This window comes from Leptosomus discolor, chromosome 14, assembly GCF_034619465.1.
Source record: "Leptosomus discolor isolate bLepDis1 chromosome 14, bLepDis1.hap2, whole genome shotgun sequence".
Classification (NCBI taxonomy): domain Eukaryota; kingdom Metazoa; phylum Chordata; class Aves; order Leptosomiformes; family Leptosomidae; genus Leptosomus; species Leptosomus discolor.
The window spans coordinates 15,207,475-15,346,294 of NC_141404.1; the positions used below are offsets into that span (position 1 = coordinate 15,207,475).

The 138,820-nt window shown below is 50.3% G+C and overlaps 7 protein-coding genes across 13 annotated transcripts; 6 read left to right on the forward strand and 1 right to left on the reverse strand.

The window, feature by feature from the left end:
- Positions 1-2,806: 2,806 nt before the first annotated feature.
- On the forward strand, positions 2,807-19,644 carry MPG (N-methylpurine DNA glycosylase). 2 transcript variants are annotated; one of them, XM_086473016.1, is made up of 5 exons: positions 2,807-2,850; positions 5,518-5,625; positions 9,003-9,228; positions 12,685-12,889; positions 19,133-19,644. In XM_086473016.1, exons 3-5 carry the CDS (start codon positions 9,007-9,009, stop codon positions 19,591-19,593), a joined length of 888 nt encoding a protein of 295 aa, XP_086329142.1. In that variant the 5' UTR covers positions 2,807-2,850; positions 5,518-5,625; positions 9,003-9,006; the 3' UTR covers positions 19,594-19,644. The 2 variants fall into 2 exon arrangements, with proteins under 2 accessions (XP_086329142.1, XP_086329143.1); XM_086473017.1 differs by lacking the exon at positions 5,518-5,625.
- Positions 19,645-21,462: 1,818 nt separating this feature from the next.
- Positions 21,463-70,743, reverse strand: NPRL3 (NPR3 like, GATOR1 complex subunit). 4 transcript variants are annotated; one of them, XM_086473033.1, is made up of 14 exons: positions 70,613-70,743; positions 69,130-69,199; positions 64,731-64,769; positions 60,959-61,088; positions 57,556-57,630; positions 54,539-54,692; positions 53,634-53,715; positions 41,428-41,565; positions 40,525-40,681; positions 38,565-38,671; positions 37,178-37,307; positions 28,804-28,993; positions 27,449-27,641; positions 21,463-22,254 (listed from the first exon to the last, which is right to left on the reverse strand). In XM_086473033.1, exons 1-14 carry the CDS (start codon positions 70,728-70,730, stop codon positions 22,089-22,091), a joined length of 1,749 nt encoding a protein of 582 aa, XP_086329159.1. In that variant the 5' UTR covers positions 70,731-70,743; the 3' UTR covers positions 21,463-22,088. The 4 variants fall into 4 exon arrangements, with proteins under 4 accessions (XP_086329159.1, XP_086329162.1, XP_086329160.1 ...); XM_086473036.1 differs by having other exon boundaries at positions 70,695-70,703; XM_086473034.1 differs by lacking the exon at positions 64,731-64,769.
- A 5,191-nt stretch (positions 70,744-75,934) lies between these two features.
- On the forward strand, positions 75,935-77,989 carry LOC104343574 (hemoglobin subunit pi). Its single transcript, XM_009947498.2, has 3 exons — positions 75,935-76,029; positions 77,075-77,279; positions 77,861-77,989. Exons 1-3 carry the CDS (start codon positions 75,935-75,937, stop codon positions 77,987-77,989), a joined length of 429 nt encoding a protein of 142 aa, XP_009945800.1.
- Positions 77,990-80,399: 2,410 nt separating this feature from the next.
- Positions 80,400-81,120, forward strand: LOC104343573 (hemoglobin subunit alpha-2). Its single transcript, XM_009947497.2, has 3 exons — positions 80,400-80,517; positions 80,637-80,841; positions 80,945-81,120. Exons 1-3 carry the CDS (start codon positions 80,435-80,437, stop codon positions 81,071-81,073), a joined length of 417 nt encoding a protein of 138 aa, XP_009945799.1. The 5' UTR covers positions 80,400-80,434; the 3' UTR covers positions 81,074-81,120.
- Positions 81,121-83,639: 2,519 nt separating this feature from the next.
- Positions 83,640-84,428, forward strand: LOC104343611 (hemoglobin subunit alpha-A). Its single transcript, XM_009947547.2, has 3 exons — positions 83,640-83,767; positions 83,894-84,098; positions 84,202-84,428. The coding sequence occupies exons 1-3, from the start codon at positions 83,673-83,675 to the stop codon at positions 84,328-84,330; spliced, it is 429 nt and encodes a 142-aa protein (XP_009945849.2). The 5' UTR covers positions 83,640-83,672; the 3' UTR covers positions 84,331-84,428.
- Positions 84,429-93,498: 9,070 nt separating this feature from the next.
- On the forward strand, positions 93,499-110,567 carry PGAP6 (post-GPI attachment to proteins 6). Of its 3 annotated transcripts, none has more exons than XM_086473322.1 (13): positions 93,499-93,589; positions 97,658-97,835; positions 99,443-99,650; positions 99,737-99,870; positions 100,508-100,773; positions 102,011-102,339; positions 103,067-103,160; positions 103,728-103,851; positions 104,545-104,681; positions 106,784-106,962; positions 107,459-107,605; positions 107,994-108,110; positions 108,604-109,045. In XM_086473322.1, exons 1-13 carry the CDS (start codon positions 93,499-93,501, stop codon positions 108,898-108,900), a joined length of 2,301 nt encoding a protein of 766 aa, XP_086329448.1. In that variant the 3' UTR covers positions 108,901-109,045. The 3 variants fall into 3 exon arrangements, with proteins under 3 accessions (XP_086329448.1, XP_086329449.1, XP_086329450.1); XM_086473323.1 differs by lacking the exon at positions 93,499-93,589 and having other exon boundaries at positions 97,781-97,835; positions 108,604-108,874; positions 109,006-110,567; XM_086473324.1 differs by lacking the exons at positions 93,499-93,589; positions 107,994-108,110 and having other exon boundaries at positions 97,781-97,835; positions 108,604-108,874; positions 109,006-110,567.
- Positions 110,568-111,129: 562 nt separating this feature from the next.
- Positions 111,130-114,917, forward strand: MRPL28 (mitochondrial ribosomal protein L28). Its single transcript, XM_086473325.1, has 5 exons — positions 111,130-111,417; positions 111,547-111,699; positions 112,662-112,796; positions 113,473-113,559; positions 114,500-114,917. Exons 1-5 carry the CDS (start codon positions 111,130-111,132, stop codon positions 114,575-114,577), a joined length of 741 nt encoding a protein of 246 aa, XP_086329451.1. The 3' UTR covers positions 114,578-114,917.
- Positions 114,918-138,820: the final 23,903 nt, after the last annotated feature.

A 138,820-nucleotide genomic window follows, 5' to 3' on the forward strand; every position in this document is an offset into this window, starting at 1 on the left:
TCTCCGGTCCAGAGCTGAGGCTCCCAGGAGGTCTGTTAATTTACCGTGTTTTCCCATCACATACAGTGCACTCACTAGTATTCTTTGCACCCTGAGTGCAAAGCGGGTGGAATAGTACCCACCACGGATGTCGCCAAATTTAGAATAAAACATACACATCTGCTTACATAACGAGTTGAATGGGCTTGGTTCACAGAACTAGACATTTGATCTGTGGCTCAGCTTGGGTGTGGGAGATACCAAAGCAGCTATGAACACCTCTCCCTTCCAGTAGCTGGCTAGTTCTGGTACTAATTTGAGGGTTGTGCGTACCTCGAACAGACGCTGATTGGAAGTAACTCTGAATAAGACACACTGGCAGTTGAGGATAAGTAGGAATCAGCAGCCAAGACTGGATGTCAGGAGAGGCCAGGAATGGATGTCATAAAACCCTGTGCTATTTGGAGAGTTTTCATCCATGGGAATTCTTCAATAGCTGGCTCATGAAATGCTGCAGCAGTCTTGCAAATGTTGGCAAGAGTAGTGTGGCCATGGGAAGTGGCCAAATGGTGGGGAACTCCATGTCTCTGTCTAACTGGACTGAGGAGGCTTTCAGCGGATACCGCTGAAGCTTGATTCGGTATCCTACACAGAGAAATCTTGAAAATCTGTCCCTTCTGCTTTGTTCTGCTTCTATGCTGATCTGCTGTCCTCACTGTAAAAGTCAGCAGCCTGCATATCCTGGAAGCTGTAGGGAACCACTCTGCAAACACAGTGTTTGCTCCAAGAAAAGCCCAACACACTGTATGCCTTCATTGTGCCACAGACCCCAGGGTCTCCAAAAGCCAGATTTTCTAACCACAGATTCCAAGTAATTTCTTTCACTCCCCAAAAAAAAAAAAAAAAAAAAAAAAAAAGGAAAATAAAAAATTTACCCAGCAGGGAGGGAAACTTTAATCTTCCCAAACAGCTCAGCTTTTACAGGAGGCTATTTTAGGTGTTGATTCTGTAACAGTGAAGGTATTGGACAAATGAAGAACACGGCATATGCTGTAGCTTAGAGTGATTCGCATTCCTCAGGTGCTAAAAGCTTTAAATACTTCCTTTGGGCATGAAATAGATCTGCTGTCAAAGAAGCCAGCATTCCTGACAGTGCCTGTCCCACAGACTCCCACAGGAGAAAGTCTGCAGAGCTGAACTAGTCTGACCCCAGGAAATCCTTCCCACAACTCTCATTCTTCCTTAGTTTCTCCTTTAGTTTTCAGAATTTGCTGAAAGACCAGTTTGATGTTTGGTTATCTTCCTTTTCATGCACTTTCTTGGTCTTCCTTTCTTATATTAATACCACATTAAAGCTGGGATGTGAACCATGCAAGTCAGGAAGTCCAAGATGCTCTTTTGGAGACACTTATGCAGTCAACACTGTTAATGATTTTCAAAACCTTCTCTCGTTGTCTTTGCTAATAACACAAGTGGCTGATTTCAGAGAGGAGCTAAACGCAGTTATGCAGCCAGCAGGTAATATTTCTCCAGGGAATCCTAACTCTTGTGAGCTTATCTTTGTCCATTTTAACTAAAAAATCATACAGAGATCTCCAATTAATGTATCAATAACTTTGAGATGTATCCATGTTTCCTTCCCTTTCTTTTTTATACCACTACAGTAGCAGTGCTGTCATGCTTTACAATGAATTGAGGGCTTTTCAGTGCATTCTTGGTGTTGCTTTAGGTTCTAAAGTAGATTAGCTATTTCTTCATAGTCAAAAAGAATTAACATTGTTTAACAGACTTTGAATTTGATCCATTCATCGTTGGTTTGGGGATTTTCTTTACATCTTATTAATCAGGAAGAGTAAAATTTGGAAATTCTGGGTTCAATTCAGGGTTTACAGGAATGTCAAAGCTTTTTATGCGGCTTACTCACATTTGAGCTCATCACTGGACTGTTGGTCCGTATTTCTATCTCCATAAGAACACCCTTAGCCACTCGTACACCTGGCTGCACCTCCAAAGCTGTTGATGTCTCCTAAAATTTTAGTCAGCAAAGTAATTTATCCTTCTTCCTTGTAAGTTCAGGAATGGGGTAGACATTAAGTGCTCATTCTCTGCATTGCTGGCTCCTAGCTGGTGCTGTCCCGGCTAGTGCTAGCCTGGAATCAGTACTTCATTATACAAATGGGAATAAATCCATTTTGATGCATCAGACTTTCCCTCATAGCCTCCATGCAAACACTTGTTTATGAATCAACGGCCCTAATTGCATGTCTCCAGAAAGTTGTGAGGAAAAACATATTTTGACCCCGTTTTGACCATCTGCACCATCTGGTTAAAAGCTGAAGCAAAGAAATTTTTCTACAGGCCATATACTTGTTACTCAGGGAACTGAGGGAATAATTAACGCAGCTCTCTATAAAGTCAGCTTGTGACCATTCGTATTCATCGGAACGTATATTCACCCCTTTATTTTCCTGAGTATTATTAACATGAAACAGCAGGGAGTGTGAGAGTGGATGCTGAAAACCAGGGAGAGTTCAAAGACGGCCTACAGAGGATCTGTGGTCCAGAAAACAGGAGCTACGATGAGAGATCAAGGGAGCTCAGGGAAAAGGCTGTAAACCACTTTGATTGCAGACCATCGCCATCTACAGAGTGAGCTGTCAGGTGAAAGAGCGATCTTCAGCCCTAACAGCCGCAGCGCAGCCCCGCCGCCGCTTCTCAGGCCTCAGGCCCGCCTCCCCTCCCGCCGCGCCGGGCACGCCCCACACGACAGCTCCCGGCTTCCGCCGGGGCCTCCGGGCAGGGCCTGGGCCCGCGCCCCCCCGCGGCGGTTGCAGGCCGAGGCGGGAAAGCGGCACGGGGAGGCCCCGGCAGGTGCGTGTGCGGCGGCGCCGGGGCGGGCCGGGCTGCCTTGGGGCGGGCGCTGGGTCCGGCCCGGCATGGGCGGGAAATGGGATCTCCGTGGCTTGGGAGCGGCGGGCTCCGAGGCCTGGGCCCGGCGGCGGCCCCGGCACCGCCCGCCGCGCACGACAAGGCCGGCCGGGCCCGGGCCCGGGCCCGGCCGGCCTTGTCGTGCGCGGCGGGCGGTGCCGGGGCCGCCCCTTTTTCCCGCTGTACCCCAGGCCCGGCGCTGCTGCTCTGAGGCCAGACTCCCTTTAAAAACACGAGCGTGCTAGTGACTGTAATGTGTGAAAATGGTGCCCTTGTAGGCTCAGCTTAGTGCCACGTTAACCCGGTTTTACATAGAAAGAAGTTACACACGCTTCCAGCGTATCTACTAGGAAAAGCTGTGAGAGGGTCTTGCATTGTCTTCGTGGCTGTCAGTGCCGTGTTAACAGGCCTGCGTAGGGAAATGACCCGTTCTAACACTAGAAAACCTATTTTATATACGTTGTGAGGCAAAGGTACTGCAAAGACTGCGCAGTGAGCACTAAGGAACGGGTAACACCCCCCTTTTCTGAATACAGTTCAGGTAGGGGGAAAGAGGCGTGTGATCAGCTGGTTAAATAAGGTGTACAAATGCATTTTGAATAAGGTGGCACTGTGATTTCCTAGCTGTCATGTCACTTTTGTTCTGCAGAGGCATTTTGGTACCTAATTAAGTAAACGGACTATGAAATTGGTAATATATGCTGTGGAGATTTGGGGAGAAGAGTGTTTTCACAGTTAAGTGCTTAGAGAGCAGCTGCTGTACAGATGTGTCACAGAAGTGGTATGGTTTGGACCCTATAAGAAGGAAAAATACCCAATCTACAGAAATGTGCTGCAAACCTGTCGGGAAAAAACTGAGGCCTTTCTAAATAAGATTGCCGTGTTAGAAACAAGGCTACAGTGGCATGACAGGAGCAGCTTTGCGCTTTACTGGTTCAAATCTGTGTCTGACTCATATTTTCACAGCCTCTGCAGCCAGCAGTGGTTTGCTGGTTTCCTGGAAGCATCTTTTTATAGAAGAGACTTTTGCTTTTGTTTCTCTGTTATATCATCAGAAGCATTTTGTCTCACTTGCCATTGTCACATACAGCATATTATCCAAAGCTGTGAGGGAAATTGTCCTCTCTCCTTAGATGCTTCTTTGTTTACATAGGGCCCGAAGGCTTTGTTGTAGTGTTTTGAGAACGTCCACCACTTTCATGGTGGACATGACATCAGCTATTTATCTTCACCTGTGTTTACACTCATATCTGCAGACCATCATCTGTTAGGGCTTTGATCCAGTGTTCTGTTTTCTTGCTATAACTGTTTAACAGTGTCTAGTAATGCAATGCAAAGTACACACAAGTGGTTTCTCTGTAACAAGGATACACTGTACAGATTAATCCTGAATCTCTGAATGTAGGACAGGCCTTTCCTCTACTTGAAAGGGACCTTCTCCCTAAGGAGAGGCTCATAGCACGTGCATTGAATCAGTCCCAATTTAATGGCCGTGAGCAGCACCTTAGCTGTTGCTGAGCCTGCCTCATGACTGCTGTTAGAAAGTGTGGCTGTGATTCTCTCCACATGGTTTTGTGGAGCACTCAGGTTCTTTGTGCAGAGCATGAATACTAAGGCCTCTCTTTGAGTAGCTTGGCCTGAAATAATGAAATGGCCTTTCTCCCTCTTTAAGTCAAAGACTCCTCATAGGACTTTGCATGGTCCTCCTTTGTAAAACTGGGTGTGCAGCAATTTCTTTCTCTGAGCCTGAACCTAGGGCTGCCTTCTCAGGAGGAGGTGTGAGAACCCCTTCCATGCTCATGCAGGGAGTGACTCCCAGATCCTTCTGTAGGTAAATCCTTGTGTCTTTGCTGTTTATGTTTTTCTTCCTAGTCTTTAAGTTACTGGTCCTTCAGCAGGAACTCTTAAGTGGAACTCTCCGTGTGCATATTGTTCAGGTGTTTGAGCATTTGAGTCCTGAGTTTTCCTTTTTGTCAGTGCATTAACGAAGGCTTTGGTGAAACATCTTTGGTCATTGCGTCAAACTGCCATGCCAAAACAAAATTATTTCTTATGCAATATTAAGATTTGGGGAAGGAATGTGTTTCCTGAGGTCAGTTTATAATATGGGTACCTAAGACTTAGGTGTAACTAGTTGTGTATCCCCTTACATAGCTCTTCCAAATGTTCTCACTGCTGTCATATAGGTGGAAAAGAACAAGACTTACAGCTCTTGGATGATTGGCCCAACATACCGAGCATACATTCGCTACAAATAATGTAGATATAAAGAAAAAACCTGAACTGCAGGCAATTTTGAATCCGTATGTCTGTTTCCTGACCAGTGTTTGTGGCCTCTCTAAATGCTGCCTTGGTTAACTCAAATCTCGGGAGGCTGAACTAGCTAACACCCATTGTTAGTATTCTGTTTAACTTGTTTGCTTTCCTTCAGTATGCAAGTTTGGCACTCAGATAAAAAATAGCAGCTAGAACGTTGTGGGGGGCAGAACAAAACTAAACGGGTTTAAGAGCATCAAGCAAAACAGAGCATAATTTTGCTGTGAAGGCTTCTTGGGTTTTTCATGGCTTCTCATCACTGTCCCTCATTTTGGTCCTCCTTGTTCTTTACAGAAGGATGTGTAAGTCTCATTCCAAAAAGCTCAAGATGTCCAGTAGGCAGTAGGAGCAAGGAGTGGGATTACAGGGACGTCTTGCAGGAAATGACACCCCAGCACTCAGGTGAATAAAACCATTCATTTTGCCATACTTCCGAGGTGTTAGTAGGAGTGCATGTAGTGTCAAAGTCTGTCTGTGGAGAGATTGACTTTATAGTTATAGTAACTAGCTCCTGCCTGCACTCTTCTTTCAAGAAGGTTTTTTTTGCCTGTTTCTCACATCGTTGCCCAGGAAGCTATACATTATTAACTTACTTCTGGTTGCTAACAAGTTAGACTACGTAGGAAAGGTGGATGGAAATCCTTCTCGCTGAGAACTCATTGAAAGGTCTGGCTTAAAATGGCGTGTCTGTGTAAGGGGTTATGGAACAAATAGACAACAGGCGGGAACAAGCTGCCAAACCAGCTGAAGCCCCCAGGGATAGTGCTGCTGACGATGGTCTCAGCAGCAAATGTGTCGCTACGTCTTAAAGAGGGTTCTGGGGAAATCTGTGGACTGCAGACCTGGAAGTTTGACCACTACCAACTGAATTAGTAGAAAGTACATCAAAGTAGAATTACTGGACACCTGCATAAATATTATCTAGCAGGGAAGAGCTAATGTGGCTTTTGTAATGGAAAGTCAAGCCTTGAAAAAAAATGTTGGAATTCTCTGAAGGCCTAAATAAGCATGTTGAGAGGTCTGGCTTACAGTCTATACTTAGATTTTAGGAAGCTTTTAAACAGAAGCCCTCATCTGAGCAGCCCTTGACATAATAAGGGAGTTCCCTGTCATAAATAAACAGTTGGTGCAAAGATAAGGAAGAGGATGTGAGTAAATGGGCAGCCTTCATGGCGGCTGGAGGTCACCACTGGCCTGCTGCAGGGATGTTTTGTAAATGACCTGGAAAAACAATGTTTCCAGCTGGCTTTACATTATTTGAGGTGATAAGAGGGCTGAGGGTGATGAATTGCAAATGTGAACTGATGGGTGGGGAGCAGCCCTAATTTCACACATGAAATGAGTGAGTTTTTGGAGCCGTAGTAACTGTCTTCTACGCTGTGCTTTTTTACGGGCAAGAAGGGATTGGTATATACAAGTACCATCCTTTACAGGAAGTGTAGATAGGCTTTGAGGCATAGAGTTTTGTGTTTCATATCTTAGTATGAACCAGCAGGGAGACAAAGAGTAGACTGGGGGGTTTTTTGGGTTTCTGAAATGGTATTGCGGTACCCTCATTCTGTGTTTCTGCTTTTAAAGCAATCGAATTTCTGTGTGTGACCCGTTTCTCATGACTATAAGGCAGTTTCCTGCTGCTGTTTCTACTGAGAGTTGAAGATGCTGCGATCTGTCTAGGATCAGCCCACATACATGAGAGCACTCGCAGCTTTTAAGAGTTACTTAATTGGAAATGCAATAGGTGCCAGGCAACTGGGATCCTGTGTCTGATGTCACATTCCATAAGAGCACAAATTACCGAATGAGTTAATGCTCCTCTCAAATTGGCCATGTTTTCAGCATGTCTTTATGTGTGGCTGATGAACTGGAAGTTCCAGTTAATACTGTCAGAGAAGTCTGGAGGTACTGTCTTCAGTGGGAAGCATTCCCTTTTCTGGGTCTTTCAGAGGGCCGGTCTGATGCTGGGAAGCGTTCCTCCCCCATCCCTTCCTTCCTGCAACCCTTTTTCCTATTCACAGCCTTTCTCCTAGGCAGGACTCTCATTTGTGAAGGCCACCAGCCAATTTTGTCTGAGGCAGGCTGCTGGTTTCTGACAACGTTTTTAAGAATTCCCACTGGGTGAAAGCCCTGCTCCAGCGCAGCATACCTGGTGTGGAGCTGGTCGTTCTATGGCAAGTCTCTGACATCACTGAATTGTTGCAATAAAGAATTAGATGTTTAGAAAAAAAAAAAAAAGTAAAAACAGCCCGCCTCTCTGCCCGTCGTGCCAATGTGATTTTTTAAATTATTTTTTTTTACTGCCTATTTTTATATGTTTGTGTTTGGATTCTTCTGAAGTGAAATGTGACGCTGTTAGGGAATTGGCACTGGTGATCCAGAGTGTAGCAATGCTGAATTTGGTTGTGGTGTAGTTCAAGGAAACTATTGCTGGTAGATCTTTCTTTGTGAGAAACATCAGAGCAAGGGAAAGATCGGTTTTGATGGTGAAAGTTTTTGTAGTCGTTTTCAAAAGCTGATGATCTGGTGAAAAATGAGTGGCAACAGCTTCTTAACGAGGTATATACTTCCCTGGTAGGTTCAGCTTTATATAGCATTCCTTCTCCATTTCTAATTATGTATGATGTTGAACCTTTGCTTTTTTCCCTTATATCTACATGTGGTTGAATTTTGGAACTGATGAGCCATCTTCTGAAATCTGGTGTCTTTGCGTTCTCTCGTAAGAGTCCTTTTTTTGAGGCTGACACTTTCCAAATTTAGTGTCAGTGGGGGAATTTTAAAAGTTTGGTTTCTGCTTTTTGTGTGTTCAGTATAGGAAAAGTGCATTCCCCCCTGTTTTCATAGCTTTTTGTATAAAAAAGGCTAAAGAGCATCTCTATCAATGCCCCAGCTGGGAGCTGGTTTTGCTAGACCAATAGAAAACTGCAAATTGTTCTTGAGTTTGAGCTAATGCACTGTTGGTATCATCATCTCCATCTCCAAAAATCTCTTAGCCTATTTTGGAGTGCTTTATATAGTGAATAAGTTTGCTCCAGTTTGACAGGTATAAGGACTGTGTCACAGAAAAAGAAACATTGACTTTTTGAAGCTCACACAGTAAATTGGTGGCAAACCTGGAAGAACAATTGCAGGTTACATAGTTGCCTCAAATACGTACTGCTGACTGTAACAGGCTGCTCTTCATTCTTCTGGTAGGTTGAATTTAAAGCTCCTTTTGTGGAGGTTCTAACACAAACATTTCTACAGCGTGATAAGCATCTCCCAGCTCAAATGTTCTGTGTCCTGGGGAGTTTTAGATTTGGTTATGTTCTTATTTAAAATGATTGATACATGACTTCTGTGGATATTCTGAGTCAGCACAAGTTTTGAGGTGGTTGCTTCCTATTTTTTTCTGTCTAACTGGTTACATTAGTTCTAGGTAAAAACTAGTATAGTGCTGGTTCATCTTTGTTTTCAGTTTCTGGATTTCCTAACCTAACAGGTAGCAAACTTACTTTTACTGCTGAGTGGAGCAGAGTTGGGCTTTTATCTGCAGTCCTTAAAAGATGAATACTCAAACTGCAGTTTTCTGTTTGCTTTCAGTATAGAGCCCAGTATTTGCCTAGTCTGATGTATACATAGCTAAATCTGCCACCTGCCTCTGTAGTTGGCCTAGGTTAACCTATTAGTTACAGCTTTCAGATTCATTGTTGTGGAGAGATGTGTAAAAAATAATGGTTTGTGGAAATGAGCTACTTTAAAATAAGCTTTATATATTCCTAATCATGTTTGTATCAATTTTCTAGAACTATGCCAAGAAAAAGAAAGCTGTTGGCTCAATTAAGTGCTCTTCAAAGCAACTCCAGCTTCCCTCCATTTGATGCCTTGGAGAACCTGAACACTACGCCTGATGGGGATTCTTCTCCAAAAAGCAGCAAATATTTTGCGATAGAGAAAAAAAATTCTTCCCGGCTAGAAGCAGATTTTTTCAACCAGCCCTGTATTAGTCTGGCCAAGTCCTTTCTGGGACAGGTAAGACGTGAACACTGAGATTGCTGCACTGTGCAGCGTGTGCTAGCTAACAACTTGGGGTAAAAGCATGAAATTGGTTTTTTGCCATTTGATTCCAGGCTTTGCTATTTTAGGAATATAGCTCTCATTCCTTCTCTTGTTAAGTGTAGTGGAATTTAAAGACTGGTAGCCAAATCTATTTTGGATGAAGTCAGAGGAGTAATTTCTCAGGTTTAATTTACTGTCATATTTCAGAATTAGCTTTCTGTGGAAAAGAAAGCTTTTTTTTTCTGGTTTACTGAAATGTACTTTGGTGTTTGTGGATTGAAGGTTGTTTCAGGCTCATCATTTTCCTTTCAGGTGTCCCTTTATTGGTTTTTGGCTCTTGCTCAGCCCAGTGGAAAGTAATGCTCTGCAGACAGCAACATCTCCTTCTCTGCCTCCATTTCACTACCTGGTGATGCTCATAGCGTGGCAGGCCCTTGGCCTTTCTTGACCAGTATCCACCGCCACAGTGTACTCGAGTATTTCATTCTTACCTCCAAGTTCAGCGGACTGCTTGGTACTTTCTTTTAGGCTGCCCTGTGTGTTTAGAAAGTTGTATCTCATACTACCTGCTGTTATGTTGCTGTTCCGAATAACTCGACACTGCCAGTGCACACGGTGAGCTCTCTAGTGATCCCTTTCTGAGGTTATTAGCACAAATATGCAAGGCAGCACAGGCCCTAGTGTGGAGATGTTTAGCACTCCACAGTCCCACAGTTAAACTCTCTTTGCTCTGAAAACTGCTGTTCCTAACTTTTGTTTCTGAGTTTTCAAGCCACTACTTGTTCATGAAAGGACCTTTTCCCTTATCCCGCTGCAGAAACTTTGAGGAATCTTTGTACCTTTTTGAAAGCCTTTGGAAATCAGAGTGGGGGAGATTAAACGTGTCTCTTCTGCTTAGAAAGTCCTCCAGAAAACTCTCCTGCTGTCTCCATGGGAGGGAGTTCCTCCAGTGTTTTCCCTATAAAAAGTTCCAGCCTGGGACCTCCTAAATGCAATTGCAAAATGTGTTTTTAGTTTCACTGCTGCGGTCTTATCTTCTATGAGTCTTTTTTATACCTTCATTGTCTGTATTGTCCATAGGGTGAACAGGCTCTCTGGGTTCTCATTGGTTTAGATAACTTTAGGAATTTGTTCCACAAACTGTTGGTTTTGGCCTGTCTTGCTGTGTCTAGCTTTTTTTTTTATTATTTTCTAAGGATATTGTCTTGCTTGTAATTGACGCCTTTGCTCTGCTTTTTACCTCTGCTGGCGTTTTTTTTGTCTGTCTTAACCTTTGTCTGATACGTCATGAGTCTTTGCTATCTTTATAGACATCCTGCTAGAGGTTTGCCTTTCCAGCTTTAACCTTTGGCTGCCTCTTTTAAGTTCTTCCTAACAAGCTTCCTCACTTGATGTAGCTTCCCCTTTTTGCTGGTAAGCAGAACTCTGATAGATTATTTTTGGACCTTAATGCTTGTGGAAGGACACTGAACTTTATACTTCATGGTCATCACACGAAGTTGTTTTTCAGGGAGAAGGCTTTGAAAGAGACTTTGCATTTTGCTCTGGATCAGTTTGAGAGTTTAGTCTTTCCTTGTGAGATCCCTGATTCCTCGCTCTGCAAAGCATTTGATAGTGTCTAAAAAAAGCACAGCCTGTGTCCTGTCTTGCTGTGATATTTACTTGTTCTCCATGAGGATACCTGAAGTCTCCCAGTATCGATGCATTTTTTTTGTTCCTAGTGACTCTGACATCGACATGCATTCGGTTACCCCGGGCAGATGATGTTTTAGTCCTAATGCTATATTTTTCCTATTTGGCCTAGAATTACAAGCGAGGCAATTTCTATCTCAATTTTAGGTTAGTTTTTTTTTTTAAGTATAACCACCAGTCTTCCGTGATCCAGTCTATTCTCTCATTTTCTTAGAATTATAACTACGGTAATTTAGGGTTTCATTCATTATCTTCATTCCACCAAATTTTGGAAGTGCCTTGTATATCAATTTCGCTTACCTTAAACGTGGTACTCGAGTTCATGGAAACAAAAAAATACCCCAAAACAGACACGCAATAAATGGCCTCTCAAGATGAACTGTTGTAACACCAAGGCATATTGTCAATGAGAAATGAAAACCTCTATGAAATAGTTCACTGTGGGGTATTGTGAGGGATCATGGGTTTTGAACGGTTTTTACTGTGAATATTTGGTGTGTCTGAAGAGTCAGGGAAAGGCTTGCATGCTTTTAAAATCCTAGCCTAGCCATTGCATTTCATCACATTGAAAGAGAAATGTGGCCGCACGGGTGTGCTTTTGGGGTGTTTGTAGGCAGTTGCTAAACACCAGTGCTTTTCTGAAGCCACTGCATTTTTCATAAAAATAATAAAACTGATTGTTTTCAACAAATTGAGAAGTGCTGTCGGGAAACCATGTTATACTGGAGTTGCAGCAGTTGAAACTGGCTTCTGGAGCATCCGTGCTGGATCAGGTCAATAACTGCATTAGCAATCCAGAACTAACATCTGTTAGAAATTAAGCTTTGTTTCTTGAAGGTCATTTTTGAACTGCTGGTTTTCAAATATGGAAGCACTGAATATAGTGTAATTAAACTGAGAGCTGTTGCCTAAATGAGACTATACTGCAGTATTTCTTAAAAACACATTAAGGAAGATAAGAAGTTTATAAATCGGGTGAAATCACAAAAAACTTTGTAGGAAGTTTAGTGATTGATTTATTTTTAAAGAGAATCTTTTCACTGTTATGTTTTTTCCCCCCTGCATCTGCTTTGTTTTATTTAAGGAGGCACCAGCAGCAAGGAACACACTGTAATAACAAAGATCTGTTGTTGTCTGCCTGAAGCCAGTTCCCAGCTCTCCTGCGCTGCCCTCCCTGTGGTACAGAAAATACAGAAATAGCATTGATACTCCCTCTGGTCGTGACTACCTCTATGGTTAGGGACTAGGGCTTGTTTGAAACGTCTCTATGGAGAGAGACTGTCTAATCATAGTAGTTACTTAATTGTGCCACTGTCATATGTCTTCTGATCTAAAGGATATACTTCCCTGATGCTTCAAGGTTGATATCTGTGGTGCATTTTTTTGCCTTAAACCTGGTGGATTGGGGTGGAGAATACAGAAAATAACCACAAAGCAGCTCACTGGGCTTTATTGTATACAGGAGCATAAATGGGTTCTTTATGATACTGCCACGACTAGATACTCCAGGCATTTTGTGGGGCTAATGACAGGGAGGAACTTCTTGTACTGGGCTGTGGCCTGGACAGTAGAAGCTGAAAAAGTTCACGTTAGCTTACAGACGGGCCTGCCAGATGGAGAAGAGAGTATGTAGCACCATCAGGTCCTTTTTCCTGACTTCTTTGTTTCCACAGCTCTTGCGCTCTGGTTATTTTGTACAGAGGGTTGCTAACTGATGCACTCTGACCTCTCTTTCAGATTTTGGTTCGCAAACTTCCTGATGGCAGAGAACTCTGGGGGAGGATTGTTGAAACAGAAGCTTATCTGGGTGGGGAAGATGAAGCTTCCCACTCGAAAGGTGGGAAGCAAACTCAACGAAACGCGGCAATGTTCATGAAACCAGGAACTCTGTACGTGTATCAGATCTACGGGATTTATTTCTGCGTGAATGTTTCCAGCCAAGGTAAGCTGAGGTTGAAAGAGATTCAATGCCTACAGCGTAGGGCTGGTATTTCAAGCAGCGCTTGCCATGTTGCAGTCACCAGTGAGCTCCCTCTGGGCTGTGAAGTCAGTGACTTGCTGTCATAATCTTTTCTTGGGACCTGGGTTTTGCTGCTTTGAGCCGTACGTAACTGTGGCCAGGCAGCGGTTAACTTGCAACATTACCAGCAGGGCCCATCTCCAGCTGCACCGTGACCAGCCCGGTGGGGTTTTGGTCCCAGCTATGAGCGGGGTGAGCTGTTCAGGCACACAAATAAAGACTGAGGACCGGAGGAGAGTCTGGATGGGATGGAGCTTTTGGTTTAGATGACCCAGGCTGCTGCCTTGTTCATGTGGTTATGTGAATTTGCAGTCTCATGACAGCCTAAATCTTGATGTCTGTTGTCATGACAAGAAACTCTTCTGTCTCCTGCCTTTATCTTCAGAAGCTGTAAATGTTGGGGAAAACAAAAAGGCTTGAGATGTCCTAAGCTTAAGCAAGGAGTCAATGTAGGAGCATTTTAGTTGCTTTGCTGTATCTGAAAACAAAAAAACCCCCACCCAAATCAAAATACCCAGACTGTTACAGAATCTTCAGTCTTTTATTATGCTCAAGATAATATAATCAACCCCTAATCGAATTATTCTGGAATTTATGGAGACTCTCCTTCCACAGCTCCTCTTAACATGCAAGTGTTACTTCTAAAACTCGGGGGTTTTTCTCTCCTGTAAGAATGACAGCCTTACAATAACGCCGTTGGTTAGTTAGACATCTCGAAATGGCAGCGGGTATTTCTTAGATAAATACTCATTTTGTTAAAAAAAAACCCCTCAAAACTAATTTCTTTTTCACTATTTCAAAGATAGAGCTTAAAACCCCCACTGCTTGTATATTCCTAAGTGGGAAGCAAATGTTGTAACAGTGACCATTAATCCTCAGGTTTTGGCCTTGGGACAGGAGCCAAGCAGAAAACCAGCGCCAGGTTATACTGTGGAGGAAGAGCCTGTCTTTCTAAATGGGGGTCTGGCGTCTGGTGGATGAGCACATGTGAATTTCATTACGTTGCCTCTGCCAAATCTGTTCAGATAATGAAAGCAGAATGGCTCCTTACTCAGGATGGGATTCTTAGTGTATTCCTATATTAGGAATAATAGTTGTTATTTTAAAAAAAGGTGCTTAGCCTTCAAATTCTAAAAAGATTTCTTTGAAATTTATACTTTGGGAAATTTTCCCTTATATACCTGTGTTTCATAGCAAATCAAAGAGCGCTCTGTTGTGATTATTTTAGTTGGATTTTTTGTTACAAATTCATTCTCCATCAGCACGTCGTACACACAGCTCTGCCGACACCAAGCACAGCTGTCACTGCCAGCTTCGGCAGGAGTGCGCTGAAGAAAACAGCACGACTGTGTATCACAGAGGCATCTACATATGTAGGATTTACTCCTTCGCTATATCTGCCCCTGTGCAGATGTGTTGAAAGAAAGAATCTGGGGAGGAATCGTACCTGAGGTGCTTTTCTCAACATAGATGGAGAAGGAGTCTGTCCTGTCATTTAGTCTGAGGGAAGGATTGAGGAAGACCTCCTTTGTGGTTGCACTTACGCACCTGGGTAGAAGGCAAAAAGCATTTCGTTCTCTGGATATGGGACAGATCTTGGAAACCTTGTTTAGAATCTGGCCGTGGCCGTGCAGAAAACACAAGGAAACACTGGCAAAAAAAAATGTCTGTTGTGGCATAGCTTGATCCTCCTTAGTAGTGCAGACCACGCTCTGCTTGTTGATGGACTTCTGATGTAACAGGTTTCATCATCTTTGTGCAGGGAATTTGATGCAAAATATCTAAGGTACTTCAGGGTCTCCCTGGGAATGCTGGAAAAACCTGAGTGACTGACGAGGAGACTAGAAAAGGAACGTGAATGTACTATTTCTGGAGGTGTCGCTTGGAAAGACTGAACACAAATTACTGAGAGAACACTAAATGCTTTTCCTCTTCAAGGGGCACATCTCCAGTGCATCAAAATACTCATGCAATTATACACTTGTTTTTAACAAAGCATTTATTTCTGGAGACTCTTGGAACAAGCACATAGATTTAACTGAGGTCTAGTTTGGTTTTAGTGGTGGTTTATCAGGTGGTTAGGTGGTTTATTAAAGTTAGCACAAACTAATAATCACGGACAAATTCTTAGCTGGCTTAGATTAAACTAACTCAGTTTTGTATTGTCTACAAGGCAAGTCCTTGTGCTGCTTAAATTACGGGATCCTTGTAGGAAGGAGGCAAGCGCTTCAGAGAACCAGTATATCCTCTCAAGTACTGGCAGTGACCGCTGTCCTGCTGCTTCTCAGACTGTTGAACTGAGTGACTGGGGAGCTGATTTGGAGCCGCAGCCTAATGAAGGCAGCCGTCCTTCCGCTGGAGAGAGATCAGAGTGCCGCCCTGTCCCGGCGCGGGCTGTGCCTTCCTCCTTGGCACAGACCTGCACAGGGCTGGCCCAGACACACACTGTTGGGACCAGGCGAGCAGTGTGAATTGGACTGTTGCAGCAGACTTTGTTTTAAAAAGGAGTTTAACACTGACCTGAATCATGCTGGGGCCTTCTGGGCCCTTACTCGGCTCAGGATCTGAGGCCCATATGAGATGTGCAAAGCTTTATACACTGCTCGTGCTTGCTCCCCTCTGCTTGGCTTGTCAAGAACCAGGGCATTTGGCTCATGAGACTGGCTCTTTAGAGATCTCTTGTTTTGAGACGTAACCTCGTAGCATCATCTGTTTTGACACCAGGTGGAATAAACCTTCTCCTGTGTTGTCTGTATTTGGCCTACACTAGGCTTCAGGCTCCACGATATCCCTTGGGGATAGGAGACGGTGTGTCACCAGCAGAGCTGTGCTGGCAGAGGAGCAGCTACAAAAGCATAGACTTCACCTTGAGAGCCACCACCACTGCAGTGTCCTCAGCAGTATGTCCCCAGCCTGATGCTGCCACCAGACTTCAGAAGCACTTCAGCTGTAGCATGTTTTGCCACTTTGCTGGGGCAAGAACTTGTGGCTGTGAGTGTGTTGAGTTCGCTCAACTGTGTCTTTGTGTTCGTAAAGCCGTACCAAGTCAAAGGGTGGGCTCAAATATTTTTTGTCACTGAGGAAGGGGAGACCTTTGTGCACGTCGCTGAGATAAAGCTGCATCGTGTGGGAATTTACTGTGAGAGGTCTTCCCATCGCTGCGTCAAATACTGCTGCTGCCTGGAGTTGTGGCGGGCATCACTACCTTGTGTTTTTTGGAGAAGTCATAGATGATAGAGGAAGAAGAGTTTATAGAAAAAATATAACCAATGTTTTTCAGTGTGCATGAATCCTACAGTATATGCTAGGCAGCACAGTGATTGTAGTGCAAAGAGCTTTCCCCAGGGTGAAGAGGGACGTTGGGCTTCCCTCACTTCAGGAAGAGGGTAAATGCCAGTGAAGCTTTACTTTGACTTTGCTATGATTTGGTTCTCTGGAATTTGCCAGGGTGTGCGTTTTGCGGCCAGATCTGAAAGAATAGCTTATAAAATCAAGATCCCAGTGATGCTTCACTGAGGCCCAGGGTCACACTGCATGGACTTCCCCCTAACTTTCGGATCCTAGACGAGGACTTTGAAGGAAGTGTTTCAGGAGCAGTGAGCCAGATGGGTGGAGAGAGAAAACTTTCTTCTCTCCAGTGGCCAAGAGCTATTTCCAAGAATGGGAGCTGGAGCTGTTCCAGGGAAGGAGCAGCAAGCTGCGCAGTGGGGGTGTGGGGCTTCCCTATCGTTTTATGATTTCTAGCTGCTCAGGGAGAGAACTGGCCTCTGTGGTGTTGTGAGATTCCAGCTTTAGCCCTGAATGCTACGCCTGATACGGCATGGGAGGTGGGTATTCGGCATCTCTGGACTGGCACTGCTGCTGCTGGCCTGCCAGGGCTGGATGTCGGGCAGATGCTGAAGCCAGATAATCCCTGAGAGCGAACTGCTGCAGGCTGCAGAGAGGGAGGCAGGCAGGCTGAAGCGCTCTGGCAGACAGGGGTTGAGTCAGAAGGATTCAGCTACTCTTTGGGAGTTAAAATAAAACTTCCAATGTGCAAGTATGCCCAGGAGGACCCAAACATCAGCCCAGGGGTGTGGGGACAGCTGGGGGCAGAGAAGGCAGTAGCTCGTCATGGCATCCCTGCACTCTTATCCTGCCTGCTGCCTCTGCCTCTCCCCAAAGCTCCTGTGGTGTTGCTCTCGCATTCAGGGGCCGCTGGCTTCGAGCAGAGTGTGCTGTCTGTGTTGCACACGCATAGAAAGAGTGTGAAAACTTTCTGGTGGACATGCAGAAAGAGCACCCAGAGACAGAAGTGCCAGGTACCCCCTGCCACGTCTTTGGGAGCGCCTGCAGTTTCTCTGGGTGCTTGCCGCTCTTCACACGAACTCGCAAGGACTCCGTTCAGTTCAAGCATAACCACAGTTTCCACTTGCATTCGTGATGGATGCAAGCAAGCCGTGGAATCAGCGGTCACTCAGAGTCCCACAGTTGTTCCTGGCAAGCGAGGCAGCATCCCAATGCAAGGGATGTTTCTTTGTGCACGGATAAAAAGCAGAATTAGGACATGGAGCATGTTCTTAAAAATCTAAAGTGACCTTTGAGCTCTAAATCGCTGTGGTACAGAGAAGCAGCTTTTGGCTGCCAGATTAGCATCAATCCCCATCCTTAGCAAGGGAGTGCCTGGGAGCAGATTGCTGACAGCTGTTGGAAATAAGCCTGTTGACCTCACCGGGCTGTACCGAGGGCAGCGGGGGCTCTGAGCAGGTTGGGGGCAAGAGGCACACCTCGCAAAACCAGCTATCAGGTCCTCGGTTGATAGGCTCAGCTGGGAGCCCAGAAGGGTAATTTAGTGTGGGATTTGTACAGAATATGAGAGGGTTTCTATTTTTGGAAATCGCAGGTCCTTGGGGATCTGTCAGTGCCTACAAAAGATGCCTTTGCCAGGCGTGAGCACAGCTCCAGATGTTTGGGGCGGGAGAGGGAGAGGGGATTCTTGTGGAGCGGCATCACGGAGCGCACAGATGCTGGCGGGGAGGAATGCTGTGGGCGGCCCCAGCACAAGGGGTGCTGTGTGGGGCAGCACACAGACGGCTTTACCAGGCTCTCTCCTCGCCCACTCAAGGTCATGAGAAGACCTTCCTTGCTGTCCAGTGGAGCATACCAAGGAAGCGTTTATGTCCCACTTAGGCCAGAGATCCTTGTCACAGGGGAATGTCTGTGCTCAGAGCTGCATCTTTGCTTCACTGCCACCAAAATCATGGAGGGCAGCTGGTTACAACAGCTGGGGGGGCTGGAGTTTCCTAAGGCTCCTGCCAGGGCGGCAAATTTGAAGAGAATCTGTCAGGTTTTTTCACTTCTTATCATAGACAGGTCTTCTCTGCTGAAGTGATGCTTCCAGGGCCATGAATGCCACAGCCAGAGACTGCAGCCCTGTCCTGCCCTGGGTCCCCATCCTGCAAGAGCTCCCCTGGCTCAGGGGTTCCGATCGCTCTCTGTTGTAGGCATGGTCATCCCACCCACTGTTACACCTCCAGCTGGGGGTTTGAACTGGTAACACCTGCAGCTGGGGCTCCAGCAGCAGCAGCAGCAGCAGCAGCAGCAGCACAGACAGGGGCTGCTCCCAGTGCCTGCAGCTCATTCCCAGGTTTTTCTCTGTCCAGCCTCACTCTGCAAGCTGCCGCTTTCCGCTGGCAGCATCCCGACTCATTCCTCCTCTCCTTTGTTAGCTGGAGTTCTTGTAATCAGAGTTTATTATAAATCCGCTGGGTTTGGGAGCAGCTTTGAATAGCTGTGCCAAAATTAAACCATATGTGTATTTATTCCTGAACGTGGTGCTGACATAAGAAAAACCTCTTGCCCTCTGGCAAGCCTTGGAGCAGCAGCTAGACTTAGTAACATCAAGAAGTGGGGTTGGGGAAGGGCAAGTCGGCACTGATGGATAAGGGACACAGAGCTATGGGACGCTCGGAAGAGGGAAGGGAGGGCACTGACCACGGGTTGGTGGCTGGCTCCAGAGGCGGAGCGGCCGGAGAGGAGGACAGACCCTGTGGCTGGGTGCTACAGGCAATTCCCTGCTCCACCAGGTGAAGCTGAGCCAGAGGCCCGGAGCTGAGGTGGGGCTGCAAACTGAGACATTCTTGACAAAACACCCCTGTACTAACACGCGGTTCTCCCTCTGCCCAGGGGAAGGGGCCGCAGTATTGCTTCGCTCTCTGGAACCTCTTCAGGGTTTGGATGCAATGCGGGAGCTGCGCAGCACTGCAAGGAAAGGACCCACAAAGCTGCTGAAGGACTGGCAGCTGTGCAACGGGCCCTCCAAGCTCTGCCAAGCGTTGGGGATCGATAAAGCTTTTGACCAAAAGGACCTGACTCAAGACGCAGCCATCTGGATGGTACCTGGGCATGACCCACCGGGGGAGCGGGACGTGGTAGTCACAACAAGGATTGGTATCGGCAACAGGGGAGAGTGGGCACAGAAACCCCTCAGGTTTTATTTACGAGGAAACAAATTTGTGAGTGTTGTAGACAAGAAAACAGAGAGAGAGATGGCAGCGATGGAACACTTGCCTTGCAAGTGTGCCACCAACCAGGGCTTGAGCTGTGCTGTGCATGATAGCCTCAAGCTACGTCAGGGCAGCAGCTAGGGCAGCGGCAGCGCTTTGGAGGTTTTTAACAATAAATGTACTTTATCACCATGAATGGGGCAAGGTGGAATTTTATTTGTGGGGCAGAGTGGCATGGATCTCCCAGCCAGAACTGAGGCTGGGTTTGGCCGCTGAAGGCCACTTTCTCCCTTGCCGATGGATCCAGGCTCAAGGTCCCAGCTCTGACCTGCTGTGCTGCTCCCATCACCCCTGGCCCCCAGTAGAGGCCATCACTGAGGTTCCTGTGGGGGAATAGTCGAAAGACTGGGAGGCAGCAGGGCTGACTGACAGGATGGGAGCTGGGAGAAAAGGAGGTGAAGGAAGATCTTGCTGTAGTCTACAACTGCCTAGTGGGAGGGCGTAGAGAAGAGAGAGCCAGGCTTTTGTCAGGCAGATGAGAAGCAATGGGCACAAGCCAGAAAACAGGAAATTCTCATTAGCTGTATGGAAAAAATTTTCACTGTGAGGGTGGTCAAAAACACTGGAACAGGGGCCCCGAGAAGCTGTGGGACATTTGAACCTCCACTGGACAAGCTCCTGCATGCCCTGATCTAACACGTTCTCTCTGAGCAGAGGTTTGGATAAAAGACCTCCAGAGATCCCTTCCAACCTGTACCATAACATCCAGCTTAGAGAACAAGAATGTGTTTTTGTTTGTTTTCCCACCTCCTTTTGAAATCAGTTCAAAATTTACCAGTGTGCGACCCCCAACAGAGAGAAAGCACCAATGCTGAGATTTCTGCGATGCTGCAGCCTGCCATGAGGTACAAGGAGGGAAAAAAAAACCTCTAGGCTTTAGGGCAGAACCTGCAGGACTGCAGCCAGGGACAGGGACGCATACCCCCACCCCACCCTCCCCTTAGGATTCACATGCAAGAAATAAGCTCAAGTTTTTCAAAACCCTTGTCCCTACCACGTGAAAAAAATCTTCTTTGGCCCCTTCTGAACAGCCCTTGTTAGGCTGAGCTCAGTCACTTGCCTTGAGATGCAGTTGGGGGCTGGTTGGGACTGGGGGCCTACAGCAATGTTGATCTGATTTTTGGGTCGGATATTGCTTTTGCTCTTCTGTACTGTCCCTGCTTGTAGCTGCAGGGCAGGATGCGCTGAAGGGACTGTGAGTAAGGAGCTGTCAGGGGGTGGCTGTTGTGCTGTGGACACCGGGCTCCCCCGGCGTGACTGTGCGGTGCTGGTGGTAGAGAAGTTACATACAGCTCACGGTTTCACCCAGTTTGTGTGGGCAAGTGAAGCTGCTCTGTGCGAGCCCCCAGCTCTGGGAAAAACTCCAGCTTGTGTGTGTGGTGTAAGGGAAGGTGTTAAGGAGGAGCCTGACAGTCTTAAAACACCACCCACCCCTGGAAGCTGCCACCATGCCCCTCCCCTTCCCAGGGTACACAGCACAGAGCAGGGGTGAGCTGGCCTAAGCTCCTGCTGTCCCCAGAAACAGGGCTGTCACCTCTTGTTCTAGCCCTGGCAGAGCTGGAGGAGCAGTCCTGCCTGAGCCAGAGCAGGAAACACAGCTGTCTTGGTTTTCGGCTGGACAGTTTTAACCCAGGCCAGGTTCCCCGGCTGGTTCCCTGCAGCCACAGCCATGCTTGCAGGGAGAAGAAGGGAGGAACAAAACAAGGCCCAGGGGACAAGGCTGAGTGCCCTCAGATCCAGCCTCTGGCTGTGCAGAGCTGCTCTGTCCCTACACTTGCAGCTTGGCCAGCTAATTGGTCCTGCTCAACAACCAAGCTCCCCACCCCCCAGTCAAAAACTGGAAACCCTGAAAACCCACAAACACAGAGGGTGCCTGGTGACAGCCGTGCTCAAAGAGACGCTCAGTAATGAGAGGGGGGAGAGGAAACAAGCTGTAACACAGCGAGCGAGTCATTTGTGAAACTGTTTACTTGTGATACTTTGCCTTTCAACCTCTGTCCTCGCTGCTGCCAGATAACAGTGCTCAAACAGAATTCCTCGGTGCCCAGGGACAGTTCCCTAAAGGCCAGGCCAGCTCCACTCTGCCCTTGAGCAGAGGCCATGTGTGCTCTGCCAGGGCACCAGGCTACTCAACAACCGTGCTCGGGGCTGCACGACCCAGCAGGCACGTTGCTGGAGAGCAGAGAAAGCACTTCTGATGCACCAGCGTCCCCCCAAAGGTGAAGCACTGTCAGGAACGCCGCAGTGGAAGTCATCTTGGCCCGCTCTCCCGCGCCCTGGGGAGGGGGCAGCGTCAGGGCAGGGCTGTGAAGCGGCAGCTCCCGTGCTGCGACGGCAGCACGGCAGGAACGCAGGCTGAGCAAGCGCGTGCTGTCCCGCAGCAGGCCCCAGCGCCCGCGCCCTGACCGGCCTCAGCTGGCACCCAGGGAGCAGAAGGGAAATCGAGGCGCAGAGGGGGAGAACCTGCTCCGTGTCACATGGCAAGAAGGAACTGAAGTCACCCCCTTTAGTTTTTAGGCCTCTTTTAGACGATCCCTATGGAGAGGGTAGCAGGTTCCCTTCCTTTGCCAGTAGAGTCACTTTAAGAGAGACTGAAAAACTGAAATCACGGGGTCCTCGTGGCTGGTCACCACCAGCACGCTGCGGAATTTGTCAAACAGCATCAGCAGCTGGGAGCGACGCATGTTCTCGTTGTACATGATCTCCTCCAAATGGTGTCGACCTCGGAAATAGTGCAGCAGCCTGCAGGGAAGAAGAGCAAGGGAGGCACGTGGGCCAAAAGCAAGTGCATGGAGCTAGAACTGATACTGCCACCCTCAAGGGACACATATCAGAAGGCGTTTGGGTTGTGTCCCTCATTTACATAGGAGGTGAACTGAATTCAATCGGTTCTTACCTTCGGCATGCCTAGCATAGAAGTCCCCCGGAAAAACAGGGGACTCCCCGGCTTCAGGGCTTTGCAAAGGTCCTCCTTGAATCAAAAGTTTTCCTCACCTGAGGCGTTTCCTGAGATATTGTCAATTTTCAACGTAGTTTTAACTCCAGAAAGTGAGGAACCACAAGTGCCAACAAGCCTCGAGAAGTCAGGACGTGGCAGATTTACTTCTGCGCTCTCTTAGCTGGGTCTGCAATGCCCTTGGTCACAGCTCTGCAGCAGGGGCCTGGGTACCTACACTTGCTTTTAGAATCTAGAGCGTGTTTCCCAAAGGGGCCTGGTAACTACAGGTCATGCACTTGAGGTTTGGTCAGCTTGGGTTAGGTGGAGCAATCACAATAGGGAGATGAAAATTGTCATGACAGGAACCATGGAGAAGCTCTGGGAGTTACAGAGCCCCCAAAGAGCCTCAAAATCCTGAAGCCTAAGGTCAAACCACACTGGCTTCTTAAATTCCCAGTTCTCTTTAAACAGAGACAGCACAGATAGATACCCCTTTGCTGGCCACTTCCCACTACAGGCATCAGATAACCTCGGCCCTGTGCAGCCATAGCAGGGTCTGAGACAAACCGCTGCAGCCTCTTCCCTGCAGCCAGTCCCCGACGGCTGAGGAGCAGCTCCCCAGGACCCGTCGGGGCTGTAACGCCAAGCCAGGCCTCCAGGCAAAGCTCGAGTTGGCCGCTCAGCCTCGTCCTTGTCCTAACACCCTCCCAGATGTCGGAGCCAGGCTGCACGTGTCACTCCAGTACTCCTACCCATCAGGGCCTGAACCCATACGCCAGCATCACTTCCCCAGCTACAGCCAGACGTGCAGCTGCAGGTGTCGTGCCCTGCGCTCTGCTCTGCGTGTCGGCAGCTCTTCTGCTCGAACTTCCCCGCCCGCCTGTGGTTTAGGAGGATGTTGTCCTGCTGCTTCATGCCAAGGGACGGTGACGAGCGGCGATGACAAGAGCTATTTTCCAGTTTGTTCACTCAGGAACAGCCCTCGGAAGGGCCCAAATACCCCTCTGAGCATTCCCACCTACTTGCACGTGACAGCAGGACGGGGCCGCTCATGCTTTCCCTGGAGGGCCTGGCTGCCTCCTGCTGCTCAGGCTTGGCACTCAGTCACCCGTCACCCTTCATGAGTGACTAGAGAGGAGTCACTGTGCAACGAGTCTCCATCACACCCTCCCTCTATGCTGCACGGAGTAGGTGTCACCTCTAGTCCACTGCCATTCGTGTTTCTCTGCTCCCCAATGTGCTGTGTCCCTCCTCTCGCCCCCCCTGTGTTCCCCAAAGAGCAGTACGTAAGCTCAGAGCCAGGAACCTCACTGCCCCATCCCTGCAGGCAGCCTGGGGCTGTGCAGCCCCCAGCACTCTGCAAACCCCTTTCTGCTTTGATGTTCACCTGCCAGCTCTCAGGCGGGCACTATGGTGCCGAATTGCGACACCCCTGTACCTGCAGTCCAAGCAAACAGCAGCCGGACAAGCCCCAGTCATATTTACCTTTCCACTATCTGGGCTGTGCACTTGCCGTTTGCACTCTCTCCCCCAGGGTATTTCAATCGGGCTAACTGGCTTCCTCCCGTGGGCTGGCAACCAGGGTGCGCTGAGAAGCGGCCATTAGCAGGGACAGCGTCGGTTTGTGTGTGTGTGTCAAAACCAGGCTGTTCCCTGGTATTAACAGACATTTTTGTGTATTGTATCTTATAACTTGTATCACTGTTCAAAAAGCAAGTTTGGAAAAGATTTTAGAAGCTATGTATCCCCTCCCTTTTACAAAGCTGCTCCCTGCGACTGCCCATGCTCTCCTCCTGGCAGAGCTGTCTTCTGTGCAAATGATTACGACCTGGCTTTCAACAGCAACACGGACTAAGCAGGAGTTTTCCAATAAATAAATCCATCCTATATTCAAAAAGAATCTGGTTTGTAACCAGTCAAGATGAAATACTTTCCACTCCCATAAAAGCTAGAGAGGATATTAAAGGATATCACAAAAATGCCGGCTGGAAGACACCTCCGAAGTCTAGTCCAGCATCCTGCTCCAGCAGGACTATTGCCAATGCTATAGTCTTTTCTAGCCAAGCTCTGAACCCTCCAAGGATGGAGACACTCCCCCGCCCCCCCCCCCCAGGCCTGGGTAATCCATACTGGGCTGCACCACCCTCCCAGGGAAGAAGTTTTCCCAAAAGTCCCAACTAGAATCTACCAAGCTGTAACTTGGGGCTCGCAGCTCCAGTGACAACGGGCACTGCTTCCGCCTTTTTGGGCAATGAACATTTACGGGACCCAAAGAGGACGTATGATGGCACTTCTTGGGGCAGCAGCACTGCACTTGAGTCCCTCTGAAGCTGCACTGGTATGTCTCTTGACATGTGCACTTCCAGATCTGGGTGCAGTGATGGAAGGTTATTGCTTTCCATTGCTCATCACTGTTCTCACCTCTTCAGGTTATAAGAGCTGCCCCTCTAACAGCAGTGCAGTGTTCTTAAACACTAAAAAAAAATAATAAATTATCATCTCAGACTAGTCATTCAAATAAAATGAGCTTATTTCTGGCCAAGGAGATATCCCTTCCACCAGCACTGCTTCAAAATGGAGAAGTGTCCACAGCTTAGTGCCACCAACGAGCATTCCTCAGGGGAGTAAAGGATCTCCATCTCCCAATCTAAGAGCGAGGAAAAAAAAATCCTGAAAGTGACTCCACACCCATGGTTTAGGAGAGAAGCCATGACTGAAGCCTCAAACTGTCTTTAAAAGCACTTCTTAAATGTGGGGTGAGGAACGCTTTGTGTACATTACTGAAGATCTAGCTCAACAAGAACCTGTCTCCTCCTTAAGTTTACTTCTGGAAGCACACACCAACCCTCCTCCAGCAGCACCTAAGGAAAGAACTTGGATCTCAACTCCCGCTCAACGTTATGAGGGTTAATGCAGCCAGAGCTGGAGCCAAGCTTCAGTATTCCTTATTTCCCCTTAAGGTTTCTGTCTTGCAAACACCGGCTGTGCATAGCCATGGACAGGCACGAGCTCCTTCTGCCATCTGTTTAATGACTAACAGGCCTGCAGAGGCACAGACACAAGAAAATGTATCGGGCTGAACTTTATGGCGCTGCTGAAAACAGCCCATCCCTTTGGGTGCGCACCCAAGCGCACTTGGAAGGGCAGGCGCAGCGTGGCTGGGGCAGTAGCTGTGCATTTATAGCGGGAGTTCGCTCTGGGAGGCAGCTCTTTGCCAGAGTGCAGCCCCCGTCAGGCTCCTCAGAATGGAGCAAGAGGAAGAGCTGGGGCAGTATCTGCGTCAGGGCAACGAGGGAGATCAGCTCATGCCCTGCGGCGCCTTCTCCACTATCGGTTACGCTTTCGTTAAGAGCAGCAGGTTTACCCAGACTCTCATCTCTGATGGTTCACGGCACAAAAAGAGAGGAAAATACACCCACAACCTCCAAGTGACAGCGCCTCAAAGCCACCGGTAACCAAGAGCGTCTTGCATGAACATTTCTATTTGCACACTCCAGCATCCTGCCCAGAGGACCCAATTGCTTATCGTTATCTTCTCTCTTCCTCACCACTGACCGACAAGTAAGCCATGCAGTTGTCAGCTCCGTCGTTAATGGAATGGAAATTCAGCCTTAGCAAAGCCATCCCGGGGATCTGCAAGAGAACCCGGTGCACAAGCAAACTGCAAAGCAAAGGCCGTTCAGACAGCCGCCTGGTGACAACGGCTGATTTTATGAAGAAATCAATTTTGCATCTACAATTCCAAAGCTTTCAAATGGCTGCTTTACCCAGGTGAGGGAAGCGATAAGGCAGCAATCATGAAATCCTTTCCTCTCCCCAGGATAACCGAGAACCTGCATGCCACTGAATTGGTCCAAAGCGTCCCCCACAAATTGTGTCTTAAGATACCACCAATTGTGATTTTGGGTTTACTTCCCTTTCTCACTGGTTTTGTAACGACTTGCCTCATAATGAGGAAAAAACATTTCAAAGCTCTCAAATGGCCAAAGCGTGACCTCTCAATCAGAGAATATCCTCTGAGCAGTCTACAGAAGATGGAGAAGGAGACAAGTAATTCAGAGAGCAGGAACCACCCACAAGCTTGGGAGCACAGCATAGCTGCAAACTTTGCTGCAGACAAGAAAAGCATTTTCTTGCTGTTGCAATTTCTCTAGGCTGCTCAACTACATCCATCCTAGGGTGAGCACCAGGTTTTCAGGGGATTACCAAGTGAATCTGGGAAGCACAGGAAAAGCTGCAGTACTTGCCTCAGGGGGTTTTCTGCCCCACAAGTATGAAACCCAGGGAAAGCTGCATTCCAGGGATGCCACTGTGTTTTGAAATGCTTAGGAAGAAAGAGTATTTCCCCCCCCACCTTCTTCCCAGATGGCTGGTTAGGATGTCATTCTGCTGCTTACCACGTGCAGAACCACATCTTGCGTATTTTTGTTGTGTTGAAATCTGTAACAACCAAACTGCTACTCACCACACATCCTAATGCCTTTAGCCTAACCAACGTAACGAGCAGCTCAGCTCTGCAAAACAGGCTTTGAAACGTTTGTAGGCTGGACTGTAAAAGTATTCAGCTGGCTTTGTGTCTGATGCTCCTTGTCTCCTGTTTGCATAGAGTTTACAAACCTTAAAGTAAAGGATAGCTGGCTTGGAAATACCAATGGACACAAAATGACAGCATCAGCGTGACTGGTCTTCGCTTTGCATGCTTAGAAGGTTTTTTTAGGCCATGCAGTTTCAGGTCGACCGTGTGTGGACACGGTGCAGTCCCTGATGCTCCTTCACACACCCAGCACTCTTCATCCACAAGTGTCCTTGTGACATATGTATTACCTTTTGTCAAAAACTGATGGGCACAGATGAAATGGGTGTAAGGGGAACATACCCCAAAGAATTTAACCTCCAAACTCCCAAGCTAATGGGATTTGCTCAGAGTCCACGCCACTCACTGAATAAAACAGCAAGAGTAAGAAAACAAGATTACATTCTGCACTCCTCATGTCCTACCTTGCAAACATCCGAAGATCTTCTGGATTTTGGGCAGCAGGGACATTAAGAATAGCTTCCCGCTCATGTTCCAACAAGCTTGCTAGGAGATTCTCCGTCATCCTTTTATTTAGGGGTGAGTCCCCACCAGGTATCAACTCAGCACTGGAATTATCCATGCTAGGGCTTGTCAGAGTCATGTCATCACTACTAGCTATCAGGGGAGGAGAGAGAGAGAGAGAGAGAGAGAGACAGACAGAGACTGAATTATATTCCTCAGCATAATGATGCAAACATTATCAATTCAGGCTGTTTCTATGTGGTCTTTCCAAATAACCCCTTCAGATTTGTAGAGCAAAGAAAGTGTCTCTCAAAATGCTACATGTATCTGCAATTAGTCATATGACAACACAGCGATTTTCTCAATGGGAAAGTCAAATGTTTCAACGAAGTCATCAATTTATGTGGAAAATTGTACTTCTGGAGACTATAAACAGTCCATAAAAACCATCTGAAAAGAAAATTCCCAGCCAGCTCTGCTGGAATACCGTGAAGTGGTAACATGAAAAGCCTAACAGCACAGAAGGTGGGAGCAAGCAGAAAGAAAGGCCAAGAAGCAATATCCTCTTGTGAGCGAGCCAGAATAAGCAGATCGCAGACTTATCTGACTCACGTTCCAAAATTTCTGCCCTAATTCATGACTTCTGTAAAGCTGAAAGTTGTACAGAGAATCTCTTCTGATATCCAGCCTCAGTGGCGTCCTGAGAATGCTGCTATTAACAGCACAGGCAGGAAAGTTTGGGGATTTCTAGCTGATTTATACTCTTGCAAAAATGCTTTCCTGGAACCACCTGAAGAATGGCACTGAGGAGATTAAAGGAATCAGGAGACATAAACAGAAATCAACCACTTGTGAGAACAGCAACCAGCTCTGCATCTCCTTAGGTGGCTTTAGAACCCTCAGGAACCAATGCTGTTTGAAACAAATTCTCACAATTTTCTTCCTCTCCTGAAAACCAAACTCATGCAGTAACAGTGGTGCAGCCAGAGGAACATGGCGGTTACTTCCGAGTACAGCAAGGATGTACCAAGTTACTTTGAAAAAAATAGAAGTACCTCTGATAAAAGTATTTTACATGACCAATGAGAACGTGGCAAGTTACAAAGCACTACTTCTTTTTAAAAGCAAGAATTTAAGGTCTAACAGCCCCTTTCACCAATGCCCAGCTCTAAATTTAAGAAGGTCTGGGCCTAATCAGCAAGTACCCAAGCAAAGACAAGTTGTCTTGTTACCAAGGCCCGATTCCCCTAAGCACTGCTACGGGAAGCTCTAAAGCAGGCTGCAGACTGAACAGCGTAGAAAAGCGTGCTCGTACTTGGAGAACCAAAGCTGAGAGCATTGGGGGTGCTTAAACTTCGGCCTCCAACTCTGGCGGTAAAGGGCATGTCTTCATCTTGGGCTCGGAAATCCTCCTCGTTTGGTGGCACCATCAGACAGACATAAGTGTGAAGCTGAATAAGAAGCCGGTGCTGGAGCATCCATATCACCATTTGAATGAGCTGAGTCTGCAGAGTGAGAAACGAGGTGTTACACACCCCTGAAATCAAATGCACAAAGGAGGGAAAACAACGCACAACGGTTACGCCTTGTGACTAAGAAGTCACAAGGTGAAATGCTTTCCACCCCACACAAGGGTTTTATCTCTTCTCCAATCCTAAGAAGGTGACCAGGCACACACGTTCATCACACCCAAAGCCTTTGTGGATGCTTAGGCTGTAATCAAGCCTTTAATGATCACCATGTCTTTACGCAACACTGACCAGCATAGCCAGTGTCCTCAAACCAAGCAGCCCTGCCCCCCTGCTGTAGCTCCAGCACCTGCCGTGTTCTAGCAGAGCAGCACAGAGGGCTTCAGCCGTACAGATGTGACTGGACAACCCCATCTGGAGCTGTTCAGTCCTCTTTCATCAAACCAAGTTTAGTAGGTGCTAAAAGAAAATGGGATAGTCTTCCTCCTGAGAGAGCAGACACAGAAAATGAGTCAACTAGATGCAGGCCCTGATGCCCATGGCCCAACAGTCTAAGCCCTGAGACCGATTTGCTGCTTTCCACAAAAGGCCCCCTAAAATCAGTAATCACCGAAGGGTTCATCCCAGAGGGGTCCGATTAAAGTGCCCCTGAAGCAACCAAGACAGGGGCTCAGAAGTAGGAGCCCTTTGCTGTCAGATGGGAAACTGCTGCATAGCCCTGGGAGGGACTGCGGAGAGCAGAGCCCTGCCAGGGCTGAGCGCTGCAGAAACGGCACCAACACCAGCAGACAGCTCGGCAGGAGGCAGCAGCCTGCTGCTGCCAAGGACTCCCCTCTCAACACAAAGGCGTCATATCCCCCGCTTGCTCACCATCCCTCTGCAATACTAGGATGGGCCAAGCTTGCAAAGGCACCTAGGTCTTTAGGGTGCAGACAGGCAAGAGTTTCAAAAGCACCAAGAATGGCGCTCACGTTAAACCAAGGCGCACACCACCGCTGTGTTACAGCAGCTGAAGACCTGCACGGCGTCCCCAGAGCGATGCTGAAAGCAGCAGAGTGAGGGACAAGGGTCTGTAGGTTCTTGGCATCGCCTGTTTTCAGGAGGTTTGGAGGAGCATTCAAAAGGCATCAGCGTGTCTGAATTTCTGCACAAAAAGCCTTTTCATATCACTGCAGGCAACCCTTCCCGTAGCTAACAGCTCTGAAAACACTGATTCACTGACAAAAGCTGTTTGGGGATTTCATAGCAACCAACACTGTTTTGGTGAGAGAAACACACGCAGAATGAGCTCAGACTCCGAGAAGGAAGCTAGCTCTGCTGTATTAATCATCAGGATAACGGGCCAAATCTCAATAAAAGCCTCAAACCAAAGTTCATCAGCCCACATAATTTTCCCTTTTCCATAAATCTTTAATTCTCAATTCCTCCTCTGCTATCAAATCACAAAAGAAACATCTTCTGTTTGCAGACAGCCCCACACCCAGTCTTTTCAGGGATTACTGCTTTGGGGGCTGAATGGATTTTAATCTTAAAACATATTATCTGGGATCACCTTCAAACATCTTTTTCGGAAAAGCTATTATTCATTTTACATGTTTAATTGAAAATCTACAGAAGAGGAAGGTTGGCAAAAGATACCAAATGCATAGCGTTCTGCTAACATCTGAGATCAGCCTGGCAGAGAAAGGCAGCTTACTCCAGTGCTTACATTGCTGAAAACCTTCCTTCCAGATGCAGGCCTGGATGGAAAGAGGTCTCATATATTTCACTTACATTTCCAACCTGCTGGCACACAGCGACGTCCGATGAGCTAGCTTCACATCAAAGTACAGAGGTCTGCATATTTCACAGCACAAAATAACCCTGGAAAAATCCAAGGCAGTTCAAGGAGACAGTAAGACAGGCTCTACCAGACCTGCAGAATCTGCTGGGTAGGGCCTGACCTGGACCAACCTCCACTGGTCACTTTGGTGATTTAATTTCAAAAATAGCCAGTTGCTTTCATTACAGCTCCACGTGTGTGGCAAGTCTTATCCAACAGTCTCTGATTCTGCATATGCACCTTCACCTCTATGCTCTTGGGCGAATATCTGGAAAGTCACCCCTGAGCCCGCAGCTACGACCCACGGAACAAGCAGCCAGGCAAAAGTGGTGTTGCAGCTTCACCACCGTAACAACCAACAACTGCCGAACGCTGTGGTGCCGTAAGCGGGAGGGCTGCAGATTGGCTGTGACAAACTTGAGAACTAGAGAAAACTGTTCTTCCATACCGAAGTGAGCCTGAACAACCAGCCCCAGATAAGAGAGAATGACTATCATTGACAGTTATCTGTAATAAGTTACATTTTGTTGGGAATTTGGTACCTCTTAAAATCTAGTCCTAGAAAACAGCCCGAGTGATGCAGCACCCTGCAGCTGGCACCATGCCCAAAACGCGTGCTTTGTGCCATCGCTGCAAACGTGCCTCACACCATTTCCACTTTTTCCAGGTTTAAACCTGTTTCTTGCCAAAAGCAGCAAGTGTTTTCACGTTCTGCTGCTTGTCCTTCCGAACACGAACATTCAGTTTCCATCCATTCTCCATCTGCTCCTCTTGTGCTCTGCTGGAGCTTACAGACAGGTCTGCAGGAGAAGAGGCTTCCCTGCACCATCTGTGCTGCGCTGGCTGTCCGAAATGCTCTTCCTCCCTCAGAAATACAAGCTGATCTTCGCGCTTGGTCTCACTCTACTTGACTAGCTGGGCTCCTTGCTGAAGCCAAAAGGGCTGGGAGTAGCTTCCCAGGCGAGGGTGATGCTTCAGTCCCAGGACGGCCTCCACTCACTCAGTCATCATCTGACATGGTGGGAATCCATAGCCAGCTTTTTGGCTGAAACACCAGGACCATGATGGAAATATAAACCAAACCATTTTTCATTGCTTAATTTAACTACTAATCAACTCTAAATTTCATCCGTACTCCGTTCATCCTTCCTGTCTCCCCCTGCTGCCTCTTTCCCGTCTGCTCTGAGGGGGTCCTGTCTGCCGCAGTATCTGGTCCCCTCCCGCTGGCACAGATCAGCCCATGGCCACCCCCTCCTCCCCGCCTCAAGGCGCAGCAGGCCCCGGGGTGAAGTCAGAGCATGCTGTCACGCAAGGCTGCGGAAGGCGTTGGTACAATACATCGCTTTGTGCATACGGACAACAGCAGAGAAGATGCAGTAGCTTCTGGAAACACGGGCAGTATGCATCAGCCCATCTGGGAAGTTTGGGACAGTCAAGGGAAAGCTCAGCCTCAAAGCCTTGGAGGGACAAAATCCAGCATTCATGATCTCTTCCCTCTGGGAACCAACGGGAGCATTTGTAAAACTCTTGAGTAATGTGCGAAATAAAACGCATTTCCTGCGAGGATTCTTTAAGGCTGTTTTCTTTGCCAGGCCTGAAAACCTAAGGAAAAGGCCAAGATGACTGGGACCAGCAACAAGTTCGGGAAAGGGAAGGGAAAACAGCAACGCAGCGGCGATCAGGCCCAGCTTGTTTCTCACTGCATAAGGATACGCTCTTATTTAAAACACAGCTTGCTTTGCCCACCAAGGATACAAGTCCCCGTTCTCCAGTCCGGATCATCTAGTTATTTGGCATGTGCACTCCTCAAGGTCTGACGTGAGAACTAAGGGCTGCCTTAGCTCAGGAGGACAGCACTTCAAAGTCGCTGAGGCGAACGGACGTTTGCTGAAATACCTTTCTTTATCATTCAGACCACGCTGTTTTATTGGAAACAGATCAGCTATTAAAACTGCTCCCTGTTTTACAGAAAATAGGCTCTGATTAGCCCTATTAATGTAGGGCAAAGCATTTATTGTCTAATACTGCCATTTTAATTTTAGCCAACAACTTTGCATTCTCATCTTAACCATTCCCTCCATTTAGGCCTAGAAAGACATAGTTTTTTAACTTGCCACGCTAAAACCCCCTGCTTTTATATCTAGTCCAGCTGAATATAAATGCACCTTAATACTACTGCCATACTTCTGCCAACAAAAGCTCCCGTGACTCTTAATGCCTTCCAGATGCCCAGCAGAACAGTCCCATTTGCAGCCTGTCTCTCAGAAGACAACTGCCTGTGCAGGATTTGCATGCAGCTCTCCTCCCACTCCTGTCCCCTGACATACTCACTTATTTTCCACCGAGCTGTTACACAAAGCACAGCACGTTTTCCGGATACATAAGGCAGAGGCCTCAGCCACCAATGCCTTACTCCCAACAGGATGGCCAGACTTATTAAAACAAAAGTGAAAAATTAAACATATTTTGTTCAGCGGCAGCTGTCATACTTTCCCATCTGTTTTTTTCCACAGTTACCCTAGCCCCATCGAGGGAGAATTAGATAACTACAGCAATAATAACTGTGTGCTTTACGATAAAGAGCTATGGTGGTGAAGGCGATGCAGGGAGGAAAGGGGATGTCTAATTCACCTAGGTACGCTCCTTCTACCTCACGGGTGGAAAGATCCCTCCTGCTAGTCCACGTTTGTTCCTCAAGGGATGGTAGAGAGAGATTATATCTTTGTCTGAAACAGCTGAACTAGCTGAGGCTGCAATGCATGGAAGCCGCAAGAATTATCCCTTTCTCTTGGTTTGCAAAGAAGCTTCGTGCAGAGTGGCTGGATGAAGAAACTTTGATATTGTACAAAGAAAGTCTCATACTGAAAAGCAAGTTCCCATGCGCCAGCTGCAGCGCCCAGTACGTGTCTCTGTCAGTGAACGTGTGCTGACCTAAAGGTCTGAGGTCACCAAGTGTTTCTGTGCTTTCAGAGGAGGTTATGAAGGAGTGTGCACCACACTGACCACCACCGGAGCTCCACTCTGGTGAGCTCTGCAGTCACGTCAAGGCTGTGCCACACATGCGAGAGGAGAGCACAGGGACAGGGACCAACAGTCACAGCAGAGGGAAGGACAGCTTCTTTGGGGTCAGGGTAGAGAAGATGCAAACTGCTTCTTTTCCTGTAAAAAACACCAAAAGGGAAGAGGAGTTTCCCTATTGTATCAGCACACAGGATCTCCTCACCCCATGGCCGCACCCTGGTGAGATCCAGCACCAGCAGCATGAGCTAAACTGGGTTGCTGTGCAGGTCAGTCCCAAGCTGCCTTGGATTCCTACAAGTCCGGGTCACACTACACAGCACGGGGGACCTAACAGACAACTCAGCACCGTGAAAGGGGGAAAACAGCTTCTGCTTTCCTCACTCACATCCGCAGCTGCAGAAGTGTCTCCCTCATTCTGCACCAGCCCCGGAGCTTGCTGTATCTCCCCCGGAGCAAATTCCACCTGCTAACCTGGCAGAACACTAGTGCAGCTGAAAAGTTAAATGAATAGTCAAGCTGGACAGGAGCCAGAGCTCTAGCGCAGCGGGAAGAGGGGAAGGAGAAGGCATGTGTGCACACACCTGAGAGCAGAAGGGAAAAATGGGGCCTCCTCTCAACAGCACCGAGACATCGTCAGATCAACCGAGCTGTCGGCATCGGCTCATCCTCACGCTGCTGCAACCCTGCTACCCAAGCAAGGCAGGTTAAACACAGGGAAAGGGAAGCTAGCAGAGAGATCATGACACAAATGCCAAAATCTTTCCAAATTATAAGCACAAGACCACTACACAGAGGTCAACTGCAACATACTGCTTGTCATCACAGGCAAGGAAAGAGAGCAAGACTACAGGCTCAAGAAGAATTCCTGTCTCTGGCATGGGGCACGGCTGAGAGCAGTGGCAGTCCTGGCAGACACGACTCACTGGACATCTCCCACCTACTTGGCCTTGCAGACACCAAAAGCAGAATGTAGACAGGCAATCCATCTTTCAAGGCAGTCTTGTCCTTGTCCTCGCTCAGGGTATTGCAGGTTGTTTGCACCTCCTACCAGCCAAAAAAATACCACAGCACCCCAAGTATAAAAATGCCAGTGTCACATTTTTTCATCTACCCAAAGGAATGGAGCAACTCCACCCATAGTCAGCAAACGAAAATAACTCTGTCCTCTTTCAAATCAAGCAGTTCAACTTGGCATGAAAACAGGAGGAAGGGCTCTTTAACAGCTTTCCGATTTTGCACCGTGGACTTTATTAATGCCTTCCGTATTCTCTGCCCATCCAGAAGCACGTGCCAAAAGGAGGGAGCCAATCCCATGCTTAAGACAAGAATCAAATGGGATGAATGCCATGAGACCATAACAGCTTCTGCAGGAAAAAAAAAATCCCTTCCCACAGTACTGACCTTGTAGCACGGATGACCTTCAGAAATACAGAGGCAGTACAGTCAGCATGATGAAAAGCACAAGATAACAGACTACTGGTGAGAATCTTCAAAGCTAAAAAAACCCCATCCCCTCCTATGTACACAAAGAACGAAATTACAGTGAAAGGTCCCAACTTTGCTAATTTTTTTCGAAGGCAAAGCAAACACAATTTGACTGCATTTACAGTTCAGAGTACAGCATCTTTTATCACTGCACAGTGGAACAAAAACCCACCCACATTTCATCAGATTAATTCCTCTATCGGCTAGATCTCTGTTAATTACAATTGGAGCCTGACCACTTCAGGACAGGGATTGGATTAATCTCTCTTAAAAGGCTAGTTCCTAACAAAACAATAATACAAAGAGTTCTACATAGGTCAATCAAAGTAGAAGAAAACGTACTGACACGAAAACATCTAAAAACTCTCTGTAGTCTAAACTCCCTCAAGAACTGTCATGCTTAGCTTTATCGAAAAGAGGCTCTCCATGACTCAAAACAGCCCACCAGTGCATCTTCATGCACAAGTCTGGCCAATGTGGCCCCGAGTCTTGTGCAACCACAGTTCTCGCCTCCCCTCTTCAGACTGTAGAAGGCACTTTGGTAGCGTCTCACAGCACCATCCTTCATCCTTCCACACGTTGAAAGGATGATGAAAACAAGCCGTACTGCTGACCCTCAGGACCCCACCACAGACTCCAACAGCTCTGGCAGACATTGATTGCACGCTGTTGTTTCAAGGCATAACTGCAGCAGTAAGTGGCAGACTGTGTATTTTAAACAAAAGTAGGACATCTGAGAACAACCAGAAGTATTGCAGTATTAAGGCAATTAGTCAATTTTAAAAGGAGTACTGAAAATAAGAATGCCCCCTGAAGCCACTGCAGCTAGAATAAAATGAATGCTATTATTTCAGCTTCAATTTTCAGGACACTGACTTGTCTATAACTACAATGAAGTACTGATAAAATGGTAAAATTGCTCTTCTCCTGCCTCCCAAGGTGGCAGCTGACCAGTACTTACTATTGGTATTAGACACTACGTCATTACTTATCTTTATCTCTGATCATCATCTCTGCCAACCTGTAATTACAACAAATTCTTCTCTCACAACTGTGCCCGTGTGCGCAATCGATGTTAATCTTCCAGGTATTTGAACAATGGCAAAATTCATATTGCCAGCAAGTCATCAAAGCATGAAGGCTAGCAAACACCCCAAGAAATCAGCTAAAGAAATCAGCTGAAGAAATCTGCCTGTGCTTCCTTTGCCACAATAAGCTGTGTTCAGAGGTCCAAGCTTCTTCATCTGGGAATATAACAGCGTCAGCCAGGAGACCTCACATTATCGAGCTCTTTCTTGCATTTCACCAGTTCCCAGAAATGCCACAAGCCATGATCTATGCAAAACAACAGCTCACAAATCCAAAATCCGTATATTATTATCCCAAGTCTGAGCATTAAAATGCTAATGCTTTAACACAGGGGCTTCTGTTGACTACATGCTGAGTCTACTTCCTCCAACAGCCTTTAAACAATCCCAGTTTCATAGCAAAAGCTGAGTGAAGAGATGGTTTGCTTTTAAAACCAGATTGTGAACTTAAAGCAGACGGAATATAATAAAATTAAATGGGATTGTGAGGAATCCACAAACTTGCACTCAGTCCTACTAATTTATGACCGTTTTCAACAGACCAAATGGAGTTTCCGTTTTCCCCTACTACAGCACTCAAGGAAAAGAAACATTCTGATTTTTCTTTTAGGATTGTGCTTTGCCAGCACAGATCATCCACACAGCTTCACCTTGAACATCCCCACAGGTTTCTGGCATGTAGATATGAAACAACAAATTACAGGGTTGGCAACACAGTAGTTGGCAGCTTCTAAACCTGCAATAGCAGGTTCCTGATCATGCCTTGTTCTTATTAGCAGGAGAACAAGGAGCTCCCCATCTCACCTCCTGGACGGGCGGTGCAAGAGGATTCTTGAACTCTGAGAGTGATACCGGGAGGGAGAACTTGGAAAGCATCGACGGCAGGTTGTGGCCCCGGAACTGACATGAAAATGCATCTGCTAATGGAGAATAACTACAGGAAAGAGGTAAAGGCAGAAATCAGTTTTACATTGCTGGTCAGTGTAACACGTATCCACTTAAGCATTAGAGAAGTGCCAATTCCCAAATGAAATATTCTCTGTGTTCTAGGAGAAACAGAAAGGATAGTTTATGGCATGTTGCATCCTGCAGAAGTAAGCAAGGAGCGTATGCACTTTCACCTTGGCATTACATTCAGCTCCAGGACATTATTCAAGGTGTGGAGGGAATCCAGAGGAGAAAAATAAAAATGACAAAAAGCCTAGACCCGCGCAGTCTCTGATCAAAAGAGCAGGGATCGGGCAGTCCAGAGAAGACAGGGATGGGCAGGATATGCACACAGTCTTTGAATGTGCAAAATGCAGCCGCAGATGTCACTGTTCTCCCTGCCGATGCTGACAGGACAAGCAGTAAAGGAGGGTCAAGTTAAGTATTAGGAAAACTGTCTGTCTTAGGATTTCCATCTACAAAGGTCTTCAAGAACAGCACTGCCATATATGACACAGGCACAGTTGTTCCTGAATGACCTCAAGGTCCCTTCCAGCCCTATTTTTATACTTCCATCACAGAAGTTTTGATTTAAAACTATTTTCCTATAACTGAGTTCCAAGACAGATTCTAAAACCGTCTTAAAATCCAACAGAGAAAGGGCTGCCAAACTTTAGCAGAGCAAAAATACCCACCCACTGTCTCCACATCTTCCTTGCATTGCCACTGCCTGCTCTCAAAATGGCCTCATTGCCTCCTGTCTGCGAGAAGGCGTATCAGTATAAAATGCTATCACATGAAACAATACAATAGTGATAGCAACACTACCCTGACTTGCTACTTGTGATTAAGTTCAGGTGATGCTGTGTGCCAGATACGCAGATAGTCCTATGAAACGCTCAGTTATCTAACTTAATCATAAAGTATTTTGTTTTATGAATGTTTCCATACTGTTTCAGGTTCATACAGCCTTTCTGACACGGACATTCAGGGAGCAGGCGTACTAAAAAGGAGCTTCACAGGGTAAATACTGTTTCCAAGGCCCACATCACTGCAGAAGCGTATCGATCTGCGGTGACGCTCCTCCCTACCACACACTGGCTCTGCAAGTTCCGGCACATGTAATGGCTTGTGTTTGGTACAGTCTCAGCACATTCATACATGAAGAAAGATCCCACTCTGTATCCAGCAAGGCAGGGAAGGAAAGCATATCTGCACTTCTCACCCCTCGGTTGCTACAGTCACTCGTTTTCCTTCTACTTACAGACAGACACTGGCATTTGGAGAAAGCATGTAGACATTGTTTTCACACAGCGGATAAATAATAATTGCTTTTCCCCAGTATACGAGATGTGCAGCAAGCTGGAAAACCTGCATTAAGAAAACAGGGAAAAATTAGGGGAGAAAAATCAAAGTTCAAAAACTCTCAGCAGGAGTTCCATACAATGACAGAAAAGTTGTTTGAACTGAAATGAAAGAAAAATGTTCCATCCTTTCACCCTGCCTTCAGAATAAATTCACAGTTTAATATAACATGTGGCACATCAAAAAGCAGTTGCCAAGGTTATGAATTTTCAGAGGTTCACTTTACATTTCTAAACAACTTCGTATTTCCTGCCTTAAAGGAATTTCTTCAAATCGTATCAATAGAAGTTTAATTGCTTTTCATGCCCCAAAAACCTATTTTTGTTATGCACAAAACGCATTAGGCGTTATACATGAAAAATAAAAGAATCAGGCTTTACTATGACACAAACATAAAGGAAACTAACTCTGCCTTTTTCATGCACTGAGATATTTCAGTAATGAGTTACACAAAGTATTTTAATGTGTTAAAGAAGTCCGTGGTTGCTAATGGCTCTGGAAGAGCCACATAAATAGCGTCTACGAGACATAAAATCCAGCCTCTATCATTAGGTGCATTTAACTTTGCTTTTTTGTGGAGAACAAAGCTACAGAAGCAGTAGGGAATTTCCAGAGTTCATCCCATAGCTATAAAACGCCAAGTAACATCACAGACCATTGTAAGCAAACCTGGAAATTTTAGTACAAAACAGGACCTTTCCCTTCCACCAAGAGAAGGTGCGGACGCACGATCAGGAGCACCTGCGATGAGCACCAGCCGTGTCCTTCTCCCGTCACACAGAGCACAGATGTGTCCTCGGGTCTGAGCTGGCCCTTACAAGCACGCAGTAGCCCTCTCCCACACCGCCTAATACCTCAGGCCCGACAAGCAAAGGCCACAATGACCCCAGTCATCCACAGTGGCCTCGTGTCTCACGTGACTGCCAGTCTCATTCCCCCCACTGGCTCAAACATCCCTTTCCAAGGGCTCATCACATCACCTTGAGCAATTCAGGTTTCAAGTCTGGTTGTCAATACTGGAAAGACATTTGGAAAGAGCTGCTGGCTTGGATGGACCGGCTCAAAATTTTTGCCCAAGCCTAAACTAAAGCTTCTTCCTGGGACTCTGCCAAGTCCACGCACTAATGTACTAAGGGAAATCAGTAGGTGGGTTAGCAGAAGCTTTCAGAGCTCTTTAGCAGAAAAGATCTTGGCACGTCCAGGGGAAGCAACGTATTTGGCTACAGCAGCCGTAAGCTTTCACTTGCATTTTGGGTGCCTCCATTTGCACGTAGACATCGATGTGGCAGAACCAAGACAGACCCCTGTGGTGGAAGTCAAGAGTACTATTTGTTCTGGTTTGAACTACCTAACGGGAAGGCACAGAGGAAACAGAGCCACTCTTCTCAGAAGGGCACAGGATCGGCATGGGAGGCACCACACACAAGGTGGGAAATTCCCATTAGATATAGGGAAAGTTTTTCACTCTGATGCTGGTCAAATGCTGGACCAGAGCCCAGAGAGGCTGCAGGAGGTATCACTGGAGGTATTCAGAATTCGAACAGCCAAGTTCCTGAGCAGACTGCCTCAATGAACCTGCTCGGAGCAGTGGTGTGGACTAGAGATCTCCAGGCACCCCTGCTACCCCACAGCAGCCTGTGCCTTGGATGTGGCTGCAGGACTGTGGAGCGCTGTCACTGCACTGCCGCCCTTCATTTCTCCAGCCTCTCCCCATGCTCTCAGGCTCACGCCTGCTCTGTGCACTCTGCTCACACCAGAAGGGCTGACGTGCTCGTGTGCCACAGGAACCCACTGGCACACAGAAAGAAAGCACCTCATGATTTAAAAGAATTTCAGCTGCCACTGACAGTTCCCCTTACCTGCAGCAATGCCAAGTCAGCATCTTGAGCCAGTTGCTGCAAATTCTTCACAGCAGAGGTAGTTTTAATTACTCTCACCAGGGCAGGAGAGCAGTCCAACGGGAGCTCATTAAGCAATGATTTCTCATCATTTAAAAGTAATAAGGCATGGTAAGGCCTGCAGAAAAATAGAATACATTTGCACAGTAAACTGCAGCTTTCCCTGAAGGCTTAGTTATTCCCAGACCATGATACCTCGGGTCAATCTACTGGTAAAAAAGAACTTCTAATATCATCCTTTTGCCATAAGTGGGTTCAGAATAAGCTTATTTTTATGTCAAAGTAAGATGCTCCCTATAAAAAGAGGATAGAGGGTTATATGGTAACAGGATGCCCCAGTGACTAGGAAAAAAACCAACCTGCACTGTGCTGGCATGCAATTAAGCCCAGAGAACTAGTCTGAAAACTGCTCATCTGCATTACTTGAAATACAGAATGAAGTAGAAGAAAGGAAGAAAGCAAGAGTTAGTTACTTTTGCAGGCAAAAATCTGTAAACATGGAATGCAGGAAATAAGATATCACAGGGCCTGGACGCTCTTTCTTCTGAAAGCAAAATTGCTTCTGGGTCAACAGATTAAAACGAACAATTCCTCTGACTGGAAGCAGCACAGACCTCTCCTGCAGCATCACCTCAGCACAACCACCCAATGTTAACGCAGAGGCTGTGGCTTCACGCCACCACATACATGGCAGCACCGCACATACCACAGCAGCAGCTCCAGGGAGTCCCGTCTCAGCCCACGCCCCCGCCACAGCTCCGTGTCACATCACCCCCCAGCTGTGCCAGCACAGACACTTGCAGCACCACACCTGGAACTGGAGAGGGGACCGGCCACACTCTGAAGGCCAGAGCCTGCTCTTACCTGATAGATTTCAGGCTTCTCTCAATTGCTTCAGGGGGTATGAAGTTTGTGGCAACATAATGGATTTTATGAGGCAGGCAGAAACTCACTTCCAGCCAGTTGTTGATATGTAAACGGACCACCCCTGTTGTGCAGAGACTAAAACAGGAAGAAAAAAAATACATGCAGCATTTACCACATATAACAAATGAAAACAGTGGTCCAGAGTCACTCCTGCACAGGAATCACATCAGGAGAAGAAAAGACTGAACATCTATCCCCAGACTGACTGAGGACCAGGTGAGCCCCAGCTGCAAGGGCTTCCTTAACTTGTATTTACAGAGCATTATCCCCTAGGAGGCTTTGGGGGGGGGGATCTGAAAGACTTCACCTCACTGATCTTCCGCTCCCTCTGCTTTTAACATTGCAGCAGTATCTCAAGTTAAAAGAGTTTCTTGAAGATCTACTGCAAGGCACTGGAAAATTCCCTAGACCAGAGCTGCAAAGGGCAAAGATGAACTGGGCACAATGTTTCCACCTCCAATTTCCACCTTCCTCTCCGAGGAAAAGGAGATTACTGTATTGGGCAAGGGTGTTACGAGCAGCACGTTTCCACAATAACAGACTCCTTCAGTTCTGCTTAGGTTGTTTGTTTCTTATTAACCTGCTCCTGCTTGTCACATGAAATCACAAGTGTGATTGTTAAATGGTTTCTTCATTCTAGGAAACCACAGGGACTAAGCTAAGCCTTTAAGCTGACTTCAGACAACAGGACTGGAGTGGAAATGATGGACATCTCAGGAATGACAATAAAGTCTGACCCTCGTGTTCAGCCTGAAAGCAACTATAAGCCTCTTTTAATGAAACAACCCCGAAAGCTGGGAGATTAGAGCAACAAACGTCACTCAGGTGGTTTTACAGAAGTCTGTAAATCTGGGCAACAGATTAAATATACCTAAGTAGGTAACTATATTTACTTTTAAATGGGTAAAGATACCATAAGGGCAACATACCATAAGGAGCTAAGCCAGCACCACCTTGTGAACCGTCAGAGGGCTGCCCAGCCTGCAGGGGTGGCCTGGGCAGAGCTTTGCTGGAGGCAGGGGGGCTCAGCAGGGAGGAAGAGGCAAGGCCCACCGCAGCTTTGCACGTATACTCAGTTAGGAACACATATAAACTTGCAAATCAACAGCTAATCTTGCCTATACTGGACAGCTGACTTACTCAATACATCCTTTGATTTTAAGTTTTGTTCCAAAAGAATTTTTTTAGCCTAAAATAAAATTCTAAAGTTTGCACTCTGAAAATTCCAGTCTGAATTTTAAATTCAAGTGTGTTGAGACTCGCAACATGACTTTTGTGTCGGTAATACCCACGAATTTCCCCTCTACACAAAACAGATTTAAAAACATGCCAGAAACAGGCCAGGAGCAAATACACATCTTGGAAACTCTTTATGTGGCACTTTAAACATTTATACCTAGCCTCCACTTGTAGGCCACAAACTAACATGCTCTTTTTCAAGTTCATCTGGTTGCATACAGGGTTTAGAGGGACCTGAAAATTCAGCTTTAAAACAAAAACATTGGGTAGCTTTGGCTGCCAGTATAACTATTCACCAAACCACAACAGAGCAGTGAGAGTGCAAACACAATCCTGTCCTGCCTCGTGCATGATCAGACTCATTAGGGAAAACCTCACTGCAGACGATGCTTTTCAAAAGCAGAGGCCATAGCTTTGCTCTTAAATCTTGCACTGACCTCTGGAAAATATCGATTTTTCAAGCTGCAAATGGAGCAGATACTATACATGTTTTCCTTTTTTTAAAAAGGAACTGAAAGGATGAAACCACTGTCTCTCTGGTGCTACCACCTCACATCTGATCAGAGGCTCCAAACCCTGAAGCAACATGCAAACACCTCCATTCTTCTTGCATTAAATGCTGCAACTCCTGTAACACTGCTTATCCCACCAGACATACACCAACTGACAGATGAAGCTGGATTCTCTCAAAATACATCAAGATAAAGGGCACCCTGAAGCAGTAGTTATCCACACTGTCTACTGGGCCAAATACTCACAAGAGAAAATACGACAATAAATGAAGGGGACAAGCGAGTTAAAAGACTACCTGAAAGCTATTTGGGCTGTTAAAACAGCGTACCAAAAAGAAGCAGAGATACCTGAAAACATAAGACACTTGCAGGGATATTTTCCCCGCAGTTTTAACATTCAGGAAACAGAAAAAAAACACAGTTGGTTCCTTCCATCCTTTGGTCCAAGTGCACCAAGGCAGAAGCTTTAATTGCATAATTACACTCTCCACAGCATAATTTTGTCTACAGCACACTACACAACAGTCTAGAATTAAAGACAACAAGAAAACCAGATTTTCAGTTCTGATCTGGATCTTAATTTCATTCTTCTACATTTGCATTCAACTGTATAATTCCAAGCCCTCATTATGGCTTTATGTACATGATTTCTCCTTCACCTGCCCCTCCCTGGATGGAAAATAATTTAAGTCTCTAATAACTTGAGGAGGAATGAGCAGGATTGTTTCAACTGCCCTTAGCCAGCCAACAGAGTTAAATAATGTCACCAATATACACAGGAGAGTAATTCAGCATGAAATATAGTCAAGTCACAGAAAGTAAGTTTGGATCCACATTTGCCTTCATTTTTACAATTCCTCATGAAGTAATCTATTTAGCAAGCTTTTTACTGTGAGCCTCACAAATCTCCACAAGCTGGCCCCCAGCTCTTTGGCTGGGGACCAGCAGACCCAGAAGCCACCTTCTTTTAGGGGCAGAAGCAGAACAGCAAAAACCAGCAACAGGAAAGAATACCAAGAAAACAAGTTTTCAAAGTCGCATCAGGAAGTCACCCAGCTCCAATTCTACTTTATTCTTCTTAACCAACTCAAATTGTGAAGCCAAGAGTCCAGGAAGACGCAGGACCGTGGGAAGGTGAGGACATTGCGTCGGCTGCATCGCACACCTCAGGGACACAGTTTAAGTAGCTCCTGATAGGAAACCTAGAACTGCACAAAGATTCAAAGGTGCAGTAGGTACACCAGGAGTTTACAGAAGGCTCTCTTTTGTGCTTTCCTCCTTTCCTAACTACTCTGCACATTTTATGAGGATTTTTTGCAGTGTTACTGCACCCTGAGCTTTTTCACTGAGTTGACATTTTCACTGAACTATCTGCTGTAATTCCAAAAGCTCTTTTCAGAGCAGTTCTGTACTATATAAGGGTTGTTTGGCCTTACATGCATTGCTTTACATCTATCTATAGTGAATTTCATCTGCTGTTCCATCAGTTAACTGGTGTCCAGAGACCTTGCTGCAACTTTTCCTTTTTCCCCACAAACTTCGACCGTAACAGGGCAAAAATAGTTTCATTCCCCATACTGTAACTGGCTATTAAACTCTCAAAGACATTCCATTTTATCCCAAGAAAACTTAGTTTCAACACTTTTTTTTTTTTTTTTTTTTTTAAATCTCTGGTTAGATAATACACGGTAAGTGATACCGGAGGATACATGGTGACGGATTAGGATGCTGACAGGGAGCTATCATACTCTAAAACTGAGACAGGGAGAAGCAAGTAAGAAAAAGCTGTTTAATGTCTCTCCATCGTAAGGACCTGAGACATCTCATGATACTAGAAGGAGCAAAGTTCAAAAGAAATAGAAGGAAACACAGACACTAGTTAAGCCATGGACCTCCTTATCAGAGGATGCTGTGGTTGTCAAATATTTACTCTGGCTCACAGCAGGATTGTGGACTAATTCCAGGAGGTGAGATCAGCTGAAGGCTGTTGACTATACAGAAACCACCTCCAGAGATGCAGGAAGCTGGGAAACATTTTTGGGAATATCACTGCTCTTTTGCTCTGATCTGCTCTGCCCTGAACACCTATAGTAAGCCACCGCCCCAAAATGGGAACCCAAAAGTCAGCCAGTATCCCACAGAACTCCAGCCTTCTTTTTCATAACTATTGGCAAAACAAAGGCAATCCTGCCTCATATTTCATAAAAGTTATGCATTTTTACATATACACACCTCATTTTATGTCTATCCTATTTATATCAGAAATTAATAATATGTTTTCTAGTTTGGTGGAGGTGAGCTTGTAGCTTCGGAGTTTTATTTTTGCTAGATGTTGTGACTACTTAAGAGCTTTGAAATGATTTCACATTTCCTTGTAAAGGACACACTGACCATCCTTTGACCAAATAACTGTAGCTGGTTTACATTTTACAGCGCAGCTACACAAATCACATCTAATAATTCATTAAAGCTCATGTAATTATTCCACTTCTCCCTGAGCTGCTCAGATAGGCTAGATCTATCAATGTCAGTTCAAATCCCACTAGGCCAAAAATGTATAAGATCCCTTTGTGTATTAAAAGAAGAAACAAACAATCCAATCCTCCCCAAAAACCTCTCCCCACTTTCACTTTTATTCTAATACAAAGCTCAGAGAAGTTTGCTAAAATCAGACAGTTAGTTAATATCAAGCTATATATTATCTGCAGTTACAGATAAAACTTGGTGAAAGCGTCTTTATTGCCTAAATTGACCACTGGCTTAAAAGAGACACCCATAGTAACACTGGTAAATTCGTCAGGGCTGGAGGTCCTGGCAACTGGACTTTGCTGGTCCTAAAGCCATTACTTTTTGTTCTGTACCAACACTGGAGTTTGGGGACAAGATGAACGAAGACTCTCAAACCAATTTTCTGAACCCATCAAAAAGAAACATTCTAGTTTTCTCCATTCAAGTCAAAAAAGGTCCCAGGAAGTAGATGTTGATTGCCTCTAAACTGTCAGTTTAATAATACTCCACTACTATAGCAGCAGCAGCAACAGGATGACCTGACTATTGATTCCTGCCTCATAAAATACAGGTGTTTCATTCTGTGCGGAAAATCCTGGCACCAGCGCTCAGTGTTCACAAAGGAGACAGAGGAGTCCTGTAAAATAAACTTTACTCGAATAAAGGAAGAGTCCACTGGGCATATCCCGTGGGGTCTCAGCCCCCTTTTTATCCTAATTTCCCAGCCACAGTGGACCCTCTCCTGTTCCCCATTGGCTAAGGTACTAGGAAGGCACAGGCTTCCCGATCCACCTACTACATATACTACATTTTCACCCCTTAACGTGTACCCCCCTTTGCATCATGTATCGTATGTTTCATTATCGTGTCATTATGCATCTCCTGGGCGGAGAAGTTAATATTAGTAAGTCTATTAAGACTGTGCACTGTTTCCTAAAGTTGAAAAGTTCAAACTTCCCTTGAAATTTTTGAGGAATTTTTTTTTTAAATGATTTTTCTGTTGCAAGTTGTCTTCTCTAACAGAGCTTTGTAGTCTGGTCCTTGGTTTCGGTTGAGATTCACTAATTGCTGAGATACATGGCACCTTTTGTTTTACGAGGCCTGCTGATTACTTAATAAACACATGGCTCCTCTGGGTAAACAGTGCCACGTACTTGCAAAAACACTCTCCTCCTTATCTATTCATTGTTTAGGTCTCTGGTATCTTGTACCAGCCTGGGTAAGTGGTACTATATTTTTGTAAAGACACTCTCACTATCCTATCAACCCTGAGCATCCTCCCCTGGCCCCCACCCCAACCTGGACACCCCATCTGGGCTCAGCAGCCCCCATGCCATGGGTGTGCTTGGCCCAGCCCTGTCCTCTGTGCCCACTCGCTTGCTCTGGCTGGGAAAGCTCTCCCCAGCCCAGCCCCAGCTCTGCAGGGAGAGCAGCTGGGCGACAGGCAGGGGCATGGGGCTGCCTCCAAACCCAGCTCAGCACCCCTCACCTCAGGCTTTGACCCCCATGTGTTCTAGGGGACAGAAGCGACCACAGGCTTGAGAGGAACAAAAAAAGAGCCGGTGTATTCAACTGCTGGGAAAAGGCTACAGTGGCTGGTCTGGCGCATCCGAAGCGTTAGCGGTGGTCTGGAGATCCAAAGGGCTGCTGCAGTACCAGCCACTTCTTGCCGCTTTCTTCTTTGTTTTCATCAGGTGCAGCCCCTGCTTCTTGATGCCTTGCCGGGTGAGGACAAGGTTCTCGCCTTTCTTGAGAAAATCAAAGGTGTCTTCCACCCTGCTGCTGCTCTCCTCCAAGCAGATGTTGACGTTCTGTGGATGGTTTGCAGCTGCCTTCTCCAGGGAATTCTGCACCTTGACAAAAGCCTCATTGTCCTCTTCCAGGCCATGCATGTCGGGGGGCAGGCTGGCCACCCGCTGCACCAGGTACTGCAGCTTCTGCTGGCACTGCTGGAGCTTCTCCTCCGCGCTGCCGGCCTCAACAGAATCGTCCTGACCGGGCACGGTGATCCCATGCAGACGGGGCAAAGAGGCTCTCGATGGCATTTTCAATCTGGAGCAGGACCTGTTGGTTCCTCAGCACCGGGGCTTGCAGCTGCTCCAGCCGAACCTCTGCCTGCTGCAGGTGCATCCTCAGCTCCTCCAGCCTCCTGTTGGTCTTGCGGGGCGGACGAAACTTCAGCTTGGCCTGCTTCCCCTCCAGCTCCTTCAGCTTCTCCTTCATTGCGCGGCACTTCTGCTTGCAGGCCTCGATGTGCTCCTGCATGGCTACTGAGGACTTCTTCTGCGCCAGGAGCCTGCTGGGGATGTCCCTGAAGCGAGAGCACTCCACCGCAGCCTTGGCCTTCTCCAGCTTCAGTCACCATCCAGAACTCAGTGGCCTCTTTGGCAGCCACCAGTGGGTCCTGCATGTGCACGCTTGGCAAGTCCTCGGCAAGCTGGGACCTGGCTTGCACTCTCAGATGCCTTTCGAGCTCTTTCTTCTGTGCCTTCTGGGCAGCGAGGGAGTGGCACCTGAGCTCTCTCTCCACCAGGAACTCTGCTTTCTTCTTGGCCATGTCCTCCTTGGCTACAGCAGCAGCTCTGAGGGCACCCGAGGCCATGAGCTCCATGGTTTCCAGCTCCCCACGGTACAGATCAGCCGTCTCGCTCAGGAGGTCCAGGTGCCGAGGCAGCTGGGCCAGCTCCTTCCTCAGGGCATCCCACACTGCCAGGTACAGGGCGGTCACCTTCTCTGCAGCCTGGACTTTCATCAGCATCTTCTCAGTGCTGTTCCCCAGCTGGCAAACCACCTGTGCCTGATGCCACTGGTTGTCCATCTCGGTATCCTGCAGCTGCTGCAACCGCTTCTGCAGCTCATCCCGGATTCGGCTCCGCTGCCTCAGCTAGTACAGCAGCATGTTGCAGGTGTTCACCCGCTCATGGATTTGAGCCTGGAACTTCTCCTGGGCTACCTCCGGCGTTTTCCCGGCCAAGCGATGCCCAAGGGTTTCTGCGCTCCGAAAGCCCCAGAGGCGGTGAGCGGCTTATATTCCTTCGGGGCAGTGCTCAGGGCACGGATGTCCTTCCGCACTGCCTCACACAGTGGGGGAAGCAGCTCTCTTCTCACAGAGCTTCTCCTCACAGGACAGCATAAAAATCTTCCTGCCTTGCTCTGGCAAGGCAAGCGTGACACGCACCTCCTGGCCCGCTGGCCAAGCATTGCCTTCCAGCCCTGCATGTTGCTGCTCCTCCTGCCTCGGCACTCTAGCCCTGCTGCGTGCGTGGCAGCTCTCTCTCCGGGAGCCGAAGGCAGGGCGGGAGGCGGGAATCCCACCTCGGTTTCCCATCCCTGCGGCTACAGCAGGCACAAGCTGCCCAGCCCGGGGAGCCCTCCAAGCCCCACCAGAAACTGGGCAAGGACAGTTGCAGGCAAAATACGTGTCCACATAGACACAAACACACTACCGGCCCTCTCCTGCAAGCTGCCGGCTTGTTTCAAATGGCAAGGAGTCTCTTACTACCTGGACACGTACCTTCGGAAATTCCGGGGAGTTAGTCAGCAAATGGTTGGGCAGGGAGTTACGCTGCTGTGGAAACGGGCAAGGACAAAGCAGCTACCAATGCTGCTACTGACTTTGATGCTTCCCATACGTTCCTGTTGAACTACAAACATGACGAGAAACGCAAGTGTGTACACTTCTTTCTTGACAAATAAAGCCAAGCTCCCTCTACCAGAGAAAACCCTTCACATTGGGGTTGCAGAAGATGGCTTTATAAGGAAATTGCCTTCCTAGCACCAAGCTCCTAAATCACCTTGGGTTAAGTTTCTCTAAGTCAAGATCTTTAACCTGCAGCCATCCTACTGTGCTCTAGGTGTTGAACGTGGAAAACACAGAAATCCTTGGACTGTCAAATCAAGTATTAGCGACACAGCACCATCTGAGGCTCTTACTCAGGGTCTTATTTGCAGATTCACTAACTGCACGTCAGCGCTAGGTGCCAGTGACCAGCTAAATATCAACATTAGCATCATCAGGTCTTCCTAAAGTGTGCAGGAAGAGATGGCCATTTGGAAAACAAGCGGTTAAGGGCTGGTACAGACAAGGGATCTTGCCAATCTGTCCACAGACGTAGAGATCTCCACGTGGAGGCTGTGTCCGCACAGCAAATACAGTTACCATGCCAGTAAACCTTCCTAGGCAGCTGTCGTGGTTTGAGCCTACCCAGCTGGCTCCAAAAGCCCCCCGCAGCCGCTCACTCACCCCTAGCCCGTCCCCTCAGGGTTGGGGAGGAGAAAATGCAACCGAAAGGGCTTGAGGGTCGAGACAAAGACAGGGAGGGCTCACCCACCAGTTACGGCCACCAGGAAAAGACAGACTCAACTCGGGGATAACAACACACATTTCATACAAAACAACCACCACCATCAAGGAGAACGAGAGATTCAGCCAGGTCTTAAATACAACACACCTTCCCCCCGCCAGCCCTCCGCTCTTCCCGGGCTCAGCTCTGCTCCCTCTTCCCCCCCAGCAGCACAGGGGGACAGGGAATGGGGGTCACAGTCCGGCCGGCACAAGGGGTCTCCGCTGCTTCTTCCCCTGCAGGGAGAGGGGCCCTCGCCGCCCTCCCCTGCCCGCCCTGGGGTCCCTCTCCCAGCAGACACTCCTCCACCCACTGCCCCAACGCGAGTCCTTCCCGCAGGGCCGCAGCTCCCCAACCCGCCCCAGCGCGGTCCCTCCCAGGGCTGCCGTCCTCCCACCGACGGGCAGCTCCAGCACGGACGGAGTCGCGGCTGCTCCGGGCCTGGTCCCTGCTCCTCCGGCCTGGGGCCCTCCGCGGGCTGCAGGGCGACCTCTGGGCCACCGCTGGGCTCCAGGGGCTCAGCTGTCACCCCACCGCGGGCCGCAGTGGAACCCCTGCTCCAGCACAGCTCCCCCTCTCTTGCCTCACTGACCCGGGGTCAGCAGGGCTGGCTCTCTCACATCCCCCTTCTCTCACACCCTCGCCAACACAGACAGGCAAAACAACAGCCGACAATCAACGGCTTCTTTCCCTCTTCAACAGGGATTCGCAGAGGCGCCATTGGCCTGGCCTTGCCCAGAGGTGGGTCCGAAAGTGGAGCTGGGGGAGCTTCTCGAAGCCTCTTCCAGGAGCTCCTTCCCCACTACCAAAACCACACCAAAACCCCACCAGACACCAAACCACCACAGCAGCATTGAAACACCATGGAAGATCAGCTTGGGGGCGAGAGAAAGTGTTTTAAAATGGATAAAAGGGTTCAAGAAGCTCTCTTCCACTGGCCCTGAGCAAAACTCAGGCTCTAGAGTGGCAACTCCTTCCAAAATATTCCTAAAGAAACGTCACGGAGCCTTGCACATGCTCGTGTCAATAGGCTGCTGCAGAAATCAGCTTCCAGGAGGAAGCCTTTGACCAAGGATCTAGTCCCGCAGGCCCTCTGCACCTGACCTGTCAAACCTCCCTCCTCCAGTGGACCTCAACTCTCCCTGCTTAAATTCTACAATTCAAAATGCAAGGGACATTTTGAACTATAAAGAGATTCAAACACTTGTGGTTTTGTCCAACCCACCTTGCAAAGGGACATGTTGGGTCTTGCCTGAAATACCTCAGCACCACCTACAGGAAACCAAGGGCTAGACAGCACCTCTGGAGTAGCAGTGGTAATTCAAGGGGCCTTCAACTGGAACTGCAGCAATCAGCAGCCGCTAGGAAATGCTGGCTTGAGCGAATCTGAAATGAAGAGCTGGGTTCCCATCTGCAATTCAAAGGGCTCTCTCCACTTCACTACGCTGTTCCCCTATGCCAAAGGCTATGCCAGAAATCTCTGTAAATTTAAAACACCACATTGCCACTGCATGCATTTGAAGACTTACTGTTCCCAGCAGTCTTTTCTCTTCTAAAGAAACAGACCAAATCTTTTGATCTTTCCTCTTAGGTCATTCTCACTCCTCCACACTCTCTAGGTGGCCCAAACCCTTCTTGAAATGTGCTGCCCAAAACTGGATACAACAGTCATTACAGCAGGGGCTATACAATTCTGAGTGGGATTGGTTTCTATCTTGAAGACAAGATTTTTGGTTTATGCATTCTTGTCTGTTTGCTTTTTCTGCAACCCCATGTCACTGGTGACTAACCCTCATTTTGTTGAAGACCACACAGACTTCACACCAGAGCTGCTGCCACACAGGAATTCTTCATCTTTGAGTTGCAGAAAGAAAATCCTATTTCTAGATCATTTCTTCTACCTTACCAAAATGTAATTTTAATTCTATGCCTGCCTGGCAAGGTGCTGCAGCTCCTCTCAACTGATCAGACTGCAGATGTAACAACCACAGTTCCTATTCACTCGCATGGAGCATTAATGGAGAAGTACAGCAGAACACTACCTTATTGCCCAGGCAGCCAACAACAGTCACCTACTCTTCAAGTACAGCTTTCCAATCAAATGCACAGGCACTTTCTGTTTTTACCAACACCCGATTTCTTACATCTGCTTATGACAACGTCACGCAAAAATGTCAAAATACAACTTGCACTGCTTCCCCCCCCCCACTCACAAGGCCTAAATGAGGGAGGCATTGCCTTATTTTACATCTGGGGGGCAGCACCAACTCGTGTTCCCTCCGTGGCCAGCCTTATGTCATGGAAGGGTCATATAGGCACACTCCATGAGTGTGGGCTGTATGTTCCACCAGCCACAGCTAAATGCCACAAGATGTCACTGTGTCACTAAAATGTTTGGAAACAAGATCAGGGTTTGCCCAGTCACCCATAGCCCTAGAGGAACAGAAAAAAGTAAGTAGTAGGTGAAGTTTAACAGTAGAATTACAGGCTACATTAAAAGTGCCTGATTTTAAACTTTGGTACAGGTTTTGTGCGAGTTGTATTGAACAATATACAACATTCCTTCCAAACAAGCTGAAATTCACAGCTCTTGAACACAACAAAGAACCGCTTATTAGAAGTTTTCTAATGTGCATTACAATCATTAAGTTATTTAGGCTCTCAGTGCCTTACCTTCCAGGGCTCTGTGATTATCCCCTTTATACAAGGGGAACTGCAGCCTAGGGAGTCTAAAGGGTTTGTCTAATATCATACAATGTGCTCTACAGTCAATCAAGGAACTCCGGAGCAATTCTCCCAAGCCCTGACAAACACCCTAAACAAGGGGCACATCATCTTCCTCCCCACCAAAACCTTCCATGCTCCTTTGTTAAGGTCTTTCACCAAGTGCATATCCCGAACAGAGGCGTCTGCTCCACGTGAAGAGACAGCACCGACAAGCCGTCAGAGCAGAAGTACACTGGAGGAGGTTGGTGCCTGCTGAAATCAAACACCAGCTCCACACACCTTTGAAATCCTTGCCAGAACTTTCAATCCAGCCAAGAAACAGCACGTTACACTTGCCATTCTGCTGAAAGTCTCACCACCTAATCCAAATTCACTGTCCAGACATGCAGAGTGTAACCAAATGAAGCCAGGGCAGTACCTGACATGCCATCAGTGCCAGATGCAGCATTTTTCTCTTAGCTGCAGGTTTAGAGCACTTCTACAGCAATATGAAATTTGTATTATGACACTTTTCAATTCTACAATTCACTTGCCATTATGTGCCTCTGTGCTAAGGAAGAAAATGTTAATTCTTAAAGCTGTGACAGGCGTCACCAACTTTTAAGAGCCATAACGTATCCAAAGGGAGACCAAGGTAATGAGTAGGGTAACAATTCTGCGAATATTTCGCCTGACAAGCTAGCCTCCACATGGTCTAAAACCCAAATTCCAATGAGTCAACAGCATGACAAGGAGGATAATAGCCTAAGGAACACAGCCAAGAGATTTCAGTGAGACGCAGCATACTACGACCAAGAAAGAAAATCCCACTTACCTGTCATATGTCTCCTTGAGATCTCTGGCCAGTTTGCACTTGGGTAGGATGTGATGAAAAGGTGATTGTGGCCCTTCTGTGGCTATAGAAAATTTCAAAACAAGAAAGCAAACAATTGATTTCAAAGCAAAGAGAGCTTCCTCTTCCTCCACCAGGTATCAACCATCATCTTAGGGACATAATCCGTATCTTTTTAATCTACAATTATCTTTCAAAGCTTTTACAATAACCCAAGTTACGTGTTAAAATAATAATAATGAATTATTGCCAACTCCTCCTAAACATCAACTCAGTTAAGCACATGTAACTGTGAATTTGACAAGCGATTATTTCAAGTGGTTTTGGTTTATACATGTTAGTTTTAATTTTTAATGCTTGCAGCAAGGTGATGCATCACTGTCAGACAGAGTTCACCTTAAATAGTGTATATTATTAAATTACTCTGAAATACAGTCTATAAAAATGCTCTGTAACTATTTGCTAGCCATGGCAACAACATGTAAGGGTAAAGTTTCCACACAAGAAGTCTGGTGACTCAGCGCACAGCACTGAAGTATGGGAAACTTGCTCTCAGTGGGGTGAAGCAGGCTACAGACAAGTTGTTCCGTCTGAGCCTGACAGGCAGATCCAAATGTGACGGTTCAGCGCACACTCGCCAGCGATTGTGCTGACCTGAGCTAGCAAGGGAAGTAAACAAGCTACTTCGCTTCTCAAGCTGACAGCTCTGCATCGGGAGAGTGATCTTGGATGAGGCAAAGTGCAGTCAAAAACTGTCAGAATAAAGAGCCCCAAACTTGTTCATACTGATCCCAGCCACAAAAAAAAAAGAAGGCACAATCAGCACTTTTCTGAAAAAGTGCTCCTGGACAAACATATTCCTGCACAAAGCTAAGCTCAGCACTCACTTTCTGACATGGCAGACACTTCATCCTGAATAGCTAAGATCAGCTTGGCCTCCCTGGTCAGGTACTGGCAGCGGCGCTCCTCGTGCTGCAAGACTATGGCGATTCTTCGGGAGAGGTTGTGTAAGCAGTTTATCACGGACGGATCTGCATTGGCCTACAGGCAACACAGAAAAGAAACAGGTCGGTCATTCAGCCAGAGTCACATACATGGAACTACAGTGATGGAGAAGTAGTCAAAATAATCATCTTCAGCAGATATCAAAAGTCAGCCTCTGTGGCAACTGGCAAAAAAAGGAATTTTCTGTAGCAGCAACAAAGCAGGAGCTCAGAGATGCCCAAAGGCAGAGAGAAGACAGGGATTTCTAACCTTGTCTATGCGCATGAAATGAACACAGCACCTGAAGTATGATACTCCTATCTGGTTTATTTTTTCCAGTTGTTAATTGGCCTTCTGCTAGCAGAGAGACCAAGGAACTGTTTCACACAATGAGAAAAGAAAGTGTCAAGCTATTTGAAAAGGCAGAATATCTCAGTGTTCAGGTTAAATTCACAGGGAGTATAAGCACTGCAGTGCCCATCCACTCCATGTTGTTACACTGATGTTTGCCTTATATACTGTCAAGACAGTAACTAGGTAAGAATTACCAGCACATGATCAACAATTCGATCTCAAACCAGAATGAATTTGGATTTATGCTCCCAAACAGTTCACAAATATGGCTTATTACTAACACTGCATTCATGCAAGTCCCACCATGAAAGTGCTGGAAAAATCTATCATGTAAGTACAGCTGATGGGGGCGGGGGGGGGGGCGCTCGGTGGCTCCAGTTTGAGTAAGCAGCTGCCTCATGTTTGTTAAGACATTTAAAGGAATTTACAGTTCTAGCAAGCGATAACTTGGCATGTAAACTAGCAAACCATGAGTCATCATCTTTGGATACCACTGTTCTTGCTGAGTCACGACACGTTGGTAACCCTGAAACTTAAACACAGCAGGATCAGTGCTGATTATAGCATCTGGGACTTTGCCTGCTCTGTCTGCCCACTGCAGATGGACTCTCATCTTTATCTCAGAACACCTCCACCCACCCTCTGCAGGGCACTACACCACACTAGGAAAAAACTTCCACTTGCTTCTTGCACGGCACTTTCCAGAAAGTTGACAGCTCTCTATGAAAGAAGAGTGTCTCATTTGGCAAATATTTAGCACTGCATTCCACCCACAATTGCATCCGTATCATCACAGTGCCAAAATGCAAAAGCACCATGTTTTCCTAGGAGAACCACTAGAAATTAGATTCCAGACAAACGTGGGCTAGATATAGTCTTCACTGCACTTCACCAAGCTCTTGCAATATTGTGAATGAAGGAACGCTGCTTCCAACACTTTTCCTTCCATATGATTCAATGTGCATGAAAGCTTGTGTTTGCACATGCATCTACACACACTTGCCTACAACCAAGGCATGGTGCTTTCCCAATACACCAAACCAATAAAATTCCTGAAACCAATGTCTCTTAATGTGTGAAACCTAAAATCAACTCCTGTATTGCAAATTCAGCACTCCCTGACCTAAGAGTGTCCCAAAGCACAAGAACAATGGATCCCCACTAGAACTCAGTGAATGGCTTCTTGCTTGATTCAGACTGATTGCTGGGATAAGTTTCTTGTGTGAAACCTTGCTCTGCAACGGAGGACAAGCCATCCAGACTGTGGCCATGTCCATGTTAGTCACCACTGGAAAGCCAGTGGTAAGAAACATACCAGTGCTAAAAAGGGGGGGGGGGGAAGTCATTTCACAAGCAGGGAGCTGGGGGCTTTCAAATCATGACATTTTATCCAGTCAAGCAAAAAGCAATCCTTTCCCTAAAGACAGCTATTCCAACTCCCTCTTTTATTTTCAAACTGCTTCTTCATATGTGTACATGCCACAAAAATACTATGATGGCTCCACAGATGCAACCTGTGGGCTGGAAAGAGAAAGCCAGAGCTCAGAAATTGAATAATGTTTGAACATAATGAAATTTCTAGGGTTTTAGATCACCTAATTTCCCAAGCCAGGATCCCTTAACACAGACCAACATCCAGTTAATAGAGCAGACCTGAAAAAGATTCCAAGCAAAAACGACATATTTGCTGCAGGTTCTTCCTGAGCATCAAAACCTACTTGTTCTTCACTTGTACCTTCTTCTCATTTAGAATGCTCCAGCTGCTGCTCCCCGGCGCTCTCCCTTTACAATGATCTCATCACTAAGAGGAGGCAGCTTTCAAACGCTGTCCATTTAATTACAAAAAAAGCCTAGAAGCACTGAGCAAAGGCACAGTGTCTCTGTATCACACAGCATGAGTAAAGGCTCAAAACCGTGCTGTTCGGAGCCAGAGTAGGTTTCTGAATGACTCTGGACTGAGCAAGCTTGGGTTGACCAAGGCCACGCTGGGGACCACGCTGCCTGCTGCCCCTGCTTCTGGAGCAGAGCCGACCACCAAGGTCTAAGCTGCACGGAGTCACACGGGCTCGGCAACGCGCTAGTGCCGCTGCCTGGACTGGTCCTACCCTGGGCAGCAGCAGCGCAGCCACACACAGAGCGCAGCATCAGACGCAGGGGACAGGCAGACCCAGGCTGGCTTCTTGCACAGCTTAGCTGGACAAGCCTCAATTGCAGGATCCAGGAACTCACAGCAGGTTACCAGCTCGCTAATAATGGAAGACAAGACACACACAGGACTTGCAACTGGGTTCAGATCTGTTTTGTAAAGTGGTTACTTGCATGCCTTTACACTTGGGTATTTGAAATCAAAAACCCTAGAAAATGTCCTGAAGAGAACAACTGTACTTGTTTTCCACTGGGCTGGAAAACTTTCCCGCCTGTCAGTGTCATATTCTACATTGTTTAGGTTTGTTGTTTCAAATTAAAATATCCCAACGAAACCAGGCACTGAATGTTTTACAAGAGATTACTGGAACATACATCCGAAGTGCATCCCACTGTCAGATGGAACGAAGACAGTCCTTACCCTTAGTGCAAACACCACATTGAAGAGAATCATAGTGGGCATCTCTCTCTTTGGTGAAGGATCAGTTTTGGATACCTGAAAAAGATTTTTTTAAAAAAATCCCACAGGCTAGTGTCAGTTGGATCCAGTCACAAAGGGGAAAAAAAAAAAAAAAAAAAAAAAAAGGCAAGCAAAAAAAAGCCTAATTCAGTCAAATAACAAGTTTACTGAGAAAAAAAAGATCAGACAAAACAAATTATACCATCAAATTTAACTTGCAAAAAATAAAACATAGGATTTTTTTTTTTTTTAATTAAAGTGTCACAGTTACTCTACAATACTGCCTTTTCTGAGAAGCTGTGAAGACTTAAACCAAGGCATTTTGGTCATGACCATGGAAATAAGCATCAGTTAAGACAGCAGACTTACTAGGTGTTTTTACTACCACATTTTAGCATTATTAGGGACCCTAATGCTTAGCACAATTGTCATACATATTGTTAATTAAAGAGAACTCCATAGATTTCTCATCCCAGGCCACACCTGTTCTTTCCTTTCCTAAACTCCCCGTTTGGATTGCTTCGTGCTACAAACTGTTGCTTTTATCAGAAAAAAATATGCTCTAGAAGTACAGTACTAAAATAAAAGGTTTGATTTGCCCTTCCTGCAGGATTTCAAACACATTCTCCACCCCCACCCCCCCATTCTTTCTGCAGCAGAGCTCCATCCCCAGCGCAGGTACAGACGCTGGTGGGGTGGAACAGGGGAAGCCAAGACAAGCAAGTTGAATTTGCACATCAGAGACCAACGACTCTGAATCGAGCAAGGGTAGCCACAAGATGGAGCACAAAATCCAGAGGACGTTCCTGCCACCCCCGAAACGCCCTGCTGAACACCCTCTAGTCCCCAGGGAAAACAGCTGTAGCCTGCCAGGCCAAACACCCAGCTAACCTAATACTCGGTCTCTCCCCAATATATGTGCGTACACAGCTACTGTGGCGTCTGAGACAGGGCAAACGCCAAGAACCTGGCAAAAGCAGAGCTACATCCACCCTTCCCGACAAGTCCCAAGCACCAGCAAAGAACTGCTCAGCAGTGAACTCTGAAACCTGACTGCTTCCATTCAGTAGCCTTAAAAATTAGAGAAACTAAAAGAAGTGATACATGTGTTTGGTTTTTTCTAAAGTTTAAGTGAATTTCTATCAAAAAGGCAGCGACAGGAGGATGGTAAAACCAATTTACTGTGTTTATTTGTTCCAGAGTTACGGGTTTCAGGATGTCTCATGAACTTCAGCAAAGACACAAAAGCATTTCCGATGCTTTTGGGAAACAGGGACTGATCCTCTTCCTTCCTTAAAATCTAAAAAACTACCACCATTAATATCCATTGGGATGCAACCTAGATTTCATATCACCTCTGGTTCAGAAAAAAAAGGAAAGACTGAACTGAAAAAGAGAATGCTGAAGAAATTTGAAGAATTCAAAATATTGCTATATAAAAGGTGGTCTGGCACACAGGATTAAATATTCGTGCTCTTGTAACTCCTGAATCTCATCTGAGTAAGAATTTGCTGAGCTGTCCCATGGATTAACTTGCTGAGCATGAACTCCGAAGAAACCCAAACCAGAGACTGTTAGGTTACTCCAATCACTGCCTTTCCTCCACGGGAAAGGAGCTCCATCTAGCTTCCTCCTAACTGCAAAGGGTCCCAGATTTAGACTTGAAGGAACTAGCAGAGATGGCTGCCATGTCTAGAAGACTCTGGACACTAGGAAGTTCTGGGGTGCCTAGTGGGGTGATAAGACACACCCAAAAAGATCCTACAAGAAGTAACAAAAAGCGTTTAAAGCACTTCATAACTTTGTTTATTTTCCCAAATGAAATTTTATTTAGACAAATTGAAAATGAAGAGACATTTCATCCAATTAGGATAAAACTGACTGGAAAGTGGAGAGAATGTATAATAATATGTGATGGAAAAAACACAAACATGAATTTTCAACCTCATTTACAGCAGATTTAGGAAGTTGTGCCTTTCAGGTGAGATTAGCAAAATCAAGGAATCTGATACTGTGAGAGAACAGGCTGCTGCTGTCAGGGCCCTGAGGGCACCAAAAGTCTTAACAGCACTGAGCAGCCCCGAGTGGGTGTCCCCACGCACACCCTAGCCCGTAACCCAGGAGCCCTGCTCCAGCTCAGCCCAGGGCCTGCAGGGGTCCCTGTCTCCAGCCCTGTCTCCTGGATGGATCCTTGGTAAGTACACTGCAGCCTTGTCTCCAGCCCTGCCTCACCCTCTCTCCTCCTCCTCCTCCTCCTCCTGGGGTCCCTGTACGGACTCTGGGCCCGTTTCACTGCTCGCCTTGGCTGGGGCTGGTGATGTACTTGCACAGCATGGGGACACTTGAATTCTGTCTTCCAAAACAGCTTAAACATTTGAGGACTGAGTCTTGGTGATCCTCCATCACATTCCTTGTAGGCTCATGACTGAGTTTCAAAAGTGGAACACTAGCATCTTTCAGTGCTTGAGGCCAGCTCCTCACTTGGCTTAAAGCAGTTTGGTCCTCTAAATATCAAGCAGCAGTTGCCAACAATCTGTTTGCAGGTCTAATTATAGATAGAAAGGATGACAGAATTGGCAAACAGATTTTTTTTTCCCCCCGAAAAAATGAATGCCTTAGTAAATTTGACGAAAAATTACACCAAAGCAGTTCAGTGACAGAGATCAGTGTTGAATTCAGAAATTGCCAAAGCCTAGTTCATTCTTACAGTCTGTCAGGAAGAAAGAATGGGACTGGGAATATTTTGCACATAGAGTCATGTAAATTCTTTCTAGATTTAAGCAGAACCTTTTCCATACCCTAGGTGGCAACCGCTTTCATTGGAAGCGGCTAAAACACAGGCCACGGAGCAAGGTCTCAATGCAAACAGCAGTCTGACGTTGTCCACAAGAAAGTTTTAGACCTCTTTCAGCATCCTACCGCTTCCAACCAAGCCTCATGAATCATCTTCAGCACCAGTAAGAGTTAAAAGCCAAACAAGGCTGACATGGCTTCTAGCATTTGGGAAGGTTTTGGGTGGGTTTTTTTAAACTGCCATACTAACTGGAGGTGCTGAAAAGCAAACTTGTGATAACTGATGTAGTGAGAAACAGCTTTTTGAGCTGGACAGCATGCTTAGTATTACTTCTCTTTACCCACATTGCTTTTCTACAGCAACCAGAAAGGGGTTTCTGTGAATCGTTGACACAGCTCCCTCCGTTTGCCACTCACTGTATTTATCTGGGAGTAAGTAAAAGACAACTTTGAGCACCAGGAAATAAACACAGGCCCAAAAGCCAAGACACATATTCTGAATTCTAAGTTTCCAGCTAAGCCAGGCTGTTCATAAAGAAGGCAGGTTCCCAGAATGGACCTCATACCGTACCTGCCCAAGGGCATGCTGAAGCAACGTTGGATGGCCAACAAAGCGAACATTATCAATCTTCAGTTCAAACTTTTTGCCACACATATCTGACTTGGTAGCCAAAATTGTTGCCAGGATGACGTCCGAAAACCTTGAAGAGCAGAAACAGAAGTTATTACAATTTTCAAAAAGCATGCCCCCAGAAGATGCCTCCAAATACAGATATATTTAACTCCTAAGTTTTTAAAGTATTGTCAGTTGTGTCTAAATTGCTGTACCTGGAGTACCACCAATTATGGAAAATTAAGAACCCCTTAATTACATCTCTCAGATCATCGCAATTATAAAACAGGAAGCATTCACAACAAAGACTGCAGGGTCATGCTTATTTAATTACATGCTCAGCAAAATACATTGGAAAGATTAGATGCAGTTTGCTTAAATATAAAAACAGCTCGAGTTAGCCATTGCCTGGATTTAGCTGCAGGTTAATGAACTTACTAAGCAACTACATATTGACACAGTCTGTCACTCAAGCACAACAGAGATCTTTAAGCCACCCAGTATGGCAGAGGGGAAGGCAAGAAAGAGCCGATTCAATTAGAAGAAACATACAACCAATGCTTGTCCTTCCTTTCCCAAATCCCATCAGTGAGACTCAAAGTTAACTCACTTAATGGACTTGAACCTGTGGTCAACCGACCACCAGCACCCTTCCGAGAGCTGCCTGGCCTCACCTGGGCTTTCTCATTTGATAAACCAAACTGAGAAAGACTCCTGACAGGGCCGGCCCTTCCCAGCGCCAACCGTGGTGTTACTGGATTGCTCTGGATCAGTGGTGGGAAAAAGGCAGCTGTGAGACAGGAAAGCAAGTATCTACAAAGAGTCTGCCCTGTAAAAGACAGGCTACTGCTGCGAAAATGGGTAAGAATCCAGTGTGACAAGGGAGGAATTCTGCAACTGCTCTTTCTGACGACCTTGCAACATTGGTCTGGTCTCTATAAACACTAGTTTTCCTCAGGGTGTCCCCTGAGACAAACCCACAGGGAAGAGGACCTCAGTTAGCTGCTGGAGGGAACCTGTTCTAAAATAGGAGCAGCGCAAGGTTTGATATTAGCAAGTTCCTTCCTCATCTGATTTCTCGGAGGCTCCCATTTAACCAAATGAATTTCAAACCAGTTTCTGACGAGACCAGTTTTTTAAGAACGAAAATGTTTATTTCATTTTCTTTATTGACATTCAGGGATGAGTGTGCCTGTCAGACCATCCCCCTCCACCAGGCAGGTATCCCAGATAACCCAGTATCACTCAGAGAAAAGGGCAGGCATGGGTGTGTGCTGCGCTCACCTTATCTCTCGGCCACAACTGAGCCCTCAATGCCTAGAGAAGGAATTAACGTACCGTATTGCTGGTTCGCTCTGAGTGAGCTATGAAGTATTACAGAAATTATGACAAACGCACACAGCCAGGTCTTTTGTGTGTATCCATCTGTACACGGCCCAGGGGGCATTTCTTTTATCAGACCTACATACATCGAAGATGAAGGACAACACAGGGGCTTTACAAACTGTCAAAGCCCCCAGTGCTTGTACAAACAGGTCATCCTGACCACAGCATGATGCTGACATCTGGCTTATGGAAGGAGCAGCTGTGTACAAACTTCCAAATCCCTGGCCACTCTGCTCCAAACACAGCTAAGGGCAAGCAGAGAGATGGACAGCCTAGCTGGAGCCTCTTGGGGCCACTGAGCCTGCGCTCCTCGGCCACCACACCGCACTGGGCTGCACAACACACAGAGTTCGTGAAGAAAGGGGAAAGCGCCCTCAGACTGGACCTGGACTGACAGTCCCTGGGGATCACATTCAAAGTAGCAAAAAAAGTCACCATGACAGCAGCGAGCTTTTCCCGCTTCTTTTGCCCTGTTCAGCTGTGTTCATTAAGAGGCTCATCATGGAGCCAGGAAGACTGCAACACCGATGGATCCAAAATGAGCGTATGATCTGGGGGGTGAAGGGAGAAGGAAGGTAAACCAGAAAATGCCTGCTTGCTAGTAAGAAATGAGTTACTCTTCCCTCCACCAGCCTCAGCAAAGAATACCTTGGGAGCTGGAAAACTGATCATTATGACTTCCACCACTGTTAAGATGAGACTTTTACAAGGACTTACACCAGCAGCTCTTTTAACAGATAAGTGTGGTGCTGAACTAACAGTTCTGCAGTTCCTGAGGACAGCTCATGACACGGACAGCCCTCTGTCTGCCCTACCTCGCGTGTGGCTCTGTGAGGAGCAGGAGATTAATAGGTTGATTTTGTAAAGTCCTCAGTATCTTCTCACTAGCAGAGACTTCTCTTTCTAGGAGAGTACTGCAACTGCAGCCAGGTGACACACTCAGGACACAGTACTCTGTGACGGGTTACACAGGTGCTACCCGATGGGTACAGACACCTGGTATCACCACAGGCTCTCACAAGAGAGACCTGGACTCCAAGCCCATTCTCCTTGTCTCACAGCCTAGATTTATTGGTTTTGCTGATTTGGGTTTTTTCCCTCCCAATGCTCTACGTAATTTATACATTTCTTAGGCCTCAAGATGACAGGGAGACTGAGGAACAGCAGATACGTTATTCCCATCATTTTAATTCATCACCTCATCTTAGAAAATAACACTTTTACTTTAAATATTTTAATACTGATTTTCTAATCTCTGGGGTTTTTAAGATGACCTAAGAATACTGACTTATCAGAGCCCAAGAGCTTGTTAGAAGCAGATTAGGTTTCCAAGTTGGCCAGTAACAGCCCCTTCTCCTTGTGATTTCCAGAGGGAAGCAAACCTCTCCTGTACTACGGAGTTCAGCAGGCAGAAACTAAATACAAAAACCAAAAGCTTTGATTTGCCAAAAATATCCTACCACTCCTACCACGAGCTCAATACAGCAGCAACAGCAGACAATCCAGCAGCACGATACAAACCGCACTAGTGCAGATCAACTGCTGTCACCAGCATCTCCTCTGGAAACCCAGCTGAAACAACAATTGCTTTAGCCCATGGAAAAGGAAGGGGAAAAGGATCTCAAACACAAATTCGTTTTTTTCCCCCAAGAACGGATAATAGCTTTTCTATACCACAGGAACTCAAAGCAAGGTTTTTATAAAGAATTCTTCTTTGAAGTAGTTTAGAATGGGAGCCGAGTATCTGGGTGAACAACTTTACATTAAGCAGGAACTAGAGATGCAGTCTAATACTTCTGGGGCCCTGGGTAGAGATAAGCACCTTTCCCTCCACACATTCAAAAAGGGAGTATAATGCAGCCATCCAGTTGAGCTTAGCAGGGCACCAAGAACAAGCAACCAGCACAGCTGCTCAAAACCAGGTCTCTGAAGAGCTCTCTGGAATTACTAGGGGAATAAACAGTTTACTCACTGATCTGTACTTTTAAGTCATTGCTCATCAGAAAACATTTGTTTCAGGGCTCCTTGTTGGAATAACTACAAGGCCAAAGCTATCCTTGTGGCATTCTCGGAGGATCACAACTTTTCTCAATTCACAGAAGGGACAGTACCACACCCATTCTGGATGCCCTACAGGAAGCACAGAAATGTTAGTAGGACCTGTGTAATTATCCTAGCATAAACCTTTAGCAATACAATGTTTCCTACAGACATTGTGATTTTGCATATTATTATCTTATCATTCGGTGTAAAACAGAAACCAGAAACAAAGCACAATTAAAAGGATGGTGAGAAAAGAAAGCCATTCTAGACAAAGGTGATTGTTTAGAACGTTTGGTCTTACCCTGAAACCAATTGCTCATCAGTTAGAGGACATTGGTCTCTGAAATGGGAACATGGCCATAAACACAAAACAAAACACAACAAAAGAAAATAAACAAGGCAAGTACACAAAATACAAAAAAAAAAAAAAAAAAGAGATAATATTAAAAACTAGGATGAACTGTTAAGAGTTAAATTCCTGTAAAGGAAATATAACTATTGAGAAGAGTCAAAAGTTAATGGTAGGTGAATTCTGGGGATATATTGCAGGCTTAGATTGACAACACGGAGAAAACAGGCGAAGGCATTTTAGTCCTCTCGCTGAGACTGGCTGCTGTAACGTGCTCCCACGACACGCTGCATTTATCGAGCTGTATTTACACCATACTTTTAAATTTATGCTTACCTTAAGAGAAAATAGAAGAGGTTGCAGTCTGATTTAGAGCAGATTTTAAACTTTTATACTAGTTTCTAGACTATTACTAGACTTTTCACCAAAGGAACAACCCGTGCAGCCCCAAATGACCCACAGCTCTTCACAATTGGTTCTGGTGCTTCCACACCCACAAGACTTAGAAAGAGAGGATGCCAAACATTTGTTGTTGCATGCACAGCCAGGAATTCTGTAAAGGGCCTTGCACACAGAGCTGCTGCTGCTCCCCCCAGGAGTCTAAACAACAGGTACAAGTCCGGCCAGCCTCACAGCACAAGCATGAAGTCATTCTCTGTCTCTCTGCCCCAGGCAGTAAGCAGACACTTAGGAAGAGTAGGCTGAAAAAGTTTTCAAAGCAAAGAACCTGAAAATCTTCTTTACAACAGGTGTACAGAGCACGGCCCTGTTAACAACTGTACTCACTTTTATATCAGAGAAACAAACACCTATTTTCATTTTAACATTTTTTCCAAACAAGGAAAAAAAAAAGGATTTGTTTCCTGAAACAAATTTCCTCAATATACTGAAAAATTAATCTCATAAAAACTTTATACTGTCCATGTTAGAAAGGGGAGACAAAATGAAAACCTCCAACAATTATTTAACTCAAAAGACAGCAGATTTCTACTGGTCACGTTGAAAAGGGAACCCAGAGCAATCCTAATTGGCAAACTATACAAAGGGGGTGATATTACAGGAAGAGTGTTTAAAAGGATGGAGGGATGAATGGAAAAACACGGACATACAGAAAGGAAGCCTTTCAGAACAAATACAAGGAAGAACACTGGAGTCCAGTGAAAGAGAGACAGAGGGTACAGAAATGTTATCACAGGAGAACTACTGTTTGTTAGAAAGGGACATTCACATCCTTGTTTGTCAGTAACTTTTTTTATAACAGAAGTGTTTGGCCAATTAATGACATCAGTGCTGTCAAACTTGCTAAACCTCTTTCAGTTGGTCAGTTATGCTACTAAAAAATGCAAAGTCTGGTCTAACACATGTTACTATACGTGCATCTTCATAAGAATCTTTGCTTGCTGACTATAGCAGAAGAACTACAAAACTACAAAAACCATTTCAAACCGATTTAACAAAGCATTGTCTTATGGCTTCAAAAGAGTAATTGCCTCACGTTTTCTAAGGGGGAGAAAGAAAAAAAAAAAAAAAAAAAAGAGACTGGCAGGCATCTCCATAATGTATATATTACTGGTAAAGCGCTCAAAACTGAAGGATGTTTTTGAAGCAAGCAAATGATGAAAGGCTGAGAAGAAGCCAACAAAGAGAGACACTTGACAGGCAATTTGTTTTGGCAGTGACAGGCCCTTCTGAATACCTTTTTGTTGCATAGTCACTGTCAACACACCTCAACCACTTTTGCTGCTTGATTTGCTTTTAGAAGAAAGAGTCATAGAATCACAGAGTGGTTTGGGTTGGAAGGGACCTTGAAGGTCAGCCAGTTCCCATCCCCCTACCATGGGCAGGGACACCTCCCACCAGACCAGGTTACTCCAAGTCCCATCCAGCCTGGCCTTGAGCACTGCCAGGGAGGGGGCAGCCACAGCTTCTCGGGGCAACCTGTGTCAGGGTCCTACCACCCTCACGGGGAAGAATTTCTTGCTAACACCAAAATCTATATGCTGAAGACCAAACAGACAGCTGCATTGAGTAGAAATTAATACAGGCAAATACACACCAGTAACCTAGAGGTAGGATTGTCATGAATAGGCTGCAGTTGTCTATTAAAAAAAAAAAAAAAAAAAAAAAAAAAAGCATAACAATGACTAGGAAATTGGAGTCTGAAGGCTAAAAGGAATCCAATTATGCACACAAATGTGCTATACAGAAATGGAGAGTTAAGGCACCTAAACTGATCTAATTTTGTCCTTTCTGAGGCCATAAAGAAATACATACACCTCAACTGCTCCAGCAAAGGTCAGCTCAAAGGTAATCAATCTGGGCTCCAATAGCTTAGAAGAAAAGCAATAGGGAACCTCATCTAGGATACAGTTGGTGCTAGATTGCTAGTAACTTAAAGACAGCTATCCAGTATAAAAAAGGATGAAGCCAACCCTCATAAGAACTGCTGCAGTGACAAGATAAATCTGATATAACCTTTGCTACTGAAGACACGAAAACATCAAACTTGCCACACACCAGCAACTCAACCTAGCCCTCTGCCCACTCCAAAGCCTCAATTTGTGCCACCAAAACATCCACAGATGCTACTGATATGCAGTGATTTAAACAAATGTTTTTGCTGACTTCCTTGAATAAGCCTTCCAGAAAAATATGAAACCACTTAAGTTATTTTCCATCGGGGATAACTCCAATCAGAAGATCACCACTGCCAGACTGGACTTCATGCTGATGAAATCTCTCCATGGACTACTGAACTGAGTGCTTCAGGAAGAGAACTGCTGCACCACCACACTGTGGAAGAACAAACTTGCAGGGACAGAGCTGCCACAGGGGGAACAGCTCTTACAAAACCAGCCGCTCCATTCCTGGTCTCTCCAACCTGATCTTCAATGGGAACATACAAAACACATTCCAAACAGGAGCCAGGGGCAAAAATTCATAACACTGGTGAGGAAAAAAAAACCCATGGGCTCAATGACAATACTGGTCTGACAGCATATGATAGTTAAACTTCCTTTCCTTCCTTTACAAATCACAATCACAAATCTCGCTCTCTCCAAGACATCTGCACCTTTCTGCCTCCACTCTCCCCTTAGAATCTCTTCTACTCCAAGGCACCAACTTCTGTTACTCCTCAAATGGTCTGACACAAATCAAAAACCTGAGCAACCTGTTGTGCACAGTTTTGAAGATCCCTTTTTGTTTTGTGCTGGAAGAAGGGCCTGTATACCTAGAACTTGCATATTTTCTCCACCTGTATCAGTAAGCCCAGTGAAAGATGTTAACTCTGCCAACAAACCTCTTCTTGTCTAATATAAATTAACAGTACAGTGTACCAAGAGCATCAGCTATTTCATCTACTAGCTGCTATCACTGAAGAGAAGGGTACGTTTAGCTGCTGCTACATCTGTTCTAAGTGATGCAGGGGACTTACATCACTGATTACACGTGTATTGGGAAAAAGCTTTTCAATAAACAAACTTGAAACAAACGCAATTTCAAAAGAGACTTTGAATTTCTGAATGCAGATGCCCAGTGATGTAAGCAGCACAAGCAGCGTGCTGGACCTTGATACTTGGCCTCCAGGAGACCCAACACTTTCAGAGCAACAGAAATGCTCTTCTTCTATTTGCCCTTCATCTGCACAGCAGCTAAAGGCAGATCCGCAGCAGATGATATTAAGGGACTTCCTGCTAACAGACCTGTGTTGGCTGAAACCTCAATTTCATTTAAGTAGAAATAAGATTTCAAATATTCTACAAAAACTAATTAGAGAGTCCATTCGTACGCACATGCATGCTGAAGAATCACACTGCCTATTTCCAGTGCGTTTATTAGCCACTGATTTCCTGTAATTGAAAAAAATATCTTTAAGTCTCAGTTTCCTTTCGAGCTACTATTTCACTCCACAGACACAAAGGCAGCTCTATCTGGAGAAACAAAATTAGTTATTCATTAGTGCACAGCAATTCCATACAACAATAACATGAGCTAGGGAAGAACCTGAGGCAACTTAATAACATATCCAGTTAGAGGTAGGCAGGTAAAGAAAAGTGGAATTTTGCCAAAGGATTAATACTCCTAGTTTTGGAAGAGTAATATTGCCTAACAAGCACAGAATACCTGACGTATACCTTGCCCAGAAAACACAGGTTCAGCAGCGTTCCCTCATGAGATATTCCTCGTTACTAAGCACTAATTTGCTCATAACTTGGCATTAAAGTATTTTTTGGCAAATCATCTTCTATACAGTCCGAGAAAATTTGCCTACTGAACTAGGAGGCAAGAGAGCAAGAGGCCATCTCTCCTGTTTCCAACTCTTAGGCAAGGAGAAATGTTTTCCCCCTACCTGGAGTCTCCATCTTGATCTTCTGTCGTGTCACCAGAGCTATTCACAGCGTACCGACTCCTTGGTTTATCTGAAACAAAGAATAAAGACAGCTTTCTCAAGAAACAATCCCATTAAAGTGTTCATTAAAACAAGTGTGTGCTCTTTTTAAAATTATTTATAACGGAGATCTAAAAAAAGTAATACTAAAAGCAAAAAGCTCCTTCCTTTTTAGGTAGAAGTAACAGATCTTGTTTTTTCTATTCTCACTCAACAATGCATCAAAAAATAGGAGAAAAAGGTTTACACCTTCAGAGGATAGGGGAAAAAAAAAAAAAAGAGAGAGAAAGCAAAACATTCACAGAAACAACTTTTCTCTCAAGTGCCAGGAAAGAGTTTGCAGTTCAAGAGAGAGCGGAGAATAAAATTCTGACCAATGCATTACCCTCATTATTGCTCAGGTTTCAGGACAATGATAATGCCCCAGAAGCCCCTTCTGCAGTCACAGTTGTCAAAATCCTTTACCAACAAAAAGCAGGAGGGGGGCAGGAGGCAAGCAGCCAGTCAAAAAAAAAAAAAAAAAAATCTTTTCAGATTTTACCTATAAAAACAGAAAGGGGCTTGAAGACGATTCTCCCCTGGCAAGAAGTGACTCATGACCCAACCAGGGGTTCAAACCTCTCCTGACATATAGAGGTTAGCAAGTGACCCAGGTCAGCCAGCCTCATCACTCTGCAGCACTTTTAGGCCATGCACCAAGACACTCGCCCACCAGCGAGGCCAGGTGGGAAGCTGGCCCTGACAGCACTGCTGTGGGCGCAGCCTCCTGGCTGCAGGCAGGCCCGAGTACGGCCCCAGATGCCATCCCGGATACGGAATCTTGGAGGAAAAGGTACTACCAACCCTGGCTGCACAGCAGCCAACGGGCACCTAGAGAGTCCTGTGTTCCTGTTTTCCAGAAGAAATGAAACCTCCTTCACTCCATTATTCAACACAAAGGACTAAAGTCTCTTTTGTTTCTACCCATTATCAGTTAAAACTCACTTAGTATCTTCTGAATCCCCTCTCCCAAATCGGTGCCTTCACTTCTTACCCTGCCTCCTCCTTCCCCTATAGCTCTTAAACCCCACACCGCTCCAGCTGGTCCTGGAACAGCAACAAGGCACCGGGTCGACAATAACATCTGGCAATAACGTGGTTCAATTAACGTGGGGTGTGAAGGGGGGGGGTGTGAAGGGGGGGGGGGGGGAAGGTGAGAGGTTTCAGCGCACCTGGGGGGTGTGAGGTGCGTGAACGGTGCCAGGCCCCCACGGAGAGTATGAGGTGTATGGGGGTGTGTGCCAGACCGCCACAGGAGGTGTGAGGGGTGTGCGTGGGATACCCGGCCCCCACAGGGGGTATGGGGGGGTGCCAGGCCCGGGGCAGGCCCCGGCGGAGGCTCCCGCGGGCGCGGGGCAGCCGCAGGCCCCAGGCCGGGCCGGACCCCGCGGCGTCGCGCACTTACTGGCCTGTGCGGCGGGGTGCTCGGCGCCGCGCTGGAAGGGGAAGCGGAAGAGCAGCTTGTTGCCGCGGCTGCCCGAGCTCACCAGGATAACGCTGATGGGGCTGGTGCTCTCCCCCATGCCGCCGCGGCCCGGCCCGGCCCGGCCCGGCTCGGCCCGCAGGAAGGCCGCCCGCCGCGGCCAGCTTCCGCTTCCGCCCGCCGCCGCGGCCCGGCCCGCGGCTCCCGGCTGCCGCCGGGGCGGAGCTGCCGGGGCTGGTGCGGGGTTTTCCCGGCTGCGGGCGGAGCTCAGCCGGCCCCCAGCGCCTCGCACACCCCACAGTACCGGCCCCCGGTACAGTCCACTGCCACCAGTTCAGACTAGCACCTCACAGCCCCGGTCCCCGGTACAGCCCAGTGTCTCCAGTTCAGACCAGCACCTCGCATCCCCCACAGCCCCGGACCCCGGCACAGCCCACTGTCTCCAGTTCAGACCAGCACCTCGCACCCCCCACAGCCCCGGCCCCCGGTACAGCCCACTGCCCCCAGTTCAGACCAGCACTTCGCATGCACACCCCCAGCACACCCCTCAATCAGCCCAGTGTCCTCAGTTCGGACTAGTACTTCCCGTGGACACCACTCCCCATTCCATGCACTCCCAGTTTATTCCAGTGCTTCACGTGCCCACAGCCAGCACCTTCCTGCTCAGCCCAGTGCCCCCGGCACAGTCCAGCACCCCCAGTTGAGTCCCGCACCCCACTCCCCGGCCATGGCGCCGGCCCTGGACCCCTCATGCAGGTGCTGCTGGAGGCCTGGGCTGCCCATTGCCATTTCTTTCTGTTGGCCCCTTTGGGTCGTTTGTAGCCGTTGAGCCAGTTCAGTCCTTAACATCTCCAGAACTTTACTAAAAGCTGGTGACAAACGGCAGCGAGGGCTCGTCGCTCCCTCACAGGTTAGCCATTACAGGGTGCCTGCAGGAGGCAGGCTATGGAAGTCAGACCTCCGGGCTCCCCATGCTCGTGGCAAGGCTCGCTTGGTCTTGTTTCTCATGTTCACTGCACGGTCTCAGGGGACTTTACAGCACTGATACAACTTGCCTTGCAGTTCCTGTAAATTTACTCCTGCCTCCAGATCAGTAGGAGCAACATCACTTCCCCTGGCAGCTTTCTTGGTGCCTTCATCTTATTTTGTGTTTAACCGAGATGAGAAATTATCAGCAATTATATTAGAGGATATCCTGGGTTTTGCACACAAATTCTTCTGTATTGGATTGCATTATTTAGATATTGGAACACCCTGCGATATCCCCACTCTAGATGTTCCTCTGCAATTTACCCCAGGGACATCGGGCAGAGGTGGGTGGCTGAAGAGGGAGATGAGCACACGCAGCACGGGTGTAATCTGCAGGGCCATTCTCCGCAAGGCCAGCGATAACAATTGAAGCAAGAGAAGGTGTCACTGAGGGGACAGAGTTGTCTAAGGGTGATTAAAGGGCAGTTGTATTATCACAGCAGAGCACTCCTCGTGCACCAGTGCTGGGCGGCTACATTAAAACTTCCAAGTGTGTCTGCTTCGAAGCATAATTTCACTTTCTTAAATAATAAATTACAGACATATTTGTCATTTCCAGCTCTTGGAGGCTGTAGTTTAGTTAAAGCAAAGTGTTGCAAGTTCTTTGAGCATGGGTAGGAAATGAAAGAATAAAGCCAGGATTTAGATTCTACTTTTAAGATTTCCAAAACTTAATATGTCCCAAATTTTTCAGAGTTAGAACAGATGTATGTGCCACCTTATCCACAGGAATTTCCCTTGAGGGGGAGGCAGTCCCCGTGGAGAACACAGGCCCATGGGGAAAGCTATCCCTGATCTCACAGCAGTGCCATTCAGTTGGTCACTGGATTTACAGCCAGGGCTGACGGAAATTATAATCCCATTTGTATAACAAGCTAACAGGCCTGTTCCTTGCTTCTGCCATTTAAAATGAGAAACTCTGGCACTCTGCTTTTGGAACGGGATTAAAAAAGACCTATGTTAAATAATAAAAAACACCTTTGGTGACATTTCACAGCTTCGTGACAAAGATTCATCATCTGCCCACGGGTGGACATTTTGCCATGGGTCTATGAATCATAATTATGAGAAGCAGCAGCAAGAGAGGAAGGCAGGTGTGGTGGGGTTTCCCAGAGGACATAGCTTCAGTATCGGTCCTGTGACAGAGGAATACCAGCAATCATGTTGTCCAAGTCCTTGCTGGACCTCCACGTCCCACTACCCCATGGGCAGCTGGAGCACTGAGATGGAGGAGCTTGGCTGAGAGGTCCGAGTGAGGACAGAGACAGTCACTCTCCATGTCACGTTGTGGGACATGGCTTCTCTCACCAGTCACGTTCCTGAGGAGTTCCCACAGCCGTCCCCAGAGCAACCCTGATACTGGGCAAGCAATGAGCTCCTTCTAGCAAACCACAGCCATCTTTTGGCTGCTTTGGCTTTTGTGATAGTACAAGAGTAACTCTCGGAAAATTAATTCAAATTCCATAAAGATTTCAGTGGTGACGAACCCTCTTGTACCTACACAGACCTTAATCCTACAGTCACGGGGGATCAATGTTCAGGTTAAACAGTGGGCAGCAGAATAGGAAGGAGTCCTGATGGTCTCTGCCTTATCTCTGGGTATATCTGGGTCACAGTCACTTCCCTCATAGGTTGCATGAGTAACCTCTGATTAAAAGCACTCTCACTGAGGAGAACTTGGAGTGCAGCCATGCAGCGGGCGATGTAGGAGGCAGCATTTTGGGGAGGAGACAATAACGTTATAAAAATGTATCTTTAACAACAGCATCTTTATTTTCAAAGCAATTTTTCTACGGGAAAACTGCAAGATTTTTAAAATGCTTGTAGCAAGAGATGGTGAATACAGTCTCCCTTGATACCTCCATGCATTTAAGTTGTATAAACTGAATATTGCCTTTTCCTGTGCTCTGATTGAGGGACTTCTTTCCATGCCATCAAAGGCACTTTAATGGGAGACTGCTCTGCACCGCATCTGTGTAGCCAGAGTTAGCTCCGGGTTTTCACTGGAGACATATATGGCATTTACCAAAGGGAGGATATGCAAAGAGCACTTTGATAATATTCCTTACGGCAAAGCAAAGTCTCAGGTGAGCCCCCTCTTGTATCCCTCCTGAAAGTGAGGTATACAGAGAGCAGTAAATTACCCAGCTACCCAGCCAGTGGGCAGGAGGGCTGAGGAGGGAGCTGTGGTACTGAACACGATGAACCCCAGAGAAGGTGTTGGCCTCTACAGAGGGGATGATAATGCAACATCACCAAACACAGCCAGGCTTGCAAACCAAGAAACATCAAGTGCTTTGTGCCTGCCCTTTGGGAAAGCCCAAGGTTTCTCCTGCTTCATGATACAGATGACATGCAGAGAGGCTCAAATTCAGAGCCCAATGCAAAGCACAAGGGGTGAGTTAGAGCCGCTCTGGCAGTGCCGCCACAGCCACCAGGACACTGGGGACTTCAGATGCAGCAGCCGCTGTCTGACCCCATCCCTCTGTAGCACCCACAGGTGCTATTCGCACCTGATGCCAGGACGCGGTGGCTGAGCCACAGCCGCAGGAGGGTGGGGTCTATTTGTAGTGAATGTACCAGCTCCTCCGGGCTGTAGAGTCTACCCAGAGAGGAGAGACCTATCCCTATGTGAAGAAGAAACCCCCACCATAAGCACTGCAGGCCTGGGAGCCTAGCTCCCACCCCAAACCCAGCACCTGCCAGCAGCCAGGTTCCCCTGCCCAGCAGTATGGCACAGCCACTTCGTGGCTCCCAAGAGAGACTCCAAATCTGGTGCATGCTCCTGTGTGACATTTAGGGGGGCTGGGTGGTGCGATTGCTCCAGCATTGCTACTTTGGTACAGAGAACCACAGGCTGGACATACTCCAATGCACAGATGACCCAAGTATCATTAGATCCCTGGAAAGGCTTTTCTTTTAGCAGGACAACCATGTCTGGGGAGCATCCTCTATAGCAGTCGGTAGCATTGCTGTGAAGTGCAGACACATCTTGGCAAGGAATCCGGCTTATACATATCAACCTTCTCCGCACAAGCATGGAAGGCTATCTGACCTCTCTGCCTGGACCAGGCAGCCTTCCGTGCATGGCTGCCAGCACTCAGTGGTGTGCACAGCTGCTGTGGTTTATCAGGGCCGCAGAGAGATTTACCTCTGCTTCGTGTGCTGGCAGGATATTCATTTCCTGAGGTTCAGCAGCGGCCATCTCTGGTAGGGTATTTCTTTGACATTTTGCCCACTCATCTGTGATTACAGATTGTGCTGGTCTTCCTTTTACTTGTTTGGTCCTTCACCCATCAAGTGCGTCCATGCCCTGAAGCTACAAGCAATCTATCGTGTGACCAGGCTTTCCCGTGCCTGTCCAGCATGTAGCACAGCCCATCCCAGCACTGGCTGTGGTGCTGAGGGCTATTTTACAGTATGAGGGATAATTAACAGTAAGATCACACAGCTAGAAATGAAAAACATGCAGTATGAGGCATTTAGTGATTAAAAAAAAAAAATCTGACTGGGCTTTCTCAAACACACATGCTTTTTTCTAGGACCCTACTCACTCCCTCTCCATGTATCCATAGGAAACACTACTACTGGTGCTGTTCTAAGCAATATCAATTGCAGAGTGCATCCCTAATTCTTTGCAAGAGACTGAAAAAGTGAAGTCCTGGCAGTGCTGAAACAAACGGCAAAATCTCCACAAAATCAGGGTCTCGCTCCCCCTCTGAACTATACTGTACATCTCCCAGCCTGTCCCTAGTACTACTTAGGAATTATTTTATTTGAAATATTGGACCACATGGCAGTAACATATACTGAAACTGTTTAATATGTCACAGAATGGCCCAGTCTTATGGTCGCATTTGTGAAGCAAGGAAGAAAATGCAGATGTACGCTCAAATTCCATATGCTCCTCAGCTTAAAGATGTGTCCTAACGCTCCGTCGCTGGAATTCTCCAGCATTATCTCTCTGTTCATGTATCAATATGTGTCCAGACAATTTCTTTGGGCCACACGGCCATTACGTTAAGAAGCGAAAAGCTGATAACACCAGTGAGCAAGGAGGCCAGTGCGCTGACCCTTGCCGAAATAGACATTGTTTCACAAGGAGATAAGAGTCTCCCACCTCCATGGGTGGGTCTCTGGAGTGGCCAATGAGCGTGGACAGGCGCCAAGGTTCGCTGTCCCCTTCCTCTTTATAACCAGGGCTGCCAGGGCCACGAGTCCAAACCTGCTCTGAGCACTCATTGCAAGGAGCCTCAGCCTGCACCCTCCTGCACAATGACGCTGACTCAAGCCGAGAAGGCCGCCGTGGTCACCATCTGGGCAAAGGTGACTACCCAAGCCGATGCCATTGGGGCAGAATCACTGGAGAGGTAAGTCCCCCAGAACCCCTCCTCTGGCTTTGCTGTTAGGATGCATCTTGTGTAAAACCTGCATGAGCGAGACTACACCAGGGCTGGATGGATGACCTCTGTGTTGTTTGGTATATACTTTTCTGGAATTATATTTGTGCTACTAAATGTTAATAGATGGCTTCAAAACCTTACAGCAAAGCATAATTTTCTAAGCAATTCTAATGGTTTACTTCCCATTATAGCAATTAAGAAGAATTCATAGCCAGGAACCCTGGCAAGGAATTCAAAGTCATACTTGGTGTCCTGAAATAGCGTTATCACTGTTAGGAAATGAACTTGAAGTGGTTTATTGTACAAGTGATACGATTTCTCTTGCAATTTCTAGGCATTAAGAGAATAACCATCTACTAAATTCACTGGATACTCATGTTTCATTGTTCCAGCTGATAAGTAACAAACCATTAGGAAACAAGACAACTGGACACCCTGCATGAAGTATATAGCACAGCAATCCAAAGTGCATACAAATTAAGCAAGCTGGCACAAAAGGGATAATAGTCTGGAAATTGTTCAGAAATTCTGATGTTATTCACAGTCATTTAAATGTTATTTGCAGTTCAATATAAAGTATTGTGATACTCCTTCCAGAACTCTGAGTACCGCTCATATCGATTCTGGTTCGTTCAGCTCGTATTAATTTGAAGGTCCTGCAAACTGCCTTACAACGTAATATAGGAAATGTAGTGACAGTTTGGGGCTATTATTTATTTTCTAAAAAAAATCCAAAACCCAAAAAATACATTAAGTTTAAAAGTATTTTTAACATTTCATTCTTCTCTAGTATATACAGATTAGGCCACTGTCTAATCTGCACATACTGCAGAAGACATTTAAGAGCAGAAAGACCTTCCTCATGCAAGCTTCAAGCTCCCAAAGCCCTGTTACGACAGCTGAAGGACTGCACTTCTGTAGCTGGCAGGTTTACATCGCACTTGCTCTGAGGTTTTGCCATCTCATGCATGACATTTCCACTGCTGAATCTCATTTTCACATTCTCCTCCAGGCTTTTCTCCAGCTACCCCCAGACGAAAACCTACTTCCCTCACTTTGATCTCAGCCAAGGCTCAGCTCAGCTTCGTGGTCATGGCTCCAAGGTCATGAATGCCATCGGGGAAGCTGTGAAGCATGTTGATGACATCAGAAGCGCTTTGGCCAAACTCAGTGAGCTGCATGCTTACATCCTCAGGGTGGACCCCGTGAACTTCAAGGTAAGTGAGCACGCTTTCAGGGATGAAAACTGCCATCACGGAGTTAGAGACCACAGATCATTTTGGCTAATGGCAGCTTAATCCCTGATTGCACTGCACACCCTTGTAAACTCATGTCATTGCTTGTTCTCCACCTGATTTTTAACCTGAGATTGGATCTTTTAATGAAAGATCTGGTCTAGCTCAAGCAGAGAACTACTCAGGGGAGCTCCTATGGTTTGTGTTAGACAGACTCAAGTCTCTGCTGCCTTTGTTGTAATTTACAAATCTCCTTCACACGTCAGGTTCTATCACCTGTCTTGAACAAAGTCTTAGTACTAATTCCAAACGTTTCCACTTTGTTGCATTTTCTCTTCGGTGAGGAAGGAAGGGACATTTGGAAGAGGGAATGGGATCAAGCGGTGCCTTTTGCCCTATACCGAAAGCAACTCAACTTCTTCACAAATAGCATCAGGCAGCAGCGAAGTGGTTGGGACATGTAGTTGTCATCCCAGAGCACACTGGGTCCCAGGTCTGTTGCAGACCCCTAGACTGACAACCATTACAGATTATGATGGATTTCATCCTGTTTTCCCTTACAGCTGCTTTCCCACTGTATCCTGTGCTCCGTGGCTGCCCGCTATCCCAGTGACTTCACCCCAGAAGTGCATGCCGCGTGGGACAAGTTCCTGTCCAGTATTTCCTCTGTTCTGACTGAGAAGTACAGATAAATGGCCACCACAGAGGGTGAGGGACGCACATCCATGGTGCACCCCAGCTGCCAGGCTCAGGGGATTTCACTCTTTCCTATGCAGTCCTCTCAAATCACCTATGCAGGGGCTCAGCCATCTGCAAAACCCAATAAATAATTCAAGTGTGAGCGATGGTCTCTGTACTTTTATCTCCATGTGTACTTTTATCTCCTACACCTTGCTGTTTGGGCAGGCACGTTCTGAAATGTCCACACAATATGGAGGGGAAAATACTGAGCTGTGTTCATTCATGTACTAATTCATGTACTAATGAATTCATGTACCAATTCATGTGCTAAGCTGTGTAAATTCAGTGGGAATGACATAACATTGAGCAGAAGCCCAGAACAGGCTAGAGCCCTGTGACTGCTACTGCTCCTCAAAGGTATATCCACCAAAGACTGTAACCAGGCTGTCCAGGAAACAGTATTTTACCCTGCTAGGATAGTGAATGACCCCAGGCTTTTTGTTTGGCCTATCCAAACCACATCACAACCTGTTGTGACCAAAACCTGCATTGTCATATGTTGTGATGTGCCCAGAGCGATGCTGGGCATTGTCTTCTCATGCTCCTCTCCATGAGGTACGGACAAGGTCCCTGATGTGCTTCATGAACACCTTGGGCTATCACACCTGCTAGACGGGTTTGGTAAAGGGACCGTCCCCTCGGCTTGACATCTCTTATTTTTATATGGTGAACTTTACAAGCATGTAAAATTTTGGAATACTAGTGGCCACTGGAGATCAGTGTTGATGGCATCTGGGGGACCACAAATTTCCGTGATTTTTCTGGAAAGAGAGGAGTGCAGAACTGATGGTCACCCTGTGGTGGACACAGGGAATCCTCCATATGTACCTGTTGTGGGTTAACCCTGGTGGGCAGCTAAGAACTACATAGTCACTTACTCACTTCCCCCCCTTAATCGGATGAGGGGAAGAGGAAAGGAAGAATAAAACCAAGAAAAATTAGGGGTCAAGATCAAGCAAACAAACAGAAATAATTGTTTAGTAAGTGAAGGATAAGTGGAAGAGGGAAGAACCCAAAAGAAAACGGGTGAATCAAAGGCAATCACTCACCATTTCTCATGGGTAGACTGATGCCCAGCCCTCCCAGCGTATTGTGCACCCCAAAGCCTATACCCTGGGTGGGCAGAGTGAGAAGCAGAGACAGCCTTGATGCTGTGCGAGTGCCACTCAGCAAAAACTGGAACATCAGTGTGTTATTAGGGCTGGTTTGGTCAAAAATTGAAAATACAGCACCATGTGAGCTCCTGTGAAGAAATTTGTTTATCAGGTCACATTCACTGCCCATGCCTGTCTCAGAGGACTTCTGACATGAAAAAGCAGGGGCAGAATCTTAAACACACTCTGATCAACAACCTGAACTGTCACTGCAAGCTGTGGTCCTCATCTCATTTACAAAATTTAGGGACTGTGTTTGGGCAAGGGGGAGAGAGATGGTGCAGAAGCTCTGAAGCCATCGAATTGCTCTAAACATGTCACCCAGTACACCACAGCCGTTTTTAGAACATTCTACATTTATGGGTCTCAGGTAACCTGAACATTTAAATCCACCACTTAGATGGTAGGTCAGCATCTGGTGTGTCCCTAACCCCAAATTTGTACCAATGACTTCACACAGAGGCTGAGTGAAGGATGTGACAGTCACCAGCCACCATATGCCCTGCAGGATATCCCAGCATTTATGAGGAGAGGCAAGAGCACACACTAGGGTGGGAGGAAGGGAAGAAGCCCAGGCCTGACAAGCATCATGGGATGGACTTCGAGAAGACCATGTGCCCAAAAAAGAGATTCTTCTCTGCCCCGGTTTGTCCAGGCTGCTGGAGAGATGGCGTTTCTCATGGCAGATCCCCAGCACGACCCAGGAGGGCTCGTCCATGGCTTCTGCTCAGAGGTCTGGGGGCTCTTTGGGCCGAGAGGGGCTGGATGCGCAAGGGGCTGGAGGACAAGAGGGGCCAGGGAAATGTGTGGGACCCACCCTGACACCCACGGAGCCAGGGTGGGCCCCAGTCCAGCTGAGGGGAATGATGGATCCCAATAGGAAGCTTGAGGACATGCTGGACAGCGAGGCCAAGGCTGTGGCACCCACAGGATGTGGCCATGGCTACTGCTGACCGTGGGGCAGCCTGGCTGGGTGCTGCCCCCGGCCCCCAGCCTGGCGTGGGGCTGGTGCAGTGTGGCAGGGCAGGGCAGGGCAGCCAGGCCCCCTCGGGGCCCCTCAGGGCTGGGCCCCCTGAGAGAGTCGGGGCCCCCCAAGGCAGCGCCGCAGCCGTGGCCCCCCACCCCTCGGCGCCGATAAGATAAGGCTGGGGCGGACGTGCGAGCCACTATAAGAGAGCATCCCCATGGGCACCACTGCCACCGAGACCTGCTTGCCGCTGCCAGCCACCGCCAGCCGCTGCCATGCTGACCGCCGAAAACAAGAAGGTGATCCAGCAGGTCTGGGAGAAGGTGAAGGAGGACTTCGGAGCCGAGGCCCTGGAGAGGTGCAGGCTGGGCCCAGGGACCCCATGGGCTAGGGGGCGAGGGGGTTGGAGCCCCACAGGGTGCTGGTCAGAGGGGGTCTGCCTGGGGGTCAGCAGCACTGACTGTTCCACTCCGGCAGGTTGTTCTGCACCTACCCCCAGACCAAGACCTACTTCCCCCACTTTGACCTGAAGCATGGCTCCGACCAGGTCCGCAACCACGGCAAGAAGGTGGTGAATGCCTTGAGCACTGCCGTCAAGAACCTGGACAACCTCAGCCAGGCCCTGGCTGAGCTCAGCAACCTGCACGCCTACAACCTGCGTGTCGACCCTGTCAACTTCAAGGCAGGCGGGGGATGGGGAATGGGGGATGGGGGATGAAGGATGGGGACCAGGACAGGAGCACAGGGGCTGTAGTGGTGGTGCTGAACCTCGTTTTGCCTTTCAGCTGCTGGCGCAGTGCTTCCAGGTGGTGATGGCTGTGCACCTGGGCAAGGACTACACCCCCGAGGCGCATGCTGCCATTGACAAGTTCCTGACAGCCGTGGCTGCCGTGCTGGCCGAGAAGTACAGATGAGCTGCTGCCCGTGTCCAGTTGCCATCAATAAAGACACTTTTGCTGCAGCACCGTGTTAGTCTGTGCCATGGCTGGGGGCTGGGGCAGGCTGGAGTGTCACGGTGCTCCCGCTGGAGGGAGGGAGGGAGGGAGCTGCCAGTGAGGCCGGCCGTGGTACAGGGGCAGCACCGTCCATTGGCTCCCTGGGTGCCCCCCAGGGCCCTGCCTGCTTCCACCCCACCCCAGCTTGGGATGCGGCCAATGCTGATAGTGGGACCTGGGGAATGGATCTCAGCTTGTTGCCTTGCCATGCCTGCATCCCTCTGAGGAGCAGGAAGGAAGGGTGCCCCAAGCCAAATGTGGTTCTTGAATCACCTTGAAGGCATTCTTTGGTGGGGTAGGATGAATCCCTCCTGGCTCCGTCCATCACAATGGCTGGTTAGGACTTTATTGGGGCTGCTGTGGGAGGTAAGTGCCAGCATGAGCTCCAAAAACAATCAGACAAATTCATGGAGTGAAAATAATCCACCAGAGGCAATCAATTATAAACACTGTCCTTGGGCTCAAGCCCCTGAGCCACAAATCCCTGCTGACTGCCAGGGAAGTGCCCCCACACCTGCCCTGGGTGCTCTTCCCCTGGCACCTGGGCAGGGTGGGAGTGTGTTGGCCAGAGATGCAGTCCAGCACAGGGCCACTGGTGTCAGGGTTTTGGAGCATGAATTAAAAAAAATCATTGTCATTAGATCACAGGTGATAGGTCATAAGATACTAAACTAGCCCTGGGTTTGCTCTACGCTGTGGTGGTGGAGGGAGGAGATGAGTGTTCATGAGGGATGGGAGACAGGGCATCAGGAGAGCGGTGCTTGTGGTGGCCAAGTGCAGGTTGCAGCCGGGCACTGGGCATGCAGGGGCCCTGCCTGCACAGAAACACAGGACTGAGAGTCCCTGGGCCACGCTGGCCCCTGCTCCTGCAAGTACACTCATGAACTCACAGTGGTTTTCCTCCATCCTCAGACACATCCCACTCTACATCCCAGTGTCTTCACGTGTATTTACACCTATTTATTCTTGTGCCACCAGTTTGAAGGCCCCTTCTGCCTTTGCAGTTTGCCCCCCTGACGCGTGCACAGGCAGCAGACACACCTCCTGCTGCTGTTTCCCTGGGCCCTGCTTCCCAGAAGATCACACGCCCCCCATCCTCCCCTCCTTCCCTGCTCTGAAATGGTGCCAGTTTGAGCTAATCTCCCCCAAACACAAATGATAAGAACCGTCGGCCATGGAGGAAACACGGGTGTGAACTGTCCCCTGCCTGCCTGCGCCAGCTCTCAAACCTCTGGAAGCACCACAGGCCCCCTCACCCTCCTCATCTTCCTCACGATCTCCGTCTTTCTTGCCCTTCTTGCCTTCCTCGCCTTCATCATTTGGGGCACACGAGGCTTGGCATGGGCCACTGTGGCCCTGTGTGCCTTTCTTCCCCAGCTCTGAACTCCTGCTGCTGCAGGCCAGTGCTTGCATCAGTGCCTGGCACTGATCCTCATGGCTCTGCTGCGTGTCCCCCCCTTCCCAGGAGTCAGGGTCACCCAGTCCCCCCACAGCACTGAGGCTAGCACAGCATGTGCACAGGGGAGAGGGCTGGGGCAGGGGAGCTCCAGGGTCAGTATGCAAAGGGCTGTGACCGCAGTTTGGGGAGCAGAGGGTGAGGAGGGCACACACTTTGGGGTACACTGGTTTGGGGTGCACTGAGGGAACAAGAGCAGTAGGTGCAGTGGGGCAGCACAGGTGAGCCACTGTGTGCACAGGGGCCGCGATGGATGGCAGGGTGTATATGGGGCAGTGTGTGTGTGCAGGGGCAGCGTGTGCGTGTGCAAGGACGGTATATGTGTAGGGGCCATGCTAGGGCACAGCGCGCACAGGGGCAGTGCGTGTACCAGGGCAGTTCACGCGTGGAGGCTGCGTTGGACGGGTCAGTTGGTACGCGCAGGTGCCCACAGGGCCAAGCGTGGGTGTCAGGGGCTCTGGGCAGGCTCAGTGTGCGGGGCACAGACTCCTACCACACTATTGAAGCTACAATCCCCACGCTGCCGTCCCCACCATCCTGCCAGAAGACATCCAGGCCCTGCCAGAGCTGCCTGGGCCACGGGCACCTCAGCCGGTACCCGGCTCCGAGCCCTGAACACAGCCTGTGCTGGGAGGGGACACACACGGACGCCTCTACCTGTGCCAGCGCAGACCCTAACCTCGACCCATGCCAGCGCAGACCCTAAACCGAAGCCTAAGCCTAAACCTAAGCCTAGCCCTGTGCCAGCGGTGACGGACCACCCAGCCTGCGCTGACGGAAGCCCCAACCCTAATCCCGACCCCAAACCCAGCCGGTGCCGGTGGGCAGAGCACCCCCAGCCGCTGGCGGGGCCGGTGGCAATGCCGCGGGGAGGAGCGGGCCGCGGCGCTGGCCCGGGGGGAGGCGGGCGGCGGCCCCGCCTGGCCGGGGTCCAGCGCCGCCGGGGCCGGGGCCAGGAGCGGGGCGGGCCGGGGCGGGGGCTGGGCCGCGGCACCGCATATAAGGGCGACGGCGGCCGGTGGGGGCACCCGTGCTGGGGGCTGCCAACGCGGAGGTGACACCATGGTGCTGTCCGCCAACGACAAGACCAATGTGAAGGGCATCTTCGGCAAAATCGGCGGCCAAGCCGAGGAGTTTGGTGCAGAAGCCCTGGAGAGGTAGGTGTCCATCCCCTTCGTCATCCCTTCTCCTGCCTGCTCCCGACTTCCTCCCATCTGCCCCCATCCTCTCCCCACCCACAACTGTCCCTGTCTCACCTGTCCCTGCCCCCCTCTGTCCCCCAGGATGTTCTGCGCCTTCCCCCAGACCAAGACCTACTTCCCCCACTTCGACCTGCAACACGGCTCTGCTCAGGTCAAGGCGCACGGCAAGAAGGTGGCCGCTGCACTGGTCGAGGCTGCCAACCACATCGATGACATCGCGGGTGCCCTCGCCAAGCTCAGTGACCTCCACGCCCAAAAACTCCGCGTGGACCCTGTCAACTTCAAAGTGAGCATCTGGGAAGGGGTGACCAGTCTGGCTCCCCTCCTGCACCCCCCCTGGCCACCCCCCTGCCTCACCCCCTTGCTCACCATCTCCTTTTGCCTTTCAGTTTCTGGGCCATTGCTTCCTGGTGGTGGTGGCTGCCCACCACCCTGCTGCCCTGACCCCGGAGGTCCACGCTTCCCTGGACAAGTTCCTGTGTGCCGTGGGCAACGTGCTGACTGCCAAGTACCGTTAAGATGGCACCACGGCTAGAGCTGGACCCAACCCACTGCTAGCCCTCTGACAACAAGCAGCCAAATGATCTGAAATAAAATCTGTTGCATTTGTGCTCCAGCCTTGGTGTCCTGCTCTGGTTGCTGCCTGTGGGGAGGGAGTGGGAGGGATGTGCTCCAGGTGTCTGAACTGGGGGTCTCCCCTGCTAGGTGGGCATGTGAAAGAAATAGACTCTGCTCTTGCTGTCTCTGAGAGAAGGCAGTGTTTGGGTCGTGGTCCCTGCAGGCAGACGCTGCTCTGCCAGCTGTGGGGCTCTGGGAGCAGGCAGGGCGTTCTCAGGCACCGGTGGAGAAGAAAGAGACTCGTGAAGAGTGGCCAGAGTCTGGCCCTTAGGTGCTCCCTGCAGCCCCAGCCTGTCCTGGCCTCCCCACCAGAGCACCACTGGGATCCCCTCTTGCCCCACCAGTCCCATGCACCTCTTGCCTGTGTTCAGGCCAAATTGTGAGAGATCATCTCCTAGAAGTGCCTGCGGGAGACAGTGGGGTAGAGGGGCTCCTGGCGCCTGCGATCCTCTGCGTGGCAGCACAGCGAGGACACCCTGAGGACCACCACAATCAAGGGCATTTTTCTGTGCATCCCCAGCACACAGGGCTATGTGGCATCATAGGACTTCTTCTGTTTCCATTTAATGCTACATTGCTGGGGTGTCACTTTGGAGGAGTCCTTGGGGGCTGGCAGGCTGGGGGAGACAGCAGGCATGGGGGACTGCAAAGGGAACAGATGGGGCTCAGCCCCAGATCCTGCTCTTTGGGCCCTGAACTGCATCAGGGTAGGGGGTGTCAGGGCAGGAAAGCAAGCACAGGCAGCAAAGCGGCGCTGGGTGCAGCAGTACTGGGGTCTGCGCAGCCCCCAGCCCTTATCACAGCCTGCAGCAGGGTGGCCGTGACTGGGGGTGGCTGCAGGCAGCTGATAAAGGAGAGCATGGGCTCTCCTCCAGCCGTGGGTGTGGTGGGAGATAGGGCAGCAGATAATTGCTGGGGGGATACAACCTGCCAGGTGCTGAGTAAGGCTGTCCTGTCCCTGCCAGGACTGGGAGGTCCTCGGTGCTGGGGTGAAGGTTTGAGAAAGCCCCGCCTGGGGTGGCTGGCATAGCCACAGCATGGAGACAAGCCAAGGTTGCCATGGGCCCCTTTGCTCCCTGGCACTTGCAAGGATGGACACTTGCCCTAGCCCCACGGCCTCCAGTCACCATCAGTGAATTCACCAGAGGCAGGAGACCCCAAATGACTCTGGAGAGAGAGGGAGGCCCTCCAGCCCCCAGGGTTTCTCCTGCAGAACACCACAGGCATCACAACCACAGCTGAGCATGGTGAGGAGCGGAAGAGTAAGCTGGTCAGGGCATCACTGACCAATCTGGTCTACCTTTGCATGGAGCAGGGTGTTGGAAAACGTTGCACCCTCCCAGCCGACACCACCCAGACATAGCTGTGGGCACCACTCTGCTCTGCTCTGACCGGGGAGCCCATGGCAGGGGGCAGCCAGGGCACACAGGTGTGTAAGGCGGTGCGGACTGGTGTGTAAAGCACTGCGAAGAGCCAGCATCAAATCCAGCACAGACTTGGGCTTCTCCAAACTCAGCCAAAAAGGACCCTCGTGGTGCAGAGCGTGGTGTGTGTGTAAGAGGCAGGGTGTGAGAGCCATGCAGGGGACGGTATGTACATGGAGGGGAAGGGGCTGGCAGTTGTCCCCACTGCCTCTGCCAAGCTTTTGCTTCCAACCGCTCCCATGCCGGGTTGTGTCCTCAGGCAGGACATGGCATGTGGCAGTGGGCAGTGTCCTGGCTCTGAGGTGCTTTCCCAGGGCTCTGCCTAGCCAAAGAACCCCTGAGCTCAGAAGAGCAGGGATGAATTTTGTCCCAGGCATTTGTCGCTGCTGCCACAAGATGGGGACCTCAAGCTGTGGTGCTTTATCAGGGCTAGGCAGAGGGTGCAGAGGGCCAAGCCTTGGTCCTGCCTGCAGAGCTGAGCTGGAGCCTCCGGGTAGGGAGAAGCAGGCTGCCAGGATGGGCTTCCAGCCAGCCCCAGGTCCCGAGCACACTGAGGACACTGGTACCAGCTCGGAGGGGTGCAGGAGGCCCCACCACCAGCCCATTTTCAGTGCTGGGTGCCCCAGCAGCTGGGCACTCCATACTTCCTGGTTCATAGCACAAGGGCATGTGAGGCCTGGGCTCTCTTCACTGGGAATCCCTTAGTGGCCATGGCTTTGTGTGCCCCAGGGCACAGCCTGCCCCACAGGGCAGACATGCTGGCAGCAGCTTTCTACAGCTTGGCTCTCCTTGAGCTAGCATTCCTGCCCAGCTGCCTCTGGACCTGCAGGCAGCACGGCAGTGGTGGTCTGGAGCAGGGCAGGTCAAATATTTACCCCACTGCTGGCCCAGGTTGGTTTTGCAGCTCGTATTGCTGCAGTTCTGGTGCTGCTGGGAGAGATGGAGGCAATCTCTGCATTGTCACAGCAGTGGCAGCCTGAAATGGCACCAGGTGATGTGGAGGAGGTGGACTTCGGGGACAAAGCCCCCTGATCCAGGCCGTGGCAGTGCTCAGGAGGCATTCACAGTAGGCAGCTTCAGGGGAAGAAGGAAGATGAACATCTTCAGGTGAGACAAAGCCTGTTCTGATGTTTCCACTATCTGGAGTCTTTTCTTGCCTCTCATGAATTATTCTTGATGGACAAAGCATCTGTGGTTCAAAGATACCCACAGAACAACACCGTATTTTGTTATATGATAGTCACCAAGGCAAGTGGCGGCTCAGAGCCCATTTTTACTGAAAGAGGAGCTAAAGTGACATCAGGAAACAAGCTCGATTGTTATGACTTACCCGATCACAACAGTTTTACCAGTCTGTTGAAGGGTTGCAAACGGTGTTGTCCAGGTAGCTTGGATGCTACTCTTATTAGCATCTTATAATTAGTCATGGCCCTAGAGAGTGCATCCTGGAAAGGGACACAGAATTACATACTTCTGGAGGAGGCCAAGCATCCTAGGGGAGTTTGCGAGCTATTTCCCATTCAAAATTTAGCAGAGAAGAAGTGGGAAGACATAGAATTCGTTTCTTACTGGAAGCTGCTCTTAGGACATCAGTTGAGAGAGCCTCTTGCTGTAAAGAGGAGGGAATACATCGTGTGTTTTACAAACTGTTCTTCTGTTTATACATCCCATATTGGCATTCAATATGCCAATAGTGTAACTCATGACAGGTGCAACCAATAGGTCTTTTGTTGAAAAACTGCTGTGTAAGCCATTTGTTTGCCATGTATTTGGACAGTTACTCTTTCCTAAATGTCAGATGTTCCATACTGAACTGATCTCTGATTTATCTAGATCATTTTGAATTTTAACCTAGTGCTTTGGGATGCTCGCAGCCACTCCAGCTCAGGAACATCTGGGAATTTAATAAGCACATTCTCTGTTACAACACATAAGTTATTGATGAAAGAACAGTGAATAATAATGTTGAACCAAGGACTGGAATCTGTCACAGAAGGAAAACAGACTCATCTGAAATGATTCATTCTTGGCAATGGCCAGGGTTATTACTCATCTCTTTCTTCGATTAAATATCCCACTGTTTTTCTGTGATTTGAAGTTGACTGGTTTATAGTTCCTTAGTTTCCTCCTTTTACCCTGCTAATGATAAGAGATCCTATTGCCTTGTTTCTGTGACTCCATTACCCTCCACCACTTCCCAAAGATACCGGCTGTTTGGAGATGGTTTCAATCAGTTGCTGAGATAAAGGGATTTTTTTCAGGCAAAAAGTCTGAAAATACTGGAGTGATTGAAATATACTTTAATCCACACTTTTTAGGATCCTCCCACCTTCTCCACTGGCTGTTTTGCCAGTGGGAAAAGGAAAAGTGATCTTAGAAGACAGAAAATAGAGTCACCCTTCACTAAAATGCTGGTTTTGATGAAGGACTTTAAATAGTTTCTCTCCTTCTTTTCCTAAAAGCAGAGACTGCTCCCAGCGGAGCTGCCACAAGCACAGCTGTACAAGCCCCTCCAGATAGGACAGGGCTGATAAAAACAAACCTTCACAGAACTTAAAACATTGTCTGCTCTCCTTTGCCATCATAAGAAGTTCAACATTGCAAGCAACATCTTAGAAAAACTTTTTGCTGCTCCCCCTCAAAGCTGACCTGTGAGGAACCCACATCTCATTCTGTGAGCCCTCATGACTGAAAAGGCACTAAGCATCACAAATCCCCTGTCCTTGGAGATGTTCACAAAAGAATCCAGGTCTTGGATTTTATATCTGAGACTAGAAGGAGCAGGTCTGTGGTAACACGACATTGGCCACTGATGCCTTCTCAGTGCTGTATTGGAGCCATTCATCAACTAAACAGCAGAAACTTTCCACGCCTTCTTCGCACTGGTTTTCCACCTTCTTTTTGTGGCTCAATATGTCTTTTTTGATAGATATAGCCAGATTTTCACTGCAACTGTACCACTAGCAATCCTTTTTAATGAGATTACAATATTTTTCAGTTGGGCCTGCTTGATATTGACCACTGGGGATTGATCAGATTTTCACTACAGAGATGGAAAATTAATAGAAAAGCAAAAAATGTCTTCCTGATGGTTGCCCTGTCTTCCTACCACACACCACCCACCTGAGAAGATCTGAATTTGCCTAGGGATGGTGAAACTGAGAACATAGGAAACGCTCTGCTGGTAACATCATTGGTTCCTCTCTCCCAGTGTTGTTTTCAGCAACAGATGCCATCTGGGGAGAGCACGTAAGCCCATTCATTTTTGATTGTGCTCCTCCAGCGTCCACAGCAGTAACAGCATTTTCAGAGGGTACATTCCCGCCTGTTGCCTTCAGCATCTGTCTGTTGACCTGCTGCTCATGAATTTGCTATACCTTTTCTAAACCTGCTGATCCTATTTGTTTCCACAACCTCCTGTGTCAGCAAGTTCCAGAAGTTCATTCTCCCCCATAAAAGGTATAAAGTCTTTTTTATCCATTTTAAACCAATCTACCAGACTCATCAATAGCCTCTAGTTCTAGTTATGCAGGATCTGATGAGCACCAGGTCCACATTCACTTTATAATTTTGTAGAGTTGGCCCTTTCTGCTACCCCTTCTCCAGGGAAAAATCCCAGCCTTCCCAGGACCTTCTTATACTGCTGCTGCCCCATCCCCTTGATCATCTCAGTTGCTCTGCTCAGGACTCTTAAGTGAACTGAGAGGCCAGAACGACACAGATGTGGGTGCACCAAGCTGTTAGGCAGCAGGCAAAAGATGCCCTCTCTTTCGTTTTGAAAGCCCAAGCCCTTCCTGGCCACATTTTGCTGGCTTTTTATTTGCTGCACATCAAGGCTACAATTTTGGTGAACCATCAATGAAGACATTTTTTTCCTGAGCTGTAATAGCTAGTTTAAATTCAGTCTCCTCTGTTTTAGATTATATTTCCCTATCTGTGTCACCTTATTTAACTACACTGAAACGATTGACCTTCTGTTTTTCCATTTGTGAGTAACACTGAAAGCTGCATATGGCAAAGCTCCATGGACTACATCAAATAGCCTTTCACCAGTCTCCTACAGTGATGGACCATCATCTGGCATTTCTGTTAAAAGCTAAAATGTGCAACTCTAACAGCAGATTTTTGGTCCATATTCCCGAGACAGTTCTTCGTTATACTCTTCCTTTCCAGATCCGCTGTCACAGCGACCTCAAGTAGGCAACAAGCTGCTGGGTAGGCACAATTCAACGAGGATCTAGCTGGAGATGGTTAAAACACAAGAGTTTTCCAGCCAGTGCTGCTTTTTTGCTCCTTGTACCAGGACCAGACAGAGATATGGGAGCAGACTGTGCCAGCTCTGTGCCCTCCAGAGACATTTGCCCATGGCCAATAGGATCCCAGCTATGGATTTATGGAAAGCAATACAGCAAGATGTGCATTACAGCTGCTCAGCCAGAAAGCTTTTATACCTGTTTCAATGGCTGAGCAGCTGAGTGCCTTTATTAATAGTAGAAGCATATTTATCAAAAATCATGGGTCAGCATTGCTGAAGTTCCATAGATTCAATTTGGTCAGGTCACCATTATTTATTTTTCCAGATTGTAGCTTCAAACAAGGATATTTTCAGTATATCATCCAGATTTCTCCCCAGGCCTGTTTGAAACACTGTAGGAAATACCCTCTCCGGAACAGGGTCTTCCATCTGTGTCTGACTTCCTGAGGAGCAGCTGCGCTTGAGGACTCATGGACCAAAGAGCATGAAGCAGATGTGGTGAGCCCTGACCATTACACAGGCACCTGCACTATATTCAGAGTCAAGTCTGTCACTAAGCCAGGCAGAAGCCCTGGCCCCAGCATAGCTGTGCTCCCTCAGGTTTCAGCATAGACAGAAGCTCAACAGTTTTCTAAACCTTGCCATTTTTGTGGCCACCACAAGAGGAGGCAGATATGACGGCAGCTGGATCTTCTGCCTGGCTGCAGGTCATGGTGATCCATGGGTGGCTGCATGTGTCTACCTGCAGCACTGCCTGTCAAAGTGAAGGAAAGTTCAGCTCCAGCTTCAGCTCCAACTCCAGCTCTGCAGCAAAAAGGAGATCCTCCCTGGTTCAAACCCACCCCTTCTTCGGAGACTGCAACGCTGCTTAGCCAAACGGGAAAGGAGCAACCCACAGAGTTGCTAAGCCAATGACAACGTTTTAGTGTCCTTGTGTTTGGAGCAGCTGTCAGTCTGGAGGTGACATGTCCTACAGCATCGACCACCCCAAACAGTTACAGTGAGAACTGCAATGCTTTTCTTGGGGAACAGGAGCAAGTCTAAGTGACCCGAGCTGTGGGAAAACAGGTATTGTAACACGGATCTGATTCTGCGTGATGTTAGGTGAGTGTGATTTATGCTCAGATCTCTCAGATCTTTGACATTCAATCTTATTTTTTGTCCATTAAGAGGAAAACAACTGTAAGTAGAGACAGCATTGCAGGAAAGCCATTCATAAGGATTGATTGATGATGAGCTGATACCTTTAAAGTGGAGTTGAAGGCTAAATAAACGTAGAATGAGAATAGAAGGGTTTGTTTGTTCTTCTGAAAGAAGAAAAATTTTTGAGCAACAGCAAAATCAACTGGGAGAACTCAAAGCTAATGTGGAAGAGGCTTGCCATTCCTTAGGGAAAGCATTCTAGAATTACTTCATATCCCAAAGAAGCAGGAAAAACAAGAGGGAAAGAATGTAATACCTAACTGGAGTGTGATTTCCTACTATCAAAAGGATATTAGGAATAATAAGCAGATTATGAAAAATGGAGAGGGAGACTAGCCATTAAAGAAGGCTTTGATGTTCGCAATATACATGAGTGAAGAAAGAACAGATATATCCACCAAGGTGTGGGTCAAGATCTCAAGGCTTAGTCACGAGCTTTGTTGTAAGTCAGGAGCCATGTTACAGCAGCATCGTGTGGTGCTGAGCCCACGTGACTTAGACTGGAGAAAATATTGGTTAGTGGATGAATTGTAAGATAGAATTCAAGAAAACGGGGAGATGATAACAGGAGTGTTGAAAGGGAATTGTTTGGCTGGAGGGAAATTACTGATGGAATCTGACCTTGGATCTGGCCTTGGAATTTTTATTACTGGCCAAAATGTTAGAAAAAGAAGATACGGCTACCGTCACAACAGAATAGGATCAGGATATTACACGATACTTGCATGGCCTCAAGGATCAACATAGCAGAAAGGGGATGATATCCTCACGCCCACCAAAAAGATGGGGAGGAAGCTGATGCTGCCATTAGGTAGGACACGTTCCAGGAGAGCTTTGAACTTCTAGGGATAGTATTACACGGGGACAAATGGAAATGAACAGGCAGTGAACAAATCTAAGCTGGGAATTAGAAGAATAGTCCTTTCCCATGCCATGATTTATGTGCTCAAGCTTTTGGGCTGATCTAAAGGAAGTCTTCTCATAAATTAGGTGAGGACATTGCTAGCTATTGATTGGGCTTTTGGTGATGTCAGAGCCCCTAGAAAATGATCGGCTCTTCCCTAGGGGATTTCCTTCCCACACCAAATAAACTTATGACAAGTATATTGGGTCTGGGAGAGCAAGAAGCAAAGATTTTTTGCTCCTGAAGTAGAAAGTCCATCTTCAGGGAGTTTGTGGTTGACTGGAAACAGGTCTGAAGTCCTCAACCAAGCCAACCCATAAGCAAGTGGTGGGATTTTTGCCTGAGCAACAACTCTGAGACTGTGTCCAGACTGCATTGTTCTCCTGAAGAACACAAACAGATCACAAGGTAACACAAACAGATCACAAGGTACCCCAAACGAAAGGAGTGTAAAAGGGAAGGTCCTTGACTCTTTTGAAGTTAACCAGAAAATCAGAGATGGAGTTGACCGTTCCTATGAAAGCCACAACTCCCACGAGTCCTATGAACATTGCAGATACCTGAGAGCTGAGAAGGCAACCGGACTTTCTAGGAGCGAGTATGAAACCATCTCTCAGACTGAAGGGCTGAGCCTCCCCAACAATTTCTGTTCTGACCTAGGGTACGGTGGGCTGCTCGGTTATGGCCAAGGCCTGCTAATGTTTGTGATTTCAGGTTAAACTGATCTTAAAGTACCATCGCACTTTCCCTTCTCGGTACTGGGAAGCAAACGCACGAGGCTACGACAAGCGACCCCAGCAGCCTGGTTCCAGCACCACCGGCACCACGCCGCACTCCCAGGGGCCCAGGGTGCTCCTGGGGCTTTGAGGCCCCCCCCCAGGAGGCTGTCAGAGACCTCTTGCAGTACCGGGGTGCTGGGAAGCCCAGGACCACCTCGGGCCCGTGGGTCACAGGGCTTCCTGGGGTTATGTGGGGTCTTGGGGCGCTGGTAGGGCTCCAGGACCCCCCCAGGAGCCCGCGGGTCCCTAGATTCAGCCCGCGGGCTCCCCAGGGTAGGGGGGCTCCCCAGGTCGGCGCTGGGGCTCCCCCAGGATCTGAGCACCCCACAGGCCCCAGCCTTGTCCCCGAGCACCCCAGGCCTCCCCCGCCGGTGGTTCCGCCGAGGGCGGGCCGGGGCGGGGCGGGCCGGCGGAAGCGGGCGGTGGCGGCGGCGGCGGCGGCGGTGGCGATGGCGCTGCGGGGCGGGCGGCGGGCGGCGATGCCGGGGTAGCGCCGGGCGGCCATGGCGCGGGGAGCCGGCCCGCCGCTGCGGCTGCTGCTGCTGCTGCAGCTCCTGGCGCTCCCCGACGGCCGCGGCAACCGCACCGGCCCCGGTGAGTCCCGGCCGGGGATGCTCGGGGGGCTCGGGGGCAGTTTGGAGATGCTCCGTGGGGGCTAGGGCTAGGACAGAGGGGCACGGCTAGCAGAGGAGCCGGGGGGGGGGGGGGGGCTTCGCTTCTGTCCCAGGGGCCGGCGCGGTCCCGGTGGACAGAGGCGCCGGTGGGAAACCAACCGGGTTACGTTAAAGTGAGCGGGGGCTTGTCTGCCGCGCAGCCCCGGGAGCTGGTCTGAGCCCCGCAGCCCCTGCCAGGGCTGGCTTTGGGGTGGCTTCGTGATTCCCGAGTGAGTTGGGTGCTCGGGGGGTCTATGGACTGTCTCCAGTGTCGGGTGCTGCAGAGCAGCGAGAGGTCAGGCCCAGACCCAGAGGGGTTTCTGCTGTATTTGTGGTGGCAGTGGTTGTTTTCCTTGGTTTTGATTTGTTTGAGGTTACTTCCAGTGCATCAAGGCAGCTGGGTGGGAGCAGAGGTTTTGGCAGAGCGGTGGGATGCTCTTTGTGGTGGTGCTGGGGGTCTGGGGTCCCCGGGGACCTTGCCTCCCTCTCCAGAGGGTCAGCCAGCAGATGCAGTGGTGGAAAGGTTTGGGAGGGTGAGGTTGTTTGCCTGCTTCACCCAGTCACTGAGGCAGGCTTGTGCCGGCGGTGGCTATCCACTGTTGACAGTGGTTATCACTTCCTCATAGTCTGCAAAGCATGGAGGCTGCTCTGGGGAGCCGATGGGTGAGATGGCCTTTTGCTCCAGGCCCACCCTGCTCTGGCATCCTGCTAGCTGGGTTCCCAGCCCTGGAGAGCTACCCTGTGCTCAAGGTGTGGTGGTTGGTTTGTCTCGGTGCCATCCCGCCGGCCAGGGGAATGCCTCTGTAGGGTTAGGTCTGGGAGCCAGTGAAGATCGGTGCCTCCCCAGAAGAGCAAGGGGTCCTTTTTCTGGGACACATGAAGATGGATTTTTGACCTGGGATAAAGGAATAGGGTTTCTGTTACGTTATAATGGCCAAACACCTTGCCCTATAGCAATGTCTTGTCCAGCGTCAGACGTATCACCATCTGTATAGCTTTACGCAGCATCTGCTTTGAAATGGGGGCTTCATCCTGTCAATGAGAAACCAGCAGCCAAGGTATCATTTCCTAAAACTACCATGAGATCCTCTTTGGACAAGCCAACCTGAGCTATTGTAGGTGGCTCTTTATTCTGAAATTCAAATAACGCGTCTCCTCTCTGCATCTGCAATTCTACCGCGTTTTGTTTGTCTTAAAAATACTTTTGGTTTTTGCATAATACGTTTGAAGTCTGCTTATGTGAAATCTGTGTGGGAGAGGATGGAAACAACATCCATTTGACAACTCCCTTACTCAGTTTAAAGGCTTGTTTTCCATCATGGGACAGTCAAGTGGGACTTTCCAGGTGTTGCTGTCCTGGTGCAGAACATGCTGAATAGATGGGGACAGACACGTACAGAGCACAGCAAATACTAGAGCACACTCTCACGATGCAAATGGGCTGCCAGAGCACACGCCTCGCCTGCGGTGACCTGTCTTTCTGGCTTTCTCTGCCTGTGGTATTTCCTTGTCAGCCCAGGCAGAGGGTGCCCTGGGAATCAGCTTACCCGCTCCCAGGGTGCAGCTCTGGGTGCCCAGCACAGCAAAGCCTGCGAATAGGGGCCTGGCTGGTTGTCACCATGAGAAGCTGTTTGTGAGTGGACTTTGTCCATGCTGGTGTTTTGCTGATACAGCCGCAGCTGCTGCTAACCTGGTCGCAGGCAGCGCGTGGGCAGGGCAGGTCTGCCTGCCTGCCCTGAACCTGGGACTGCGCTCTGTATAACTGACCAGTCCTTAATAAATAGCACCACTGGTTGCTTGAGTTTTTAATTTATCAGCCTGCCTGCCCTTTCCTCCCCAAAAGCCACACAAATCATGCTTCAGCTTGGTGAGGACGTGCTGGACAGGGTGCGACTGTGGCTGTTTGCCATACAGAGCCTGACAGCCGGTGGGGTTGGAGCAGCTTGCGTCAAGGCAGGAAGGCTTAACCCCATGCAGATTGTCTGATGGGACCTGTTGCATGGAGCAGGACCAAGGCTCTCCCAGCTCTGATCTCTCTTTGTGTCCCTGTCTGTGCTCATCCTGTGCCCAAACATCTCCATGGACTTCCAGAAACGAATATGCCGTGTGTATGCAGAGTGCAGCTGAGGGTATAGACACCACCGATTCAAGACTGCTCCCTTCTGTAGCTCCTGGGCATGAAATGTAACTGGGCTTGTAGGGGATCACAGCCAGCTCTTGTCTGTAGTAGCCCACGCACTGTGCTGGCTTTGCTGCCAGGGAGCGTTGGCTTGAAAAGCCCCTTTTGTGGTCTCTGCTGCTTGCTGGCCTGGAGAGCAGCATAACCCCAGTGTGGGGACCGCTGTGGGACAGCTCTGCCCATCGGCTATGGACTTCTCAGTGTCCTCGAGGTAAGCTCAAGGCTTACCCTTCCCCATGACCTCGCCTGGCCCCGTGCTGTAAGGTGCTGCAAGGGCTGCTCCCTCGGCTGGACCCCGTGGGCGCATGGCCGGGGCAGCCCCTGCGACGAGGCGGGGCGGCCGCGCTCTTCCTCCATGAGCAAATCCCTCAGTTGGCTTGCGTGGCTGGTATTTCTTGCTTTCCTGTTTCCTCCTTTCCCTGTTGGGTTTGCAGGGTGCCCGGAGGCTTTGGCTTTGTAATTTGCCAGGGAATTAAACCCATGATTACTGTTCCTGTTTCTTTGCAGTACCGTGGGTGCAGGCCAACGTGCATCCTGCTTTGGGGCATGAATCGTAGTTCCTGCTAGGTTTAGGTTCCTCTTGGCACGAAGTACATCCCAAGGCTCTTGTCCTGCCTGAGGACTGTTTTCCTCTTTCTTTGGCATCTTACTTAAACTCATTTGGGTCCTCCATGTTTCCAGCATGACCCTGTGCAGGGTTGGAGGAAGGCAAGTTAAACTTGCTGCTTTATTCTCCGATAGAAATGAGGAATCCGTGTCCGAAAGCTGCCATGGTTTCTCCCCACTCCAGGGAATTCCAGAGTAGAAAAGGAGCATCTGGGAGGACTTGGCAGAGATGTGAAAACATCTTCTTCTACCTCCTTGCTGAGTGTTATGAACTTTGGTTTTGGGTGGGCGGCATGGCCTTGGCTCCACTGTCTCTGTGCAGTTTTGCCCCCTTCCCAGTCCTGGTGTGATGTTTCTTTTCCATCCCTGGGTAGCGGTGTGGCTGGTTTCTTGCTGACAGTAAGACTAATGTATAATTTTACAGGTGAAATGATTAGCAGGGTGGGGGTGATCTGCCTGTGTAGCTGGGCAGAGGGGTGGATGGAGGGTCTAGCTAGTCCTGACGGCACTTGGACTGAATAGCTGTTGTCCTCTCGACAACATGACCTTTTGGCCTACCCTAGGGCTATTCTCGCTATCCCAGCAGCCTTTCTTCCAGGTAGGAAAATTTGTAGGCTTTGGAAGGTATGTCTGAAAGCAGAGTTAGGTTTGCTGCACATGGATTTTCGTCACGTTGCATGTCACAGGGAGGCAGCGTGTTGTGCAGTACGTATATCCTGAGCTGGGTAAGACTGATAACATCAGTCCATGCACTCAGCAGAGACAGACAAGGGCACAGCTCTTGCCTTTTGGCACTATAAACTGCTGCTGGGGCCCAGAGCACCCCTGCACTACCTGCACCCATCTGCTCTCCACCATTTGCACCACGGCTTGCTGCTGCCTACTCCATCGCCTTTTCTTGTGCCATCAACTTTTCCTCCTAACCTTTTCCTCCTCCTTAGTGTTGCTGGTGATCTGTCATCTTCAGAGCACATCTCACAGTTAAGGTATCTTTTAGTGCTCTCTGGCTCCAGGTGGTGGGTTTGTAGCAGAGGTGTGGATGGTTCTGGCTAGAGGAACAACATGGATCACCATGTACCTAGTGAGACCAGGATGAGAAATCTGGGACACAGAGGCTTCCTCTCCAGTGATCTTAAAACTCCTGTGTGCTTCTGTGGGTGAGTGTAGCCCTGCAGCCTGCCCCCAGCAGCCACCCCAGCAACTGCTGTGCTGTCTCCCTTTCAGACTCCCTGTATGTCTCCGAGTACTTCTCTCAGAGCGCACAGAAGCTGTCCTTCTACAGGTGGTACGGGAATGCCAAGCTCTTCCACTTCCATGTGCCGGAGGACACTGTGCTGCTTCGCTGGCTCCTGCAAGCGTCCAGGGGGAAAGGACCCGAGTGCACCAACATGGAGATCACAGTGTATGTATGTCCCTGTGCCAGTGCTTGCCTACGTGGGCTTCCTGTCCTTCTCTTGTCCTTGTTGCTCATGGCTGTGGTTGGTTGGTTGTAGGAGGCTGTGCATCAGTTCCACTGTTGGTTCCCAAGTTGCAGCAGCTGTAGTTTCTTAATGTACTAGCACTAAATACCTGTAGGAGCATTTCGTGTTCACATTACTAGTGGATCTGGGGCTGTCTATCAGACATGGTATCTAAGAGACCTTCTGGTGAGGCTCTAAGAGAGCTTCTGGTGAGGCTCTAAGAGAGCACTGGTGAGAGTGTCACGGTGAGGCTGGTGTTGCTGCTCATGAGCAAAGATGTTCCTGGACCTTTCTGTGCCTGGCAGGGTCCTGCATGTGATACCAAAGGATGTAGCAGGACTACAAGGGGCTTACGAGGACCCAAACCAATTGGAGATGGACAAATTCCCCAGTACAGAGGAACTGAAGAGACTGGGAATGTTTTGTGAGGGATGTGGCTGTGTGAGGAGCAGAGATAGGAGAGGAATGCCGAGTCCTGCAAACACAAGAGCGTGAGAAGATTGCAAACTCAATGCCAATAAAATAAATGCTGCTTAAAGCAGTACTTGAGTTGTTAAGAAGATTTGAGGTCAAAAACTTGCAAGACCTTGAGCTGTATCTTGGGAGGGTACCAAGTTTCCTGGGCAAGTTGTGCCCATGGAGACACGTGGGTCTCTGGCACCCACTCCATGGAGGTCTCGGGAATGACTGAAGCTGCTTGGCTTGTGCTTCCCTGGTCTGTCCTGGGCACAGACTGGTGCTCCTAGTTGCTTCAGAGCAGCCTGGCACAGATGGTCTTCCTACTTTCTCCTTCCCAGAAAGTTTTCCAAGACTTTGGGATGTGAGGGACAAGGCAACAGCTAAACGACACCCTAAGAAATAAAGACCAGCCCAGCTAAGCTCAAATGGGTTAATAACTTATCACCTGTCATGTTTGCTTGCTGGACCTGTTACGTTCTGTTGCAGTGCAGTCCCAAAGCGAGCAAATAAAATGCCAGATTGGCTGCCCAAATAAATACCTCACGTGTTACTTAGCTGCCTGCTTTGCTGCTATTTCAAACATTTGGCTGCTTATCTGGAAAGCAGAAGTGTACTGAAGTCGGTCATATGGACCTTCCTTGGTAAGCATCTTTTTAGTCTGTCTGCCCACCCTCCATAAAAGAGGAAAAAGGGAGGATGCAGATCTTAGCTAGAAAACGAAAGCTCTTCATTGATAATTTAGCCTATACAGGGAATTTGCTGATGGTTATAAAGAGGAGTAGTCTTGCAGCTGGGGCTTAACCTTAGTAAGTGTGGAAATTTGCTTTCAGGCTTGATGGAACCATGTAAATCCTTATCTGAATAAGCAGCCAAGTTAAATCTCTAAATAAATCCTGGATAAGCTAATAGCAGCCAGTCCTCACCAGATGAAAATGATGGCTCTTGTGGTCCACTTGAAAATGTGAGATTTTTCCAGCCTGCTCCCTCTCCAATCCCAGGCCAACCTGGGTCTCCACCGTTTGTATCCCAGTTGTCAGTTGCCAGCATGTTTACATCCCACAATTTATTCGCATTCTGGTTTCTCTCACAGGCACTTTCGCTACGGAGCCCCTCCTGTAATTAATCCACTGGGCACTCGTTTTCCTGCAAATGCGACCGTCCGTCCTTCCTATAACATAAGCATCACTCTGAGCAGTGCTGTGCAAAACGCCACCTTTGTGAATGTCACCACTCCTGCTGCTGGCGACTGGTTCATCGCTGCCCACCTCCCTGAAGCTGCTGGCAGGATTGAAGTGAAGGTGAGGGTCCTGGTGAGGATCTTGGCCGTCGTACTCTGCCCAGTGTGTCTTGCCACAGCTGACCCGTCTGCTCTCCCCTCCTGCAGGGTTTCTCCACTCCATGCCCCTGTATGTTCCAGGCAGACATGTTTGTGCTCAGACTCACTGATATGCCTGTGCTGGAGCCTGGTGTTGCTATGCCACAAACCGTTGTCTCGCCCGCTAAGCCACTGCATGTCAAGTGAGTGAGGGCAGCAGATGGGCTGCAGGGGGTGGGATTTCTCAGGGGTGCTGCTTAGGGGAAGCCACTGTTGTTCCCCCGTGGGGCTGGAGCTGGAGGCTCTCTGAGCCTGTTTGCTGAGCTCCCTGCAGCAGTGGTAGGGTTTTCACAGGGAGCACGCAAGTGCCCTTCCCTTCCGACCTTCCCAGGTGATCTTAGAGGTTCAGCTGCATGAATTTTAGCTCTTTGAGATGTTTCCCGTAGGAAGGATTTTCACAACACCAACCAGGGCAATCTAGTGCTGGTTTTGGCTAGGACAGAGTTAATTTTTCTCACAGTAGCTCGTATGGGGCTATGTTTTGGATTTGTGCTGAAAACAGTGTTGATAATACCAGGATGCTTCCATTATTGCTGAGCAGTGGTTACACAGAGTCAAGGGCTTTTCTGCTTCTCAGAAGCTTCAGCGAGTGGGCTGGGGGTGCACAAGAAGTTGGGAGGGGACACAGCTGCGACAGCTGACCCCAACTGACCAAAGGGATGTTCTGGGGTTAAACCATGATGCTAGTTCTTGCCACAAAGCCCTGTGGACTGTGGTGGGTCGTGGCTGGCTTGCGTTGAGACTACAAGCTCTGCAAACTGCTGGTCCCTCCTCCTGCAGGGTCTTCGTTCCCAAGCACGCCGCAGGGATGCAGTTTGAGCTGCGAAGCTGCATGACAAGCGAGCAAAAAGCGTGCGCCGTGCGAGTAGTGCTGGGTTCCATCACACTGCCCCAGTCCTTCCAGAGGATTGTCACCTGTGTGGGGAACGTAAACTGCAGCCTGGCCCTGGATTCGCCCCCCTGGGAGAAGTGGCTGCAGATCATGGTGGAGAGTCTTGGTGCTGCCAATGCCAGCGTGTCAGTGGAGATGCTGGCTTCTTTCACAGGTGGGCTTTCACTTTCTCTAGCCCTATGGGAAGGACCAGGAAGAACTTTGTGTCTACTGTGTCTCTCTTGAGCCTTTGGGTGGCTGGCTGTAGTGGCTTGTGTTCCCCAGCATGCTGGTTGCCTACACGTAACCTTAGGGGCTGAGACCTAGTAGTTGCTTTGGGGTCAAAAGTGAAGGCTCCGGTGTTTGCCCAAGAGGGATACTCCCTGGAGCTGCCTGTTTTGGAAACACCTGAAAAGTTCAGGGTCTCTGAAGCAATGATGTTTTCCAAAGCCTGTTTGGGAAGCAGAAGCTGGCTTAACATCTGGTGGGGAGAATAGCTTTGGGTAGATGCACCAGACTGTAATGATATGTTGACTATCGATTGGCTATAAGCAGGTTACAGACAGGAAACCATCTCACAGAGGTGTTCTTGGGGTAATGTCTTGGGTCTGTGTGAGGAGATGTCACCATTTCAGGTGACACCTTGTGACTCAGGAGGTCACAAGGTCCTTGTGGCTGTGATAGGCACCTTTGCATTCTCTTGCTACTTGACCATAATCCCTGTTTGACTCTTGGAAGCTCACCAACTGGTTACATCTTTAAAGTTTTCCTCTGCTGGGGTTTCTGCCATCCCCTCTCAAAGCAGAGCCTCACCCCATGTCCTGGAGGGCCTGGCACTGGCAGACGAGGTGTTAGAGGGGAGCACTGGAGTCTCTGGGAGAGATGGCCAGGCTCCAGCAGTGGGACTCCAAGTGTCACATTCAGCTCCATCTGCCATGATGTGACGGCTTGTGCCTGTAGCTACACTGGGTTAGCTTCTCTCTTCTGCTCAGCCTGGTCTGCTCACATCTGGGGAACTGGTAGAGATTTGTATGCAGCCTGTGGCTATGGGACAGCTAAGTGCTGTGCTCTGCCACTGGCTCCTGAATAATCCCTGGGTACCCTGATGTGTTATGATGCTGTGCAGTATCCCTTCTTCTGTTCCCCCTCCCCTTCCCTGCAGCTCCAGGGTGTTTCCACCCACTGTACCACTGCCTGGCTTCCATCGGTGTCCTGACTTGTGGATGCCGATGCTAGAACTCCCCCCCGCAAAGACGGTGCCTTTCAGGGGCTGTAGCCAACACTGCAGCGCACAAACCAGCTGAAATAGCCCCAGTTTGTGCTATCACTTGAAGGTCTGGAGCTGCTGGGGCCCTGTCTGGATGAGGTGCTAGTCCTGGCTGTGCTGATTTCTCTCTTTTTTTGCTTTACAGCTTGCAGACCGGGGAGTACCAGTTCATTCCTTAGCTTCAGCAGCCTGAACCAGAGCCAAACTGGTCCCAGACCAGGTAGCTCAGGAGCAGCAGGGAGCTCCACTCTGTCCACCAGAGAGGCGTCACGCAATTCGTCCAACAAGAGGAGCTTCTGTCTGCAGAACCAACCCATTGTTCGTGAGGACCTGGATGTGGTGTCTGTGCGCTACAGGCTCTTGAATGGTCCCAGTGTGCCCGTGAACTCCCTTTCCCCGACCCTCCTTCTCCTTAACCTGAACACTGGCATGGACAGTGGGGGTTCCCTCGTGGTCAATCTCCTGCTTAACAAGGTGCGGAGGCTGATTGAAGGGATTGTCTCCCCTTTGCAGGGCTTTGTCCCTGCGCCTGGGTTGGTTTGTCAGCAAACTCCAGGGGTTGTAGGTACCGGTGGGACTATTTCTCTTTGTTGTCGCAAAACACTCTGAGCTTGTTTTAGCCGCTTCCAGCATGTCCCACCTGCCAGCACCAATTCAAATGCCACAGCTTGCTGTCATGTGGTGGCAGTGACGCAGAGGAGATGAAAAAGAACACAGCTGCAATGCCATCTTCTCCACAGCAGCCTGGCTCCTTGCCACCAGGAGAGGAGGCTGAACAGGGAAACCCAGGGATGTTCCTGCCCAAGTCGCTGATTCACAGGCTCCTTCAATGACACCCTGAAATCAGCCCCCTGAAATTCTATGAGGGCTGAGCCAGCCCTGATGTCCTGCTGCCCCTGACTTCTGCCACCCTGTGCTCATGCTGAAGTGATGTGTGAGCGTCCCAGCTTTGGGGCGGTTCCCCCCATGCAGTCCCCCAGGAGGCTCTCCTGCCTTTCAGCCAGCATGTAACATGGTGGCAATGCAGGGTGAGGTGAACACACATTTGCCCAGAAAGAGCTGCTGAATTGATGGGTGAACTTGGCCTGCAGGATTTATTGTCACCTGCTGCTCCTGTATACTGTGGGCAGCGTGGCAGGTGAATGGTGCAGGGGGGTGGCACTGGGGTGCTCTGACGTGGGACAATGCTCTGTTTGCACAGACGTCCGTGAGCCTGGCCAATGTCACTGTGGTAGCGTGTGTGAGTGCTGCTTCGCCGGTGCTGTCCCTCAATGCCACGCAGAACTGCAGCACAGGTATGACAGACGCTGGCACCCGCTGCCAGCTCAGCTACACCATCTCAGGGCTTTGCTTTTAGACCTTGTGAGCTGTTAACTGAGTCAGGACTTTGGGGCGGGGGTCCCAGGGAAGCTGATTTTGACATGAACCCTCCTGAGGTCTTTGTGCTGGCACATGCTCAGGGTGCTGAGGCGCAGGGCCTAGTCTGGCACCAGGAGTTAGCCTCCACCGAAGGAAGGTCTGGTTTCCAACTGGGGCTCTTTCAGCCATGTTGGCAGGAGGTTTGGGGATGGTCAAGGTATTGCTGGTGTGCAGAGAAGCTAAGCTCCACACTGGAGGACTAGCCAAGCAAACAGGTCATTCCAGGAGCCTTGTGCTGTCTAGGCAGGTACTGAGAGCTGAGATAAGAGAAAAACCAAGGGGCTCAGGAGCAAGGGTCCTCTCCATCCCCCTGGTGCCTCCTGAGGATGGGAGCAAGGAGCCACAGGAGCATCTGATTCCTGTGCAATCAGTCTTGGCCTGGGATTGCTGTGGGGCCTTCTCCCCTAGTCTTGGCCCATCACAGCACCCTCTTTTCTTTTAAGCTTTTTTCCAGGGCTACCCGCTGAGCATGAGCCCATCCTCTGCAGAAGCGATGCTGATCGTCCTGTACCCGCAGACGGATGACTGGTTCCTCTCCCTGCAGCTCATCTGCCCAAAGGGCCAGGGGTGAGTCTGGTGTGTCATCCTGCTTCGGGCCTGCTTCAGAGCGCTCTTCCTCCCCATCCTGCTGCCCTTGGCTAGCGTGAGCAAAACCGAACCCCTGTCCTCACTGCCGTGCTGTGAGCTCATCTCACCTGGCAGGCCTGAAGCCATGGCTGCAGAGGGGAAAGGAGGTGGGTGGCAGTGCCACCTTGCTCTCTTGTGAGCACCCAAGCAGCTTGTCTGGTGCTGAACAGGCACATCTCATGCAGACTGTGGGTGGCAGAGCCTGCCTTGGATGAGCTTCCCCCTCAGGTGGATTTTGAGGTGATAAATTGCTAAATGAAAATGCTGCTGTTACTCCTTCGAGGGGTCTCTGAGACACAGGCAGCTGTGCCCATGCTCCTGCCGTTTGCCTTCCTGCTGGCTCCTTGCAGAAGGGGCTGAGCACGTGCTGTAAAACAGTGCTGGTGGTGTTGGTTTTGGGTATCAGGGTCTGCTATGGGGGTCTGGGGAGAGCTGATACCCCAGCTTGATTTGGCCATCTGAGTGGAGAGGAAGCCGACTCTGCTCCTAGCTCTTGGGAAGGGTGGAGCAGATCCCAAAATAGCAGGAAGCTTGCATGCACAAGTGTGGCCTGACCACCTGAAGCAGAGTGTTCCTCGGGCACAGGGCTGCCCTGAAGGACTGGGCTACCCCCGCCACCTGCTCTCCTTGCAGTGAATGTAATGCCGCAGAAGCCAAAGTGACCGTCTTCGCATACCTCACCCCCTGCTTCAATGACTGCGGGCCGTACGGACAGTGCAGTCTTCTGAGAAGACACGGCTACCTCTATGCTGGCTGCAGCTGCAAGGCTGGTGAGTGCATTTTCCTAGGAAGCCTTGCTGTCCTCACCATGGCGGGGCCACATTTTTCGTTGGTGGTGGTTGGGTGGAGGAGCCTGTGGTCTGCTGCAGCTGCCAGGAGCAGCCTGGGGTCACAGCACCTACCCAAAGAGCCCTCAGCACCCGTGGTGGGCTCTTTGGGAGCACCCTGACTTCCCCAAGGAGGGGTGCTGGCTTCTGAGAAGCAGAGGGTGCTCAAGGGGAAATGGGGTATCGGGCTGAGGGCAGCTTTCTGCTGCATGGTAGTTTTGCTTCCAGCTTGGAGAGGTGCTTCTGAGCATCCCCAGAGAGATCAGGGTGTCGGCAGGGCTGCCTGAAAATGCCTGCCTCAGAGCCTCTGCCTTTCAGGGTGGTTATGTAGGGTCCTGATACAGGATGTGATGAGGCCAGGCTGCAGTCCCTGTCCGTGCTTTGCCGTCGTGCTCTGTCTGCTGCCAAGAGCCAGCATGCAGGCCAGCCCTTAGACTCAGAGGTGCCTCTGGAGGAGGAACATCTGTGTCAGCTGCTCATTATCTTAATGGGATGAGACGACTGGGCGGGAGTCAGTGGTGTAGGGAAGATGATAGCTCTGCTGTGCTTGGGCGGGTGCGTGTACCTGTTCTCAGCAGAAGGACAAGGCAAAATGTGGTTCACTGCTGCTTTGGGCCTGAGCCAGGACATCCCTGCTGTCTGCTGCAGTGCTGATGCTGGGTGAGGAGTGAGATGGAGAACAGCATCCGAGTTTCCCCGAGGGTGCCAGGTTCTGGGAAGCACAGAGCCCCCCAAGGGAACTGGGGAATCAGGCTGAGGACAGCTTTCTGCTGAGTCACTCCAAGCAAAATGCCCCATCTGCATATTTGTGACCCAGAAATAAACTGGAGAGAGCAGCCTCCCTGGGCTCTGCCTGGCTGGGAGCCGGCAGAAGGGCCAGCACTGCTAGCTTGGTTTCTAGCGGCACTGTAATGGGATGGATGCTACTTTTAACCCTGCTTGTTGACTGTAGGGTGCCTGCACATACTCTACCTGCCCTGTGACTGACCTTCTTTCCCCAAAAGGAAGGCATGGACATCCTAATCTTGAATTAAAATAATTTAAATTTAAAAAATAAACAAACAAAAAAAAAAAAACAAGGAAAAAAAACCCTGAAACATGTTTGTGCTTATAGAAGACTCTCTCAGCTCAGTCCTTGCCAGGCAGCAGGCTGAGAATTGTCCTGTGTCAAGCCTACAGCATGCACTGTCCTGTAGGAAATTTTCAATCCCACTGTCCTGTGCAGAGACCTGAGTGTCACCCTGGGCTGAGGCAGCAGGTTTGGCCACCATGGAGAAGAGGAGTTGGAGGGGCATCAAATCACTCCTGCCACTGCCTATGGAGATTACAGGGACACTGGACCTGGACTTCTCTGGGCAAGCACAGGAAAAGGGCAAGAGGCCACAGACACAGATTGCAGCAAGGAAACTTCCAGCTAAATCAAAGATGACAAATTTTCCCCCAGCAGAAATGTTCAGCTTTGCACAGCATCCAGGTCTACATCCTTGGAGATCTTCAAAACTCAGTTGGACAAGGCTCAGGGCAACCTGGCCTGGCTTTGCAGTGTGCCCTGCTGAGACAGGAGGTACAACAGGAGCCCAGTGGCTTCCTCAGTGCTGTGGATCATTCTCCACCTTTGTTCCTGCGATCTGTAGGGATCTTGCACCCAGCTTATAGTATCATCCACAGCATCTGAGCCTCAAGTGCTTGCTGTATCATCTGCAGGTAGCATGTGTGTTAACTGTGGGAATGAAAAGTACCAGGCTGGACAAACCCATACTGTGCTTAGGATGGTGTCTGCTACGTGGGAACAACCTGGGGGATGTCCTCAGAGCAGACACAAGGCTCTGCTGGGGTTCCCCAGGACTTTCCACAGCAGAGCACGCGATGAGTAATGAGACCATCCTGAGAACAGGAGTGTGAGTAGCTGATGGAGCAGGGGAGAGGAGCTGAGGGACAGTCCTGGGGTATGGTCGCTGCTCCCGAGGCGTCCCAGGCTCCTGCTGGGTGCTGCGGGGGGACAAGGTAGGGCACGCGAGATCTGCACAAGCCTCTCTGCTCTGCAGGTTGGGGCGGGTGGAGCTGCACAGACGATACCAAGGCCCAGTCTGTTGGTGCACAGAACCTGGCCACCTTCCTGCTCACCCTCAGCAACCTCATGTTCCTGCCGGCCATAGCGGTTGCTGTTTATCGCTACTACCTGGTGGAGGCCTCCGTCTACACCTACACCATGTTCTTCTCCACGGTAGGGATTGCCTTTTGTCAGGTCCCCTGCCAGCTCCCCCTGAGCATCAGGAGTGCTGCATTGGACTTGGAAGTCCTTGGTGGAGCAGTCTGTCCTGGAGCTCCACGAGGAGCTTCTAGGATCGTTGGACAAGCACCTCCAGGGACATGTCCTGCCCCTTCAGAGCTTGGCAGGGGTGTTATTTTCACTGAACTTTACCAGCCACACTGTGGAGGCTCGTATTCGGGGGTGGGACCCCAGGGAGCAGAGATGGAGTTGGACCACTGCGCACTTGAAGGATGCTGTCCTAGCAGCTCTCAGCTACTGCTGGGAGGGTGCAGGCTGATGGCTGCTCTCATCTGCTTTCCGTAACGCCACGGTGGTTTGGTGGAACTTCCTGGAGGCAAAGGAGGGGTCCTGGCTGCCATGGGCTGAGCCTTCTCCTGCCTCTTCTTCCCAGAAAGCCATGTGGTGCTGCTGGATTCATGCTAGCCTTTGCTTTTGTCCCCGGCTCTAGTTCTACCACGCGTGTGACCAGCCAGGCGTCGCGGTGATGTGCATCATGGACTACGACACACTACAGTACTGTGACTTTTTGGGCTCTGTGGTAGCCATCTGGGTGACGATCCTGTGCATGTCCCGGGTGAAGAAGATCCTGAAATACGTGAGTGTCAGGTAACCCCACGCGGCAGGGCCAGACCTGAGTCAGCCAAGCTACAGGTGGCTGTGCTGAGCCCTCTCACGGCTGTATTTTAATGACACAGCCCAGACTGGTGACAAAGCCTGTTTGTCACCCAATGCCACCCTGATTTTTCAACCAGTAGGTGGTTTGGTCCCAGGAGTTTGGATCGTGAACCTGTGAGTTTGTAGGGACTGGGCCTGAAGGGACTGGGGTTTGTGGGTCCTCTGGTTTCTCCTTCTGAAGGTGCTTCTCCCAAGTCCTGCATGCATGCAGGGCTGGTGGCCAGGAGGTGAGGTTCTCCCTGCCTCTGGCATGGCTAGATATGCTCTGAGATGAGCTGCTGGTATTAGTGGTGGTGTCTCATCCCCAGGTCCTTTTCATCTTGGGGACCCTGTTAATTGCCATGTCCCTGCAGCTGGACCGCAGAGGGGTGTGGAACATGATGGGTCCCTGCCTCTTTGCCCTCGTCATCATGATTGCAGCGTGGGTAAGTATGGGCAGCCAGGCAGGACCTGCAGCCCTTTGCCCCCCTCTGAAGAATGATGATGGCAGAGCAGACCCCAGGCTCCAACCCATCCACAGATGTGGCTTGATCTCCTTGAAACACTCAGGTGGAGGGTGGGCAGGGCAAGGGATTCCCCTTCCATCCCTCCAGTAGCTGAGAAATCCCCTGGTTATGGGTCTCAGCAAGGTCCAGCTGCTGCAGCTGCAATTGAGGGCATGCTTGTGGCTGCAGTGTTGTCCATGCCCTGGGCAGGAGCTGTAGCATCTGTGCTGGGCTTTGGTGCCACAGCTGGACAGGGCCGTTTGCATACAAGAGACGGGCCCAGGAAGGGGGGAGGCTGAATTTCTCAGGGGCAGCAGGCACAGCCTCTTGCTGTGAGGCTGGCGGATGCTCCTGGGTCAGGCAGCACTGCCTGTTTCTCCCTGCATAAGCTTCAGCTTGGCTGCTTAACCCTTCTGTGCTCTGACACCTCCAGGTTTACCATGGAGTGAAGCGCAGACACTGCTACCCCTCTTCTTGGAAGCGCTGGGTTTTCTACCTCCTCCCAGGGATCACTTTGGCTTTCATTGCCATCTCGGTATATGCATTCATGGAAACCAATGAGAACTATTACTACACCCACAGCATCTGGCACGTGCTGGTGGCTTGCAGCGTTGCTTTCCTGCTTCCTCCTCGGGACAAGCATAAGAAGCCCTGGGCCTGGTCACAGAAGCTCACTTGTCGCTATCAGATCTGCCAGAATGACCGTGAGGAGCTCTATGCTGTGACCTGAACTGCTCGGCTCCCGGTCACAGAGGTGGAGGGCTGGTGAGGTTGCTCTTTGCCTGGACTGCCCCGCTCTCACACGTTGGCAATCCTCTTATGTGCTTATTCACAGGCCGGGAGAGCGTAGTGTGGACTGGGTTTAAAGATGAAGATGGCGGGCTTGTCTTGTGAAGGCAAGTTTGAGGCCACCTCTGCTTTTCTGCTGGGATAGAGCAGGCTCTTCGTGGTTCTAGATCAAGGAATAGCCTGTCCCCAACCTCCCCACAGCCCTGGGGGAACCAGCCCTTCTTCCCCTCCTGCTGTGTCCATGAGGCTTGGGCTTAGCCTACACTGAGCTGGAGCCAGGGCTTTGGCTGCTGGTATCTTCTCTGCACCCTCCCTGTCCTAGCAGAGGGCTGTGGGACGGGCATTTCCCCTGCCATCCTGCAATCAGCATTTGAACCCAAGAGAAGAACGGATTTCTTCTGATCGGGGGGCAAATGCTGCCACATGCCCTTGGTGCTGATGGGGAGGGAGCTGATCTCAGTGTGCTCTGGGCCCTTATCCGCTGTCCCCACGGTGGTCTGGAGCCTCTCTTCCCATGAAATAGGTGGTGCTGCTCTTACCTAGTCCTGCTTCTGGGCGCAGGAAGAATGAGGCCAGGACTTGGGCCCTTGATTCAGGATAAGACTTGTCAGGAATATGAAAAATCCCCATGTGGGGATGTGCAAGAGGCATCAGCAGCATCTTGCCCAGAGCTGTAAAAACCCACAGCAGTGCAGGGTTTAGTCTAAGTTTAACTTCAGTTCTCTTAGCTCATCTGGAATGAGCCAGGCTGCTGCACTGTGCCCTTCCTCTCTCCATGTTCGGGTATTCACCATCTTCCTCCCTTTTGTGAGTTTGGCATGTGTGCAGCTCTGCCTGGGGCAGCATAGGTGGTCCAGGATGGTGTCTGAGCTGCACAGCCCCTGCTCTTCCAGCCTGCTGTGCCTTGGAGGCTGGATGTCCTGTGGGGTCATGGCTGGTCTGAGGCCACCGGCAGCATCCCACCCCTGCCAGGAGCATCGCCATGGGCTCCCCGGATGGCTATGGTCTCCTTTGCAGCATCTGTCTCACCTTAGCCTTACTCTAGGGCACGCAGGCATCAGAAAGCAAGGGTAGAAACTTGGCAACTTTGCCCATCCTTAGTCTATAGATAAGGGCTCATATACATCCTTCCTTGCTGGTTTATTCCAGCTGTGCTCAGTCTGGCGTGTGCTGCTGGGAGCCCCTCTGCAGGTGGCTTTTAGGAGGAAAGAGCTATTAGTAATGAAGGATTTGCCTCCTCGGGGTTATTTCTTTGCTTTGAAGAGCACCCAGCCTTCTGCTCAGCTCTGCACTTTATCCCCATGCTCCCCCTTCCTCTGAAAACTCCGACATTTGAAGCAGCCACAGGACGAGCGAAGGCCACTCGCCTGCACCCAGTGGTGTCACCCCCCCCCCGTCACCCATGTCCCCCGCGTTTCCTTTTGCTGCTGCCATCCACGACAGCACAGCGGGAAGGGGGGGACATGGGGCCCTCAGGGCTTCCTTGAACTTTTATCACTTTTAGGCACTTTCCCCCCCCCATCTCGGTTTGCACAGTGGCGTTGCAGCCCCAGCACTGTGGCAGGCGACCGCCGCTCCTTCACAGTCGTGCTGTCCATGCCAGGCCGCTGGCATGGACCGGGTGCTGCCGGTTCCCGGAGAAAGCAATAATTCCTCGTTGGGCCTTTTCCTTCAGGGGCTTCCGCGCTGCGAAGCAGGAGAAGCTTTGGGGTGAGAAATCCCTCTAACGTGATTGTTTATTTTATGTTCGATCATCGAAATTCCGCTTTTCCCTCCCCTACCCCGCTGGCCCTGGCGCACGGTTGTAGTGGGTGCCTGGGGGAGGGGGTTGTTAGTTATTTTTGGTAAAATCTGAGCGAATTCTTGTATCTGGGGAAAAAAGGTTTGGGTTGGTTTTTTTCTTTGCTGTTAATACCTGTGATTATTTTATACGGTAAATTTTAAAGCTTACGGGTTTATAATTTAATAAAGGTAACGGTATTTGAGGGCAACTACGTGCGGGCTGGAGCGCGTGCTGCGGGCTGAGGCCCAAACGCGGGCGCGGCGCGGCCCCTGCCGGCCGCCGTCGCCGCCGCCAGCCAATGAGAAGCGGCTGCGGCTCCGCTTCCGGCCGCTGGGAGCGGAAGCGGAAGGCGGCGGTAACGGGGGCGGGGGGGGGGTGGGGGCGACGATGCCGCTGCACCGGTACGCGCCGCGGCTGTGGCCGGCCCTGCGGCTGCGGGAGGGCATCTGCGCGCGGCTGCCGGAGCACTACCTGGCGTCGCTGCGGGACGAGACGCCGCCCACGCCGGTGCACTGGCGGCCGCTGGGCGTGCGCTACCGGCGGAACCCGCGCACCGGGGAGCGGGAGCGCGTGCAGGACGTGGCGGTGCCGGTGTACTTCCCCCCTGCGGCCAATGAGGGGCTCTGGGGTGGCGAGGGCTGGATCCGCGGCTTCCGATACGCGCGTAACGACAAGGTGAGCGCTCCGGGGCCGGTGTTCCCGGGGGTGGGCGGGCGGGCGGGCGACCAGCGCCCGCTGGCAGCGGCCTGGGCCCGTTCCGGCGGCAGCAGCGCCCCTGGGCCCTGACCACCGGTCTCCGCCCAGCTCTCCACCAGGCTGCCCAAGACGTGGAAGCCGCAGCTCTTCGAGCGGCAGTTCTACAGCGAGATCCTGGACGCCACGCTGACCATCACGGTCACCATGCGGACGCTGGACCTCATCGACCAGGCCTACGGCTTTGACTTCTACATCCTCAAGGTACGGCCCCGCGCCGGCGGGGCTCTGCGGCCGCCTCGGTGAGCTCCGCCGCTCTCGGCGTGCGAGTGCTGAAGCTTCCAGCCTTTCATCCCCCGCGATGGGAGCCCTCGGTGTGAAAACCAGAACCGTGATCCAATTATCTCCAGGACAAATCCACGGGACCTTCTTTCCCCTTTCGTGACACGTGTCCTGAGAGCCTCTGCAGCGTGTGGGTGAACGGCCAGCCGTGTCCCCGTGCTGACGGAGGGTCGCAGTCACGACAAACTTACCTACGCCGTTGCGGAGAAGCCGGCCCTTCTTTATTGCAGCGCTGGGAAGCATGGGGGATAGCTCCACCCCATGTGCTTCAAAGTTATATCAAAAATTCAACATTTTATATCCTTTTTCTGCAAAGTCATGATCTTTAACATAAGCATTCATGTTATGCATGCTATTAATTTTGACATTTACAAGGATTGGTCCATCCTATTTTATGACTTTATTAATATTCCTATACTAATATAATCATTGGTTATTTTACTGATCAAAATCTCTGATATACAAATTAGGATGGGGAGGATGGGAGCGCCTTCACAGCGACATTCCTTTGTTTCTATGGTTTCATCCCATAAGATAAGAGAATTAGCTGAGAATGTACAATTTCACCCCTTGTACCTGTCTCCCAGCCTCCCTGTTCTGTGTTCTGTACAATTTCACAATCCACAGCAGCTTTAGCTTTGGCCATCTTCGTAAGGCCTCATCTGCTGTCTCTTAGCAGCAGTGAGGTTTTATATAGTTCTTACCATCATGTAAATTGGTTGAATCAAGAAATTAATACAAGATGCTAGTTGTTCATTAAAAGCAATTAATTATCAATGAAAAGTAATTATCTATTAAAAATTCAGACCCAATTACAACACCCATGCGTGTTCTCCAGCCTCTGGGCTCTTGGTGCAACTTTACATCCAACTTTATTCCCCCAGACCCCGAAAGCCGACATGTGCTCGAAGCTCGGGATGGATTTGAAGCGAACGATGCTGCTGCGACTTGCACGGCGGGATCCTAAACTGCATCCCGATGATCCAGCCCGAAGAGAGGCCGTCTATAATAAATACCGGGTGGGTGCCTGACCTGCAGTTCCTGCCCTCGTGTCTGCAGTGATGTTTGCTGGTTGTCCGGCCTGAGAATGCCCTAAGGAGCCTGTCAGAGCACAAACCAGCGTCTATGCTCCTGCGTTTAGGGTTGAGAGCATGGGCAGAGAAGATCTGAATATCATCTGACCGGTTTTTCTTGTCTCTCTGTGGGCTGCTAATTTCTGTACTGATCATTTAGGTAGGTGGAAACCTGTATTTTTGCTGTGATGGAGGTCAGTGAGGGTCTGTGACAAGCGCTGGTGGGAGCTGGCACTATTGACAGCAGCGAGAATTTGTACTGCTGCTGCAGCGAGGAGCCTAGGCTGCCTGGGTGAGGTTTGGTTTTGTGCAGCTGGTGGTGGCTGCCAGCACAGAAACACCACCAGCGTCCATGGAGCTGTGTTGAGAAACAGCCTCGGAACCACCCAAAGGAGAGGCGCAGCAGCAGACATGCCTGATCAGGGAAAGCAGGACCCTCTCTAGGGGAAAAGCAGCGAAGGGAAGTGGACTTCGATTGCCAGAAATGAGGGAACAATGTGTTAAGATGTGTCCGTGGTAATGGTCGTGCTGAACATGTGTTTGTGTGAGTTGGGTATAGAAAGGACTTGCATCTTGGTCACTGGAAAGACTGTACCACCACCTGCTCCTTCTTTCATCACAGGAATTTGTGATCCCGGAGGAGGAAGCTGAATGGGTTGGCTTGAGTTTAGAAGAAGCGATAGAAAAACAGAGGCTCCTAGAAAAAAAGGTGAGTTCCTGAGGCAGCGCTTGGCCCCGCGGTGTCTTAGCCGCATCAGGCTGCACCTCCAGCTGCTCTGAACAGCCTGAGCCCTCCTGAGCCAGGGAAGTCACGCTCCAAAACTCATGAGCAGCCACGTGAACCTGGTTAAATTTGGGGGCCCAAACCCTGGGGCTGTGTTAAAGTGCATTGTAAAGCAGATCCCACCCAACCAGGACACAGATTACGTAGGGGGATGGCTCGTAACTCATGCCCTGTTGCACGAACATCTTTGCCTTTAGCTGCCACCTGCTTTGGGACACGTGGTTACAAGCTCAGGGCCCGCTCAGTGTGTGAACCTGTCGCTGCAGCTCGCTTGTTAAAAGCAACATGCAGAGGGGGGGTGCACCAGAGAACTGCCGGGGCAAAAGGGCTTCCTGGGGTGGTGGGGCCTCTTGGTGACGTTTCCCCCAGACCTGTTGGCTCCTGTTGTGGCTGCAGCAGGACGGGAAAGGTCGGGAGCACTGACTGCACGACATGGTGCTGGGCCCTGAACCCTGGGGGGCTCCAGCTTCGTCAAGGGGTATGGTCACCCAACGTGCTTCAGTACCACTCTGACTGAGGGCAGCGTGAGGAGGGAGGGAGGGAAGCATTTTTAGAAGAAAAGGGATCCCTGGGAGCTACTGATGTTTCTCTTCTGCAGGCAGAGCTGGGAAAGCTGATGCATGTTCCACCCAAGTGCCTGTCATCTTTGAGGCAGGGTTACAGAGCCGAGCAGCGGCTGTGTCTGGAGGAGTAGCACAGCAGGCTGCCTTGTTCAGCCACTGACAAAAACTCAGCCGCGTCTTCCCCTGCCTTTAGCTGTTGGCACTCGCGCAGCACTGGCTCCCTGGGCTTTCCCATAGACTTCACCCCTCGCTGCTGCTCAGGTTCACTCCTTTTAAGTGGTTTATCCTCTGCTTTATTTCAGGACCCTGTCCCCCTCTTTAAGGTGTATGCTGAAGAGCTTGTCAACCAGCTGAAGGAACAGGCACTGCAGAAGGAGTAGAAGGAAAGAAACCTTTGCAGCAAAACTCGTGCTGCAGATCAAGCTGTGGGGTTCAGCGAGTCCTCTAAACCACGCTTGTGTGGAAGGGGCCACATGAGGAGTGTGCCTAGGAGCATGTTGCAGTTATTGAAGTCTAATGACAGCCTAAATTCAGTGAGGAACTGTTCCTCTGGGCTGAGGAAAGAATTTCTGCCCTGTGGCATCTGAAAGTGGTCTTGTAAGACTGACTTAATGTGGCTTTTCTGCCTGTACGAGTAGTTGGCTGCTGTTGAGAGCTTGATCACGATATGAAATGAAATAGCGGTTTTGGGAATGTCAGTAAACTTTTCTCTGATGCTCATTCCTTATTAGTGTATTATAGAAGGGCCTGTGAGACACAGTGGTGGTGTAACTTGGATCAGTCCCCAGCCTTCTGCAGCAGAGACAATTGTGCCCTGAAAGCATGACCCCGAACCCCCTGCCTCAAGTGGTGCCTGCCGGCAGGTGGGGCTGAGCTCCCTGGCCATACAGCTCACTCCAACCCCTGGGGTTCCAGCGCTGTTTCTGTTTGAAGCTGGTGACTTCTAAATCTTTTATTTTGTAAAAATGTAGTTGAAGTGGGTGTTCAAGCCTTTGCTCCTGTCTGACAACAAGCACTTACCGTGATTATGTGCTAGTGGAAGCTTCATGGTCCTGCAGTGGGTTTCTGGCGGAAGAAAAACCGGCCTCCCCTCCCTTTCCCTTCAGCTCTGAGGGGAGAGACAAGCACAGAGCTTGCAGGATGGACCTTGTGTGAGCTGTATCTCTGGCTTGTCGCTTGCCCCCAGAAGAGGCTTCACCTTAACCATGTTTTGGGATGAGGCGCTCCCCCTTTCTAGCACGTAAGGGCAAGTGTACTGTCTGGGTTTCTGAGCCACAGGAGCCATGATGAGAGAAAAACTGGGCTTGTAGAGCAGCGGGTGGCTGATCCCATCTGCACTGGAATGGAGTAGGACCGCAGGGGAGCAGAAATTCCCAGTGCCTTAATGTCTGCCTTAAAGATTTGGGGGAAAGGTGCTGTGGAAATGGTCACTGGGTGGGCACAGAGCCTCTGCAGGCTTGTGCTGGGTGGCCGGGGATGAGGGAGGTGGTTGAGGTGAATACGATCTAAATGGTAGTGTTTCATGAAGACCAGACTTCTCTGCTGCTTTTTTGGGCTAGGAAATGGGGTGGAGCCCTTGCAAGGGGTATTTGAGCCACCAGGTGAGTGGCACAGCTGTGTAGCCCCTGACTGGTAGGGCTGGTTGGTCAGGGGCTGCCAGACTGGGGCTGTGCTCTCTGCGCAGGCGTAGGAGGCTCAGTGCTGTGGGAGACAGGTTGGATGGCAAAAGCTGGGGTGTTTCCAGGCGGCCTCTGTGTCTCAGCTCTGGCAAGTCCAGGCTCTCAAGAGCAAACTGGCAGAGAAGGTCACATTTGCCTAATTAATGATTTTGTAGCTAGGCCAGCACAATGACATTTGCTTATCTTCTCCCTCTTTTGCAACTGAGCTGAATGGGAAGCTGCTGCCCAGCTCCTCGGGGACCCTGACACTCTGCCCTCGTTAGAGATAATTAGCTGGGACAAGCTCCTTGTTTGACAGCTCTGCTCATCATTAGGGCTAGCACAGCTCATGCATTTTAATGCAGCTCAGAGCAAAGCTCCAGACTGGCTCTATCCCGTCCCCCCTCCATAGCTTTACTGGAACGGGCTGGTGTGGGTCTGGCCTCTGGGGCCCGGTGCAGCTATGGCAGAGCATTGCTGGCGCTTGCCCCCACCCTGCTCTCAGCCCTGGGGGGTCCCCGAGTGCCTCAGCTCCTCAGCAGTGAGGGGGCTGTTTGGGATGGCTGAGTGGGCAGTTACCAGCTGCTTCTCTCTACTGGGGACTGGTAGGTTTTTTGTATAAAATGACCTTCCAGTCCCGTGGTGCCTCATCTCGGTGAGAGCTGCGGCTGGACGTCCTCCCCAGCTGCTGCTGCTGCTGCTATTGCCCGTCCTTGACGCTGACTCTTCAGCGCTGCTCACTGTGCACGCCCTGGCTGCAGGACCTGCTGCCTGGGGAAGGTTTGGTGGGCGACGAGGGGTAGTGAGAGCTTTCGGCCAGACTCGGGGAAGAGCTCCTGTCCCACTGGGGGTGCTGTTGGGGGCAGTGCAAGACTGCAATAGGAGCTGCAGGAGCTTCTCTGTGGGAAAGCTATAGGGGACGTGGTTAATCTGGACTTCTGAGTTGGAGCCCTCCGTTCTCTCATGGCTTTGCTGAGGAACCTTCCCCTTGCTCCTTTCCCTACGCTTGTGTTGGATGTGGCTGGCAGCTTCCCCCGCCCCCGAGGACATACTGTCATGGAGATGCTCTGCTGACTTGAGGAAACTTGGGAATTCTGCTTGTGGACCAGGGGTGCTGCAGCTTCAGAGAAAGCAAAGCTGCAAGCATGCAGGGCTGGCTTGCTCTCCTGCTAGGCAGAGTAGCAAATGTGTTGAGGTGGGGAGGGAGCCCCCATGCAGCATTTGGGGATGGTTTGGGCTACGATACCCCCAGACAAGCTACCTTGAGGTGGAGGAATAGCTCAGGGCCTGGGGTCAGACTGTCCTGGTTTTACACCTGTCGTTTGCAGCTCTGACCACAGACGGAGCTTGATTCTGCTTGTGCGGGGGTGGTTTTTACCTGCCTAGGTTGGCTCAGCCTGGAAGATATCAGGTTCCTCCTCTGCCCTAGCAAGGGGAATTGGAGGAGCTGGTAGTTTGCTGTGACAGTGCGTTCCCAGGAAGGCACAGATGCCACAACCTGCGGCTGCAGATTGGGTGCTGTCAGCTTGAGGGCTGCAAATCCACCCAAGGACAGGGGAAGGGCCTGGCCCCCAAGCGCAGCTCAGACCCAAGCACTGCCTCGGGCTTCAGCGAAGGTCACGAGCCTCCCGCTTCTGGCCCCAGGCCAGGCGCTGTGCGTGTCTAACGCCAACCACCGTCAGGGCCCTGAGCGCCGCTGCGGCGTGCGCAGCAGATCCCAACCCACGGGCTGGGGGCAGAGACCCAGCGGCTTGGCAAGGACGTGGTAGCCACTGACAAACTGCCAGAGAGCTCTGCCCGGGGTCACCTTGGATGTGGCAGTTCAGATACGGCTGGGGTAGCGGCCGAGACTGTTCAGAAGGGGGAACAGCGAAAAATTATTTCGGCAAGACAGCAATGAAAGGAAAAATCCCAAGGCAAACTGGCAGGCCAAGGTTTGTGTCGACCTGTTGGTGCAATTCCTGCGCAAGACAAGCTGGCAGCTTGACCACAGAATCACCTGATTGTTCTATTTTCCTGTGCAGGGACTGCAGCCAGTGCTGGGAGGACTTCTGACAGGGCAGGAAAATGGGGCTAGTCACCCAAACCCAACCGTAGCCCTGCCTGAGGCTTTCGCTCGAGCCTCAGGTTCCTTTTGCCATTGCAGATAAGCGTCTCTGAGCAGCACATCTGTAAGCCCAAACAGGGGAAGAGCTTGGAGCGTGCCAGGGCTCCCCCCAAACTGTGGGGCTGTGGGCTCCCAAGAGCTGCCCTGCAGAGTCACAGCCAGGGAGGCCACCTCGAAGGCCACCTGCCGCACGCATGTCTCGTGGTGACAGCCCTTCCCAGTGTCCCCAGGGCCAGGCGGTCCAAGGGGCAATACGAAGTGGTCCGTCACCCACCCGAAGCAGTGCAGCTTGGCGACGGGTGACCGTGTGCCAGGGCAGTGTTTTCCATTTGTGGCTCGAATGGAGAAGGGGAGGATGGCTGTGGCAGACGAAATGAGGAGCAGGCGCAGCCACAAGCTGGCTGTTTCAGGTCAGAGAGAAGGAAAACCTGCGCCTGCAGGGTGCTGTGGCCCAGGACCAGTCAGTGGCGAGGGGGATCTCCAGCCCTGACAGTTTTCCACATGTTGGTGGACGAAGCCTTGGAATGCAAACACCAGGCTGGGAGACACATGCGTGCAGGTATCAGCCACCAGTGCTGGGAAGTTAGAAGGTCAATCCAGGCCTCAGAGGTTCCTGTTTAATTCATTCCTCAGGTTACAAAAATACATGGTAGTCCTACCAAGCCTGCCACAAATAGGAAAGTGGCCCTTGAAACACGAAATTTGGGCCCATGTGCTGGTTGTGAAGGGGGCTTGGTATTCGGTCATCCCCAAACCCAACACTGCAAAATAATAAAGCAGAGAAAAATTGAGGAAACCACCCGAACTGGAAAAGCCTTGGTTAGAATGGCTGGACTAATTCCGTTGTTTAGCAGTAACAGGACACGTATACTGACTTGGCTGTTCTGAATTCTGAAGTTGGTGTTTGCTGGTATCTTGAAGCAATGTTTGAATTTTGTCTGTCTTGCTCGTGATTCCCAGCAAGTCGTGGTCACTGATCCAAAAACCAGCTTGGGGTTAAGGCTGTGTTTCTCAACAAACTTATTTTCTTACCCATTTACATTCATGAATTAAACAGCATTTTACTTGTAAATTCCCAACAAACCTCTTTGTACTCAAACAGTGAATAATATTTTGGGAGCATTAGCAAAAGCAGCGTGTCCTTGCCTTTCACGCTGGTCTCAAAGGCAAACCTACGTTTTCCCTTGTGGCTTTGAGGCTCTCAGTTTGGAGCAGCTGTTGCAAAAGGACGTGATTTTTAGGAGTGCTGTGAATCATCACGAACACAATGTCAGCACAGGGCAAAACTTAGCCTGAAAACCATCCCCCATCCTATGGCATTTATCAAGAAGAGATGAGATTTAGAAACTCACTTGGGCAATTGCAGCAAATGCCTTTCAAATATCGCTGCTATGTTTGCTTTCAAATCAACAGGACTCAATTTCTACCAAAAAGCTGGACTCAGATGCTGAGGGCTGTTGTGGCTAGTACATGCTATGCTCACCCCCACAGCTTTGCTCGCTGCTTGGGATTTGCTTTGTGATGTTTAGAGGCAATGGGGAAATGGCAGCAAACGTCCTCGTGGCTCTACCAGTGAGTAGCATTTATGACAACTCATTCTGGTTTTTTGGGATCAAGATGGAGCCAGGCTTATCTCGGAGGGACACAGGGGAGGGCAGGAGGCCATGGGTAGCAACATGGCAAACGCTATTTGGATGTAAGGAAAAGCTTCTTTCCCAGGAGTGTGGTGGCACCTCCATCCATGGAGGCTTTCAAAAGGACAGGGCACGGTCCTGAGTGACCTGCCCTAGCTTTGCAGCTAGCCCTGCTTGGAGCAGGAGGTTGGACTGGAGACCTCCAGAGGTCCTCCCAACCTCACTTTTTCTGTGATGCAGTTTCTAGTAGCTGCTCCGCCTGGTGAATCTCCCTGCAAAACAGCCATCAGCTTGAGGAGGGCGGATGAGTAACAGACTGAAGAAGACCAGCTACCAAGTGCCGGCTGGAGGGGAAGGGCCCTGTCTGGGCAGGAGGGGAGGGTGTCCATTATTCTGCTCTCTCCCTCCTCTGGGGTATGAATGGGCACCATCCTGCCTTGAAGCTCCTTCTGCAGCCATGTGCTGTGCTTTCTTTTCTTCCATCCACCCAAGGAAGGATCTTGTGCATCAAGCCGTCACTTCCAGAAGAAGTGGCTGCAGGCAGGGATGGTGGGATGGAGCCGCTGGCCATGTGCAGGATCACCAGGAGCCCAGCGCAGTGGGGCAGTGGACAACAGCATGGCTCTGTGGGAGCATCCCTGAGGACGCCCTGGGGCTGCTGTCTTGGGTGCTGGTTGGCCGTGCCCAGCAGAAGGCCATGGCAGCTCTCCATAGTCACTGCTGGGTTTCCGAGTCCTGCTGGTTCCCAACTCGCCGCTCATCCTGGCCACCTGCCGCAGCCCTGGAGGGGATGGGGCGGGAGATGGCATGGCCAGTTGTGTCACAGCAAACCCAGTGGCCTGATGTTGCCCAGCTGCACAGCACTGGGGCTCTGCTGCAGGTGGGACCCACAGCTCAGAGGGCAGCCAAGTGGGACCAGTCTGGGGCCAGATGCAAGGTCCTGGATGGAGAGGGACACGGGCAGATCTGTGGGGGAGCTTAGCTTTTACTGCAGGGAGTCATAAGAGAAAAATAAATCTTATAATCTACATATACAAGCGCATTAGTTGACAAAAGCCTCTACTCCTTGACCTGTTCTTGCCACAATCTCTCCTACAGCCATGGGCTGAGCTGGACTGGGGACAATGGACCAGGGATGCTGGGCACACAGAGCATGGGCAGGTACATGGAGTTACATCCATCCATGGCTCCTGCTGCATGTCCCAGGCTCAGAGTGGGCTCCTTGGCTGCAGGCTGGAGGGTGCAAGGGGCAGCTGGGCCAGTGGGGGGCTGTGCAAGCTGTGGGGCTGACCACAGGCACCTTTGCCTGGCTGGACTCGATCATGTGCATCACCATTGCACGCACTTAGCAAGCAGCCATCACCATGGTAACGCTGAAAATGGTGCTGTTTCAGGCCAGCCAGAGCACTCTGACAGCAGAAAATGGCATTTATGAGATGGGAGCAGGGCTTTGATCACAGGACCTCCAGGTACCCAGGGACACAGCTGCTCAGAGAAGGTCCACCCGGTGCCCCCAGGGATGTGTATCCCAAACTGGGATGGAAGGTGGTGGAGGGGGCATGCAGGATGGGAGATGCTACAGAAAAGGGAGCAGCCACAAAGAGGGCTTCTCTGGCAGCGCTCGTGGCATGGACAGGGCTGGGCCCAGCAGTCCTCGTCCCTGGGATGACCTCAGGGTCCAAAGCAGCTGGGGGCCGGTACGAGAGATGGGGCAGGCATTTCACGGAGCTGCATCCTCACGCCATGTTTCAGAGCTGTCCAGTGCCATGCTGGTATTTCCTAGCTGTCGCTGGGTTATTCATCCCTGGGACAAGCAGTCTGTTCCTTTTTGTGAGGACAGCTCACTGCTGTACAGTCAGGCTGTTTTTTCACTGGGTGCCTTTATAAAGGCCGAACTTTACCTGCTGTTTAATCCTCCGGGAAGTCCTGTAAGATGCTTTTGCAGCTCTTCTTAGCCAGCCCTCATCTTCTCACTCTGATCAACCAGGTATCACCAGCAAACCAAATCACCTCCCTTTCCCCAGCTGCCGGAGGAGAACCGGGCTGTGCAGAGAGCCCTTGGGGGCTGCCCTGCCCTTCGCACCACTGCAGAATGCCCACTTCATGCTTTAACCAGGTATTTACTCACATGAGGACTTGCCTGCTCCTTCTAAGGCATCTTAATTTCCTTGGGAGCCCTTGATACGGACCCCTCCTGAATGTGTCTTGAGACCCAGGTGGACCTTCCCAGCTGAGTCTCACCTGCCCAGCAGGAGACAGGGTGGTGACTCCACCATGGTAGCCCATCACTGTCTGTGTGTCCACTTGTTTTATTCCTTTGGATGTTGTCCATCAACTTCTGAGGCTGGTCAAGGGCTGAAAGGACTTCCTCCTGAAAGCCATGCATGGATTTGCGAGGTGGAAAGTCTTTACATCTAACTTTAAGCTGCCTTGCTTTGACTCTAGGAATTGAGCCTTGCAAGGCTTTGGCTCCCAGAGCAAGGCTTCGCCGTACCTGGTATTTTCTCCTCTTTCTCACATTGTAATCTCTCGGTCTATTTGACATCGAGCTTCAAGTCTTGCTGCAAGGCTTTTTTTTCTAAAAATCATTAGCTGTGGCCTTTCCTTTTTGCAACAGTTCTCTGCTGCTGCTTTTCAAGCGTGGGACTGTGTGCCAGCACCAAAAACATGGGGGGAAATCTGCTTGGATGCAGCCACCAGGCTTGCAGGCTTCCGACCGGCTGGGTGGTCCTGAGATGTGCAGAACTGGGACCTACTGAAGTGCAGAGGTGGGAAATCACCTGCATACGGACCCACTTGTCCTGCTTAGCTCCCCTCTGCTCCATGAATGCTGTGCTCCTCTCACCTGTCATCAGTTTTTCCTTGTTTTCTGCATGATACACTGCAGAAAAAGGAGAATTAAGGCCTTTGCAGGGCTCCGGGGAAGGTGCTTGTGTTGGGTGGGCTTATGAAGCAGCTCTTTGCAGCTGGGTGCAAGATGGTGGGTCCCTTGCAGAGGGGCCAGGAGGTCCTGGGGGTGGCAGGAGGGGACAGCAGTGGTGGGAGGTGGGGGCAGAGGGTGACAATACCCTGGCGTGAGAAGTGGGGCAGTGGGTGCATGTGGCCAAAGCCATTACGGCGTGTGGCTAAAGCCGTGCCTGCTGGCTCAGGAGCCTGTGAGCCGGGGAGTTACCATGGGAACGGCCGGAGGATGCTCGGGAGGGCAGTGCAGCCCTGCCCACCGCTCAATGGCCTTGGTCCCCAGCCCCAAGCGCGGGCAGAAGGCTCCCATTGCTTGGAGCGGGACCGGGTGGGCGCCTGGCCCGCAGGTACCTGGAGAGGTACCGGCTTGCCTTCAGCAGAAAGGGAGCCATCCCTTTTCAGCCAAACACCAAAGCGCTTCACAGAGAAGCTGCCTTTAAAATAGAGAAAGCACAAGTGGGAGAGAACCCCAGGCAGGACCAGGGCGCAGTGGGACCCGCAGCTGGACAGCAGCACCCAGGCTGGGCCAAGGCTCCCAGCCCTGGGATCCCAAAAGCACCCCCTGCCTTGCAGAGCCCAGAGCAGGCCAGCTCCAGCCCTGAGCGCGGCTGGCCACCGTGCAGCAAACTGCTTTACAGCCAGGGCTGTGAGGCTGTCCCTGGGGCGGCTACGTGGGGCAGACCTGGGTGCTGTAGTGCTCGGCTATGTCCTGTGGGCAGCTGGCCACTGAGTTTAAGCCAAGCGTTCCCAGCCACCCCGAGCTGTTGACTCAAGTGCGGGTGGCAAGAGTCCAGCCCTCAGCACCTCCCTTTGCTTGCCCCTGCCCCCCAGGCAGGCTGTTTGCCCAGCTGGCCCAGCACTGGGACCAGCTGCATTGGCAACGGCTCCTCCAGGCACTGCCAGCCCCTTTCCCCAGGCTGCTCCGTTTCCCTGGAAGCCTGTGGTGACCACACTGTCACCAGCCCTTTGCACACCCAAGAGGGCTGCTCTTAGGAGACAGGCCTTCCCTTTACAAGTCCTCTCGGCTTCCCAGGTAGGGTGTGTTTACTCAGGTGCCCATAAATTCAGTTTTCAGGTGCAGCTATCAGAGTCAGTGGCCTGCCCTTTCCTGGCTCTCCCCATAAGATGTGAAAAGGAATATGTTATCGCATCTGCCACGCTCCAAACTGCCCTTTCCAGGAGCAGGCAGGTAGGGGTGTTTGAGGGTCGGCTGGCTCATCTCCCAGTTCCTTCAGAAGCCTGGGAGATGCCTCCTAGCCCTGTGGCTCCTTGCTGCTCCCTCCTCAGCTGGTTTCTTGTTGTTGTCTGTGATGACCTCTGTCTCCTCTGTGCTCCCTAGTGAGCAGGGTGTGGATGCCCCAGGCCTCCCACCGAAGCAAGGAGCTTGGGCAGCGTCTCCCAGATCTCCTGCTGCAGCCACCCTGGTCGACTCCTCCCTCTGGATGGCTGTGAGGAGAGAATGGGAAGATAACCTTGGCTTCGCTTCCCTTTCCCTCAAGGCACCCTGCTCCCCTCTTACCCCACTCCCTTCTCACCCTTCTGCCTATGAGCTCTCCGTTTTCCCTGGGTATCTCCAGCCTATAGATTCTCCATAAGACCCTTTTTTTTCCCATTTTCCTGGAATTGCTGTTTGGTGCCAGTGACGACTGCTGGGGACATAAGCACCCTGCAGGTCCCCTGTGGGTGTTTCAGCTGATGAGGCTGGGCTGGGCACCCCTTTGCTGTTCTCGGGCTGCAGCATCCATCCCTGGACCATGAGGATGGGGCTGGGACCACGCTCCCACCTGCCTCTCGCCTGCGGGACCCACAAGCACGAACCCAGGTCTGGCGACAAGACCTGTGCGCATCGCTTTCTCCGTCATCATTCAACACCCTCCCGGAGTAACGAGAGGCTCCGGGCCCTGCAGAGCCGGCAAGGAGCGGCTTGGCATGAAGGCAGCGAGGCAGAGCGGGCAGCCCAGCATCCTGGCCTCTGGGGATGAGCATGGCCAGGGCCAGAGGTATGAGCTGCCCCATCCTGGCCAGCACCACCAGTGGATCCCACAGAGCTGGGGAAAGGGTTGGCTGAGTCGGGCATTGTTGATGCCCAAGCAGAACTCTACAAATCGCTAATGGCAGCAGTGGGGAAGGAGGGCAGAGGCAATGCGAGACTGTTTGGCCCCATCATGGCTCTCTAGATGAACCGGTGTGAAATCCCCATGAAAGGCAGAAGCAGTGGCTGGCAGCCTGGTGGCAAGAGCCTGCCAGGGCCAGACCCTTGCACCCGTGGGGTGTCGTGCATCTCCACCCAGCACCACTCCTTGGAGGAGTAGGATGGTGAGGGCTGTGCAACGGTGCTGGAAAGGCCTGGCATCAAGGCATTGTGTAGTGAGAGCGATGGGGAAAGGCTGGCCCGGGGGGAGGCACCACTTTCTGCAACAGCCTTCAGAGAGTTTTCCTTAAGTGTTGCTGCTCTTTAGGGCTTCCTCCTCCAAAAAAAAAAAAAAAAAAGAAGGGAAAAAAAGGCAATGAAGAAGAGCAATCTCTCGGTGTGGGATGAAAGCGGCCTGTCTTGACTATTTACCCAGCAATTATAAGTAAATCGGTGGTGCCTAACGGGGCCGGTTGCCATAGTGACGATGGGATGGAAGGACCAGCATTTGGTCCTGGCCGCAGCCAATCAGGCTGGGAAGCCCAAGCTGCAATATAAAGTAAAGATTCCCATCTTCCAGCCACACACTTGCCAAGAAAGGGAAATAGGTTCAAGAGTCTGGGGAAAAAAAGTGCTCCGGACAGCGGCAAGCAGGGCGGCTGCTCCCGTCATGGCGGACTGCGAATGCCCGAGCAGGTGAGAAATCCCAACTCTCCCCATCTCCCCGCTTATTGTTCTCCCGCGCCGCGGTCCCCTCCACCGCCCCACCCCACCCACACCGCCGCCCCGACCCCCTCACCCCGGCACCCACAATGAAACCCCCCTTCGGGCGAGAGACAAAGAGAGGCGGGTGGAGAAAGGCTCCACCATTCTCCCCAAATTGCCATCGTAGGCCTTTCAAATCAAATTTCGCAAAGCATCTTCATCAAAGGCCCCTGGCTGAGAGGCACGAGCCCCATATTCCTGCCCCCCCGGTAGGTCTGGGGTAGTGCGGTGATCCCACACAAAGTCGGCACCGCTCCAGAAGTGTCTTTCCAAAAAAAAAAAAAAGGGGGGGGGGGGAAGGGGGGGGAGATGGAGATTAAAAAAAAAATGCAAGCGAGAAAGAGCGGCGCCTAAATTGCTCGTCGTCTCCCCATCTCATTACTCGCGACTTCTGAGGACGGGCATTTCCAAAGGCTGCTATGAAAGACTTGTGAATGGAGCCCCCCCGGTATGAGATCAAAGCCCAAAGGCCGGGACGCCGGGGTGTGCCGGAGGAGGGGGCGAGCGGTGGCGGCGCCGCAGGATGGTGGGGGGGAGCCTTCCTCCCCTGCTGCCGCTGCCCTCCATGTTTCCCGGTGTCGCTGCTGCCGCTGCCTGACCCATCTTGCAATGGAGACCAGGGACAGCGGCTGGATCCCAACGGCTGAACCCGAGACGAGCAAACTCCGTTGGCTCACAGTTCGGCAACTCTCCCAAAATTCGGGATTAATAAAGGAGCTTATTCCGACCGAGACCCCTCCGGACACCTTGAATTGCAGATGAGCGAGTGGCTTCCCCACCGTTTGAGCTTGCTCCTTGGGTCTCTTCCCTCCCCACGCCACAGCATTGTGAGCCTGGTGAGCCACCAGCAGAAGGGCCGAGGACAAAGGCAGGAGGACAGAAGTTGTGCCACTTTCCCTTCCCGCTGCCTCCCTTCAAACATGGGCTGCTTTCTTCTGCTCAGTGACAAATTCGGCTCCGGGCAGTGTTCCCACCACCAGCACCACCGGCAGACGGGCGCCCCATCAGCGGCACGGAAAGCAAACTCACAGATGGTAAAATAAGAGAGTCGTGTAGGGTTCAAAGAGACCTTCTATGTCAATTGTTATATTATTAGGTAAACTCCAAGAAGAAAATCTTTTAATCCACTGTGGCTAATCCAGTCCACTTTTGTTGGCCAGGACATATTCAGCATCAACAAAAGGCTCTGGCCGACGGACACCAGCATACATAATGTATTTATAACTGCGGGAGCCAGCTCGGCGGCAGAAAGACCCAGTGCTTGGGCCAGCAGCGGGGGCCAGGGTGGAGGATTTGCCCAACTTTTATCAGTTTTATTTTCATTTCAAAGAACCCGGCTGATATTTGCACTGTGCCGCTTACCAGGAGGAGCACAAAGAGGGCAGGGATGTTCCCAGCTCTGGTCAGCCCCAAAACCCCACTGGGACTCCACCAGGACCCTGCTGGGATGCTCAGTCCTCACGTCCCCCCAGGGCTGGGGCAGCGCTGGGGCAGTGGTGGCAGAGCGGGCTGCAAGGGCAGTTTTGTCCCGTGCCTGGTTCTGGGGTGATGGTTCCCATGGGGAATTGGTAGCTGGGGTGCTTCCTCTGGAAACGGCCATCCTGGGCTGGCAGGGTCCCCTGGGACTTACCCGGGGAAGGTGCCGTTGCCCTGGGATGGGGGGGAGTCACCTTCTCACAAGGATGTGAGATACATCTAGTGCAAGAATAGAGCTGCCTGCACTGTGAAGGGCTGGCGCCGCCAGGGAGGCGAGGTGAAGAGTGGCGCATGGGTAGACCTTGTCCTCCAAACCCGGAGAAGCAGAGACGGGAGCTGAGGAACCTGAAAACCAAATAAAACCCACTGGTGGCAAAAGGCAGGTGGGACGTGAGCGGCGGCCACGTGGCCACAGCCTGGCCAATGCGGGGTGCTCAGGCAGGAGGAGGTGGGAGCTGGTGGGACTGAGCTGAGCTGGGGTGAGGTGGCAGCCCGGAGCTGCCGGCTGCGGATGCTGGAGGTGAGCAGGGGATGCCGGCCACCCAGCTCCTTCAGGCATTGGGCATGGCACATCCTGAGGAATGGGTGCCCCCAGGGTGGGGGCCCACGCCTGGTCCACAGCAGGGCAGGAGGGGACAGACGGCCAGGCTGGTGCACGGGCTGAGCCAGTGGTTGAAAACGGCTGTGAAATGCCTGGCTGGATGGGCGCTGGTGGCCATGGGGTGAGGACAGGACTGAGCCAGCAGAGACCTCTGCAGAGCAAGGAACCGGGGTCTCCGGTGGGGATGAGCTCGCTCAAGAGCTCGTGGACCTCCCAGGATGCCATTGAGTCAAAAACATCCTTATTCCTGCTGTGGGTAGCTCAGTGCAGTTCGAGTCCAGTGGCTCAGGTGTGGCCATGAGGATCTTCAGTAAGACCATGAAAAGGAGACACAGCTATGGAGGGACCAAAAGGACTTGTTTCAAAGAGCGCAGAGGGCTTGCCCAGGGTTTGGTCCTCACGACAAAGGAGAGCAGAGGAGAAGAGCCCTCTCCTGAGGGAGGGGGTCACTGGACCCCCAGGTGGGCACAGGGTGTTCAGCCATTGGGGTAGTGCTAACAGGGTGCTGATGGGAGTAAGTGACCCAGGGAGGAAACAGCCTCCAAGGGATTTGGTTCTTACTGAAAGCCCCTGGTCAAGCTTTTTCACAGCGCACTCACAGGTACTTGGAGTCCTCCAGAACTACAGTCTTCCTTGAATGTGGTTAAATTGGCCCATGCTCAGAAGTTTCTGCAGGGAATGGATGCACATACAGAGCAATTAAGCACAAAGCTGTGAGTCACCGGCCCTGGATGGTCCATCCTGAGACCCACCAAGGAAGCCAAGGGATGGGAGTCAGGGATGTGGATGCCACCCATGAAAGCAGCCACTTTTCCAAAGGCTGAAGCGTAATGGGGATTCACTGAGCCTCGCTGCCCAGCCCTTTGCTCTAATTGTTGCCAAGGCATCCCAAAAACTCCTGGCTGCTCTGCATGGTCCATCCAGAGGTCCACCCAGCACAGGAACTGCCAGGCCAGACTGACACATAAGGAGCACGAACCACCTGGGAGACAGAGGATGAGAATTCAGGCTAAATCATCTGTTTTCATCAGGCAGGATTAATGGCAGGGGCTGCAGGGGTGCCAGGCTCTGGGCAGCTGTTGAATGCGAGACTGAGCTAAATAGGCTGAGTTAAAGACGTTCAGCTTTGGAGATCTGAAAATACCTCTCCATTGGGAAAGGGGAGCTATGGACCTCCTGGACAGGCACCTCTGCTCCACGTCCCACTGCAGGAGAAGACTCAGGTGGGCTGGGATGGCTTGCAGCATGGGCTGGGGTGTCATGGGACAGCTGCCCACAAGATGGCCATCTCCAGACCTTGGGCACACACCCCACCTCATGGCCCTGGGAGGGTAAGAGAAGTGTGGGAAGACTAATCAAAGTCCATGTCAACCTCCTCCATGGGGCACGTTCTCCATGACATGTCCTTGGCACACTGGGGAAGCTGCTGCCGCAGGAAGATGCTAAGTCCAGGGTCTGGCAAGATTTGGTGTTGTGCATCCACTGCCACACAATTTCTCATCCTTTGGCCAGCTGTAACTATAAAAGCTCAGGACGAAACACCTATGAGGCCAGATTTGCTCGTGTTTGCCAGTCATGTGTTCTCCTGAGGCTGGTCACCATGTCAGCCAACATTTGTCCATTGAAGTATTTCTGACAGAGGAGATGCATTAATAAGGGAAGTCCTAGCAGGACAGTCAAAGCAGGGAATATATCCATCAGGAGAAGACCAGGAGAGCCAGAGTCCTGAGGTCAGAAAGGCTGAGGCTGCAGGGATTGGGCTGCTGTCTGCTCCCACCGCGGGGGAGAAGAGCTGTGTAGGCTGAAGGACACAGCTGGCATGGGAACAAATGGTGTGAAGTGGCTGCAGATGGGCAGACTGGACATGAGAAGGTGGCTTCAGCCCTGCAGAGTCGGGGTGGGGGATGGCAGCAGCCTTCATGTTCTGATGGGGACAGGGACCGAAGGGCTGGGAAGCAGCATCACTTTATGGAAGACAGCCCAAGGCTTGGTGTCTGGAGGAGGTAGGGCACAGGATCTTGAGACACCTGGCTGGCCTGATGCTTACGTCTCCAATGAGCAGTTCTTGCTCTCTCCTCCCCAGGGAAGGAGAGGACCATAGGATGCTTGTGATCACTGGCCCACATCTCCCCCTCTCCCAGCCACCCTGTCCTAGAGGGGACTTGGCTCTGCTGTGGTTCACCTGCCCACTCTGGCATGGGAAGGGGAGGGGATTTTAGGAGAGGCAGTCTGGGGTTTCACACCCAGGGAAGAGAGCTACCAAGTGGTGAGCCTGAGGAGGAGCCACTGACAGTCCCAGAATTGCCATCAGAATGAGATGGAGAATCTCATGGCCAACATCCAGCGCCAGGGCAGGTTTGCTGTGGCTGCAGAGCAAGTCTTTGACCCCTCCAAAGACAGAGACCCTCCACTTCTCCAAGCTTCTTCCGCCAGTGAATGATTTTGTGAACAAATTTTCCAATTCTGTGTCAGGACAAGACCAATGCTCTCCACATTTGTTTGCTTGATGCTAGAAAGCCTTGAGATGAATGAATGCCAAGATGATCTCCTGGGCTGGGCTTGTGCTGGGCAACTAAAGCAGCAGAAGACTTTGGAGACTCTTCCATAAGTGCATGAATAAATAGCACTCACTGAGCATCCCCAGCTTGTCAGCTGTGGCTCAGCACAGATTCAGTTTGCTAATGAGGAGCAGCAGAGCCTGCACCAGCCTGCCCACCCATGCAGCCTCCTCCAACCATCACAGACCCACCAACCCCAGCACACTTGGGTGTCCCCAGCTGGTCTGCAGATCTCTAGCCACGGCAGAGATGGTGCAGCAGGAGGGCCGCCTCCTCATCACCTCTCTGTGCATTTTTGCTCTTCTCTGTCCCAGGGTCACTGCTGGGCTGGGTCCAGCATCTTGGCTCAGCTGGTCAGGACCTCAGCTGGCATCCATCAGTGCAGAGCCTTTCCTGGTGCTGTTCCTAGGACCTCACTTCCAGCATGGAAGAGGAACTTTGCAGAGAAACTTCCTTTCCCAGAGGTGCTGCAGCCCTCAGGCAGGTCACCAGGGGTGGAGGGGCTCCATGATTTGCCTGTGTGCCGAGCCCCTGTTGCCCTGGCTGAGTGCTGGTGACGCAGCAGGGCAGGGGTCCTGTCCACCAGGTCAGCTGGGAGGGCTGACCGTCGCTGGGGAGATGGATGCAGGATGGTTGCTCTCAGGAAGGGCCATCTTACAGGGGAGGTGGCAAAGGAGGGCAACCTCCACCTGGGGCTGGTGGTTTTGGAGGTGCTGCTGGGAAGCAGGAGGCTGGGAAAGGGGTGGTAGAGGCTGGAGTCCCAGCAGGGGTAGGGAGAGATCCCAGAGGTCTGTGGCTGTTAATAGAGAGCTGAAAGAGCAGGGGGCTCCCAGAATTGCCCTGCCAGGACTACGGGTCCTCCAGCTGGGGCTGGCTTGTCCCGCTGGCCAGGAGCAGACCTGGTCCCTTGGTGCAGCATGTCATGCCACAGAAGATCCCAGCAAGGGCTCTGGCTGGCAGGCTGTGACTTCCCGCGAGCGTGGCTGTCGTGCCTGCCAATGGGCAGTCACCAGGAGCCCACTACCGGCAATTAGCTGCAAACAGCTTCCCAGCCTGGCTGCTGGCCTGCCTCAGCACCCAATGCTTCTCTGGGGCATTGCATCTCTCAGAGGAGCAGCTGAGGCATCTAATGCCCTGTCTGAGAAGCATGAGGCAGCGAGGAAAACCACTCTGCAGGAGAAATAAGGGGTGAAAATACCATGGGGCTTCCCCCAGTAGCTCCCAACGTGATCACAAGGACCTTCTACCCTAGCCCAGGTCTGGCTGGGTTTCAGACCTGAGCAAACCAGTCAAACCCCAGCTGCCATTGTCACTTCATGGGCTGGGAGCTCTCCTGGAGAAGGACAACAGTGAGTTGAGACCTGAACTGTCAGGTATGTGCGCAGGTAAAAAGATTTTCAGAGCTTGTCCTGGGTGTATGAGTGCTTCTGAAGCGTCCTCACAAGCCTCACCATACATAGCAAAGCTGACCATAAACCCATAGGCCACTAGGTGGACTCGCAACAAACCAAAATTGCGTGAGAGAGAGTTCATTGACCGTCTTCCACATCTCTGGGAAGAACCTCGTCAAAACAGATGCACCATCCGTGAGCCCCGTCCCAGGCGAGACCTGAAAAACCGGGAGCGTGCATCCATCTGGCCACCACCTGGTCACCAGATGTTGGCCAAAACATGGTCAACAGACCTTACTTATCACAAAACATTTTGCCAGCTCCCTGGGAGAGCTGACCCTCCAGGATGGGTGAGCCAGGAGTGTGCAGAAAAGCACTTTTTCTCCAAGCTGGACTGCTGGTAAGGATCATATCAAAATAGTCAGGCTGGAAGTCTGCAAGGCTGTAGGACAGACATCAAGGCATCGCTGAGCGCTGAGCTTGCTTTTGCCAGCCAGGCTGGTGACCACATCTAAGCCAGAAGATCTTGCCCTGTGTTGCAAAACAGATCTGCAAGAGCAGAGCAACTGATATTTCCAGCAGTGCTCTTGACATCAGCCTTCCCTCATCTCCCAGCAGGCCAGCTGGTCGGGATCACTGATGGCTGGATAAAGGGGATCCGCCTTTCCTGCCAGGATCAAATGGGTTGAGTTAGCACCGGCTGCTCTGGAACAACTCTGCTGGCAGGGACCAGCTGTCGCCACACAGCAGCTGACGATGTGAGCCACCAGACAGACCCTGCGTTCCTCCCTGTGGACAATGCCCACCGTGTGCCCACCTTGTCCTGTCCTGCCATGGAGACATGGGAGCAGCAGGCACAGAGGGCAAGTGAGCGATGCCCTGGGGCAGGTGGGTGAGCCCTGGGTCTGTAGTGGGGCTTGGGGACCAGGGACAGGGATGTCCCTCCAATGCTGCTGCTCCCTCCTGCCCTAGCTCTGTAAGGTGGGGCCATTTCTGTAGTGACAACCACGCTGGAGCACCTGTGCTGAGGCATGGGACAGCCCCCTCACGGCTCGGGGCAGAGCAGAGCCTGCTCCAGACATCTCTACCTCATGGAGGGCCAAGATATGAAGTGTGTCCTTCAGGACCACGGGAGCAGGATCCCCTCATGCAAGCAGGGACCAGAGTGTCCCTGCCTAGCCTGGCTCCCCTGCAAGCGTCTTCTGGGCAGGGTGGTCCCAGCAGGGACAAGCTGACATCTCTTCTCTCTGCAGAGTGGTGCTGCGGGGACGCACGTGGATGGCATCCCACCCCTGGCCTCCCAAGAGGAGCAGCAAGCCTGGTGGTCCAGAGCATGGAGAGGCAGACGTGTGGGGCGCAGGCCTGGGGTGGACCCCAAAGGTGGGTGCAGGAAGACATGTGGGGCGGGATGTCACCAAGGGGTGTTCACCTTCACCGGCTGGTGATGAAGAGTACCAGGCCCTGGCGATGCTGGCTGAGAGTGTATGCGATGGCTTTTGGCAGAGAGGGTTGATCAACACTGAGGGAGTCGCGGGGTCTCAGATGTGGCAGGGGTCTGGCAGGCTCTCTTCGCTCTGCCAGACATGGGCAATCCCTTCCCCAAAAGCAACACAGGGGCCAGGTGGGGAGGGCCAGGGGGACACCGAGGTCCTGGCACCCATGTCAGGTCATGCGCTCCTCTCCTGCACCACGTCCCAGAGCAGCAGCACCGGATCCTTGCCCAGGCAGTGCTGGGTGCATGCTGCATCCTTGCCAACTCATCAGGGGTGGGCTCAGCAGCCGCCTGCTGCCCACTCTCACCCTGAGCAAGGTCCCAGAAGAAGCTAGGTCCCTGCCCAGGTGATTTCAAGGTTTAAGGACTTGAATTTCAACCTGAAATCTCACTTGTAGCCTCAGTCCCATAGCTTTTGCTGCAGGTTTTGTGCAACCCCTAGAGCATCATTGGGCAGTTCATCAATTACAGATGATTTTCTAGAAGGGGATTGTACTCGCTCCAAGGTATCATCACTGTGTGAGAGAACTAGCTGACCGTTATCGATGGCAGCCACCAACCTCTTGGCAGGGGATAGGAACGACAGGTAACCTATACCATGTGCTGCTGTACATGGACTGGGTTTCCAGACCTGAGTGAAAACTGGGAGAGGGAAATTTCTAGACAGAAACCTGGGACTGGAGCCCAGGGGTTGTCTGGGGCAGCAGGTACAGAAGGGGTAAGAAGAGAATCCCATGCAAACAAACTGGGCTCTGATGCAGCCAGGGGCAGAGGAATGTTAGCTGTTACTGGTATTGGCTATTACTGGTATTACGGAAGGTGCCAGGCAAGCAGAAGAGAGCGGCCGTGAGCTGCTGTGACTCTCCTTGGCCGGTCAGGTGGGAGGAGAAGGAGGATGGGGAAAGCTTTGACCAAACTCCAGTCCTGAACCCAAAATGTATCTTGGCATCACTAGAGGTGGCTGATAGCCAGGAGAGGAGGTGGGGATGGTCTGAGGGCTGATGCTGGAGAGCCACAGGGTGTTGGGTGATCAGCTTATCTGGAGCAGCCTCCTGAGGCACGGCATGAGCTCATCCATAATCTTTTGGGGGGGAAATGACAGGTCTGGGGGCTCTGTAATCTGGCAAGGGAAGGTGAAGCAGAGCTGGGGGAAGGAGGCCGATGCCAGGGCAGGCACAAGGGCAAACACCAAGCAGGGATGCTCCCAGAGTTGAAAGCAGGACAAGATCCTGGGGAGAACAGGCCAGAGTGCCAGGATGCTGCAGGGACTCGGGGTAATGCGCAGGGGCTTCCCGTTGCCATACGGGCACCTGCACCACCATGGGCAAATGCTGGCAGCTGCAAAAACCATTTCAGACAGGCCCTGCTGCCCTTAAATTCCTAGAAGGAGGCCACCCTGGCTGGAGGGACAGAATTTTTCTTATTTTTCATGTGAGCAGTAGAACTTTTGCCCCATTCACCCGCTCCAGCCCTGTACCTGAGAGGGGGGAGGCCCACAGACCCCTGGCATACCCTGGGGTTTTGAAAGCAAGCACCCACGTGGGAACAGGAGTGGACTGGCAAACCGGGATGATTGTGCTGGAGGGGAAGGACCCGATCACCCAGAGCAGCTGAGCCCCGCAGCCTTCTCACCTGCCTGGAACATCAGGCTCAGACATGGGCTATATAAAAGAGCAGCACCTGAGCAAAAAGACATAAGTTTGGTGTCCAAAACGTGCTTCACCCTTTTTGCCCAGCACTGGAAGCAAATCCAAGGCAAGCTGACAAATTTGGGTACGTTTGCCTCTCTTGAGGTGAGGAATCCAAAGAAGGATCTGCACCACGGGGACTTGGAAAGCTGTTCCCGCTGCTCCACGGATGCTTTCAGGGGCTGGCATCGCCAAGGTGGAGAGATATCTTTAGACCAGTGCCTCCTGCAAGAAGGGATGCTGTGAGGGTTGCAACCAGCATCACCCGCTCCAGCGCTTGCTCCCAGCCCCTGGCACAGCTGCCTTCCAGCTCCCAGCTCAGCCATATCCATGGCTGCTTCTCTGCTTTCTTCTCCTGCCAGCTGGGTCCTGTGGCTCCGCTTGCCCGTCACCTCGGCGGCACTGCCGCTGGGCTCTTCAGGGTGCCCTCAGTTCCTGTTGCCATAAGGCCAGTGCTTTTATCTTGACTGCTAATACATTTTCTTCCCCCTGCTCTGCAACCATCATCTTGCCAGCGGTCCAAGAGAGAGTTATCAGCCTCCTCTTCCACCTCGGGACATTTTTTTCTTGGCAGGACCTTCTGCCATTGCTGTTCACGTAGCCAACCCCTGATGCCTGCCTCAGAACCGAGGGTGCTCCAGGCACGAGGGGGGAGGTGGTACGCACCCCTCTAAGGGTGAGCTGCCCTTTGCCTCCGCCAGCAATCGGTGCAGGACTTCATACTTCAGGATATTTCCATTTGTCCTCCAGTTTCAAAAAGGTTTTTTAGTATAACCATAATTCGGCACCACTTAGGACCTTGCAGGGGGCCTTTTCAATCGCAGCCAGAGGTTGAACAGCACCATCTAGTGCACTTCATCCCAAAACTGCCCGTGCCAGAGGGACGCCAGCTCTCGCCCACGCACGTCTCTGCTGTTAGAAGGGTACGCTGGACACTGACAGCCCACCAGCTGTCAAACATCGGCGCCAGGGCTGGCCCGCCTTGCTTTGGGGAAGCTGGTGTCACCACAAAGAGGAGAAGGAAGTTGAGATGAATGTTGTCAGTGCTGAGGCTCTCAGCCTCTGCAGAAGTGACACTGGAAGGCTTCCGGCTCCCAAGCCAACCTGGCAGGGAACTAATGGTGCTACCAGCAAACGTCCCTTTGCAGCTCCGAGAGATCGGAGTGACGGCCTTGCAGGGAGGCTCCGAAAATCACACCACACAAGCATCTCATGCACAGCATCGGACTGCTTGCATACAGCCCCAGGCCCTTTAGACCAAAGGCTGAGAGCAGTCCCTGTATCACTAGCATTTGCTGGCTCTTCCAGGCAGCAATGAATGTGTGCGCCAGGAGGCAGGAAGCATACAGCATCCCAGGCTTACACAGGGACCAGCCTCAGCTGCAGGCTGGCACCCGCTGTGCACCAAAACACCGCTGGCATCTCGGCTGTGGCAGTGTTGGGGAGGTATAAGGCAGGGCCACGCTACCAACTGGTGAAGAAGGGAGAAATGATCCAGTTTGGTTCATCGGCCAACACCCTTTGTAGAAAGAACTCACGGGCCGATTTTTCCCCTGTGTAGCCAGGGATGGTTTGGCTTTTCACCTGTTTGATGTCCCCAGGTAAATCTGGAAGCAGCTGATGTTGGCCCCTGGCAAAGCACAGGGACCTGGCTCCTCAGCATGGGCGAACTGAGGTGTGAAAGGCAGAGAGGGGGCCCCAGAGGGACCCCATGGCTCTCCTAGCCCTGCTTAGCCCTGGTAGAGGACCAGAAAATGGTGAGGTACCGGGACGGCTTGGCACCAGCCTGCGGGGAATTCGCTTCTTCCAGCCTACAGGAGGGCAGCTGCCTGGCTGCCTTTGCTGAAGCAGGGCAGCGCTGGCTCTGCTTTCTCGGGGCACGAAGACAGACGGTGTGCCCCATGATCCTGTGCTGCTGGAAGGGACCCGCTGACTGGGCTGGAGCCCTCCATGCCTCTGCAGCATGGCAGGGGTCGTGGGTGGGATGGGTGCTGTCTCCTCACCGCAGGCTGTGTGCCCTGATCCAGGGGAACACGTCCAGGAGCTGGTGGGTGCGAGAGAAGCCCACGATGCTTTGCTCGCTGCCCCAGGTCCAGCCTGGCTCTGAGGAGCAGTAAGCAAAGAAGGTTACAGGGCAGGATGGCAGCATGGGGCGCGGGGGGCGTGCCAAGCCCCAGCACTTCAGCCACCTGCATCCTGGTGCACCCAAACTTATCACTCCCACCCCCTCGGTCCCCCTATTGCCACAGAGAAATCCAGCTCTGGTTTCTCATGTGAACTCAGTTCGGGCCATGAGATCTTGCTGGGCCTTTCTCTGGGAGATTAAAAGCTCTCTAATACCTGATCGTCTCTCAGCCATGAAGTTGCTTAAGCGCTATAATTGAGGCATCTCTGGGGCTCCTTTGAACTAGGTTCTCAGGCATCCTCCTGCAAAGCAGGGTCAGTTTTAACTCTTCTCCACCTTCTCTCTAATTTCTCAGCATCCTGTCTGAAACGCAGATGCTGGAACCCTTTTCTGCTGCAGCACCCAGCCCTGTCCCAGCCAGGACATCCCCCATGAGGAGCCTGCTGCGCCCACCCTGTTTCTCTTGCCTCCTAAACTTCCCCCAAGTCCATCCCTGCCAGAGCGTGGGTTTCCAGCAGAAGGGCCCTGTGCTCAGCGAAGGGATCCTTTCACAGCTGCTCACATTCAACCACGTTTTATTTGCCCAAGACTCAGCTTATGAAGTTTTCTACAGCTGTCTTGACCTCATCCGTGTCTCCTGCCCCTCTCATTTCCCTGGCCCCAGCATTTTTCTCAGCAGGGCTTTTTAATCTATTTCTAGACCATTGATGGAAATGCTGAATAGCATCGGGCTTCCCATCCAACCCCCGGACACCCACTGAGAGCACTCCCATTCTGCAGGGATTCCCCATTGATGGCTGTTGGTTTGCCAGCTCCCAGTCCCTTTAAGGTGTCTCTCTTGATCTTGTATTGTGCTAATTTTTAATCAGAATACTATATGGATTAAGTCACATGCCTGAACAGAGTCCAGGTCTATTATTCCTATGCCATAACCTTTATCAGCCAAACTTGTAATCTCCTCAAAGGATGACATCAGAGTTTGACAAGAGCTATTTTCCAGAAACTAGGCTGATTGCATTAATTATATTCCCATCCTTTAATTCTTTACCAGCTGAATCCCACATCAGCTTTCCTAGTATTATGCCCGAGATCAGCGTTGCACTGCTACATGTAAATCAGCTCTGAGCATCGTTCACATGAAAGAGCGTGAGGAGCTGCGCCATCCTGTCGGGCTCTGTGCTGGGGTGGGAAGGGGAATGCCGCTGCCTGGGGTGGACTTCTGGGCGTTTCAGAAAGCTGGAAAAAAAAAAAGTACGTTTCCAGAAGCGTTCCCTAAATGCATGCAAATGGGCACATGCGGTAGAATAATTGCATCAAAAACTAGAAACGATCTCAAATCGATCAGAAATCTTTGGGTCGTTTCTGATTTTGAAAGGACTGCTTTGTGGCTTGTTTGCATGTTCAGCTTTTGGGATGGTACCTAGGGGTCTGCCTGGCTCAGTCCCAGGGCTCTGAGTAGATCATCGCTTTCCAGGGAAGAAGCAGGCTTTGCATTTCTCCACCTTGTTCGATCTCTGCAGCTGGTAATCCCCTCCTTCTTCCCCCAATGTCCCCCCTCACTCCGGGACAGCATTGCAGTCTCAGTGCCGGGGTCCCCTGCCTGGCCAGAAGCTCCCCAAATAACCAGCCATCCGGGGGCAGGACACGCTCCTCACCACCCTGCTCGGGAGTCTCCATGTTGTTTGACCCATTTCAGTCCATACAGTGCCACCTCTCGGTCAGTCCCCTTATTTCTCCCCGCCACAGACCTGCCCCGTTTAGAGGAGCGGACACACGCTCTGCGGTTTCCAAACCCGCTCGTGGAGGCGAGAGCTGCCGGTGGAGCGGCCACCGCGCTCCTCCCGCCCCGGGCCCGGCGGTGCGGGGTCTCTCCTGGGCAGAGCTCGGCCGAAGACGTTGCCGTTCGATGCCGGACGGAGCAGCAGAGGCCCACGGCAGCTTTGGCGGTGGCTGCCTTTGCCCCGCTAAGCCAAGCCAACTCCTCCGCCAGGCCTCGGAGGTCTCCAAAGCATGACGCTCTCCCGGGCCGTCCCCTG

Coding starts and splice junctions, on each gene's coding strand:
- MPG (XM_086473016.1), top strand. CDS start 9,007: ATGCCAAGAAAAAGAAAGCTGTTGGCTCAATTAAGTGCTCTTCAAAGC. Junction 9,229..12,684: donor CCAAGTCCTTTCTGGGACAG/GTAAGACGTGAA, acceptor CCTCTCTTTCAG/ATTTTGGTTCGCAAACTTCC. Junction 12,890..19,132: donor CGTGAATGTTTCCAGCCAAG/GTAAGCTGAGGT, acceptor CCCTCTGCCCAG/GGGAAGGGGCCGCAGTATTG.
- NPRL3 (XM_086473033.1), bottom strand. CDS start 70,730: ATGGGGGAGAGCACCAGCCCCATCAGCGTTATCCTGGTGAGCTCGGGC. Junction 69,200..70,612: donor GCACCCCGCCGCACAGGCCA/GTAAGTGCGCGA, acceptor TCTTTGTTTCAG/ATAAACCAAGGAGTCGGTAC. Junction 57,631..60,958: donor TTCAGCATGCCCTTGGGCAG/GTACGGTATGAG, acceptor AATCTTTTTCAG/GTATCCAAAACTGATCCTTC.
- LOC104343574 (XM_009947498.2), top strand. CDS start 75,935: ATGACGCTGACTCAAGCCGAGAAGGCCGCCGTGGTCACCATCTGGGCA. Junction 76,030..77,074: donor GGGGCAGAATCACTGGAGAG/GTAAGTCCCCCA, acceptor ATTCTCCTCCAG/GCTTTTCTCCAGCTACCCCC. Junction 77,280..77,860: donor TGGACCCCGTGAACTTCAAG/GTAAGTGAGCAC, acceptor TTTCCCTTACAG/CTGCTTTCCCACTGTATCCT.
- LOC104343573 (XM_009947497.2), top strand. CDS start 80,435: ATGCTGACCGCCGAAAACAAGAAGGTGATCCAGCAGGTCTGGGAGAAG. Junction 80,518..80,636: donor GGAGCCGAGGCCCTGGAGAG/GTGCAGGCTGGG, acceptor CCACTCCGGCAG/GTTGTTCTGCACCTACCCCC. Junction 80,842..80,944: donor TCGACCCTGTCAACTTCAAG/GCAGGCGGGGGA, acceptor TTTGCCTTTCAG/CTGCTGGCGCAGTGCTTCCA.
- LOC104343611 (XM_009947547.2), top strand. CDS start 83,673: ATGGTGCTGTCCGCCAACGACAAGACCAATGTGAAGGGCATCTTCGGC. Junction 83,768..83,893: donor GGTGCAGAAGCCCTGGAGAG/GTAGGTGTCCAT, acceptor TCTGTCCCCCAG/GATGTTCTGCGCCTTCCCCC. Junction 84,099..84,201: donor TGGACCCTGTCAACTTCAAA/GTGAGCATCTGG, acceptor TTTGCCTTTCAG/TTTCTGGGCCATTGCTTCCT.
- PGAP6 (XM_086473322.1), top strand. CDS start 93,499: ATGGCGCGGGGAGCCGGCCCGCCGCTGCGGCTGCTGCTGCTGCTGCAG. Junction 99,651..99,736: donor CTGGCAGGATTGAAGTGAAG/GTGAGGGTCCTG, acceptor CCCCTCCTGCAG/GGTTTCTCCACTCCATGCCC. Junction 107,606..107,993: donor TGAAGAAGATCCTGAAATAC/GTGAGTGTCAGG, acceptor TCTCATCCCCAG/GTCCTTTTCATCTTGGGGAC.
- MRPL28 (XM_086473325.1), top strand. CDS start 111,130: ATGCCGCTGCACCGGTACGCGCCGCGGCTGTGGCCGGCCCTGCGGCTG. Junction 111,700..112,661: donor TTGACTTCTACATCCTCAAG/GTACGGCCCCGC, acceptor TTATTCCCCCAG/ACCCCGAAAGCCGACATGTG. Junction 113,560..114,499: donor AGAGGCTCCTAGAAAAAAAG/GTGAGTTCCTGA, acceptor GCTTTATTTCAG/GACCCTGTCCCCCTCTTTAA.